At 44.6% G+C, this 109,665-nt stretch overlaps 1 protein-coding gene and 1 long non-coding RNA gene across 11 annotated transcripts in view; both read right to left on the reverse strand.

Moving 5' to 3' along the window:
- The window catches only part of LOC122461128, a 15,331-nt gene extending 15,189 nt beyond the window's left edge, over positions 1 to 142 (reverse strand). The window contains exon 1 of the long non-coding RNA XR_006282877.1: positions 1 to 142. This exon is cut by the window's left edge and continues 191 nt beyond it. This is a non-coding gene — a long non-coding RNA (uncharacterized LOC122461128).
- An 11,046-nt stretch (positions 143 to 11,188) lies between these two features.
- Positions 11,189 to 102,482, reverse strand: WBP1L (WW domain binding protein 1 like). Of its 10 annotated transcripts, none has more exons than XM_043518033.1 (6): positions 51,108 to 51,340; positions 50,713 to 50,748; positions 50,459 to 50,591; positions 38,460 to 38,562; positions 14,866 to 15,027; positions 11,189 to 13,200 (listed from the first exon to the last, which is right to left on the reverse strand). In XM_043518033.1, exons 3-6 carry the CDS (start codon positions 50,471 to 50,473, stop codon positions 12,449 to 12,451), a joined length of 1,032 nt encoding a protein of 343 aa, XP_043373968.1. In that variant the 5' UTR covers positions 50,474 to 50,591; positions 50,713 to 50,748; positions 51,108 to 51,340; the 3' UTR covers positions 11,189 to 12,448. The 10 variants fall into 10 exon arrangements, with proteins under 10 accessions (XP_043373968.1, XP_043373967.1, XP_038265291.1 ...); XM_043518032.1 differs by having other exon boundaries at positions 51,028 to 51,340; XM_038409363.2 differs by lacking the exons at positions 50,459 to 50,591; positions 50,713 to 50,748; positions 51,108 to 51,340 and adding exons at positions 101,516 to 101,645; positions 102,182 to 102,265.
- Between the last annotated feature and the right edge of the window lie 7,183 nt (positions 102,483 to 109,665).

The following is a 109,665-nucleotide window of genomic DNA, read 5'->3' on the forward strand; positions in this document are numbered from 1 at the left end:
GCTGAAATCAGCCTCAGTACTAGGTGACTAATGTGACACTGAGGTTTTAAAAAAGGTTTCAGAGGCAATTGTGGCAATTACAGGCCAGTGAGCCTACCTTTAGTACCAGGCAAACTGGTTGAAACTATAGTAAAGAACAGAATTATCAGAGACACAGATGAACCCAGTATGCTGGGGAAGAGTCAACACAGCTTTTGTAAAGGGAAATCATGCCTCACCAATCTATTAGAATTCTTTGAGGGTGTCAACAAATATGGACCCAGGCTGATCCACTGGATATAGTGGACTTGGACTTTCAGAAAGCCTTTGACAAGGTGCCTCACCGAAGGCTCTTAAACAAAGTAGGCAGTCATGGGGTGGAGGAGGGAAGGTCCTCTCATGGATCAGTAACTGGTTATAAGATAAGTAACAAAGGGTAGGAATAAATGGTCAGTTTTCACAGTGGAAAGAGGTAAATTATGGGGTACCCCAAGAAGCTGTATGGGAACAGTGCTGTTCAACATATTAATAAATGATCTGGTAAAAGGAAACTACCATTTCCATTTTATGGAGGTGGGAACCCTCAACCTGTCACATTGCAAGTCTGTGGCAGACCCAGAGCTACAGCCTATGTCTCCTGACTCAGGGAAGAACCTTTCATACACCAAGCGGGTGAAGTGCAGCAGACTTAGCCCTTGCTGCTGCTATTGACTCGAATGAGTTTTGCCCTCGACATCAGGCGGAGTGGGCCTTTCGGTGGATCCCAGTCCAGCCCCAAAGATGGGATCAGCTGCTCCTGTTTGCTCTGGCCCATACCTTCATTCCAAACGTAGCATGGGCAGAGAACCTGTTAATGATTTTGGTATTTTCACCTAGGTGCCAGGAGGGCTCATGCCCCAGAAGAGAGCTTTTCAGTGAGTGTCCAGCTAAGCTCGCTGTCAGCAGCACTGCCCTAATAGGGCTGAAAGGACTTACACAGGGAAAGGGAAAGGGTTCCCAACGGCACTAGGCCAGAGGCACACACCTTACATACAGTTGATCCAAAAGGTCAGCTAAAAAAATAGTTAAGATCTCTTAGTTTCTAGCCCTATAGCTCCAACTTTGAGTCAAACACCCAGCAAAAGGTCTTCAACATGCACAAGAAGGTTGCAGCTCCGTCCTTGCCAGACTTTCACTGCCGCAGACATTCCTTTGGCATTCATTTCCTCTCTCTTTTTGGTCCTGTTTGACACAAGGTTACGCAACGCTCACTAGGGATGGGGTAAGCGAGAGCAGAGAGCTATTTTCCTGCAGCAGACAGAGCACTTGCCAGACAGGGTGGGTGATAACTTTCAAATACCTGCAGGCCCCTCCGCTCCAGGCACCCGGCCAGATGAACGGAGCCAGCCCCAACCCTCGGACCACAGCTGTTCTCTGATCAAAAACAAATCAAACAAGAAATGCTGAGTCTTTAATTCCACACGCCCGGCCATCACGCTGGCTTTAGCAGGGTTGCCGCTGCCCCAGTTTGCCCCAGAATGTGAGAAAGACTACATCAGACCCACAGTGAGTCCCTGTAATATGGGGTGGTCGCTACCAGAGCATCCACTCCTGGCCTGCTTTCCCCCTCTTCCAGGCTCCTTAAACAAACTCAGCCCAAAGAAAACTCCCCACCTGGGGTCGAATTGATTCAGCTCTCATGTGCACACTAGCCTTCCAGGCCCCCAACCCCAGTTCAGTGTCTCTCTCTCCTATTTCACCGAGCTGGGTCACAGCTCAATGTCACTACAGGAGCAAAACTTGCTCCCTGGAGCTGCTGCTTCAAGCCAGCTTCTCAGGTTTCTGTTTTTGGAGCATCCCTTCACTGCAGCCACCTGCTGCCCTTCAGAGGGAAATAGCTCCTCTTGCACACGTAACCCCTTAAGTAACTAGGGTTGGCTCACCCCAGACACTCCAGCCATTAGGGAGTGATCCCAGATACGACCAGCGCCTGCCGATTGTTGGTGGGGGCGCAGTGAGGGCAGCTGCTTCTGCAGTTACTGGGCTGGCTCAGTCCAAGCCAAGCAGCAAATCTGGGGGTGGAGGGATGTGACCCCGCATGCCCCCCATCACATCCCTCCCCCTCTTACAGTCCCATTTGCTAAAACAAAGATTAACCCTAGAGGGCAGGTAGTATTGCCACTGAGCTGCCTCAGTTTCCCCATTGGGTATGTGTATGGGGAAGGTTTAGCCCCCTCCAAGGGCTGTCTAGGAAGATGAAGAAAGGAGACCACCAATCAGGCCACCCCTTCGGAATCCTGTCTAAGGCCCCTTCCCAGATACCACCATCCATGTCTTGGCTACACTGGCCCTCTTTGCAGGACCCATCCACCAAGCTGAAGGGAGATGGCTGGCAGGTGTACAATCTCTGCAGCCCCATTTGCAGCATGTGAAGGACGGTGGCTTTAGCCCTGGCGCTTCATACCAGGTGGAATGACTAATCTCCCTGTGTTCTGGCTCTCAGGGGTGGGGATAAGTGGGTCCCTGCAACAGGTATCATTTCCAATGTCAATCCACATGCCTTGGAACAAGAGATATGGGATAAAGGCAAACTGAATAAGAGCCTGATGGGAAGCATGACAATGAGGGTTATAGGGATTCCATCTGCAAACCTAAAGGAGGAGGAGATTTAGAGGAGATGCGGGGTTGAACCGCAGCAGAGAAAGAAGTGCTAGTTTCTTGAAATCCCATCTTAGTGTTTCCCCATTTTGCTGGCCTTGGTGTAGGCATAAAAAGCAGATGGAACCATCCCTCGGGCTGGTGTTCCGCCCCCAAATGAGCTTGGCCCTCCAGCAAAACTTGCTCATCAAGTACGTGCGACAGAGAGAGAGCGCGAGAGAGAGAAGCTCTGTGCCCTTTTAAAATCTTGAAATATTTAGAAAGTAGGCAGATTAGTGACGCTCCCAAGGTCATTGGTACAGAGATCCAGCAGCCTCTTGGCTCCTGATCCAGAATGAGAGTTCAAGGCAGGTTATGACTGGCTGCTCCAGACGCCACTTGCTCACATGTTTAGCACCGTCTGCTAATTTCGCCTGGGTCATAACAATGATCCAGTTTCTCAGGTTTCCTAGCGAGCTTTTATGGTACTGCTTGAGAAGCTGATAAGGGCTGAAATACCCCTCCCCTTCACCCTGGCCCAGCCCTTGAATTAGGCAGACATGATCTACTAAAGTATCAAAAACACTAAGACTATGTCTACACTAGCACTTTTGTCCATCAGGGGTGTGCTCTCCCACTGACCGAGCTACTGCTGCTCGTTGGGGGATGGGAGAGCTCTCTCCCGCCGGCATAGAGCACCTAAACAGGAGACCTTACATCTGTGCCACTGTAAAGCCTGTAGTGTAGACCTGGGCCTCTCATCTTTCTTTCCAAGCCAAGGAACAGTCAGCTGGTCACTAAATTCAGAGCACGTGACATGAGGGCCTGCCCCGAACACAGCACAGACAGAGGAACAGATTGCGAATCTGAAGTGATAATGGACGGAGGAGCAGAAGCACAAAGTGAAGACAGATGATGTTTTAGGAAATTCTGGATTTGGATCAAAAATACTCTGGATTTAGGTTTAAATTAATCTGCTGGAATAGATTTTCAATTCTGGACTTGTGTGTGTGTTGTGCTGTCTCTCTCCCTCTCTCTCTCACACACTCACACACACGTAAAATTTAAAACATGTAATAATCCTGTAGCCACATTATGAGAAATTACAAAGCAGCCTTACGACGAGTGCGCGTGTGATCAGTGATGTTCTACTAAAGTCAAAAATGCCCAGCAAACGAGGCACAGGGGCTGACATTTCAGATCATGAAATAACAATCCCGCTTTCCAGGCAGTGCATATCAGGGTGGCTGAGTTCTGATAGCTCCAGTTACATTCTGCCTAGCTAAATTCTCCTGCAGCTTCAAATGGCTCTTCTCTTCCTGTTCTAAAGTGATGGATGCTGTGGATTGCCGAGTACTATTGAAAAGTTACTGGGGTTTACCCCAGAGGCAACTGAAGTTCAATAGTGAGTGAAGTGATCCTGGTATAAATATTTTTAATACCATAGAATCCTTCAGAAATAGGCAGAGTGAGTGTCTATTTTAACATTACTATCACTAACACCTGAAGTGTGTTGTGAATATTGCCTAGCGTGTTGTCTGCATAAATTGAAACACAACCACAAGCCAGACATATTAACTATCTACATGACACACATGTATCCACTCCACCCTCCCACACTTTCTGCATGCCTTGTATTGAGCAAACCTTACTGCTCTGAGTGTCACAGACAGAACCAATGGGTAGAGGTTTGGGTTGGTTGCTCTCCACCTGCAGAGATACCCTAGGATCATTTTCTGGAGCCAGAGTGCAATATTTTGCTAATTAAGATCAACTGAAAGCCCAGTCATAGCTTTTAGGGGGGAAAAAACCTATAGAAAGATATCGAACGATGAAAAATTATAGAGATAGTATGTCTCACTGAGCCTGGCGACGCCCTTAACTGCAAGAGATTCTGGTGCCACCCTCAGCACCATACTGTCTTTGCTCAGGATATATAAAAGCTAGTCTAAAATGCTGGGATAAAGACCATGGCTGACCACTCCATTCCTCACACTCAATGGAACTGCAAAGGGGTATACAAACCGCACAGCGGCCAGGAAAGGGTTAACGAGCTGCAGCGGGTTCCATCAGCCCTACCCCATGACCCCTGGCAGGCTCGGAGGAAGGGGTTAAAAGGGGAGAGCCCAGCTCAGGTGGGGCTGGCTGGGCAGGAGAGCAGAGCTCCAGCTAGCGCTCTGAGAGAGCCTGCTGCCCATCACAGCCTCCCTTATGCGGGACTTGTTTGCTACCAGCGCCTTGTTTGCTGCTGTGGGGTGAAACTGCAGCAGGGGGAGGCCCTGCCTCAAGGGGGCAACAGCCAAATAACCCCTTTTTGGTTTGGTTAGTCATGGTAGTGGTTTGTCCTGAGCTCAGGAGCGGCCCTGGCCCCATGGGATGGGGAACACAGGCAGTGACCTAGAGTCTGCCGTGACCCAGAGAGTGAGTGAGACGGGCAGTGGGAGCCCCAACAGGCCCGGCAGCTTCTGACAAGCTGCTCCAGGCCCCTGGTGAGGATGCTCCCAATCTGTGCGTGGCCACCATCCAGATCTGGCCCCTTGAGGCTCTGTGGCTACAAGCAGCCTCCTGGGGCTGGCTCCCCACAGCATATTGGATCAGCTGCTTGGGGACATGTAGACACCTCTGGAGATGGCAAGAATGAATCTCTCTCTCCTGTAAGCTTGTCCCCTTCTCTCCAGGGAAGCTGAGGGCAGCAGGAAGCCAAGGCAGACAGCGAGCCCCTGGCTGAGGGTGCAGGGAGGAACCTTGCTCCCAGGGGCAGAAGGACCAGCTCCCCATGGATGTCAGCGGCTTCTCCCCAGATGACTTGAGAGAGAGACTAGAAGGCAGGAAACTGACGGTGATGGGGAAGTGTGAGAAGGAAATGGAGTTGGTGGCTGCAGGCTGTTCCCATCATGAACACTAGAGCTCTGCAGAGCAGCTCTCCTGCTGTCTGACGTGACTCTCCAAGTCATGCCCTGCTCCCTGCCCCAGGGTGGGCAGCCCCACAGCAAGGTGCTACATCTGCAGGAGGCAGGACCAGATAAGAGCGCCATTCCCATCAGTGTCTGCCAAGGGCCAATGGTCTGCTTCTCACGTGAGCACCCCAGCGCCTGTGCAGACACTGCCCGTACCTGGAGTGCAGCTGCAGGCAGGTGTGGATGGCAGAATGCCAGAAACAAGTTGATCTGGGCCAAAGTCCCTGTCCAAATAAATGGGACTGATGCCATAGAACTGGTCTGCTCAGGGTGTGGCCAAATTCTTCTCCTGGACCACTCAGTAGAGGCCGGAGCCCCCGGGAGAGACTATAGTTTACATCCATGGAAATGCAAAACTCCACTCAAGCATGCAGGTCCAACTGATCCTACAGGAATGTACAGGGATCCTTGTAGTAGGGCTGGCCTCAGCCCTCACTTACCCAGCTATTCTAGTTCAGGTCTGGGAGTACTCTGGGGCGGTATGGAAGAGATTTGGAGAGCCCTCTGGTACCATGACCCAGGCTGCCTCAGCAGACTGGGGCCAGGAACCCAGGAAGCTGGTAGGGAGTAGGTGAAGAGGCAGGACCTGCAAAGGGGCGTTCCAGACAACAGGCGACCCCCTTAGACTCCCAAGCAGGTGAGGAGCCAAGGGTGCCCCCTTCAAAAATCAAACATTTTAACGTGCGGTTCTGACTTTGCAGGAGGACAATGGAGAGGTGACACACTGAATCAGTTGGCCATAGTGAATGGAGAGGTGACAAATTTCCCCCCAATCAAACCAGTCGATTCCTCTGGTTCAGAATCTGAGCTGAGTGGCTTTACTATCCAGAGGAGGACAGTCAGATGGGGGAATTATGGGGACAGCTCACAGTACTGCATCCAGAGCATCAGGATCTCTTACGATTGGCTCACACACCATTGGCAGGACACTTAGGCCAGGAGAAAATCCTGCTCAGAGTCAGAGTCCATTTCTTCTGGCTCAGGGTCTGTAAGGAGATCAGTGAGGTCTGTGGCTCTTGCTCCGAGCATCAGCTAGTTCCTCCTAAAAGGAGTTTCAAAAGCTCCTCTATCCCTCTCCCTTTGAATACACAAGGATGGACTTGGTTGGGCCCCTGAAGAACAGTGCCATAGGGCACCACGCTGGTGACACTGCATTATTCCATGAGGTGCCTGGAAGCAATCCCAATACACTCTAGGAAGGCTAAGACCATCGCGACTAACCTGATAAGGGTCTTTGCCAGGGTAGGGGTGCGCTGGGAGATCTTCACCGACCTGGGGACCAACTTAATGTCATGGCTGATGAAGGAGTTACGTAGCCTGTTAAAGATTAAAACCATCCAGACCTCCTTGAACCCATCTCAAATGGACAGTCCTGTGGAGTGCTTAAACCAGACACCAAAAAGAATGCCCAAGAAGTTCTTGGCTTAAGACTCCCAGCAGTAGGATCAACTGTCCCCCCCCGACCCTCCCCCATTTGCTGTACCAAAATTTCTATGGTTTTTTTGCCCTTTGAACTCCGATATGGGGGAGAACTCTCCAGTATCTTAGACCTAGTAAGGGGGATGTGGGAGGAGCAGGGCTGCTGGGCAGAGAACATTAATTCAGTACATGTTCCAACTCTGCAAGAGGCTCAAGGCCCCGGCCACTTTTCACAATGGAGAATCTCATTAGTGCCTAGCAGGCACATGAGTATGTACACAATGGGGCTCGCCCTGGTGTGTTTAAACTGAGGGATCATATACCCTTATGACTTCCCAGTTTTGTGTCCGAGCTTTCGGTGAAATGGAAGGGGTCCTGCGACTTAGCATAGCAGGTGAAGCCAATGAATGATGAGGTTTGGCAATCAGCTAAGAAGAAATGGACCTAAGTTTACCATGAAAACCTCTTGAAACCTTGGGATGCCCAATAGCCTTGTTCATAGACTCTTATCTGCTAAAGTTAGGAGCCCAGGCACCATAGTCTATACAAGTAGGGGAGAACCTTCCACCAGCACAGAGAGTCCAAGTGCAGCAGATTCTTTCCCTTCTTTTTCACCTGATTCAGGATGAACCCACTTAACCTATCATGCTATAGAAATCGAGCAGGTCACAGAGGTAGGCACACCCTCTGGCTCTTTTGCAGGAAGATGTGGTAAGTTGTTAAACAGGAGCTCCAAACCATGCTGCAACTGGGAGTTACCGAGTGGAGAAGTCCTAGAATGTTGGCCTTCAAACTAGATGGCACCTCCCAGTTCTGCATCAGTTTCTCCCACGCCCAGAGAGGACAAGATACTAGAGCGGTAGGATGAAGCGAACTACACCACCACACTGGCAGATGCTTCTTGCTCCCAGATCTGATGAGAAGACTGCCTTCTCTGCTCTGTATGGGCTCTATCAATACCAGGTCATGCCATGTGGCCCCCACAGAGCACCTGCAACCATTCAGCAGCTGATGGACCGGGTCCTCCAGCCACAGGCCCAATACGCCATGGTTTATTTGGATGACACGTTCATTTATTGCTGTGGCCAGGAGATCCACTTAAATAATGTGGTGGCCACCCTCAGGAACCTAGAATACACTGGGTTGATGGCAAACCCAGCCAAAGTGCAAAATAGGTAAGGAGAAAACCACCTACCTGGGATACATATTGGCGAAGCGCCCGGTCCAGCCCCTTGTCCATCAAATGCAGACCTTGAAAGCCTGACTGGCTTCCACCACAAAACTGCTACAACAGTTCCTGGGACTCCAGGGTCCTATCTCTGGTTTGTGCCATGGATTCTCCACCACAGCAGCCCCCATCATGGGCACGACGAAGGGCCTAGGAAGGGCTGCTAGTCAGAAGCTTGTGAAATAGCTTTGCTGACACATGAATGGGTAGGAAATCAGTCTAACAGTCTGGATATCTCCTGCTATACATTAGCTGGAAGCTGAATCCCCAAGAGATGGCATATTCCATCACTGAGAAGGAAGGCCTGGTCATAGAGTATCAGGGTTGGAAGGGACCTCAGGAAGTCATCTAGTCCAATCCCCTGCTCAAAGCAGGACCAATCCCCAACTAAATCATCCCAGCCAGGGCTTTGTCAAGCCTGACCTTAAAAACCTCTAAGGAAGGCGATTCCACCACCTCCCTAGGTAACGCATTCCAGTGCTTCACCACCCTCCTAGTGAAAAAGTTTTTCCTAATATCCAACCTAAACCTCCCCCACTGCAACTTGAGACCATTACTCCTTCTTCTGTCATCTGCTACCACTGAGAAAAGTCTAGATCCATCCTCTTTGGAACCCCCTTTCAGGTAGTTGAAAGCAACTATCAAATCCTCCCTCATTCTTCTCTTCTGCAGACTAAATAATCCCAGTTCCCTCAGCCTCTCCTCATAAATCCTGTGCTCCAGCCCCCTAATCATTTTTGTTGCCCTCTGCTGGACTCTTTCCAATTTTTCTACATCTTTCTTGTAGTGTGGGGCCCAAAACCAGACACAGTACTCCAGATGAGGCCTCACCAATGCTGAATAGAAGGGAATGATCACATCTCATGATCTGCTGACAATGCTCCCACTAATACAGTCCAAAATGCCATTAGCCTTCTTGGCAACAAGGTCACAATGTTGACTCATATCCAGCTTCTCATCTACTGTAAGCCCTAGGTCCTTTTCTGCAGAACTGCTGCCTAGCCACTTGGTCCCTAGTCTGTAGCAGTGCATGGATTAAGAAATCTGTAGTAGTGCTGATGAAGTGGATTCTAAATCTGGTGATGAAGTGGGCCATGGATATGCTCTGATATTATCTCTTGGAAACCCATTCACCCTGATCACAGATGACAACTCCCTGTGATGGCTAACCACCATGAAAGACAAGTACACATCCAGCTGTACTCATTTAAGATACAACATAAGGTGGGAAATGCCTGCTGAAACGCAGACTTATTCTCCCAAGGGAGGTGGGGAGAGCTGATGGTACCCTGGTACCCATCCTAAAGGGGAGGGTGTGAGATAAGAGACATCCCACACTAGCGAGGAAAGGGTTAATGAACTGCTGTGGGCTACCTCAGTCCCACCCCATGATCCCTGCAGCAGGTGTCAGGCTTGGAGGGAGGGGTTAAAAGAGAAGAGCACAGTTCATTTAGGGCTGGCTAGGACGGAGAGCAGACCCCCAGCCCCCACTTTGTGTGAGGGGCCTAGCTGGAGCCAGGAACTTCTTGAGAGCCTGCTGCCAGTCAGTGCCTCCCTGAAGGGAGGTAGGCCTGGTGTGGGACTACTATTTGCTACCAGCGCCTTGCTTGCTGCTGTGGGGTAAGACTGTGGCAGGTGGTGCCCTGTGTGAACAGGGTGGCAGCCAAATGAACCTCTTTTTGTTCCTTTACACCTGGCCAAGTTTACACAAGTGATTTTCCCTGAGCCCATCTGAGACCCTGGTCCCAGGATCTTTCTACCACAAGGGTAAAGATGGTTTGGAAAAAAACAAAAAAATTGGTTTGTGTCCTTTTTGCTTCTTTATGATCTACGAAGGCAGTCAGAAAGGGTTTTTCAAGCACAATGGAAGACCTTGTTTCTCACCTTAGAAGTGTCAGGACTATCAACTCACTTTCCTTTGTTGCTGGAGAGGATCGTGAAGATTGAGAGAACTGAAGTGGGAGCTTCCTTACCCTTAAACTGAAAAGGCAGAGTGTTGCAAACTAACAAGGAGAGCTTTTCTCCTAAATGTCTGTGAGGCCACCTTCAACACGTGGGATTTAGGAAGGAAATGTTGAGGAAGAAGGTGGGGGTATAGGATTCTTATTATTAAAATCCTGCTTTCTGAAAGTTAAATGCTTTTTAAGCTTTCTTGAAATACGTGAGGAAGAACGTTTAACAATTTGCAGGTCAATTCTGTAGATGGACAGATTTTAGTTCTCTCCTCAAAAGGGAAGAAATGATCAATGAGCAAGGCAGCTGGCAACAATCCTCCATGGGGGAAGGGTGAGAAATAGAATTCATAGGCTTGCAGCAAACGATCAGTTCCCTATTTGTATGAGCCACTGTAACTCTGGTCATACTGTACAAAGAGCCAGTCAGATTAATGTGCCAGGGAGTATTTTTTAACCACATGCGCACACCACAGCATGGAACGGCTTTGATGAATCTCAGTGAAAGACTGTTTCAATGCATCCTATTGTAGAAACTGCAATTCTAGTTCCAGTGAACATCTGCTTAATGTAAGGCTGTTTGTTGGGGGAGGGGGGAGAAATGGCTGCCCTTTAAAAAACGTTGCCCATTACAGATGAACAAGCACAAACTAAAATGCGTGATCTTCAGTAGAGAGGTATTTAAATGAGACACCTTGAACAATCCATATTTGTTACCAGCAGAACATAGTGTATGTCAAGTAAAATGTAAACACGGATTTTTGTTCTCCGTTCACAAAATGACACACATGCGAGTTATCAGAAAAGGCGTTATATTTGGTTTCCACGTTACTGAAAACTGATTTTGGTTTCGATCAATCAAATCTGAATGCCTGCGTTAAGGTTTCAATTTCCCTCCATAACAGTAATGATCGAGATGACCATAAGTAAAGGAAAGCTAGAGGGGAACCCAAGCACACTTCATATATAGATTGAGTCCTGCCCTCTTCCACAGGAACGCTCCAGGGAATGTTAGTTTCAGCTGTTTGTTTTTTTTCTCCTTCCCTTTATACTAACAAAAACTCTACTGTTTATTAAAGCAAAGCTACAGTAAATTTTCTTGCAGTCTTACAGCAGGTTTCATATTACCAGTAGGACATGCATGAATGTATTGCAGTCACACACCCACCCACACACACACACTCAGACATTATACAGTAGCCAGTTGCCACCTTAAAAAAAACAAAAAGAAAAAACCCTAGACATTCATTTCTTTTAAGTGGTCAGCATTAGAATCGCACCAAACTTTTGGATTTAAAAAAAAAATAAAATAAAGAATACTGCACAGGTCTCCGCTGTAAGTAATCCTTTTGCAACAGACGGAGGTTCTGTCTCCATTTGTTCAACATGCATCACTGAAACTTGAAGGCACACTGGCCAAAGACAGCCCTGTTTTTTGTTTTGTCATCTTAACTAAAGTGCTGCCCTAAGGGTACAAAAATAAAATGAAAAATAAAAAAAAAGGCCAAACCTTTTGCAGCACACAAGCTGAATGTCACGTAGAGAGACCACAGTACTTGGAAAGGCAGCCCAGCTGCCTGGATTCTAACTCATAGCTGTGCTCTGAGAGGCATTGATTAAAGGAATATATTTGCCTTTAAAAAAAAAAGAGCACGTAAAGGCAAACTCTGCAACCCTTTTTGTAACTTGCATGCTATAGACTAATATTCTGTCTGGAAGAAACTGGTCCTTCAGTTACCAGCATCAAGTGGGGAATCTCCTACACCATTGCCTGTTGCTGAAGCACCAGAGATTACAGCGCTGTTCTGATTTAGTGATTCATTGGTTTGGGGAAAACTTGGATTAGCTCTACTCCCTCAAGAGCACTAATCAAACCAGAACTCTTGGGCTACTGACTGCCAGTGCTATCAGAAGCTGTGTGCTTCTGGGAAGACACCTGGAGGGTGGAGCCATACTGTATTTCTTATCCTCACAGGGTTAGACTTGCTGAGCTTTATGACTTGCAAGATAAAGCAGGTTTTGGAAAACTAAAACCAACCAAACAGTAATAATCCATCACCAAAATCATCATTAGGAAAGTTCCATTTTACAAAGGTCTCATTTTGAAACTGAAGTCCCTACTATGTGTAGGCAGAGGGATGCAATTTTAAAAAAATAGGAGCAGTTGCCCACCCTCCCAAGTAGTGCTTTTGGGGATATTCCCAAAATTACATCGGGGGGGGGGGAAAAAGGTTGCTTGACCTTTTTTAAAGTTGTTCTGAATCCTTTTATAGACTCTCCCTTATGACTCAGCCACTTTAGCTGGGAGGGTGATTGGTATGAGAGTTTGGAGAGTCCTGCTCGTTTATGGTGTTCAGGAGGACACACACCGGCTGCCGAGGCAGATGGTGGTGGTTATGTTCACGGTGCTGCTCTTCGGAGGCACTGAATAGCCCTTCTTCCTCATCCCCATGGAGGCGACCGCTGCAGCTGTCACAGAAGTCCAGAGGCCCATCCAAAGTATCGTCAATGAGCCCATCAAGCTCCTTGAGGTCATCGTCATGTTGGCCCCGGTTGCAGACGCAGACTTCAATTCCCGAGTCGCCAGTGAAACGGCGGTGTCTGCTGGGTGTCTTGTCCTTGGCATCAGGAATAGCCCTGTTATGGTCGAAGCTTTCACAGCTGTAATCTTTAAGCAGTTCCTCCTTGCACTCAGAATCCTTATCCGGGAAGGACACAGGATCGGCCATCTCTTCCAACTCAGGGCCGGTGCTGGAGTTGCCTGGCTCGGTACCCTGCATTTTGGTGACAGTTCGTTCAACCAGTGTCATGGAGGATTCAGGGTCCCGGACACTGAGGGACCCAGTGCTGTCAGTGCTGTCGTTAGTGCCACCTGGTGGTGGTGGAGAGCTTGTCTGTGCTGGCTGGAGGTTTCTTGGAGTATCCTGGATTGTGCTATTGCCACCTGCTGGGACGCACTGCTGATGTAAGGCACTATATGGTGGGGGAGGGGTTGGAGGTCGGTTCACCACTTCCTCATAGGGAGGTAGTAAATAATTTGGCAAAAATCCTAAAATGGGGAGGTAGAAGTTATTTCATGTGCAATTTCATGAAATTTGTTATTTAAAATAGATCAATGTCATTCACATAATTTATGCTACTTTGCCCATGTCTAGCAGCTTCTAAACCAGCGGTTCTCAAACCGTGGGGTGGACCTACAGGAGTCACCAGGGCTGGTTTAGACTTGCTGGGGCCCGGGGCCAAAGCCCCACCACCCAGGGCCAAATCCGAGGGTTTTAGCCCTGGATGGCAGGGCTCAGGTTACAGGCCCTGCTGCTTGGGACTGAAGCACTTGGGCTTCGGCTTTGGCCCCTCAGCCTGGGGCAGCGTAGCTGGGTTTTGCCTCCCTCTTCTCCCCCAGGATGGTGGGGATCAGGCGAGTTCAGGCTTTGGTCCCCCATCCTGGGGTTGTGTAGTAATTTTTGTTGTCAGAAGGGGGTCGCGGTGCAATGAAGTTTGAGAACCCCTGGATTCTAAACCAAGCAATAATGAGTTAGCATCATCCCCTACGTGAGGATGTAATCATCACATTTTAGAGAAGGGGAAATAGAGGCACAGAGAGACAACCTGACTAGATCAAGGTCAGAGGGAGTCTGTACAGAGCTGAGAATAAAATCCAGATCTCTTGACTCCCAGTCCCATGCTTTAGCTATTAGACCACCCTGAACACAGCACTATAAATTACACCAGAGAATAATCCTGTATTGGTTGCAGGAAACTGACTAGGTGACTTCGCAGATTGCTAGGCTGGGGTTCTGCAATCACTGGTGTTTACATTTCCAAAAAAAAAAAATCAAAGGTATCACCCCCTGAAACTTTTTGCATCAGTAAGAGGAGGCAGCAACTACAATAAAATTAAGAGATTTGTCCATATGTTGTTTTAATATTGGATTCAGTATTTCTGGTGTGGCCAGAGTGAAACCCTATCACCATGAGTGGCGAGGGAAACACTATATTTGTGCTTATAATGGACCTACAAATCAATTAAAGGTTTTCCTAAGGAGACAAAACAGGCTGAAGTGGACTGAATTAAGCAACTGATCAAAACACTCCTTAAACAGTATAACTTTAAGTGAAATGTCGTTATATCATAATGCATCAGGGCAACTGCACTCTTTCTGCCAATATAGCTCCCACAGATGCAGTAACAATGAGTCTGTTAACTCACTGGAAATCTAGCATGGTCTAGTAGGTAGAGTATAGGATTGGGAACCAGGAGGGTCACAGCTGAGTCATCATTCCCACCTGGTCCCTGGGTGACCAATCTCTGTCAGGACACTTTCTTTACCTCAGTCAAACCAGCCGCAAAAATAGGTTACATAGCAGGCGTATCAAAAAGATTGCTCCAAGCTCTCCTGAATATGGTCTTTTTAAAACCTCTCCATGGCTCCAGGAAAAGGTACAGATAACCCAGGAGCAGAAAAATGACAGTGATAAAGGCCCTGTTGCTGGCACAGTTCTGCTTCCAGAGTCAGCACGGCCACATATTCCAGGCAGCTATAATTTACCTCCTCTCCACAAACCACAAGTTAGGCAGCAGCAGCCCCCAACCTCTCCCTCTGACCCAGCAGCTTCTCCCCTCCTCCACCCGACATTGCGAATTCTTTGGTCTTTATTCTTTCAAAAGCCAGCCTGCTCCCTGTTGCATCTAGGAAGATCTGTAGGAAGTACATACGGAAATAAAATGGCAGAGCTGAGTAGTTATGGGCTTCCCGGTAAGCAATCAGGTTAATCTCGTGTTGCCGCTGCTGTGCCTGGAGGCGGTGTTTGGCACGCCGATGATGGCAAACGCAACAGCAGCTAAGTATGATGATGATAGTCCACACCAGCCAGAACCCTGGAAACAAACAGGGAGGGAAGAACCGGTTATTCACAGTGCAATTCATTTCCGTGGGGGGAGAAATGCAAAGTACACACAAGATGCAGTGGAAAAGATTATGGGATAATATTTAAAGCAAACCTAAAGCTGCAATGTCTGCAGATGTTCTAAATGTTACACTTGTGTTCAAAAATATACAGGTTACAACCAGGCTCCACAGCGATATATTGACCCTAACAACAAACTGAGCAATTTTATACGTTCTTCAGCACTCGAAAGAGCAGAGTTCTGGGAGAGATCACGAGCATGCTGGGGACACAGCTCCAAGTTGTCCAGGCACCATGCTTCCTGTCAAACATCTCACCCATCATAAATGTTTGTTCTAGGCAAAAAATACGGTTCCATGTAGAGCTCATGATGGTAAAACAGATGTTTCTAGACCAGAAGGATACTTCAACTTCAAAGGATAGATCTCACCTAAGCAGCAGTATACATCGGCACTGAGTTTCTCTTTTCCCCAGGGTGCCCCGCCCCCACTCCACTCCCTCCCGAGGTCCCGCCCTTGTTCCACCTCTTCCTGCCCCTGCTCTGACCCCTCCCCAGTCCCCAGCCTGCTTGCTGTTCTCCCCCCTCCCCCAAGCCCCCCCCAGCTGCCAATCAACAAATTGGGGGCGCCTTCAAACAGCTGTTGCTGGTGGGTGCTGAGCACCCACTATCTTTTTTCTGGGAGCGCTCCAGCCTCGGAGTACCCATGGAGTCGGCGCCTATGGCATATATGAAGGACCCTGACAAATATTAGACTTCCTTTGTAATCTACGGACAGAGAACAAGTCTGATATTGATCTAACATTTCTCATTAGTAAATTACCAAATATGTAAACTTTGGTGTGACCTGGCACACATGAAGGGGTGGATGAGGACGACGACCTTGAGGACTTCACCTTCTATGGCTGCCTAAGAGATGGGATATGGGAAACTCTGGTGAGAGGAGACAGGTGGGGGGGGACTAGGGCTTGTGCCTCCTGCATGGCATGGGGTTGGAACAGGGGAGCCACAGCAGTGCCAGCCCTCCATAGGGCCTCCCGGGGTCTCAGCTGGGGCCAGCTCTAGGGCAGTGTTTTTCAAACCGTGGGTCGCCTTGGTTTGGTCATCACCGCCGACCAAGACATTAAAAGTCCCATTGGCGGCGCTGCTCAGCTAAGGCAGGCTAGTGCCTACCTTTTCCGACACTGCGCTATGCCCTGGAAGCAGCCAGCAGCGGGTCCGGCTTCTAGGCAGGGGGGCCACGGGGCTCCACGCACTGCCCCCGCCCCGAGCACCGGCTCTGCACTCCCATTGGCTGGCTTGGGGGAGGGGTGGGAGTGGTGCCTGCGAGTGAGAGTGGCACGGAACCAGACCTGCTGCTGGCCACTTCTGGGGTGCAGAGTGATCCACGGTGCACCCCGGCTGAGCCGCTGACTGGGAGCTGCTGGAGGTAAGTCAGTGCCCCAACCCCGTGCCCCTTCCCTGAGCCCCCCCAAACCTGGAATCCCCTTCCTGTACCTCAATCCCCTCATCCCAGGCCCCACCCCAGAGCCTGCACTCCCAGCCCAGAGCCCTGACCCCCTTCTGCACCCCAAACCCCGACCCCAGCCCAGAACCCCTCTTGCACCCCAAACTCCTCATCCCCAGCCCAGAGCCCTGACCACCTCTTGCACCCCACCCTCTGTCCCAGGCCCCACCCTCTGTCCCAGGCCCCCTCCCACACCCTCAACCCCTCATTCCCAGTCCCACCCCGCAGCCCTCAACCCCCACACCCCAACCCTCTGCCCCAGCCCAGAGCCTGTAGCCCCAGCCGAGAGCCCTGACCCCCTCCTGCACCCCAACCCCATACCAGAGCCTTGAGCGCTGCCAAACCCAGAGCCCTCCTGCATCCCAAACTCCTCATCCCCAGCCCCATCCCTCACCCTCATCCCCAGCCCTGAGCCCCATAAAGGCCCCAAAAACAGTGAGAGGTGAAGTTTGTTTTCATACATTTCCCTTTTGTTTGAATTCCCATGAATGTGAGTAACAAACTTCTGAAACATAAAACAAAATTTCCTTTTGGAGTCCAGCACTTTTGATAATCCAAAAGGAAACTTTTTAAAAAAAAAACCACACCAGTGTTTTCCACTGGTTGTGGTCACTGCTGTTTTCGTTTCTCTCATTCTGGACAACATAAAGTCAGCTGTTCAAACTCTTTGGTTTTTGTGCATTAACACAATGCTTTTTCACACGGGAATTTTAAAACAAAGCTTTTTTTATCCACCTCGCTCCAAAAAGCAAACCTACCCCAACCACTCTACACCAGGACAATATTTCTAGAAATATTTGTTTTACATAGGATTCCACCTTGCTAGCCACAATGTTTAGGTGTGTTTGGTTCAGATTCATCTCTGGCTTATTCTTTTTAAACCTAATTTTTGGCCTAACTTACTTAGCAGCGCCTCTTTACAAATACATACATACATACATACATACACACACACACACACACACAGGTGCTGAGAGCATCTGCATAGTTAAGGTTTACTTTTAGAAGGTGGGGAGAGGGAGGAAGAAAAACCTAGAAATCTCTGGAATGAGCAATCATTCATTCCTAAGTCAGGACAGAAAGTAGTGTACCCACAGTACTAACCTTGAATAATTTCATTGTACTCAGTTCAAACAAACAAATACAATCTACTGTGCCTTAGAATGGCACCTTGTCTTGACATAGTGAGATACACAAATCAGCCCAAATTCCTATGTTGGCCAAGCAGATGAAGTACTGGATCTCTCTTTCATTATACAATTAGATTTCCATTCCTCTAGGAAAATTATCTTTTGCCCAGAAGTGTTGATGTTTTATGAGTGCTCTGCATCTCCTGATATCTGTAGGTAAGTCTTATTTAAAGCTCCCATGCAGTTTTTCTAGCTAGTCCACTCTGCCAGGCTTACCGAAAGGGTGACAGAAAAGAATGTAAAAACAACGAGGAGTCCTTGTGGCACCTCAGAGACTTTTATTTGGGCATAAGCTTTTGTGGGCTAAAACCCACTTCATCAGATGCATGGAATGAAAAATACAGTAAGCAGTATATATATTACAGAATGTGAAAAGATGAGAGTTGCCTTACCAAGTGGGGGTTCAGTGCTAACGAGGCCAATGCAATCAAGGTGGATGTCGCCCATTTCCAACAGTTGACAAGAAGGTGTCAGTATCAGCAGAGGGAAAATGACTTTTTGTAGTGAACCATCCACTCCCAAATTTGTTAGTCTCTATGAGTATGTCTACACTACAAAATTAAGTCGAAATTATAGAACTCGATTTTTTAGAAAGCGATTTTATACAGTCGATTGTGTGTGTCCCCACTAAGCGTATTAAGTCAGCGGAGTGCGTCCACAGTACTGAGGTTAGCGTCGACTTTCGGAGCATTGCACTGTGAGTAGCTATCCCACAGTTCCCGCAGTCTCCACCGCCCATTGGAATTCTGGGTGGTGCTCCCAATGCCTGATGGGGCAAAAACATTGTTGCGGGTAGTTTTGGGTACACGTCGTCAGTTGCCCCCTCCCTCTGTGAAAGCAACGGCAGACAATCGTTTCGCACCTTTTTTCCATGCGGGAGCCATACTGCTTTCAGCAGCCAGTGCAGTAGGTCTGCAAACCATTGTCGTGATCCATCGCTTCCGCTGCAACTCTGCTCTCCTGCTGCTATGAATCCATCTCGCAGGTCCTCTATATGACGGTCGACATCCACCGCGTCTGCTGCCACTCTGCTCTCCTGGTGGTCTCGCAGGGCCGCTTCCGCTGCAACTCTGCTCGGCTACTCTTGTCTCGTCATACCACGGTAAGCGTGCAGCCTGCTCAACTGTTGCGTCTTGGCAGCAGACAGTGTCGTAGGTCTGCAAAACTGGTCATCCAACCACTGCTTCCCCTGCAACTCTGCTCTCCTGCAGACGCGATACCACGGCAAGCATGGAGCCTGCTCAGATCACCATGGCAGTTATGAGCATTGTAAACAACTTGTACATTATCATGCAGTATATGCAGAACCAGAACCTGCAAAAGCAGGTGAGGAGGCCATCGCAGTGTGGTGATGAGGACATGGACACAGACTTCTCTCAAAGCACAGGCCCCGGCAATTTGGACATCCTGGTGACAATGGGGCAGGCTCATGCGGTGCGATGCCAATTCTGGGCCCGGGAAACAAGCACAGACTGGTGGGACCGCACAGTGTTGTGGGGCTGGGACGATTCCCAGTGGCTGCAAAACTTTTGCATGCGTAAGGGCACTTTCACAGAACTTTGTGACTTGCTTTCCCCTGCCCTGAAGCACAAAAATACCAAGATGAGAGCAGACCTCACAGTTCACAAGCGAGTGGCGATAGCCCTCTGGAAGCTTGCAATGCCAGACAGCTACCGGTCAGTCGGGAATCAGTTTGGAGTGGGCAAATCTACTGTGGGGGCTGGGCTGCTGTGATCCAAGTAGCCAACACAATCACTGAGCTGCTGCTATCAAAGGTAGTGACTCTGGGAAATGTGCAGGTCATAGTGGATGGCTTTGCTGCAATGGGATTCCCTAACCGTGATGGGGCGATAGACAGAACGCATATCCCTATCTTGGGACCAGATCACCAAGGCAGCCAGTACATAAACCGAAAGGGGTACTTTTCAATTGTGCTGCAAGCACTGGTGGATCACAAGGGACGTTTCACCATCATCAACCTGGGATGGCCGGGAAAGGTACATGACGCTCGCATCTTCAGGAACTCTGGTCTGTATGAAAAGCTGCAGCAAGGGACTTACTTTCCAGACCAGAAAATAACCATTGGGGATGTTGAAATGCCTATAGTTATCCTTGGGGACCCAGCCTACCCCTTAATGCCATGGCTCATGAAGTCATACACAGGCACCCTGGACAGCAGTCAGGAGCTGTTCAACTATAGGCTGAGCAAGTGCAGACTGTGCATTTGGATATTTAAAAGCGTGCTGGTGCAGTTTATTGACTTGGTTAGACCTCAGAGAAACCAATATTCCCATTGTTATTACTGCTTGCTGTGCGCTCCACAATATCTGTGAGAGTAAGGGGGAGACATTTATGCATTTATGGCAGGGTGGGAAGTTGAGGCAAATCGCCTGGCTGCTGATTACGCACAGCCAGACACCAGGATGGTTAGAAGAGCACAGCAGGGTGTGCTGCGCATCAGAGAAGCTTTGAAAACCAGTTTCATGGCTGACCAGGTTCACACTACTTCTGTACTACTGTAAGCCAACCGCCCTCCCCTCCCCACTTTGATCACCGCTTGCAGAGGCAATAAAGTAACTGTTGTTTCAAATTCATGCATTCTTTATTAATTTGTCACACAAATAGGGGGATAACTGCCTAGGTAGCCTGGGAGAGGTGGGGGATGAGGGAAGCACCAGGTGGGGTGCGGGAGGAGGGAAGGACAAGGCCACACTGCACTTCAAAACTTATTGAATGCCAGCCTTCTGTTGCTTGGGCAGTCCTCTGGGGTGGAATGGTTGGGTGCTTGGAGCCCTCCTCGCGTTCTTGGGCGTCTGGGTGAGGAGGGTATGGAACTTGGGGAAGAGGGTGGTTGGTTACACAGGGGCTGCAGTGGCGGTCTGTGCCTTTCCTGCACCTCAACCAAACGCTGGAGCGTATCAATTTGATCCTCCAGTAGCCTCAGCATTGCATCCTGCCTCCTTTCATCATGCTGCCGCCACCTTTCCTCTTGATCCCGCCACCTCTACTGTTGCTCCAGCCATCTGTCCTTGCGTTCATTTTGTGCTTTCCTGGAATCTGCCATTGTTTGCCTCCACGCGTTCTGCTGAGCTCTTTCAGTGCAGGAGGATGGCATGAGGTCAGAGAACATTTCATCGCGAGTGAGTTTTTTTTTGCCTTCCTATCTGCGCTAGCCTCAGGGACTGAGATGCTAGTCGCAGCGTTGAAATATCTGCAGCCGCGGGAGGAAAAAAAGGGAGATTAAAACTAAAAAAGACACATTGGCCATTTAAAAGGAAGGGCTGATGTTTTCGGGTTAACGTGCAGCACAAACCCAACTAAACCCCCCCAACACCCAATTCTCTGGGATGATCGCTTCACCCCTCCCCCCACCCCAAGGCTAACAGTGGGGATGATTTCTTTTCAGCCACAGGCAAACAGCCCAGCAGGAATGGCCACCTCTGATGTCCCCTTAATAAAATTCCCTTATTTCAACCAGGTGACCATGAACAATATCACTCTCCTGAGGATAACACGAGAGATAAAGAATGGATGTTGCTTGAATGCCAGCAAACACTGGACACACGCTGCCATGCTTTCTTATGCAATAATTCCAGACTACGTGCTACTGGCCTGCTGTGGTAAAGTGTCCTACCATGGAGGACGCAATAAGGCTGCCCTCCCCAGAAACCTTTTGCAAAGGCTTTGGGAGTACCTCCAGGACAGCTTCATTGAGATGTCCCTGGAGGATTTCTGCTCCATCCTCAGACATTTTAACAGACTTTTCCAGTAACTGTACTGGCCGCGAATGTATCCCAAGTCTTTAGGGCAAATTAATCATTAAACACACTTGCTTTTAAACCGTGTATTATATTTACAAAGGTACACTCACCAGAAGTGCCTTCTCTGCCTTCAACATCCAGGAGCCTGGGGTTGGGAGGGTATTGGCTCCAGGGTGATAAACAGTTCCTGGCTGTCGGGAAGAACAGCTTCTCCGCTTGCCTGGTGCGTGCTATCATCTTCCTCATTCTCAAAATCCTCATCCCTGTTGTGTGAGACTCCCTTGCAGGAGTCCACGTACAGGTGTGGAGTAGTTTTAGGGGCACCCCCTAGAATTGCATGCAGCTCATCATAGAAGCGGCATGTCTGGGGCTCTGACCCTGAGCGGGCGTTTGCCTTTTGGGTTTTTTGGTAGGCTTGCCTGAGCTCCTTAAGTTTCATGCGGCACTGCTGCGGGTCCCTGTGACAGCCTCTGTCCTTCATGCCCTTGGAGATTTTTTCAAATACTTTGGCATTTTGTCTTTTGGAACGGAGTTCTGATAACACAGATTTGTCTCCCCATACAGCAATCAGATCCAATACCTCCCATTCGGTCCATGCTGGAGCTCTTTTGTGATTCTGGGACTCCATGGTCATCTCTGCTGATGAGCTCTGCATGGTCACATCATGGTGGCCAAACAGGAAATGAAATTCAAAAGTTTGCGTTGCTTTTCCTGTGTACCTGGCCAGTGCATCCGAGTTGAAAGTGCTGTCCAGAGTGGTCACAATGGAGCACTGTGGGATTGCTCCCGGAGGCCAATACCATCGAATTGCATCCACACTAACCCAAATTTGACCCGCTGATGTCAATTTCAGCACTAATCCCCTTGACAGGGCGGAGTACAGAAATCAATTTTGAGAGCCCATTAAGTCGACAGCAATGGCTTCGTTGTGTGGACGGGTGCAAGGTTAAATCGATCTAACGCTGCTAAATTCGACCTAAACTCGCAGTGTAGACCAGGGCTACAGCTATGGCTACACTTGCAGATGTAGAGTGCTTTGAGTTAAATCAGCCTTCGTAGAGCACAGTAGGGAAAGCGCTGCAGTCTGTCCAGACTGACAGCTTCAGCACACTGGCGTGGCCACACTTGCGGCACTTGCAGTGGCATTGGGAGCAGTACATTATGGGCAGCTATCTCAGCATGCAATTGACTGCAATGTGCTTTTCCAATGGGGGGGGGGGTGGAGTGTGACAGGGAGTGTGTTGTGTGTATGTGGGGAGACAGTGGGTTTTTGGGGGGCTGAAAGCATGTTAGCGTGCCGTCTTGTAAGTTCAGACAGCAGCAGACTCCCCCTCCTCCCTGCCTCTCTCTCTCTCTCTCACACACACACAGCATTCCACAGTAACGGCTTGCTTTGTCTCGGAGCCAGCTTTCAAAGGGCATAGGCGCATTCCTAGATGAGTTCAAAACAATGAAAAGAGTGGCCACTTAACTTAAGGGGATTATGGGACATTTCCGGAGGCTGATCAGAGCGCAGTAATGCAACACCTTGTTCACACTGAAGCCCGGGCGTTTCACCCACTATGCACCAAGTGTTAATCTTCTTGCCGAGATGGAGTACCAGGAGCCCTCTAGCCGTGGAGTCAGAGAGCTCTACATGTCTTGCCAGTGTGGATGGGGAGTGAGCTAGGGCACCACGGACTTCTTTAATGTGCTCTAACTCACAGGTGTAGCCAAGCCCTATGGTGCTACAGCTCACTTCAACGAAAGCTTATGCTCAAATAAATTTGTTAGTCTCTAAGGTGCCACAAGTCCTCCTTTTCTTTTGGCGGATACAGACTAACACGACTGCTTCTCTGAAACTCTCTCCCAGTCATTCCCACTCCAAAGAGGCCTTTATCCAGAGTACTGGGGATTGCTCCACTCCAATCTCCAACACTGCCTGGAGGGACTGATTTGCAATCAGCACCTTTCTGGCTGAAGATGAACGGACAAGATGAACTCCTCTTGAAAGAGATGCTATCCACTCACTCAAGCCCTAGCTAGACTAGGAAGTGAGAAACCAGTCATTGAAATCAGGTCTTTCACATAGCATCATTATGAAGCCAGCACCATGGCAGACCTAGATTTCATTTAATCTCGAGAAAAAAAGAACAAGAAAAGAGGAGAGGAGAGGAAAGAGATGTGGAGAAAGTCATCCACAGCCATACTCAAAAAACAGCTGCAAATTACACCCACCCTTTTCCAACTGTTACAGGGTTGTTAAATAAACACAGAAGCAGATTACTGTAGTACATTTTATCAGTTAATTTCCCCAAGAATTATTCACAGACTGGTAAACTGTGCATGTTCAATTAAGATGTGCCGGAGAGATGCCACTCTTAAGCAATTGCAGCTGAGACAGCAGAATTCTTCTATTGGGATAGCTGCTCCCTCCCACATCTTCGTCCTCCAGATACAAATCAAATATTTCTAAATAAATCTTATTGCAAAGGAACCCAAAGTGCTTTACAAGACAAACTGATAGACAAGCTGGATGGAGGGACTCAAGTAAAGCACAGTTACCTCTGGGGTGAAGTGTGCCAACTGAATAACACAGCAATATGACACAACAGTTCAGGATAGTAAATTAATGCTGGATTCCACTGAAACTGTAGGTGGACTTTGAAGGAGGCAGAACATAATTAACTTGCCTGTTGTCTGACCAACACACCAGGAACACCGCACCCTATTCTTATGGAAAGGATCATGGGATTGTTCTTGACCAGAAGCAGTCAAGACTTCTGATGTATTCCTCATATGACTTTCCGGAACCAGAGCCAGCAAACACCATGCAGAGGGACTGGTTCACTGACCACCAACACTTCTTGCATCCTGTAGGTATTCATAGATGGCCTCCCCGCCATGCCCCAATTACTGACTCAGCCCAGGCCAGAATAGCTTGTTAGATGAGAGATCACAGTGCAAGATGTTAAAAGTTGCAGGCCATAAAAATCTTAAAACCTAGCAAATATGTAGTGCAATGATTTATTTGAAGTGAAAGTATGAATATAAGGCTAAGCGCAAAGATGTCTAGTAAGATGCATTGAAAATACTGTGCTTACTAGAGGGGAAAAGCACATTAGGGAGTGAACTGTACATGAGTGCACTGAGTGTTGACTGACCTGGAACGAGATGGTGAAAATGTGAATAGAAACACATGCAGGATCATGCACAGAATAGGTTGTTTTTTCTGGAGTAGGGAAGAGTAGGGGATTTCCAAAGTCACCCACACAATACTGGCCACATAGCAATTATCAGAAAACTCAGAGATGAAAAATGAGAGAATGATCTATTGGTTGACTGGTGGTGATCCTGAGCTGGCAAAGCATGGCTGAGCACAGTGGCAGCAGCTACACTCCTAATTTGGAGAAACATTCATAGATTCCAAGGCCAGAGGAACCATTATGATCATCTAGTCTGACCTCCTGTATAACACAGGTCATAGACCTTCCCCAAAATAATTCCTAGAGCAGAGCTTTTAGAACCACCACCAATCCTGTAAGTTTGGCCTGCATTTTGTTTCCTACCCTTGGACATGAACACAAAAGAAAACATGTTTTCTATTATGCACAGGATAAAATATACTTCTGGAGGGACTAAATAAAAGCCTTGCAAGTGTTGTTTTAAAGACTGAGAAAGCAGAGAGCAAGTCTACCTCATACAAACAATGGGGGAGATATTCAAAAGGCAAAATAGAAGTCTGGCACCCAACTCCCAATGAAAGTCAATACAAGTCAGGCACCTACCTGCCCTCTGTGCCTTTGAAAATCTTTCCCTGATGTGTTTCAACAACTTTCTCCCTCCCACGTGGAAGATACCTGCTGGCTTCATTTTGGGCTGAGCAAAATTATCCTTCCAAGGAAGATGATAAAAGAACAGGCAGGGATCAGGCTACCCTGAGATGGAAAGTGCCTTCTTTGGAAGAATGACCAATCACTTCTTGGCCTATTGGTCGATGGCATCAAGATCTTTCAAATAGACAGAAATGACAGAGCGGCTCATCTTCTTGGTTAAAAAGATGTACAGGACAATCATCAAATTAACGGAAGTTTCTGAATATTTCTCAGTTCACTAAAACAGTTCTGTCAAAAACAGAGGCTGCCCTCATCTCAAAAAAGGTCTGCCTCTGAGACATACTGGTATCAACAGCAATCTGTGGAGGATATGGCAATAGTGATGCCATCAAAAGTGTTTATTGCATCAGTAACAGCCAGGGAGTTAAGTTTTTCCACAAGAGCTCTGTGCCACATAGGGTCAAAAGCTTTTATTAAAAGATATTAAAGACAATGACATTAGTTCCATACACAGCATCAAACACACTGTCCAGGTAACAACAGTATGAATTCTGAGCTTAAGACAGCCAAAACAGGTGCCATACTAGGATTTTTGTGGGTGGAGGTTCTGCTCCCAATACAATCAAACCCTTTTCTGCTACACATCAGTGTCTTTGGAGATAGAAATCAGGGATGGGATGGAACACCTACCCTCCTAGGAAATAGTAACCATGTCAAACTACCACTCACTGAGTCAGTGTTCCCTATAAAATATTCTGGGCCAATGGCCATGGAATTGCCCAGATTTTTTTTTTTTTTAAAGCCTAACCTAGAACAACATTTCACCAAGAGGTGAGGAGATTATTTTCTGTCTGACAACAGGAGGCTCAAATACCATGTTCACCAAGGGCAACATTCCAAGCAAAAATTTCACTGAGGGAAGCTCCTTTTATCCAGTACAAAATGAAAAACATGTTTTCTTTCGCGTTCGTGTTGCAAGGGTAGGAACAGAATAATCTGCCCTAGAGATCACAGTAAACTTGGGTAAATGCCATTGTTCTGTTGGCAGGAAACTCACTAAGGCCAAGCCAAAATACACCACAGAGTGCTTCTCTGTCTGACAAGCACGTTGGGTAATGATCTTGGCTTCACAATATCTGGTCCAAACAGGAGGGGATGTGGGGCAGTTTCACTGACTGAAAGGCATACTTTCAAGTAGCAGCATCTTCCTCAAAGATGCTTGAATAAAAGCTAGTTGAAGGGTCAATATTTGTCACCCAAGAATGGGAGATCACTTTAATCAATGTTGCAAGCTTCGTGAACTGGAGTTTTTACAGATTGTGTCAGGAAAAGACATCTCTGATCTCAAAGGCCATGTCAATATCTTGCCTTTCCAGAGAGGAAGCTGCTCCAAATCAGTGCTGTCTCTTAAGAAGGGATTATGAGGCTACTGACAATATACGTTATCATACAACAGTTGAAGCTGCCAAATGTAACAAATATTTGTAGAGTGGAATCGTCAAAACTCCAACCCCTGCTTATTTGCCCTCAGAGCTGCTGACTTGAACATGTGACGATGGAAGTTAACTGCAGCTAATTCTTAGCCTCCTGGATGGTGGTGAATATACGCATGATGCAACTACTGTATAAAACCTGAACAGACACAATAATACAAGAATAAAAGATATAATAAACGGTTCTGAACATCCCTGCTTGTAGCTTCATCATCTTTCAACTACAGTCAATATGAGGCAGCAAATCAGCAAATGCTATTTAAGTCTATGTCTCTGTCCTGGGGAAAGACTACCTACAGATAAACAACTTCTTTATGCTCCAGATGAAATAACAATGCTAGAGGCCTAGTGAGGACCAGCCTAGGACAACTGATCCCCAGTCTCTGTTACTAGAATACAAACGACAAGTTGAACAATGGCCTCAAATGAATCCAAGGTGCACATCAAGTTTCAGAACATGTCTAGGCCATTGGAGAACCAACTCCAAGATAATATTTTACACAGGCAAACCAAAGCGGCGAGAGGTGCAGAAGGTGGTCAGAGGTAAAATGACCATTGGGGATATGTCTACACTGCAATTAAAAACCTGCAGCTGGCCCGTGCCTGCTGACTCAGGCTAGCCAGACTTGGGCTAAGGGGATGATTAATTGTGGTAAAGATGTTCAGGTTTGGGCTGGAGTCTAGGCTCTAGGACCCTGCAAGGTGAGAGGGTCCCAGAGCCAGACTGCAGCCTGACCCTGTCTACACTGCAATTAAACATCCCTGTAATCTGAGCCCCTTAGTCCAAGTCAGCTGGCACAGGCCAGCCATGGGTGTCTAATTGCAATGTAGACATACCCTAGGAAGGGTTCCTAAGGAACTATCCTGCCTTTCCTTGATGTTTAAGAGGTACTACATCAGAGGTGGGCAAACTATGGCCCATGGGCTTACGTACGGGCAGTGAGCTCCTGCCACTCTGAGCAGCATGGTAAGGGGGTGGTGGCGGTGCGCGCAGTGGTGGAGGGGTTGGGCAGGGGGTCCTGGGGGGCAGTCAGGGGACAGGGAGCAGTTGGATGGGGCGGAGGTTCTGGGGCAGTCAGGGCTTGGGGAAGGGTTGGATAGGGCGTGGGAGCCCCGGGGGGTCTGTCGGGGTGGTGGATGGGTCCGGGGGGCAGTCAGGGGACAGGGAGGGTTGGATAGGGGGTGGGATCCCGGAGGGGGGGCAGTCAGGGGACAAGGAGCAGGGGAGGTTGGATGGGTCAGGAGTTCTGAGGGGGCGGGAAGTGGGAGGGGGCAGGGGCCAGGCTGTTTGGGGAGGCACAGCCTTCCCTACCCAGCCCTCCATACAGCTTTGAACCCCGATGTGGCCCTGGGGCCAAAAAGTTTGCCCACCCCTGAACTAGATTATAATAGTCCAGACTAGGCAAGACTGCTGCTGCTCCTATATAATAAAGCAATCAGTAAAGAGGGCCAAGACCTCTGTACTATATATTTCCTCCTCTACCCTTCTATCTGTGACTCTTACCAACCTACATTAAACAGCTTAAGATGATTTTGCCAAACATTTATCTTCTGAAACTGGCTATAAAGGTGAGAAAATAAGTGACAAAATTTCAGAAACATTAATAGTGACAAGTTTTTAAATTTAATTTCTCCTTCTCTATTTTAGTCTAGGCTACTTAACGGCAGCAATGGATTGAAACACTAGCTGATACTGGAGCAGCAGAGCTATCGAAGGTACAGAGTAGGAGAGGCAAGCCAGATAAGGAGCTGAAAGAAAGGTAAGGTGTAGCAGAAACCTCTATAAGGAAAACAGACACAGTTATGCGAAAGGACAGCTGGGGGCGAAAACGAAAGAGGATAAATCAAAGGGAATGGGAGACAAACTCTTGGACATGATTCTCAGTTACAAATCCTCCCTGGAATATGCACATGTTGTAGCGTTGCGAAGGTTTTAGAAACTAACAGTCTCAGCACAAATATCCTGAGGATTTTGTGTAGGGAGGGCGGGGGGGGGGGAAATAGCAACCCTCTCTCAAGGTTCCAGGGAACGCATGCAGAGGGTTAGTGAGAACGTGGTTCAGAACAGCAATATAAATGGTGCCGTCTGCAAATGGAGAATGTTTTTCATTTATAATCCTTCTTCCAGTGGCTGCATATTAAAGATTTGTTTTCTTTCAGAATTGAGGTGATCAGTATCACTGCTCAGGGGTAAAAGCAGCAGAGGCACCTGAGAGGAAACATAGATCTAGATATAATTCTAACTGCCAAAAATTCTTACTTACTGAGCATTCTTCCAATGTACAGTATTTTCCTACTGCCCTAAATTGTTTTGGTTTGGTTTTTTTACACCCTTTAGGAACCCTTTGCCTTGTCAGGCATCAGACTCAGGGCATATCTACACTTACCGTGGATCAATGCTGCAGCGATCGATCCACCGGGGGTCAATTTAGCCAGTGTAGTGAAGACCCGCTAAATCGACCGCAGATCGCTCTCCCGTCAACTCTGATACTCCACCAGAATGAGAAGCATAAGGTACGTCGACAGGAGAGTTTCTCCCGTCGACCCAGCGCGGTTTAGACACCACAATAAGTTGACCTAAGCTACGTGAGTAACGTAGCTGGAGTTGTGTAACTTAGGTCGACTTAACCCCGTGGTGTAGACCTACCCTCAGACTTCAACTCCAGAAGGGATCATTGTGATCAGCTTGTCTGACATCCTGCACATCACAGACCACAGAACCGCACCCACCCACTCCTGTAATAGGCCCATAACCTCTGGCTGAGTTACTGATCTCCTCACATCTTGATTTAAAGATTGCAAGTTACAGAGATTCGACCATTTCCTCCAGTTCAAACACCAGCAACTGACCCATGCCCCATGCTGTCCAAGAAGGCAAAAACACCCCAAGGTCTCTGCCAATCTCACCTGGGGGAAAATTCCTTCAGGATCCCAAATGTGTTAGATCCTGAGCATGTGGGTGAGACTCAAGCCAGGCACCTGGGAAAGAATTCTCTGTAGTAACTCAGAACCCTCCCCATCTAGTGTCCCATTTCTGGTGGCTGAAGATATTTGCTAATAGTTACAGATGGGCCATATGCCATCACAGGCAACCACCATAAACTCAAACTCAGTCTTGAAACAAGTTAGGGTTTTTTGTCCCTACTACCCCTTTTGGAAGGTTGTTCCAGAGTTTTACTCCTCTGATGGTTAGAAACATTTGTCTAATTTCAAGCCTAAACTTATTAATGGCCAGTTTATATCCATTTCGTATTCTGCCAGCATTGGCTCTTAACTTAAATAATTCCTATCCCTCTGATGTATTTATAGAGAGTAATCATATCTCCCCTCAGCCTTCGTTTGGTTAGACAAAACGAGCCAAGCTCTTTGAATCTCCTCTTATAAGATAGGTTTTCCATTCCTCTCATCATCCTAGTAGCCCTTCTCTGCACCTGTTCCAGTTTGAATTCATCTTCTTAAACATGGGAGACCAGAATTGCATGCAGTATGCCAGATGAGGTCTCACCAGCCACCTTGTATAATGGTGCTAATACTTCTCTCTCTCTACTAGCAATACCTTGTCTGATGCACCTAGGATTGAATTACTTTTTTTCCCCACAGACGCATAACATTGGGGACTCAATCATCCTGTGATCAACCAATACACCCAGGTATTTCCTTTCTGTTGTTTCCAATGGCTACGTCCCCAGCTTGCAACAAAAATTCTTGTTTTTAGTCCCTAAATTGATGACCTCAGACTTTGCACTATTAAATTTCATCCCATTTCTATTCCTCCAGTTTTCGATTTTATCCAAATCTTCTTATGTGATATTCCAGTCCTCCTATGTATTGGCAATACCTCCCAACTTTGTGTCCTCCGCAAATATTAGCACACTCCCACATTTTGTGCCAAGATCATTAATGAAAAATGTTAAATAAGATTGATCCCCAGACCAATCTAGTGTCTGACTTTATTGACTCAATGACCAATAACTATTGAGGATGGTTGTGTGGTAAAAGCACAAGGATAGGTGTCAGGAGACCTGAATTTGATTCCCAAAGATGCTATATATTTCTTTTGCTTTGGACGGTCACAACTTTTGAGCCTCAATTTCCTCATCTGTAAAATGAACCTCAGGTGTTAAAACCTCACGTGTATCCTTTTCCTCCTTTCTCCATGATCAAAGATGACATTTCAGCTTAAACTTTCAAAAATGAAACCTTGGGACAAAAGCCAAGCTCAGAAATTTCCAGCAAATTATAAGCAAATGAAAAGGGGATTAGAATGGAAATTGTTAACCTATTTACAGTGGTTACTGCACTCTCACTATTTACCACTTGGCTAGCGCCTCCTATCTGGGGATTCCAAAAGCACTTTAAAAACATTAAGGCAACTCAACACCCCTGCAATGTAGGTGTTCTCTCCATTTCAAATCCTCATCTAAAACAAAGGAAGGCTCTATTCAAAGTGACATTCTCCATTTCATTTTCTCCTTGGGTTTAGCAACAGATAATTCAGACTGTATAGCTGTATTTTTTTGGCACCAAGGCGTTCAAACTTTGTTTTACTAAGGGATGGGTGGGGAATCTGGACCAAGCTGTTATCTAATTTTAAACACAGCCCATCCACCTGCTTGACATATCATGTACCACTCCACCCTTTAACAAAATACAATGATTTTGCTTCCTATTCTCTCTCTGCCTCCCCACACGTACCATCATCTCCTATAATTGGTTCATAACACTACATACCTCTCATTCCCAGTTATTTCTAGAACTTTTCAGGCCCCCGATTTCTAAACCAAGGCTCCCTCCAAGTCCTGAAAGTGGAAAGAGAACCTGTTTACAGGAACTTCTCCCACTGCCCACAAGATGGGATCATATTACAGGAGGCACCTCCGGCTGGCCAGGACTAAGTTTCTTTCCATTCCAAAAAACATCCTCTCCTGACATCCCTCCCCCAAGGCACTGTGGTAAATAAATCAAGGATTTGTCTCAGCAAGACTGGAAAAGAGGCATGGAACTAGTTTTCAAATGCACAGGGGTGATGGAGGCCTGAACAATGTTCCCTCTAATTTTTTCCATCTATGTGCAGAATGAATTTTGTTATGTGCACCAATAAGATGTAAAGTGCGGATATGCGCCACCAGTAGAAACAAAAAAATCCAAATATAATATACGTTTTAAAAAAGTTACCATAGCGATAATTACTCCAGCCAGGACAGGTTAGACATTTGAGAACTCACTACTCAAAGAATTAAGTTTAAGCAACATTAGAGAAATAAAACTGTGAAATGCATAGACCAGTCAAAAACTAAAACAGCAGCACTTTGAAAGAATAAAATTACAGAGAAAATGGCTATGTCTACACTACAGCTGGGATCCATGCTCTGAGATCAATCCACTGGCGGTCGATTTAGCAGGTCTAGTGAAGACCCACCAAATTGACAGCAGATCGCTCTCCAGTCGACCCCTGTACTCTACCCTTGAGAAGAAGAGTAAGGTAAGTCGATGGGAGATTTTCTCCCATCGACCCCCCGCGGAAGACCCTGTGCTAAATCAACCTAAAGTACGCAGACTCCAGCTACATTATTCACATAGCTGGAGTTGTGTAGCGTAGGTCGACTTACCGTGGTAGTGTAGATATGGCCTTAACGTGCATTATAGGAAGTACAAAGAAGTAACAACAACATCACAAGTATGTGTTGGGAGGGAGGGAGTGAGAGACAGAGTGTTTGAGTGTGCATGAGAGAGAGAGACAGACAGTGACAGGAGTGTGAGAGACAGTATGCATGTGCTGGCTGCTGGAGGAGACAACACACGGTCTCTCAAGGCACTCACCTGAAGGCTCAGACCACAGCAGCTCTCTTGCTACTGAGCCCTGTCCCCTCTCCCCTGCTCTATGCAGATGGAGTACATGGGGAAGGAGGACACCCTGACATCAGCACCCCCCCACACTCTGCACAGCAAGCAGGAGGGTCCTGGGAGCCTCCCTATTACCTTACCCAGGGAAAAGGGGCCAGGCGTTCCAAGGCAGAGGGCAGGAGTAATGCAGCTGCAGAGCAGTGAGGGGATGGAGCACCTGAACACACGCCACTATGCGTGACACTTGATTCACTCCTGGGCGGCCACGTGACCACACAGCTTAGAGGGAATACAGGTCCTGAAAAGGTCAATATGAACTGAAACTTCTCTACAGCTATTTCAGTATATGGATTGCACTGGTTAACGTCAAAAGCTTTTCAAAATTTGCAATGAGCATAAAGCAAGCAACCACCGTTTAAAATGGCAATTTAACCATTCGTTATTAAAAATTATTAATATGAGTCCCCATGCTGGCTGTGTGGAGAGCAAAGCTGTTGCAATGGCTGTTAAGAACTGTGACAAAGTTCCTCCTCTACCTTGATGGGTCTTGCGCTTATCAGCAGATTTGCTCGCCTCAGAGATTCACGGCAGCCCTCAGTTTGGCCGTTTTCATGAACCCACAGTCCAGGTCAACTTCTCCTGTGTCTGACCAGGAGTTGGGAGGTTTGGGGGGAATCCAGGCCCACCCTCTACTCCGGGTTCCAGCCCAGGGCCCTGTGGAATGCAGCTGTCTAGAGAGCCTCCTGGAACAGCTGTGCGACAGCTACAACTCCCTGGGCTACTTCCCCATGGCCTCCTCCCAACACCTTCTTTATCCTCACCATAGGACCTTCCTCCTGGTGTCTGATAATGCTTGTACACCTCAGTCCTCCAACAGTCCGCGTTCTCACTCTCAGCTCCTAGCGCCTCTTGCTCCCTGCTCCTCGCACGTGCACCACAAACTGAAGTGAGCTCCTTTTAAAACCCAGATGCCCTGATTAGCCTGTCTTAATTGATTCTAGCAGCTTCTTGATTGTCTGCAGGTGTTCTAATCAGCCTGTCTTAATCGTTTCCAGAAGGTTCCTGATTGTTCTGGAACCTTCCCTGTTAACTTTACCCAGGGAAAAGGGACCTACTTAGCTGGGGCTAATATATCTGCCTTCTATTATTCTCCTGTAGCCACGTGGCCCGATCCTGTCACAGAACATAAGAATGGCTATACTGGGTCAGACAAAAGGTCCATCCAGCCCAGTATCCTGTCTACCAACAGCAGCCAATGCCAGGTGCCCCAGAGGGAGTGAACTTAACAGGCAATGATCCAGTGATCTCTCTCCTGCCATCCATCTCCACCCTCTGACAAACAGAGGCCAGGGACACCATTCCTTACCCATCCCGGCTAATAGCCATTAATGGACTTAGCCTCCATGAATTTATCCAGTTACCCTTTAAACCCTGTTATAGTCCTAGCCTTCACAACCTCCTTAGGCAAGGAGTTCCACAGTTTGACTGTGCTATGTGTGAAGAAGAACATCTTTTTATTTGTTTTAAACCTGCTACCCATTAATTTCATTTGGTGGCCCCTAGTTCTTATATTATGGGAACAAGTAAATAACTTTTCCTTATTCACTTTCTTCACACCACTCATGATTTTATAGTCCTCTATCATATCCCCCCTTAGTCTCCTCTTTTCCAAACTGAAAAGTCTAGCCTCTTTAATTTCTTTTCATATGGGACCAGTTCCAAACCCCTAAGCATTTTAGTTGCCCTTTTCTGAACCTTTTCTAATGCCAGTATATCTTTTTTGAGATGAGGGGACCACATCTGTACGCAGTATTCAAGATGTAGGCGTACCATGGATTTATATAAGGGCAATAAGCTATTCTCAGTCTTATTCTCTATCACTTCTTAAAATGATTCCTAACATCCCACTTGATTTTTCGACTGCCGCTGCACACTGTATGGATGACTTCAGAGAACTATCCATGATGACTCCAAGATCTTTCTCCCGATTAGTTGTAGCTAAATTAGCCCCCATGATATTGTATGTATAGTTGGGGTTATTTTTTTTCCAATGTGCATTACTTTACATTTATCCACATTAAATTTCATTTGCCATCTTGTTGCCCAATCACTTAGTTTTGTGAGATCTTTTTGAAGTTCTTCACAGTCTGCTTTGGTCTCAACTATCTTGAGCAGTTTAGTATCATCTGCAAACTTTGTCACCTCACTATTTACCCCTTTCTCCAGATCATTTATGAATAAGTTGAATAGGATTGGTCCTAGGACTTACCCTTGGGGAGCATCATTAGTTACCTCACTGCATTCTGAAAATTTACCATTTATTCCTACTCTTTGTTCCCTGTCTTTTAATCAGTTCTCAGTCCATGAAAGGATCTTCCCTCTTATCCCATGACAACTTAATTTACCTAAGAGCCTTTGGTGAGGGACCTTATCAAAGGCTTTCTGGAAATCTAAGTACACTATGTCCACTGGATCCCCCTTGTCCACATGTGTGTTGACCCTCTCAAAGAACTCAACAGATTAGTAAGACACGATCTCCCTTTATAGAAACCATGTTGACTTTTAAGCAACAATTTATGTTCTTCTATGTGTCTGACAATTTTATTCTTTACTATTGTTTCAACTAATTTGCCTGGTACTGACGTGAGACATACTGGTCTGTAATTGCCAGGATCACCTCTAGAGCCCTTCTTAAATATTGGAGTTACATTAGCAATCTTCCAGTCTTGGGTACAGTAGCTGATTTAAAGGACAGGTTACAAACCATAGTTAATAGTTCTGCAATTTCACATTTGAGTTCTTTCAGAACTCTTGGGTGAATGCCATCTGGTCCGAGGGACTTGTTACTGTAAAGTTTCTCAATTAATTCCAAAACCTCCCCTAGTGACACTTGAATCTGTGACAATTCCTCAGATCTGTCACCTACAAAAGATGGCTCAGGTTTGGGAATCTCCCTAACATCCTCAGCCATGAAGACAGAAGCAAAGAATTAATTTAGTTTCTCTGCAATGACTTTATCATCTTTAAGTTGCTTTCCATATGGGAGAGACAAGCTTTCAAGCTTAGAGCTCAAATGCTTGTCTCTCTCACCAGCACAAGTTGGTCCAATAAAAGATATTACCTCGCCCACCTTGTCTCTCTTAAATCCTGGGACCAACAGGGCTTCAACACCACCACTGCTTTCCATATAGTCATTTAACTGCCCATAACATTTATATAGCACCTCTCATCTTGAAGGATCTCAAAGTGCTTCACGAGATATACATACCCAGGGTCCTGCTGTTCTGTGATATCTGTGGCAATGGATGAAGTCTGTAGATGCAGAGCTGGGCTCCAGAATCTTAACTTTCATTTAAAAAAAAATTGTTCCCATGGATGCAAAGAAACCCTTGAAAAATGTAAACTGAAGTGATATCTGCCTGGGCCTGCAGCCAGCCTGAAACAACAGCTCTGAGGCAGGAGTTGCCCCATTGAGATAAATTGGGCAAGGACTCAAATCTAAAAAAGCCAGTTTGAATTCCTATATTGTTAGCTATTCCCCAATGAACACTTTAGCACATATATCCAGTTAATGCGTTTACTCACCCCATAATCTGCAACTGCCTTCCTCATTTTCCCCAGTCAAATGTCCCAAATGTTTGGTTCCCAGATACCTAATTCTTCAGATTTCCCGACTGCTTTTATGACGCAGTGAGACATTATCAATGCAAAGAACTGTCACATACTGTTGATGTGGGCTCAGTGTAAAATAAACTGAGTTTTATATTAAAAAAACAACAGGCACTACTATGCTAATTGCATTGTTTGCTTTCACTTCAGTACAATCTCCATTTTAAAACATATAAGAAGCTGTCTTGTGATTTGCATATTTCTTCCAAAGAGCAGCTGTATTCAACAGCCCTGTTGCAAAATTTAGGTTCAGCAAATTTCCAGACAAAGGACAAAGCATCAGGAATTACTGCCGTTGAATCTGGAGAGATCGGAACTCTTCATGTTTGTGTTACTACAGTTTACGTAAGTATCTCATTATTGGAAATTGAGACCGCCAGTATCAGAGGGATTAAGCAGTAGGTACAACAGTTACATAAAAGCAACAAGACTACAGGGTGCGATGATGAATAGTATCAGCACATTAGAGATGGGTGATCAGTTCACAACAGTTCCAGGGGGCTTGTGCGCAGGCCCTTCTTTCTACCCAACCCCTTGGTATTATAGAAATACACAGAATACCACCACCCCATTTCTTGGGTTGTATAAGGTGGAGTGATCATTCTTACTTCCTATCCTTTGAGCCTCCCTTTTCCCCTACACCTCTGATAAGAATCCTGCTATCTGGTATCATCTTCTCTCTGTTTGGTGCCCTCCAGAAATAGGCTAGTCTACACTGGGACCTTACATCGGCATAGCTACGTCTCTTGGGGGTATGAAAAATCCACATTCCTGAGAGATGTAGCTATGCTGTCCTAATCCCTGGTGTAGGTGGCGACTAGGCCGACAGGAGAATTCTTCTGTCGATCTAGTCACTGCCTCTTGGCGAGGTGGATTACCTACATTGATGGAAGAACCCCTCCTGTTGGCATAGACAGTGTCTACACTGAAGTGTTACAGCGCCATTGTAGTGGTTTAAGTGTAAACACACTCTAAATCTGACAACTCCAGTCCTTGTGAGTCAGGAGATTTATTTGCAGCATAAAGGAATCCTTGCCTATATTTTTGTCGTCTAATTGATTTGGAAGACATCTGAGTTCCTTAGGTAAAAAACTGAGCTAGCAAGGAGTGTAGACAACAGTGTACGTTAATCAGGGCCCCACATACCTACTCTACATCCATGGAATCTGCCCAGAATCCATTCCTCACCAGAGGAATTGTGCTCCAAAGCTGAACTTATTTTTAAAAAAGATGAAATTTCTAGTCCTGATGCTTAAGAAAACCTTATAACTAAGGCTACAATTATGTCAAAGAATCCGTGACTTCCAGAGATTTCTGGGACATTTTTCGCTTCAGCCCCAGGGCAGCTCTCAGCTGCTGCTAGCAGTGCTCCTCTCCCTCCCCGTGCAGGTCCCAGCCACTGGGCAGCAGGGGGACCCGAAGCACCCAGCCTCTGCAAGGGGACCCCACACAACTGCTGCTGTGAGGCTCACAAGAGCTCCCAGCCACAGCAGCTGGCAAGGACCCCTGGAGCTGCCCAGCTGTGGTGGGCGTGGGAGAAGAGGACCCTGGAACTGCCCTGCCGTCGCAGGTGCTGGACCTTCTTCCCTCCCCATTTTGTCACGGATATTTTTAGTAAGAGTCAGGGACAGGTCACAGGATTCTGTGAATTTCTGGTTATTGCCTGGGATCTGTCCCTGACTTTTACTAAAAATATCCGAGACAAAATCTTAGCCTTACTTCTAAACAAAGTGAATCAAATGTAAACCAACCCAGCATTGTACAGTACTTCTGTTGCAGATAGCTTAAAATAATGAAAGATAAAGCTGTGCTTGTCTCTGAAGCCAAACAACTGCCTGAGCCAAATGGAGAAGGTTTTTTTTTGTTGCAAACTCCAACTACTCTGTCATGACTGTTGGTAGGAAGTACCACTGCCATTACACCAGAAGATGCCAGGCTAACCAGGTCCTAATTACCACAACACTCTAGCTCAGCCCAAAGCCGGAATCCAGTTGTTGTCACTGCTGTAGTACAGCTGGATGGCAACATATAAAAGGAATTTAAGAAGGAAACGCAGAAGAAGGATCAGAAAGACTCATGGTCATGCAGATTATGAAGAGAGTCTATAAAAAAAAGGAAGGACTTACACCAGAGTTCATAGTAGTAGTTGCAACACTGTGACTGTCCACAACAGTGACCTGTTTCACATATATAACTTTGATTGTTGACACCCAGGCAGGTTTGCTTATCCTAAAATTAAAAACAGAGACACACAAGTTACTAACATTATATTTTTAAAATATAACTGTATAACGTCTTCCACACAAGGCTCTCAAAGCATTTTAAACACATGCATTAGATTTCTCAAGACACTAGTGAGGTACATAAGTATTAATGCAAATTTATGCAAACAGAGAGAGAATGAAAGCACTGCCCAAGTCTTCCATAGCTGAGAAGAGAACCCAGGTCTACCAACTATATATGGTCCCTTGCTTTAATGACTAAACCACATTGCCTTTTATTACACACCCTCCCATTCATTTTTAAGGTATCACATTTTGTGCTCTGGATATTTTGTACATAGGAGAGAGAGTTTTTGTGCATCTGATGAAGTGAGCTGTAGCTCATGAAAGCTTATGCTCAAATAAATTTGTTAGTCTCTAAGGTGCCACAAGTACTCCTTTTCTTTTGGCGGATACAGACTAACACGGCAGCTACTCTGAACCTGTCATTCTATTTTTGGATTCAAGGAACATGCGAGTATCACTATTAAAACATTCCCACCCCTCCCACCAACCCAATCAAGAGTTAGCACACGCCACAAAAGTCACACTTCTGGCTTCAACTCCTCAAGTGCCTACATTGAAGTAGCAGTGTAGTTTCTAAAACAGAAGCCTCCTACGTCCCCTTACACAGCAGAAAGAGACCTGCTCCATTTCTTCCATAAGAAGAGTTCCCAGAAGCCTTGCAAACCGTAAAAGTGTTTTTGAGCATGTGCACAGCTTCATGAAAACACAGAACAGTGGGCTACTTTCCCTTACTCTGAATTGGGGAAGAGGCCATGAAAAGATAGCAGCAGCCCACCTGCTTAATAGGCAGAAAGAGAGAGGGCTGCCTGTCCGGCTAGCTCTGCCGAGGCAGCAGACCCTTCTGCCAGACAGACTCCCAAAGAGCTTGGCTGCAAGCGACTGCTTTTTCTACTCACAACCCCACTGCTAGACTTGCTTTGAAATCAAGTTAGTTCAATCATGAAGTATTAATGCAATTAAACAGTGTTAAAAAGTGCCACGCGTTTTATGTTCTTTATTGGAGGGGCTTTTTTTTTTTTAAAATGCTAGATGCAGAAAGCAGATGTCCCACACCTTGATAGAATGAAAGGTCTTTTCCACCTGTAATTTCTAAGATGATAGTCAAATGTGCAAGTCATTCTGTTGAGCTATCATAGAATTTTACATTTCAATTTCTTTAACCACAGCATTTGTTTCCCAAAGTGTAATTATGGTCAAGGAAATAACTAGAAATGGCACATCTCACAATGTCTCTATGGCAGATGTATCCCAAGTCATATCTGTCCACTTACTAACCATTTTTTCCTCTTATTAGCCACGCAGCAGCAATGTTATTGGAGAATGAACTAGATTCTTTCCTGGCTCATACATCAACAGAATTGAGACTTAAGGTCTAACTGAAAAAAAACTGTAATATTGTTGATGATGCATAAGGAAGAAAATGCAAAACTTTATTTTCAGATCAGAAATTTGGGTTTGCAGCTATAACAAACTCTAAAGCAACATTATTTGTGTCAACCGAACAACTATGGAGTTAGAGTCAGAGACAGGCTAGAGCTAGAATCCCACACTGTCATTTTAAATGTCACTTTGCACCAGGACATACATTTCAAGGAATTAAGCAGCATTTATTCCAATACATATTTTCTTCTGTTCAAAAGTATAACATTTCAAAGAGCAAAAATTAAGACTTTGCAGCAACAACCTTTAACAAAGATATAAACCTCCCCGGACTGTCTCACTTACTTAAAGCTCAATTTTATTTTGGGGGATTTCATCATAAGTTGTTCAAACCACATCATCATCCCTCTGAGTTCCCCCACTGACTCCCCCTTGTCTACAAAAATCAAGTTTAAGAAAACTGCTCTTTCCAGCCCAACTCTGCACAATATCATCCTTGCCTACCCGTACTTAGAGGGGGCACTTGGTGACCCTGAATGTTTTGTCTTGTTAAGTATGTTGTAACTACCACTAGGCACTTTGTTAAACTTTGATTTCTCACTGCATCCCACTTTGTCCCTTTACTCCACAAGTGATGCAAACCTGATTTAGAGTGCTCCCGTCCCCACCCCCCCGTGATATTCAATGTCTTGTAGGCACAGAGGGCTGCATAGAATATCATATTTTCCTCTGTTTATATGTCAGGCTGCCACCCACTTAATTCAATCACACAGCCTGAAAACCCTCTTTTCCCACAAGGCCTGCAAATGTTAAACTTACTTCAATAACATGCCATTTCCATTCCCATCTATATTACATGAAAGATTTAAATTATCACCATCCCAAGTCTCCAAAGGTGTTCTTGTTGGAACTTTGTGATTTAGGTCAAGCTCTTCTTGGGCAAGGGCAGTATCTTTATTTAACATTTGTAAACACTCTGTTTAGACTATTATTTGGAATACTGAACACATGGTGCTTATATAATAATTAAGGTAGCCTTCAACTGCAGCTTTTTTAACTGAAGATTAAAATCGCAGCCATTGAATTATTAGTTACCAAGATACCCAAACAATGTGACTTATATTTCAAATGTCTCCTGGGCAAACACAATGTACCTTTATTAATTATTAAAGTGAGGCGTGAAAGGAAAAAAAATAGGTGTGGGCAAGACAAAGGACAGGAAGAATATTTTTGTAATAAGAGAATGCACACATGCAAAAAAGTATTGTCTCATGGAGAAAAAATTAAAGGATTAATGCTTTGTGCTAAATTGCTTTTTGTGTCTAGCAGCTATTTTTAGATGAGTAGCTGTAAAGGTCATTTTAATCAGAGAAAGGACTTTCTGTGCTAATAATAATGGAACCATTAGATAATTGAAGCTTTAAAAAGGACACCGGCAAATGCCACTTTATGTTTTGTTCTTGCACTCACTTGTTTTATTATCAGAAATTGGGGGGGGGGGGGAAGGCGGATACTTACCTGACCAATTTTTTCCCCTTGTTTTATTAAAGCATTATTCTTTTCCACAGGTACTAGAGCTGCAATACAGGGGTCCTATTGGACATTACTGGCTGCGTCTGGCTGTCAAATAGCAGCAATTCTCAAGCATACTTCTCCCACCTCAACCTTCACTTCGCTAATAGCAACCATTCTTCTCTGCTGCTAACCTCACCACAGTTATCCATTTACTGTCACCTCCAGAATAGATTCCTGCAGTGGCGTCTACACCGGGCTACTCTTGAAGGACATTCAAACTTCGACTAGAGCAGAAAGTACCCGTCTGCTTACTTAGCATTTTATGCATGCACTCATTACATCTATTCTGCAAAGACTGATTGGCTTCCAACTAGTTTCCAGGTACAATTCAAGGAGTTGGCTCCCCTCATAAAGCCCCGTATACTCTGGGTTTTAGGCTATCCTCCAAGAACCAAGACTTTCTTGGACACAAGAGTTGGGCCAGCATTAGGGGGTAGCAAGCAGGGCAAATTCCCAGGGCCCCATGACACAGGGGGCCCCGCACAGTGGGGCTTAGACTTCAGCCCCGACCTGCAGGGCCAGGGCTCCAGCTTCAGCCTGGTGGGGTTGGGGTTTTGGCTTCAGAAATGTTGCAGAAATCCAATGTGTAAGCAGGTAAGGGAGGCAGGGTGGGGGCCCACTCCTTAGTTTCTGCCCTGGGTCCCAGCAAATCTAATGCCATTCTTGCATGTGAGCTGACAGAACGTTGATACGTACCATTTTGGGGGCAGGCATTTTCAGCAGAGGGCCCTCAAGCCTGGCACTCAGTTCCTACACCCACTTGGTACAACAGAGCCAGCATAGCAAGCTGATGGGTATGCTGCAAGGCCCATCTATTGCTCAGGATTTTTTGAGGTTGAGTTGGCAGAGTCTGAAGATCCTTTCTGTATTATTTTGACACGTTAATCTGAATTATTTTTGCATTACACCTACTGTATTTATAACACACACTATATAAATAAATAAAAGTAAAACTTGGCTATTTTGGTTCATTTCCCCATAAATGATAAACCCATCACAGTGTTGACAACTCCACAACTAACGGGATGTGCAAAGCTGTTTTTATTTACACCTTGTATAAATAGTGATTTAAAACTTTATAGTACACTACTTGCAAAACTGTATTAATAAAAGGCTAATTAGGATTTCTATAAACACTTCATATTCAGAGTGCTTTACAAACAATCCTTGTAACACCCATCTGGAGGTGGGCATATGGGGAACCTGAAGCAGCATCTTTAAGTGATTTGTTTAAAACCACAGAGAACACTAATGCATCTGTGCTGGGATTAGGAATCAAATTTCTTACTCCTAGTTCTGCACTCAGACCTCACTGTGTATCCAAGTCACAAATTTAGGGAAGTCAGTTTTGAGGCTAAACTACTTAATGTCTCTAACCTTCACACATATGCTACTTGAACTGTCAGTCACAGGCGAGCAATAAATGAGATTACATTGTATATAACTATAGAATGAGAGCGACAAGTAAGTGAAGTAATGTCTTTTATTGGACCAAATTCTGTTGGAGAGAGACACAAGCTTTCGAGCTTATACAGAGCTCTTCTTCAGGTCTGGGAAAGGTACTTGGAGCAGAGCGTCCCAGCTAAATACAAGGTGGAACAGATAAGGAGTTAATACACTGCACAAGAGACCAGTCAAGATGAAGTGGGCAGTAACACATCTACAGTCGTAGGACAAAGGAGGGTTATAGTGGGTTACAGATTGTTGTAATGAGCCATTAATCCAGTGTCTTTATTAAATCCATGCTTTTTGGTGTTTAGCTGAGTTATGAATTTAAGTTCCCAGGCTTGATTTTAGAAGGTATTGGGCAGGTTTCCTTGGAGGATGAGGTCAGAGGGATTTTTTTTCTTCCTTTACTACAGAAGCCATATCCATGAGCCACTATTAGTCAGCATTAAGGAAGTAAATCAGAAAGCCTTCAGAAAATGGAGAGAGACAAACTTTGTATTTTGATTGTATTTTGTATCTCACAATCAGCTCTTATACGATATATTTTGTAAACCTCCAACAGTAACAAAAGGGAAGAAAGGTTGTCTACCAACATACGAAAAGTATCTAAGAGCTTGTCTACATTACCGGCTGGATCGATGGGCAGCAATCGATCCAGCAGTTGATTTATCACGCCTAGTCTAGACACAATAAATCGACTGCCAGGCGCTCTCCTGTTGACTCCGGTACTCCACTGGAGAGAGGCGCAGGCAGAGTTGACAGGGAGCGTCAACTGTCGACTGCAGTGAAGACACCACTATGAGTAGATCTAAGTACGTCAACTTCAGCTACATTATTCACATAGCTGAAATTGCTTATCTTAGATCGATCCAGCCCACAGCGTAGACCAGACTTAAGAATCATCAATCATAAAAACTCATAAGTAAATCTATCAAATGCAAGTTAATGTCTTGATTTGATTAGGTTTCACATATCAGACTATAACTAGTCTTTGCCAAGTCCCGTCCATCATTAATACCTCATGAGAGAGTACGCACAAGGGAACTGAAGTAATCAGGTGTCTATGTTCAAATAATGAGGGCTTACGTGGCTGTGGGTTTTAAACTAGTCTTTTACAGCTGAAGATTTTAGCTGAAATGCTGATTCAGGGCACAAGTGCAACTGCATTTAGTGGTTCATCACTGCCCTCAGTTATGCACATCATAAATCCATGTTATAATCTATCATGCTCAAGATAATCTCAGAAATGTAAAATGGTACCCAGTCAAGGCCAACCTTCACCCTGGACCCAGAACTATGCAGTGGAGACCCCCATATACTCTGGGGGCACTAGGAGCCAGATGATGCCTCCCCTGCCCCCACCATGGTGCTCTGGGGAGAACTACAAAGGAGGAGGAGCCAGCCAGAGATTCCAGCTGGTAGAAGCAGGAGCAGCCAAAGCAGAGACTGCAGCACACTCTAGTCAAAACTGGAGGTTCTCTGACTTCCTCTGCCCTGTGCTGATCAGCTGTTTGCTCCCATCCGCCCCCTCCCGCCTCACAGGCTCTTCACTTCAGCTTCCCTCCACAGCCATTCCTCCTACCCTCCTCTCCCCTGCCATATGCGCCTCATCTTCACTTCCCCTTCCATGATTTTTGTGGGCATGGGGTAAGTTTAGATCGGCTAAATGGAACTAACATGCTGTTTTTGCTGCCATCAATTGTTCACTCTGCTTCTGTGTTATACACCCTTCCCACATCTGTGCCTGTCTTGTCTATTTAGACTGTAAACTCTTTGGGGGCAATGGGCCATCTACTACTGTGTGTATAGTGCCTAACACAATGGGGTCCCACTCTTGGATGCCCCTTAGGCAACACCTTAATAAACCTGATAAATAACAATAACCAGCTAGCATTGCAGGCCAGGACTGAGATGCACTGGCAGAACCATAAAGCACTGGACTAGCTCAGGGGATGCAACTCAGGACTGCATTACATTGGCCAGACTGTTTGCGGCACAAGATTCACCTTGTACGTACTGTTGCAGGTCAGGATTGAGGCATAATTGTGAGAACTATGTAGTAAACTATCCAGTATCATTATAGAGCTTCATTTCTATACACGCAAAATTCCTCAGACACACGGAAGAACAGAAAAATTAAACATTTGCATTTAAGTATTGTGACCTTGTCAGCATCATTTAATGCAAGCATGAATAGGCAGGAGCTGGGTAAAGGTGCAAACTATGATAATTATATAACAGTAACTACTGGAATCTGTGGAATTGATCTGTGCCACGTCACACAGGCAATAATCTCTTGTAAACCTGACCCAAGTCAGGTGACTGGGGCTAGAGAATAAAGAGAAATCTTATCAACTCTCCTGCATGCTATACCTTTATTACAAATGGTGGCATGTTAAGTTTTACCTTTTATATATGAAAAATGCCAGATAAAAGGAATATTTTGAGACAAGTGAGCACCAAATATTGACAGTGTAATCAAGTGCAAAGAAAACATACATCAAAGCTGCCCCAAACACAAGAGAAGGGCCCCAAACAGGAGTTTCAAAATACACTGCTTGCTGCTTTACTACTGCTGGCATCATGAGAACAATATTTAACAAACATTTAATCACCAAGATTAATTGGCCACAGCGGACCCAACCTTCGCCACCAAAGCACAATGTTAGAGGTTTTATAAACACAGTTCACCTTCATGAACAAGCTGGCTCACGCATTTACTTCTATGCTTGAGACAGACTCAACCTTTCAAAAGGGTACACTGTCACTTTAAAAATCATGCTGTATATTTATATCTAATATTAAAGTCACTTTTCACTTTTGTCTATAGAAACTTTCATTTTCAGGTGTTTAGTGCTGCAGTGTTGGGGCTGTAAACGTTACATGGAAATGTTTACTTATTTAACAACTTTTTTTTTATGCCTTGAAGGAGGAGTCCTTGCTGTGTCCGGACTCCTCCTCATTGGTGATGTCATTTCCAGGAAAGAGCTGTTTAGAGAACTTTTCAGAACAGGCTATTTTTTTTTTTTAAGTTGACAGTATTTAAAAGTTTAAAACAATTTTTTTTTAAAATAAAATTAATCCAACATTTTAATTTGCCTTTTGGTTTGAGTCTTTAGGTTGTACTCAGGTCAAGTTTCCCTCTGCCAGCAGGAGGGTGAAAAACGCACTTTTAATGAAAGCTGGGATTCTTACAAAATCAAATGTGGTCAGGAGCTGGAGCTTTAAGAAACACTCAAATACCACACCTGAAGAAGAGCTCTGGGTAAGCTTGAAAGCTTGTCTCACCAACAATAGTTACTCCAATAAAAGATAATACCTCACTACCTTGTCTCTCTGACACAGTCTTTGCATTCTTTTGTATTTTTAAGGGGAAGTAAATATTTCATCTTGAGTGCTTTTTCTATCCCGTTGTCCATTTTTGCTGCTATTATGATTTCCAATTTTCCTTCTCAGCAGCTCTTCCCCGGCAAAAGCACTTCACTAGGAAATGTGGGGCCAAAGAATAAATAGCCACTCAGGAAGTTCTTCCAAATGGAAGCAACTAGACCAATTTATTAAGGCCTGCAATGAGTGGAGTTAGAAAGGAGGCTCCATATGCACATTTCCCTCCCAAGATCTTATTCTTCCACTTCATCCATATTTAATCCATTTGTTAGACTCAGTTCTGTTAGGGAAGAGGTTACATTCAGTAAAGTATGTAACTGAATCAAAGCAATGAAGCAAAACCTGATGCTGTTTTAGTTCAGATGAAAATATTTGTAAGATTCATAGAAGCTGAGAAATCATAGGTTTCAGAGTAGCAGCCATGTTAGTCTGTATTTGCAAAAAGAAAAGGAGCACTTGTGGCACCTTAGAGACTAACAAATTTATCTGAGCATAAGCTTTCGTGAGCTACAGCTCACTTCATCGGATGCATTTGGTAGAATCTCCCCTCTGTATTTTCCACCAAATGCATCCGATGAAGTGAGCTGTAGCTCATGAAAGCTTATGCTCAAATAAATTTGTTAGTCTCTAAGGTGCCACAAGTACTCCTTTTCTTTTTGAGAAATCATACAAACTCCTTTAAAGGGCAAGATCAAATTAAACGACTTGCAGAGATCTATAACCCTAAATATTCAAGAGAACATTTGCATGAGGCTCAAAAATAAATTCAGAGCCTCCAATCTTTGTACATTAGGTTTAAAGGAGTGATCTGAAATAGTATCCTCTTATAAATCAGCCTTTTTAATTAGAGATTTCAAAAGTGAAATTTGAACCTTCTTTAACCACAGATAAAGGTCGTCACTCACCAACATTTGAAAATTAAACGGGGCATAATTTTTCTAATTTGCAGTGAATTTTGAAACAGATTCAAACAAACTTTTTTTTCATGTGTGCTTTTCATTATGTGGGTGTGTTTACAGTAAAAATGTGTACACCTATTGTCCAGCTGAGAAGGATCTGGAATTTTCAGCCCTTTATCATGAAAACCAAGGCACTCCTGTCTACACTACGCTCTATCACTGTTGTCAGGACCAGCTGAGCACCATGTTGCTGGAATGCAGATTTTCCAGTGTAAACAAGGCTTTGGGGACCATTAAGCAGTCCTGCTAGCCCCAGCCACTACAGAAGTTGTTTTTCATCCTTGCAAAAACTTGATTGAGCCTGGCTGATATATTACATAGCAGTGCAGAACACCACGATTAGACCAATAAGGAGCACAAGTTCTTGAGAAGACTGTAGCTGACTTAACCTTGCATGCATTTACATTTTTCTTCACTGTAATATACACATCAAAGTTCAAAAAAAAAAAAAAAAGTGAAGACCTGGAAACATTTTTTGAAGAACAAACAGTGAAGAAAAGTGATTATCTACAGTGATACAGGATAAACGGGATAAAGTTTGGGTTTAAAGTTCTACACAAAAGGACACTGATATTTTCCAGGATTATTCTCCTATTGATTAGGAATGAAGAGCAACCTTGCAAGATTTGCCAGCTCAAGCAGAAACTCTACTCACTCCAGCCCCTTTACCAAGATTTTTGACAATGAAAAGCAGACATTTTACTTGCTTGTCAAAAAACTTGCCCAGTTTGGGTAATAAGAACTTTGTAAGGGTGGTGAAAGGGACCTTCAGCTCCAGGCTGGATTAAATATTTAAACTTTTTAATTACTGATAAACTATTGGTTACTCAAAAGCAAGATGCTTTAATCTTTTCAAACCTGATCCAAGCCCACTGAAGTCAATGGAAAGATTCCCATTGATTTCAACAGGCTCTGGATACAACCCTACTTTATTTAGTACAAAGAAAACTGAATTGAGAATAAGGCCAAGATACTGCAACAGCAAATTCTACCAGCAAACAGCACTCATAAGCCCCAACCACAGATAAAAAGAGGACTAAAAAAAAAATCTTTATTCTTGTTTCCCTACTAAACACTCAAAGAAAACAATTCTCATAGACATTTCACATTTGCTATTTACAGGACTTATTACTTAAAATGACTTAGCAAGGATGGCCTGGGTTTTGATCCTAACAAGTTTAATCACACAAATGGTACAGTACTTGACATTTTATTATATGTATTATGCAGCTGTACTACATGGTGATGTCACTAGATCACAAGATAAGCGGATTCACCCCAATATTGAACCAAACTCCTATCATGGTGTCAAGACAATGTAAAATGTATTTGTTAGTCTCTAAGGTGCCACAAGTACTCCTTTTCTTTTTGCGAATACAGACTAACACGACTGCTACTCTGAAACCTGCTTGAGAAGTATCTCTCTCTTTACAAAACTGGAGGTTGTAACTGCTTGTGGCCATTCTGATCTCCATAACACTTATTGTAAGTGTCCTGGCCAGATGCTAACTAGGGTAATTTTAATTAATTCCCCCTACAATTTGATATGAATACCATATTTTTCACTTCCTGTCTCAAAAACTGTTCTGTAGTCCCCATCATGGCCAAGTAAATAGGTGTTCAATTTCATACCACAGGCAACTCCATTTCAGTGGTGTGTGAGGTGATTCCTACATATCATTTATATACAGGAAGTTATCCCAAAGCATTTGACCATCTTGTCACCTAGAAACTGAAGTTGGTGTTTCACCTACACTTATTTTTTCATTTCATATTTTCCCAACACTGCTTTTATCCACAAATGAAGGACAATCAAAATATACAGAAACCTGTTCTTGAAACACCACCAGCTGTTTCCACTTGCCATTTATGCATTATGTACCTGGGGTGTGTTTTTTAAAATGTATACTGCAAGTAGAACTAAGATAGATAAGCAGCCTGGTCTCCAACATTAAAATGCCCCGTGTTGAGCTAGACAGATGAGTAAAGGGAACTCAAGAGCTCCTAAACTCTGGTTTAGCATGCTACCTAGTTTACCATGTAATAATCACCCTCAATTTTTAATTTGGGGGGGGGGGTAGGGAATATGCTTCATAGATTTAGAAAAATAATCTTAAAAATAAGATACATGGACATCTGACGCTGACCCCACTTCACAAGCTGAACTGATCTTGTAGAATTTTATTACAGATTGAAGATTTACTTAAAATCCTTAGAATAATTTCTTCAAAGGCTGAACAGCTCTTCCAGTCCGTACCTACTGCCCACACAACTTTCAATCACAAAGGTCTTTCCTTCCACAAAGCTATGACAGCACTGTATTCCCTGTTCAAAACTCTCAGATTTTCAAGCAGATTCTATCTGGATGCGATTTGCTAACAAGTGAACCGTTATTATAGCCATTATGTTCAACTGCAAAGGGTCAATGGGTTAGAGGTAGATTATCATGTAAAACTGTTTTAGAATCAGTGAAAGAAAAAAAAAACCACCACCCTACCTTTGGAGAAAAAATAAACTGGTAACAGATAAACAAAGTGACAGGGCTACTATGCAGCAATTTGCTAAACGTTAGACCTGGGGTTCTCAAACTGGGGGTTGGGACCCCTCAGGGGATCACAAGGTTATTACATGTGGGGTCATGAGCTGTCAGCCTCCACCCCAAACCCTGCTTTGCATCAGCATTTATAATGGGATTAAATATATAAAAAGTGTTTTTAATTTACAAGGGGGGGGTCACACTCAGAGGCTTGCTGTGTGAAAGGGGTCTTCAGTACAAAAGTTTGAGAACTGCTGCGTTAAAAGGACAGCAGAGTCTAAGCAACAGAAAGTGCCCAGTTTAAAATGCTTCACATTTGCTTGGCATTTTAATATTAGATTAATAGCTATAAAGCTATACCTATTTATTGTACATTACCAACTTCAGTAGTGTTGAGGACAGTTTACAGTTAGATCTCTAGACAGACATGCCTCCGAGACCAAAACAAGTTTTAGAACTCTCAGAAGCTTAAGAACAAATAGTTGGCAATGTATTCCCAGCCAGGGAGCGGTGGGTCAGTTGCTACTGTTTCTCATTCCTTGTTACATTACCAAATATAAATTCATTGTTTCTTGTAAAAACACCAACTTTCCAAAGCTATTACATATGTCACCAAATCCAGGATCTATGCCTTGCTAAAACGGGCATCGTGTACATGATAACTCTTTGCCATTTTCTGTTTCCAATGAAGTGAGCTGTAGCTCATGAAAGCTTATGCTCAAATAAATTTGTTAGTCTCAAAGGTGCCACAAGTCCTCCTTTTCTTTTTGCGAATACAGACTAACACGGCTACTACTCTGAAACATCTCTTCAGTGAGTTATTTTGCTACACAGCATGACTCTGGAAAATAAATATTACCCATATATTAAAAAAACCTCTTCAAACACTGACAGAAGTTTTAAAGCAATGTAAACACATTTCCATATTAGGGCCTGTGGAAAGCACATGTTAAAAAAAAAAAACACACACACAAGAGAATCCCTCTTTGTTGTAAATCTTACAACAACAAAAGTTTGTTCTCCTGAACTGAAGTTTTGTTCCTTCTTTGCTAATGAAAAGAAAGTTCTCCTGCAACAGTACCACCAAAACACACACACACACACACACACACACACACACTTCTCTCCTTGGAAAGTGAGAAAACATTTTCTAAAAAACCAACTTCTCCACCGGAACCTGCAGCAACCAAAACTAGTTACCTGTCTCAGACCCAAGAGGAAAGGCATCCTGCATTCTCATCATCCACACTAACGCTTTGGAACAAAAGAATTTTAAAGTCCCACAACAACCATTTCCTTGTCTGATGTGCGCGGGGTGCGCCTGCAATCCTATTTAAACCAGGGCTTTCTTGGCTGGGAATGTTAAGTAAACAGGGTCCCAGAAGACAGCATGCACTCGCTCGCTCTCCGCCCTTCCCCTCTTTCTCCTCCCACACCCTGTGACATCTCAGACGCAGCAGAGCTGTAGTGTTTGGCAAGGAGGAAATGACATCAGTTCAGGCACTGCAAAAAACTGGAGACAGCTGCTGATTAACAAGAAAAGGGCTTGCTACAAACTTGAGATGCAACTTGGTATTTAGCAACCCTGCTCTATGCAGAGGCGTTAAACACTACATTTTGGGTGAACAAGGAAAACTATCTTGGCTCTAACCCAGATGCCCCAAATGAAATAAAAACCTATATTAAAGAACAACTCTTCAATGACATTTAATTAAAATTCCCTACGCAAAAATACCTCAATTTCTCCTCAAAAATGGCTGTCTAGCTTGGATGGAGCTCCTTTGAGCAGCTCTGTAGTCTGCACTAACAGGCAGCATTTGGGGAAGATGGATCAAAACCAGAACCATGTATTTAAACACCTCCACACTTGGAGGATTTGGCTAAAATGGAACACTGATCTAAATCACTCCCCTGGTTTTGCCCACTTTGATTTTTTTCTTTAAATAGTTCTTACTACACTACTGGCAAATTCACCACCACCAAACACCTCGCTTACTAAATGGCAAAGCTTCCATTTCTTTCAGTGGGAGCAGGATTGGGCCCCCAAGCAAGCCTACAAAGAGGTGATGTGGCAGCTATTTTTATCCTTGCCATGCAGTGAGAGCGCACTGCTGTCCCAATGTAGTGCCCCTACTTCTGGGCATTAACCAGCTCCACACTTTCAGACCAATGAGAGGTTGTACCTCGTAAACAAACTTATCTAGTCACCACGAATGCCAATCTTGTTTGACCTCTCATAAACAAGCGGTACAACAAGTTCTACAGCAGTAGGGGAGATGACACAGCAGACAGTAATCTAAATTTAAACTGTCTATAGCTCCTACTTTAAAAGTTCAGCAAACCCCCCCCCCTTTTTTTTTGTTTCTCTTAAATCAGCAGCTGTTCTCATCTGTCATATGCTAAACTAGAAAACTCACCACTTCCATGTGCAAAGGCAGCAACTAGGCAGGCATTTAACAGAAGGGGAACTTCTCTTTTATTTGATCCTCTCAGTCTCTAGGCGGCTATAAATTAAAGATATTTGGAAAGGATCAAAGCAGGAGTCCTTTATGTACAGAAGGCTATTAAATCCCTTAAGGGGAAATACTGGTTTTTAAATCATTTCAGGGCTTAAAAAAAAAAAAAAAGAAACTACTTACAATTCTTATAAATTCAAATGTTCAATTGCATTACATTTTTAAAAAGCCTTAAAAACAGCCAAACTGTTCACAAGCAAGTTTGGTGAGAATTAGTTTCAGACAATTACCCCTTTTTCAAACTTTTCAACACTCCTGAGCCACTGTTATCATGTTCTCTTGGAAGTTTCTGAATTGTTTCCCAACTGCGCATGTAGTTCTGGGGGTTCTCTGAACACAAACAAGAGGGAGAAATGTAGTAAGTATCCTTCATACTTACACAGTACCTCATCCAAACATTAGAAAGCACTCTACAAACACTAATCCTCTAAACATGCAATTCAATGTTACGTGGTGCCACCCCCACTTTATCAACAGGGAAACCGAGGCACAGAAGTTAGTAGTAAGTTGCATCTCCTCAGCTTTTGGATTTTCTACCTTTTGCAATCAGAACTTTAAATGACCAGTCCAAAAAGTTACCCGGATGTTGATTATGCCACATGACACATCTATAAATTCATGGATGAAACATTCAAACCATCAGAGGTTGCTTTGCCAAGCAAATGGACAATACCAATGATACACAGGAGCAAGTTCCTGTTTTGGTCATGGGTAGTTATGGGCTCTTTTGCCTACATCTGAAGCTTCTGGTCCTGGCCACTGCTGGAGACAGGACACTGGACTAGGTGGACCTCCAGTCTGATCTAGTCTGGCAATTCCGATGTTCCTAGTGTTAAAAGCTGACACTCTCTGACAACCTGGCAACTTCAACTGATCCTCCCTTTCTTTAGCAAATCACACAAAAGTCTCCGGTATATATTCAAAAGACAAGAGCTCAGCAGTAAATCTAGTGACTCAAGATCCAGATTCTAGATACACAGTAGTAGAAAAAAGAACAGGAGTACTTGTGGCACCTTAGAGACTAACATTTATTTGAGCATAAGCTTTCGTGAGCTACAGCTCACTTCATCGGAATGCATCCGATGAAGTGAGCTGTAGCTCACGAAAGCTTATGCTCAAATAAATTTGTTAGTCTCTAAGGTGCCACAAGTACTCCTGTTCTTTTTGCGAATACAGACTAACACAGCTGCTACTCTGAAACCACTAATAGAAAAGGAAGTAACCGATCTTAAAAGTAAAGTAAACAGCTTCCCAGCTTACCTAGCACCACACCCTCAGCAGGGGGCTTGATGCTCTATCATTAGAAGCATAGAATATCAGGGTTGGAAGGGACTTCAGGAGGTCATCTAGCCCAACCCCCTGCTGAAAGCAGGACCAATCCCCAATTAAATCATCCCAGCCAGGGCTTTGTCAAGCCTGACTTTGAAAACCTCTAAGGAAGGAGGTTCCACCACCTCCCTAGGTAACGCATTCCAGTGCTTCACCACCCTCCTAGTGAAAAAGTTTTTTCCTAACATCCAACCTAAACCTCCCCCATTGCAACTTGAGACCATTACTCCTTGTTCTGTCATCTGCTACCACTGAGAACAGTCTAGATCCATCCCCTTTGAACCCCCCTTTCAGGTAGTTGAAAGCAGCTATCAAATCCCCCCTCATTCTTCTCTTCCGCAGACTAAACAATCCCAGTTCCTTCAGCCTCTCCTCATAAGTCATATGCTCCAGCTCCCAATCATTTTTGTTGCCCTCCGCTGGACTCTTTCCAATTTTTTCACATCCTTCTTGTAGTGTGGGGCCCAAAACTGGACACAGTGAAGTCTCTTTCTTCTCTCCATGGGGTTGTTTTATGCTGGGAGCCATGTCACTGCTTGGCCCTTCCTTTTGGCTTTTCTCCTGTATGTGGGGGTGCCGGCACCAGCTTCAGCGAAGATGCTGTCAGTGCCAGAGGAGCTGGAGCCGACATTAGTGCCATGTCTGTTGGTAATGGTGCCAAAGTGGTAGCTTGCAGATATGGTGTTAAGAAAGTGACAGCCAGTGCTGATGATCCCGGCATTGAGCTGATCAGAATCAACATGACTGGTGTAAAATTCAATGCATTTTTCTTCTCTGCCTTTTTTGCACCCCTAGACCCTGGGGTGCGGTGTCTGCTTGAAGGGGCACTTGCTGAGGACGACCCTTTAGGTTCCTTGGAGGTGGATGACTCCTCCAGGTCTGAGACCATGAGCATTTATCAGTCAACCATGTAGCTTCAGACACATGTCCCTCAATTTGCGAATGATTGACAAGAAGTGTTTTCACTCTGAGTGCTTATCAGGAATGTGGCTCTCCCCCTGACAGAATAGGGCATCAGCTATACTGGGGAATGAAGTTTGGCAGCGCTTAAACCCTATTTTAGAGGTTTAGAGTCTGCCAGGATGGTAGGCATGAGGCGCCTTGTTCCACTTGCATGGGGCGTGTATGGGGAGAGGTGTCTGTTTTGTTATGGTTTTAGGAAATGTTCAAAGTAGAGAACTGAAGATAAAGAGGGGTGAAGTAGCATTTACTCTCCAATTCAATCTAGAAGATGAGTTTGAAACAAGAAGAAAAGTAGACAGTTGAACCCTTGCCAGGTTCAGTCTGCTGCCTCAGGTGGTAAGATGGAACAGGGAGGGTGGCAGCTGCAGTTACTCCAGTCCTTTATGCCCTTGGACAGAAGCATGAAGTGGCACTCATGGCCTTGATGGACACTGTGATTCAAAAAGATCCCATCTCATATGCAGTGAGATCCACACTGACCCATAGTTGAAGAACACAGTGTTCCAGATAATGGTATGCCAATGATTTTTTATGAAGTAACTATATTTGATATATTACTCTCCACTGCATTTCTCATGCATCCTAACATTGTGTTTTTCTGACCATCACTGCACATTGAGCAGAGATCCTCATTAAGCTGTCCACAATGATGCCCAAGTCTTTCTCTGGAACAGATGCAGTTAATTTAGAATCCCATAAAGTGTATGAGTATTTCAAATTATTCTCTCCAGTGGGCATTACTTTGCATTTATCAACATTGAATTTTATCTGTCATTGTGTTGCTAGTTCACTTAGCTTAGGCTGGTCTCCACTATGGCGAGATCCCCGCTGCAACAATCGATGCAGCAGGGATTGATTTAGCAGGTCTAATGAAGACCCGCTAAATCAACGGCAGAGTGCTCTCTGGTCAACCCCGGTACTCCAGCTCTCCAAGGAGAGTAAAGGAAGTCGACCGGAAAGCCTCTCCCATCGACTAGTGCAGTGAAGACACCAAGGTAAGTCGACCTAAGCTACATCGACTTCAGCTATGTTATTCACGTAGCTGGAGTAGTGTAACTTAGGTTGACTTACCTCCGTAGTGAAGACAAGCCCTTAGGTCCCTCTGAAGTGCCTCAGTCTTCTCTAGGTTTGATAATTTTATATCACCTGCAAGTTTAGGAAAGCAGCAGGAAATCCAGAAGAGAAGGTTAAGATTTGTTCTTACCATTCAGTTTTACAAGAAATATAGAGGCTCTACTTCCTTTTGTATTGGCTCTGGGAATGAGCGTGAATATGTTTCCAGCCAAGTATCAATTCTGCATAGTGGATACTTTGAAGAAAACTGAAAACTCTGACTTACTGGGAGATAATAAATATAGGAAGAAGAGTCAGCAGTAATGGTCTCTTCCACAGCACCACCACATTGGGTGTTACACCTTGAAAACAACACTGTAAAGAATAAAACAGCACAGACTACAGCTAAGCATAGGAAAAGCTCCTTGAAGAGTTCTACAAATGTACCACAACTCAGTCCAACCTGAAGTACTCTCCTGGACATACCCCCGACCCCTCATTCTGACAAAACACCTCAATCTTGACTTTTACCACTTGTCATTATTCCGGTCGTGGAGGTCTCAAATAGGAATGTTGTGTTAGAGACAAATGCTGATAGGGACTCAGATGACATCACCAAACCAGCCAGTTAATCTGCTGGTCTACCTAGCCTCAGGGTTCTCTGAGGTTTCTGTTGCCATCTAACAAAAAACCAAACCTGTGAGTAGACTGCTGTAGGAAAACAGAATATCAAGAGAGCTCCAGCATAAACTTTGAGGGGAGCCTCTCCAAAAAGAATTAGCATGCACTGACCGTACAGTGCAGGTTCTGAAGAGCAAGGAGGAAAAGACTTAAGTAGAGTCTCTTCAGGTATCTTCAAAGAACCTAAGCAAAGTTTAAAAGAATAAATGGAAACTACAATTTTAATGATCAGGAAAGCTCAACACCAGTTATTCAAAAGGACAGCAGTTTCTGAACATACATTATACTTAGACACTGCACTTCTAAATTACAGTACAAAAGCCTGGCTCAAAGTAATAGAGCAATCCGGTCTAAACTTCCATTCTCCATTACAGTGATTTTGTTTTCAAAAACACATCGGGGGGTGGGACGGGGGGGACGGACCAGAAAGCTCAATCTTAAATATACACTCACAGTAAAAGTTTTCTAAATCGCCCTACAAAGCATTTTCTATAACGTACTTATAATCCATTTGACTACGTGGGAGAAGAAATTTGATCTGTTTTTCCAAACACTGAGCCGCTCTTTTTGAAATGTTAGAACATCTAATACAAATGAGGATGGAGTGAGGGACTGACATGGGTGTTGTTATAAGAACTGATCTGGACTGATTTAGCACAAGTGCTTACAGAAAACAGCGGGAAATATGTCAAGATCTTACAATCTAATGTCGCATTTACTACGTTCATTGTTTCTATTTTGGCTCATGTTTTTGCATAAACAAGGAATATTGTAGATATCCCACTGCTCACCACCCCTCTCAAAGAATGGGCAAACACTTCCTTTCTAATAGAGACTGCTGGATGTAGTTCCCTCCACATCTGACCAAGGCTATTGCTGGGTGCAAAGGATGACTGGAAAGCAGCTCCCCACCCACAAAGCCTAGGGCCTGTTTTGTCAGTCAGAATGGACTGCTAGAGAATATGAAACACTCTCTTCACAGGCCTGAATACCTTGCCTTCACAGCTCTTGTGCTTCCGTCTAGCCCAGAAAGCTTGGATTCCAACTGCAGCCGAGACCACTGACCCTGGAACAGCCCTTTTAAACAGAGTGAGTGACCGGGTTCAGCATATCATGATCTACCCTCTATCTCTAACTCTTAAATTTTCTTCTCTCTCATTTCTCTGCCTTTTGATTTATCTACTGATTCATTACTGGCCTTATAGCCGAATGCTTTAGTTTAATCAAACCTTCTTGAGCATGAGTAAATGACACCATTTATTCTATCATGTCCAGTATTTAATTGTGCAAGGCATTTTAGGACACAATTTGTATGAAAAGTAGAAGACAAACAAAGTATAATATGAAACATTTAAAGTCAGTGTAGCAGTAGAAGAGGAAAGCAACATGTTATTTGGAGGATGGGGAAAGAAAATATGTTTGTACCTACTGAGTCCTTAAACCCTACCAGAATATATCAGATGACATATGCCTTCCTTTCCCCTCTATCCACATACTCCCTCCCCTCTCCACTCAGCTGTCCCCTAGACCTGGAAAATCTATTATTTTACCCAAACAAAAGCTGCCACTCAAACTCCATCTTCTCTGCTAGGCAATACACCAGCAGCTAATTCAAACTACTGGGATTACCTAAAGTAGTGGGCAGACGCAAAACGTATCCTTCATACCTGCTCTATTCTTATAAAAAATACCTGCCTTGGTCAAATGAATGCAGCAGGTCAGCAGCCATATTTAGATTCGTGTATAGAGCTGGAGAGAGTATGAACAGTGTATAGGACACTGGACCAGAAGGCAAGAGAGCTGGGTTCTGTTCCTGGCTCTGTAACTGACCCGCAAGCTGCTTCACCTCTTTATCTCTATTTCCCTATTGATAAAATGGGAAGAATGTTACCCTCCTTCTTTTGTAAAGTACTCCAAGATCTACAACGAAGGGTGCTATATAAGAGGTAAGCAGTATTGTATACGCCTCGCAATCCTGACAATGACCCCTTTAAAGGAGCAACAAGTTATCCAAATATTCCCCATGTCTATATTTTTTTATGAGCAACTTCCCAGCAGACTGCTGGGCCCTGTGTAACTAGTAAAATAGCAAATAGAAGTTATGCCAGTAACGTTCATGTTTCAGCATTAACCAGAACACTCCACTCTACCCAAGCACTGCTAACATTAATATTCATCTCTTTTACTGCACTGGTGTATCCATACACCAGACAGTTTTGGCCTCACAAAGGCACAACTTTCAACACCTCTCCCTCCTGCATCATCACCTTTGGAACATCTATAGCGTCTCCATGTGGATAATTTATACTTAGTTTGTTTATGTAACACTTATTTTATATACTTAAGTGATTAAAATGCCCATTAACAAATTATCTAAAAGGAAAAGGCTGACCAGGAAAACTTCCTTTATTAGTATCAGCGAATAGGTTTCACCTTGCTATACTGACTACTATAAGTTTTACTAGAGCTCATTTCTCCCTCTGGAACACTAAAGGTGGAGAAAGCCCCGTAATCACACTGCAATGGGTGTAAGACACAGGAGGGGGTGAATGGACCAGCCTGCCCTAATCCCTGTGAACATTATGCTTGAGGTGAAGATACTGGGTTGGCTACAGCAGAATGCACGACAGGAGGGATTCCCTTAGCTGACATCTTTGGCAACCCCATGCCCTAGATAGATTTCAGAGTAGCAGTCATATTAGTCTGTATCTGCAAAAAGAAAAGGAGTACTTGTGGCACCTTAGAGACTAACAAATTTATTTGAACATAAGCTTTCGTGAGCTACAGCTCACTTCATTGGATGCATGCAGTGGAAAATACAGTGGGGAGATTTTATATACACACAGAACATGAAACAATGGGTGTTACCATACACACTGTAACAAGAGTGATCAGATAAGGTGAGTTATAACCAGCAGGAGAGAGAAAAAAAACCCTTTTGTAGTGATAATCAAGGTGGACCATTTCCAGCAGTTGACAAGAACGTGTGAGGAACAGTGGGGGCGGGGGGAAAAAACATGGGGAAATAGTTTTACTTTGTGTAATGACACATCCACTCCCAGTCTTTAGTCAAGCCTGTGATTAATCAGTCACACTATCAGAGGCTCGTTCACCTGCACATCTACCAATGTAATATTGCCATCATGTGCCAGCAATGCCCGTCTGCCATGTACATTGGCCAAACCAGACAGTCTCTACATAAAAGAATAAATGGACACAAATCAGACATCAAGAATTATAACATTCAAAAACCAGTCAGAGAACATTTCAATCTCTCTGGTCACTCGATTACAGATCTAAAAGTGGCAATTCTTCAACAAAACAACTTCAAAACCAGACTCCAATGAGACTGCTGAATTGGAATTAATTTGCAAACTGGACACCATTAAATTAGTCTTGAATAAAGATTGAGAGTGGATGTGTCATTAGACAAAGTAAAACTATTTTCCCATGTTTATTTCGCCCCCTACTGTTCCTCAGACGTTCTTGTCAACTGCTGAAAATGGCCCACCTTGATTATCATTACAAAAGGGTTTTTTTTCTCTCTCCTGCTGGTTATAACTCACCTTACCTAATCACTCTCGTTACAGTGTGTATGGTAACACCCATTGTTTCATGTTCTCTGTGTATATAAAATCTCCCCACTGTATTTTCCGCTGAACGCATTCAATGAAGTGAGCTGTAACTCATGAAAGCTTATGCTCAAATAAATTTGTTAGTCTCTCAGGTTCCACAAGTACTCCTTTCCCCATGCCCTAGATGTCCCTAGGCCAGTGTTTCTCAAATGCAGCCACCAGAGGCTTTTCTTGCGGCCACAGCCCCCGGGCAGTGATGAGGGGCGGGGGGAGGGAAGCAGTGGCCTCTCCCCCCAGGGCCGCAGGCAGGGGTTGGGCCCTGCCCTCCTCTGGAGCTACAAATGCCAGAGGAGTAGGCAGCTGGTGTGAGTTCCCCACTTTCCCACGGGTGGTGGGGCTCGGGCTTCTGGCTTCAGCCTTGGGGTGGTGGGTGGCAGGCTCCGGCTGCAGGGTGCCAGGCTCAATTCTCCAGTGGGGGGCTTTGGGCTCCAGTCCCAGGCTCACATCATCCTACCTCATCACCCCGGCCCTCACTTCCTCCCTACTCACCTCTCTATCCATGGCTTAATTTGTCCCCTGGCTTGCAGGGGCTGTATAAGTCTGCTATGAAAAGCGATATTTGTATGTTTGTTAATGTAACTTTTCACTGTCTCCCAGCTAGCTAGTAGGTCTGCTGTGAAAAGCGATACATACAAATATCAGTTTTCACAGCAGCAGTCTTATTAGTTAGCAAGCCTTTAAAAAAAAAGAAAAAAGCAGCCAAAAAAGCAAAACAAACAACAAAAAAGACAAGAATATGCTAAGCGCCTTATTTTGTTTCTATTCTGTTTAGGTCCAGTAAAGAATAAAGACAACTGTACATTATTTTTATTACTGAGTCTGCAAAAACACCCTACATAAATAAATTACAATGATTTGGACATGTATATGTGCATATTTATTTGTTTTTCCTAAAGTTAATTAAGTATTTTAGGAATAATTGTCAGAGCGGCCACCAGCAAGAGTTGGTAGCCACACTCTGAAGGCCACCAAAAAATTTGAGAGAACCCCTGGGCCTCTGACTGCCAGATGCTGAGACTGGAGATGGATCACTTGATGATTGCTCTATTCTATTAATTCCCTTTGAAGCATCTGGCATTGGTCACGGTCGGAAAACAGGATACTGGGCTGGACGGGCCATTGGTCTGACCCAGTATGCCCATTCTTATGTTCTTAACCAAGTATGTATGTATCCCTGCTTGGAACACCAATAACCCCTACTGTTTCCAGTCATCAGTTTTGTGTAAGGGCCAAATTATACCCTAAAATACATCCAAGTTTCTCAGATACTGCAGTGCAAGATGTGCACTTCTCTGAGCAGAATTTGGATCCAATGGTAAAATGTTCAAAATCTGTAATCAAAACAGCAGAGATTCCACCACCTTTATATTGCAGGGAAAGTACTTTTAAATGGCAAATCCTTTGAAAATATCTTGTCTATAATTCTTCTCTTTAGGTGAGTTTTATGCATATATCCCTAACTCTTGGAGACTCAAAAACCCTTGTGTGCCTCTAAAAGTAAAATAAATATTACAAACTATAGTTGGTAGGAAATCTTAATCTCTAACAGCTGAAGTGAAGCATAGATTGCCTGAATAATAAAGACAGTCAATCCTAAAAGGGTAAGTTGAGGAACAAGAACTCTGGGCCACTCAACCAGGAAAGAAAGAGCCCAATAATGCTTTCCTACAAATTAATGGTAAAATGCCCACTGACTTCAATACTAGATCAGGCATACATTTGTAACAATAATAGGCCAACACAAAAGTCTTATTCCACACATTAATCCTCTATAAAGGTAGACAGAGAACTCAAGAATGCTCTGCAAATTTTGTGAATGGCATTTGACCTGAGGCTGGCTAGGAAACAGATTCTTTGGAGTGCCTATGTCTTAACAGCCTTGAAATGCAGGACTGTTCAGAAATGAGCAATCAGACATTTAGCTAGATTCTCTTGGATTTACCATGACTGGTTAATTCAGGGTCAAAAGAAACAAAAATTGGATGGACAGTCTAAGGGCTTTAGTCCACTTCATATGGTAACCTTTGAAACACAAAGTATTAACAAAAAGAAAAGGAGTACTTGTGGCACCTTAGAGACTAAAATTTATTTGAGCATAAGCTTTCGTGAGCTACAGCTCAAATAAATTTGTTAGTCTCTAAGGTGCCACAAGTACTCCTTTTCTTTTTGCGGATACACATGAACACGGCTGCTACTCTGAAACCTGAATGTATTAAGAGATCTCCCTAGAATGGAGATGCTGGCATCGGAAAAACAATGGCAGAATGATTGACTAACTAAAATGGAATTCACTCACCACCTTGGGAAGGTTTCAGAATAGCAGCCGTGTTAGTCTGTATTCGCAAAAAGAAAAGCAGTTCTTGTGGCACCTTAGAGACTAACAAATTTATTAGAGCATAAGCTGTCGTGAGCTACAGCTCACTTCCGATGAAGTGAGCTGTAGCTCACGACAGCTTATGCTCTAATAAATTTGTTAGTCTCTAAGGTGCCACAAGTACTGCTTTTCACCTTGGGAAGGAATCTCAGATGAGCTCATAGCCTCACCTTATCCTTGAAGAAGTTAGTGTAGGGTGGATCAATCACTCAGGCCTGGGCTGAAGTCATGACCACATGAAAAAAAAATAGCTTCTCACACTAAAAAAATTGAGCAACTAAAAAAAGTTTAATCAAGATTCATAAGAACTACATTTACCTCACAACACCAGGGACTTTAGTGCAAAATTTCTACTGTACTAAGCCGGGTATGCACCTGGAAAGGGAATGCAGAGAAACTATTTGCATTCACCTTATTCAGAATGTCAAAATAGCAGCTAATGAGATCTGTAACCCAGACCAACAAGTGAAGACAGTCAAAGTTTCCCTGGGGAGCAAGTATGATGGTCCCACTTGGACAATCTTGCATTAGACTGAAAACCTTTTCCTCTTGAATTGGCATGCCCTTCTGGTAGGTTCCTTTCAAACAGCAAAGATGATGCGAGACACCAAGAGCCAGATCCTTTGTACTACTCTAGCTGGGGATTCTCCTGTTGTAGGAAAAGCCTCAAAAGCATAAAGTTTTCAACCTGATGAGAGTGGCATCTACAGTTGCCAGTAGGGTTAGAAACCAAACCTGCCTGGGCCAGAAAGGGGCTATACAGATCATGGAACATTTGTCTCTTCTAATCTTGACCAAGATCTTTGAATAACAAAAGGAATTGGAGAAAGAAACATGTGAACTCCTGCCCCTTCAACCAAAGAATGGAAAATAGGTCCACTGACAGTATCATACTTAATGTCTTCTACAGAACACAATGTGTTTCTCAGAGGAATGGTAAATAGATCTCTCAAGCAAACACTATTAGAAAAAGATCTGCCACATCACCATAGATGTAATAACTACCCGCAGCTGTCTAGTATTGATCAGCTGAGCCTGTCTGCAGTGCAGGCAACAGGAAGCAATATCCTGTTCCTTCCTTCTTAGGAGACACAGCCCAATTTTCCACAATTAGATTTAGAGCTACCTTTTGCGATACCAGATCTCCGAAAGCCCACATTTCATTCAGTGCCACCCTCATCTCCAGACATTCATTTGAATGGATTCCTGGAGAAATTAAATCCCTTGAATATGGAACACACCACATGATTTCCCCATTACGAACAGGATGCACCCATGGCTACTACAATCTAAATCTGTTAATTTGGAAGTCCTTTTCCTAGTTACAGGTTTTCATTGGACTGCCATTGCATCAATCTCTCTCTACCACCCGGAGTGGGTGCAATAATTCTGCTGCTTGAAATCACTGACGGTGCCTCAAGTAAACACATTCCCACAGGTACTGTTGAACGCTATTGTGACCATGAAGTCCAACAATGACAATATAGGTCTTGCTGAAACCTCCTGGCCCTGTCAAAGTCATCTTACTAGATCCATTATATCCTGGTCCCTTGCAGGGAAAGAAAGGATCTGAGAAAAGAATTATTTCTGAGGGGAAAACTGGTGGTGAGGCTGCTTTGATCCATTCTAGAGTGCTGCCTTTGATCTGTCAACTATCCAAATAGGGAGAACATGCACTCCCCATGTTGATATGCCATTATGATCATCAAGTGTTCAGTAAATACATGCAATGCCAACGCCAGCCCAGAAAGTAATATCACTATCACAAGTACAGGCACTTCTCCAGGCACCAGGTACATCTTTGCATGCACATTAATGTCTGCAAAGCCTAGAGCAGAGAACCAAAGGTCACTTTCTTCTAGAAGAGAGACTTGTTCTCAGATACAGAGTTGGAACTTTTACCAGGTAAGTGACTCAGGATGGGCCTGAACCTGTTTTTTCCCCTCCCTATGTCTCAGGGAGAACCATGAAATGAAATCAAACCACTTCCCTCTCTTTACAAAGTAGCATTGAATCAAAGGAGTTTTTTGCCAAGGAAGACTGAATTTCCTACAGTGTCTCTTCCTAATGTAGTGCTAGATTCAAGGGCAGTCTTGACTGGGGCAAGATTATTCCAAATAGGCTTACCAAATTTGAAATTATCAATCTCTCTCTCTAAAGATGACCAATGGCCATCAGGGGTATTGTATTTTTAGTTTAACTCCCAGCAGGAAGCTCTCTGAGGTGCTTACTAGCTAATGCAATTTTCTCGGTGACTTATCTTCAAACAGTCTTCACAAAGAAACTGTTAAAAACATTTAATTAGTGCCAGTGTGTGTGAGCAAAAATTTTGATTGAAACTTATGGGAAAAGTGTGAGTAATGTTATCTTAAGTTTTTTATTTTGTTCTCATAAAAATTTTGATCTTCACTAGAATATGAATACGAGTATGAAATGCAAATGAAGTAGTATTTTGGATAGTAAGATTCCACTTTTAAAGTAAGTTAGTAAATACTAATCTATAAATTAATAAGAATATTCACTGATAACCCTAATGGGAGTGGGAATACCATGGTATGTGCATATTACCAGATTTGATCTCGCTCATTTTAGGATAACCAGAGTAATTCCAAAGAAGACAATTAATTATGCTAGATTGACAGCAGTAAAACCAAAAATATGGCCCAGTATGCATGTTCTGTAAAGCTTAATAAATGTTTAATAAATTCTAGTTTGTATCATTTGGCTAGTACAATGATAGAAAAAGCCTATATTTGGAAACATCTGTTAAAGGGACACAGCCAAGGTTGAACCATGAATACTCAGTTCTGCATCGTCTAACTTGACTGGTTTTCTCAACTTAAATGTTGCATTATCAGCAGTATTGTGGGCAAGGAAAATGAAATATTAATGCAAAAGACGTCACTGCATGTTAAGGTTTTAAATGTAAAAAGTCGGGAAGTGAAAAGCTTCAGATTCTCATTGCAATATTAACTCACCTACTTTACACAGACTGGAAATAAAATGAAATTTTTCAGTTTTAACTCAGCACATACAAAGCAGTTACAATGTAATCTTAAGGCTGAGCAGTTAAAAACAGAAGAGCCAGGAAAAACAAGAGTTCAGGTTCCCACAGCGATGTTATTTTGGCCATGTTACACATCCTGTATGTTTTCCACTTCATATTTAAAAAGAAGAAGAGCATTACAGTCTGTAGAGTTAATGCTTGAGGTAGAAAACACTCAAAAAAGTTCATTGACTCTTTGCTGTTACAAAGCCTCTATTTCAGCCTTTTAACTTTTTCAAAATAGAAAAGGCATTTACAGAATTATAAATAAAGCAACCTTCAAAAACTACAGAAGAAGGAGTCGTATGTAATTTTGAACCAAGCTGATTTGACTACCTCCTCCAAACTTTTTCCATACTGAGACATTATTTGCCATATTTCATCCTAGAGAATTTTTTGGACCAAATTATGAAACCACAAAAATAGGGACTTCACTAATATCCTTTTGTCATAAATATAAAAGGAAGGGTAACCACCTTTCTGTATACAGTGCTATAAAATCCCTCCTGGCCAGAGGCAAAACCCTTTCACCTGTAAAGGGAACCTAGCTGGCACCTGACCCAAATGACCAATGAGAGGACAAGATACTTTCAAATCTGGAGGGGGTGGGGGGAACAAAGGGTCTGTCTGTCTGTGTGATGCTTTTGCCAGGAACACATCAGGAATGCAGCCTCACAACCCCTGTTAGTTAGTAAGTGATCTAGCTAGAAATGCATTAAACTTCCTTTTGTTTAATGGCTGGTAAAATACGCAGTGCTGAATGGAATGCATATTCCTGCTTTTGCATCTTTTTGTAACTTAAGGTTTTGCCTAGAGGGATTCTCTATTTTTTGAATCTGATTATCGTGTAAGGTATTTACCATCCTGATTTTACAGAGGTGATTCTTTTACCTTTTCTTTAATTAAAATTGTTCTTTTAAGAACCTGGTACATTTTTCATTGTTCTTAAGATCCAAGGGTTGGGGTCTGTGTTCACCTGTACAAATTGGTGAGGATTATTATCAAGCCTTCCCCCAGGAATGGGGGTGTAGGGCTTGGGGGAAGATGTCTCCAAGTGGGCTCTTTCCCTGGTCTTTGTGTAGGACGCTTGGGGATGGCAGCATAGGGTTCAAGGACAACGCAAAGTTTGTACCTTGGGAAGTTTTTAACCTAAGCTGGTAAGAATAATCTTAGGGGGTCTTTCATGCAGGTCCCCACATCTGTACCCTAGAGTTCAGAGTGGGGAAGGAACCTTGACATGGTGGCAGAGGTGGGATCATTTTGAACCCGAGATCATTTTGAACCAGAAGCACAGCAGGATTTTAATAGGTTTTGTAAAAGGTGCTTGCAGCTGTAGAGTCTGTCTGTCTGCCTGGGGGACAAAGCAGCAGGCATAACAAAAGGATTTTTCTGTAGGCTGAGAAGAGCTATCAGAAAAAAAAGAAAAAAAAAGCTGGGGGGGATATCAGGTTACAGCACAGCAAAATTTTACAAGCCAGTTGTTTTGTTTTGTTATTTTCTTTCTAACTCTCAGGTGTAAAGTTAGTTAAAAACAGAGAGGCTAGGATGACAGAAAGCAAGACAACGCAAACTGGAGTTAACCAGACTGGAAGCAAAAGAGAAAGAAAAGGAACACCAGAGCCTGGTTGAATTAAAACAACTTGATGAGTAAGCCCAGGAGGCTGCCCACAGGAGAGCTATGGAGGAAAAGGAAAAAGATGGAGGAGAAGAAGAAAGAGAGGAAGTGTGCTGAGGAGATGGAGAAGGCAAAGGCTCAGCCGGAATATACATTCCATTCAGCACAGCTTATTTTACCAGCCATTAAACAAAAGGAAATCTAATGCATTTCTAGCTAGATCACTTACTAACTAACAGGGGTTGTGAGGCTGCATTCCTGATCTGTTCCAGGCAAAAGCATCACACAGAGACAGACAGACCCTTTGTTCCGCCCCCCTTCCCATTCCAAATTTTAAAGCATCTTGTCCTCTCATTGGTCATTTGGGTCAGGTGCCAGGTAGGTTACCTTAGCTTTTTACCCCTTTACAGGTGAAAGGGTTTTGCCTCTGGCCAGGAAGGATTTTATAGCACTGTTTTTCAGAAAGGTGGTTATCCTTCCCTTTATATTTATAGGTTTCAGAGTAGCAGCCGTGTTAGTCTGTATTCGCAAAAAGAAAAGGAGTACTTGTGGCACCTTAGAGACTAACAAATTTATTTGAGCATAAGCTTTCATGAGCTACAGCTCACTTCATCGGATGCATTTGGTGGAAAATTCAGTGGGGAGATTTATATACACACACAGAGAACATGAAACATAAAACCTAAAACCCATTGTTTCATGTTCTCTGTGTGTATATAAATCTCCCCACTGTATTTTCCACCAAATGCATCCGATGAAGTGAGCTGTAGCTCACGAAAACTTATGCTCAAATAAATTTGTTAGTCTCTAAGGTGCCACAAGTACTCCTTTTCTTTATATTTATGACACCTTTATTCAGAGGTACAATCACATAAGAAGAAATGTGGGGAGGAAGGATGCAAAAGTGAAAATCATGAGCTTTGCAGCCAGATTGAGAGGGATGCCAACAGAAAAGCAAAAAAAAGTTTTGTGCATGTAAAGGAGAAATGCCTCCTACCCATACATGATAGCTCTAGCTCATCCTGTGTTTTCATTCAATTATATTTAACTATTACATGATATAAATGGTCTGAGAAAGACAAGATTCCCAAATTCTCCATACGCTAGGCCAAAAAGCACTAGGAGCATACACAAAAGGCTTAGGGTATGTCTACACTACGAAATTAGGTCGATATTATAGAAGTCGATTTTTAGAACTAGATTTGACACAGTTGATTGCGTATGTCCACACTAAGCGCATTAAGTCGGTGGAGTGCATCCTCACTTCTGTGGCTAGCATCGACTTACGGAACGGTGCACTGTGGGTAGCTATCCCACAGTTCCCGCAGTCTCCGCTGCCCATTGGAATTCTGGGTTAAGCTCCCAATGCCTGATGGGGCAAAAACATTGTCACGGCTGGTTTTGGGTACATGTCGTCAGTCACCCCTCCCTCCGTGAAAGCACCGGCAAACAATCCTTTCACACCTTTTTTCCCGTGCGGACACCATACTGCTTTCAGCAGACGGTGCATTAGGACTGCTAATCATCATCATCCACCGCTTCCTCTGCAACTCTGCTCTGCTGCGATTGTCTCAATACCGAATTTCTCCATGTTGTTTGTCATAGGCTCCCGGGTACGTGTGTTCTTCCTCAGGAAATGTACACGTTGCTAACCGTCATCCTCCACCACTTCCGCTGCAACTCTGCTCTCACGAATGCACCTCACAGGTCCTCTCGTCGTTCTCTATAAATATGTACTCGTGACATCCGTCGTCAGCCACCGCTTCTGCTGCAACTCTGCTCTCCTGCAAGCACGGAGCCCGCTCAGTTCACTGCTGCAGTTATGAGCATTGTAAACACCTCGCGCATTATCCTGCAATATGTGCAGAACCAGAACCTGCAAAAGCAGGCGAGGAGGCGACAGCAGCGCGGTGATGACAGTGATGAGGACATGGACACAGACTTCTCTCAAAGCACAGACCCCGGCAATTTGGACATCCTGGTGACAATGGGGCAGGCTCATGCCCTGGAACACTGATTCTGGGCCCGGGAAACAGGCACAGACTAGTGGGACCGCATAGTGTTGCAGGGCTGGGATGATTCCCCGTGGCTGCGAAACTTTCGCATGCGTAAGGGCACTTTCATGGAACTTTGTGACTTGCTTTCCCCTGCCCTGAAGCGCAAGAATACCAATTGATAGCATCCCTCACAGTTCACAAGTGAGTGGCGATAACCCTCTGGAAGCTTGCAACAGTCGGGAATCAATTTGGAGTGGGCAAATCTACCGTGGACGCTGCTGTGATCCAAGTAGCCAACGAAATCACTGAGCTGCTGCTATCAAGGGTAGTGACTCTGGGAAATGTGCACGTCGTAGTGGATGTCTTTGCTGCAATGGGATTCCCCAACTGTGGTGGGGTGATAGATATCCCTATCTTGGGACCGGACCACCTTGGCAGCCAGTATGTAAGCCGCAAGGGGTACTTTCCAATGGTGCTGCAGGCACTGGTGGATCACAAGGGACGTTTCACTGACATCAGCGTGGGATGGCCAGGAAAGGTACATGACACTTGCATCTTCAGGAACTCTGGTCTGTATGAAAAGCTGCAGCATGGGACTTACCTCTCAGACCAGAAAATAACCGTTGGGGATGTTGAAATGCCTACAGTTATCCTTGGGGACCCAGCCTACCCCTTAATGCCATGGCTCATGAAGCCATACACAGGCACCCTGGACAGTAGTAAGGAGCTGTTCAACTATAGGCTGAGCACGTGCAGAATGGTGGTAGAATGTGTATTTGGACTTTAAAAGTGCGCTGGCGCAGTTTACTGACTCGGTTAGACCTCAGCAAAACCAATATTGCCATTGTTATTGCTCCACAATATCTGTGAGAGTAAGGGGGAGACATTTATGGTGTGGTGGGAGGTTGAGGCAAATCGCCTGGCTGCTGATTACGTGCAGCCAGACACCAGGGCGATTAGAAGAGCAGGGTGTGCTGCGCATCAGAGTAGCTTTGAAAACCAGTTTCATGACTGACCAGGCTACAAACAGTTCTGTTTGTTTCTCCTTGATGAAAACCCGCCCCCCTCGGTTCACTCTACTTCCCTGTAAGCCAACTGCTCTCCCCCTTCAATCACTGCTTGCAGAAGCAATAAAGTCATTGTTGTTTTAAAATCATGCATTCTTTATTAATTCATCACACAAATAGGGGGATAACTGCCAAAGTAGCCTGGGAGGGGTGGGGGAGGAGGAAAGGACAAGGCCACATTGCACTTCAAAACTTATTGAATGCCAGCCTTCTGTTGCTTGGGCAGTCCTCTGGGGTGGAGTGGTTGGATGCCCAGAGGGGGCCCCCCCCCTATGTTCTTGGGCGAGGAGGCTATGGAACTTGGGGAGGAGGGTGGGCGGTTACACAGGGGCTGCAGTGGCTGTCTGTGCTCCTGCTGCCTTTCCTGCAGCTCCACCAGACACCGGAGCATATCAGTTTGATCCTCCAGTAGCCTCTGCATTGCATCCTGCCTCCTCTCATCACGCTGCTGCCACCTCTCCTCTTGCTCCCGCAACCTCTCATCTTGCTCATCCCTCCGGTCCTCACGTTCATTTTCTGCTTTCCTGGACTCTGCCATTGTTTGCCTCCACGCATTCTGCTGAGCTCTTTCAGTGCGGGACAACTGCATGAGCTCAGAAAACATTTAATCTCAAGTGCGTTTTTTTTAGCCTTCTTATCTGTGCTACCCTCTGGGACGGAGATGATAGCGGAGCATTGAAACATTTGCAGCTGTGGGAGGAAAAAAAGGGAGAGTAGTATTTAAAGACACATTTTAGAGAACAACGAGTAGACTCTTTCACGGTGAACCAAGCTATTAACATTACATAGCACATGTGCTTTCGGTACAAGGTCACATTTTGCCTCTTATATTGAGGCCCTGCCAGTTTGGTGTGAGAGATCACACACGCAGGGCCGGGCAATAGAATTCGGCTTGCAGGCAGCGATGGTAAGCCACAATCTTTCAGCTTCTTCAACCTTCATAACATGTGGGAATGGTTTCAAACTGCAGCTCCCTCCTTTCCCATACCAAGCACCCATTGGGTTGGCCATTTAAAAGGAGGGGCTGCGGTTTTTCCAATTAACGTGCAGCACAAACCCAATTAAAACCCCACACACACCCAATTCTCTGGAATGATCGCGTCACCCCTCCTCCCACCGCATGACTAGTATCAGGGAAGATCCCTGCCAGCCAAACGCGAACAGCTCATAATGAATGGACTCGCCACCCCAAACCACGTGGCTAAAAGTGTGGATGATTTCTTTTCAGCCACAGGCAAACAGCCCAGCAGGAACGGCCACCTCAATGTCCCCTTAATAATGTCCCTGGAGGATTTCCGCTCCATCCCCAGACACATTAACAGACTTTTCCAGTAGCTTATACTGGCCATGAATGCATCCCAAGTCTTCAGGGCAAATTAATCATTAAACATACTTGCATTTAAACCATGTATTATACTTACAAAGGTACACTCACCAGAGGTGCCTTCTCTGGCTTCATGGTCTGGGAGCCTGCACTGGGTGGGGAAGGTTTTGGCATCAGGATGATACACAGTTCCTGGCTGTTGGGAAGAACGATTTCTCCGCTTGCCTGTTGTGCACTATCCTCCTCCTCCTCCCCAAAATCCTCATCCCTGTTGCGTGAGACTCCCCCCTTGCAGGTGTCCCTGGACAGGGGAGGTGTAGTGGTAGGGGCACCCCTTAGAATTGCTTGCAGCTCATCATAGAAGCGGCATGTCTGGGACTCTGACCCAGAGTGGCCATTTGCCTCTTTGGTTTTTTGGTAGGCTTGCCTGAGCTCCTTAATTTTCGTGCAGTACTGCTGTGGATCCATGTTATAGCCTCTGCTCTTCATGCCCTTGGAGATTTTTTTCAAATATATTGGCATTTTGTCTTTTGGAATGGAGTTCTGATAGCACTGATTCACCTACCTATACAGTGCTCAGATCCAGTACCTCCCGTTTGGTCCATGCTGGAGTTCTTGTGATTCTGGGAGGACTGCATGGTCACCTGTGCTGATGAGCTCTGCATGATCATCTCTGCTAATGAACTCGCCACCCTGGCCAACCAGGAAATGAAATTCAAAAGTTCCCGGTGCTTTTCCTGTGTACCTGGCTAGTGCATCTGAGTTGAAAGTGCTGTCCAGAGCGGCCACAATGGAGCACTCTGGGATAGCTCCCGGAGGCCAATACTGTCGAATTGCATCCACACTACCCCAAATTCGACCGGGGATGTCGATTTCAGCGCTAATCCCCTCGTCAGGGAGGAGTACAGAAATCGATTTTAAGAGCTCTTTAAGTCAACAAAAATGGCTTCGTTGTGTGGACGGGTGCAGGGTAAAATCGATCTAACGCCGCTAAATTCGACCTAAACTCGTAGCGTAGACCAGGGCTTAGCCCATGAGTAAGGGGGAGGGGCTGGTTAAGGAAGTGCCTCAATATTACTTGATAACCTCTTTATGTGTTAAGAAGTTTTAAACAGCTCCAAAAGGAGTCCTGTCCAGTCCTCCATGGCCTGAAGAACGGTGGCTATGATGTGGGAGACTGGAGGATGACAAGGTTAAAAAGAATCTGGAGAGCAACTGAAAGGAACTTCAGGGTTCTGTAAATGATATGGAGGACCTCCGATGGAAGGAAAGGAAGCAGAAAGCAGAGAGTGGCCTTCTATACAGACTGCTCTTGGAGGCGCAGAAGGTGTATTTTCCACTCTAAACCACCGTTCACTCCCCATTAAAGCATGCATTTTAGACTAAATGCACAAGAGAGTTACCAAGGTTACAGACATATTCCTTCCAAGGCACCAAAGCATATTTGTTTCTGCTACCCGTCTAATCTCCTTCAGCCTAACCTGTGTCACAACCCTGACCACTACCACCTTTCACATTGGGTTCTCTTATAGGACAGGTAGCACATCCACAATGCTGCCTTAGTCCTTGAAATCTAAAACATTCCCATAGAGGTCTTTTCACTGCAGAGAACAAATCAGAAGAGTTAATCTGGAAGCACAACAGAAACTCAGGCTGAAACACCTTGAAATCCCCGACTCTATTTGGTTGCCTAAACCAGGCCTAAATCAGCAACCTTTGGCATGCAGCCCACCAGGGTAAGCCCCTGGTGGGTGGGGCCGGCTCGTTTACCTGCCGTGTCCGCAGGTTTGGCCGATTGCAGCTCCCACTGGTTGCGGTTTGTCGCTCCAGGCCAATGGGGTCTGCGGGAAGCTGTGGCCAGCACTGCTTCCCACAGACCCCATTGGCCTGGAGCGACGAACCACAACCAGTGGGAGCTGCGATTGGCCAAACCTGCAGACGCGACAGGCAAACGAGCCGGCCCCGCCCACGAGGGGGCTTACCCTGGCGGGCCGCGTGCCAAAGGTTGCCAATCCCTCGCCTAAACCAATCCATGCAAATAGCATAATAGTCCCATTCTAAATGACACTGACAGGGAAAAAAGTTCCATTTTTATTCAGCAAGGTCTGGCTCAGCCTTACTTGACACAGGAATCCCTCAGAAGCTTAAGGTTATTTTCTATTGATATTTTGTTACATTCTTCTGCATCCTTTTTTTCCTCTCTCTCTCTCTCTCTGATAAAGAAAATATGAACATTATTTTACACAAATACCTATCTTTTCTTAAAGCAAAGCATGGTCTTTAGATTATAGAAAAGAACTTGGATTTGGATGACCTGGGTTCTAGTCTCAATTTTACACCAGACTCCGACCTTGGCAAAGTCACAGGTTTCCTAATCCTCAATTTCCCAGTGAGCAGAATGGGGATATTACTTACACATTTCAGAGGCAGTTTATTTCGTTAGAGCTTGTAAAGCACTTCAAGATCCTTATATACAAGGCACTGCAGATGTACTGACTATTATATATTCTTATGCGAAGTTAGGTATATTAACTAATTGGTATATAGTTGCAAATAAATCTTATGACTTCCAGTTGTTCTTGTCTAAAGAAGGTAATTTTCCTTGGTTTTAGAACTGGCCACTCACCAACTCAAACATGCCAACCTTTTAAGCCTGTGGTTTATCAGCTTCCCTTAAACAGGGAAAACTTGATACAGGTAGAAAGTCATCCTCTGCACTATGACAGTGAATGACCCTAAATAACTGAGCAATCTTCAGAGAGTAAGAGAAAATACAGGCAATTGAATTCAATTCTCAGTGTTCTATGACAGTGGTAAAAACAAGGACAAGGACTGAATGGGTAAAGACGACTGAGGCCAGGTCTATACTACAAACTTTGGTTAATGCAATTGATGCATCATACAGCTGCCGAAGTTAATCACTTGTACGCATGATACTTGGCTACTTGCATCAGTGCTGTACACCCTCACCAGGAGTTCTTGTGTCTATGCAAACCACAGTACCCCAGTGCTGGGAGCTACTCCCCTCATGGGGGTGTTATTTTTACAGCGCTGTTATCGCTCCAGCACTGGTGCCGCGACTACACAGCCACAGGAATGCACTGCTGCGTGAAGACGTACCCTGACAGGTGGAATCACATCATAATGCAGGTATGGGATGACACAGGCACATGGACTCCAGAACAAGAGCTGCACTGACAGCAAAGAAGCAAGTGACAATCACATTCTGGAAGCTTGCAATGCTGGATTGCTACCGGTCAGCGGCAAATAATCCACAGTGTGGATCTTTGTCACACAAGTGTGTAGGGCCATTGGGTCCTGCTGTCCAGGACTATGACACTCAGCAGCGTGCAGGACATAGTGGATGGATTTGCAGCAATGGGCTTCCTTAACTGCAATAAGGCTATAGATGACACATATACCCCTATTTTGGCACCAGCCCACCTTGCCCTTTATTCCCTATTGAAGTCAAAATTCTCTCTACAGCAAGCAGTATGGCTTTACTTTAAGTGAATTTAGTCCTGAATCTTGGTGGAAGGTGTTATCTCTCTGTAAAGCCCTATAATTGTTACCAGCCTAGACTGGATTTGAATGGATAACCTGGACGTGAAAAGCTCTGTATCTCATTACCAATCCCTTGACCGGGACTGATTCAAATAGCAAACACTGAAATCACAGGGGATTATGGCTCTAGGAGAAGGAATAGCAGCAGGAGCAGATAAACTCTTAAGAACAAAGATCATGGGTTATGCAAATATATCAACTAAACAGAGAAAGACTGAATACAAAGAAAAGTGGTCTCCAGAGGTTCTACAGGTGCCATATACTACTTTGTATCTCAGTCACAGCTAACTCAGATCACAGTTATTTAAAATAAATAAATAACTAAATAAAATCACATTTGTCTCAAAGTGTTCTAAAATGAAGGCAAGAGACTTTTTGGCTCCATTCAAATACACACAACCGCCACCCCACCCACCCACACCCTGACTCAATACATTAGGCAAGTAGTATTTCACAATATCTATGCCGCAGATTAGAGAAATCCTGGACGCTACATCTAAGGCTATGTCTAAACTGCCACTCTTGGCCCCAAAACTTGTGTTGCTCAGAGGTGTGAAAATACACCTCCGTGAACGACAAAAGTTTTAGCAACAAAAAGCGCCGGTGTGGACAGTGCTTTGTCGGCGGGAGTCGTGCTCCCGTTGACGAATCTACCACTCCTGGCTGGGGGTGGTTTTGTTTAGTCTTGGGAGAGCTTGCGCCATTGTAAGGTGCGCTGTGCAGACATAGCCTAAATTTATAGAGCCCAGCATCTAATGTCTTCCCTCCAAGAGCTATGTTGGCTCGCACTACCCAATGAACATTCTCTGCATTTAGACCCTGGTGTTATGCCAGTACAGATACGCGCCTGCCCTAATGATGCAAGAGGAAATTCTCACCGTGTTTCAAAGTGGCATCAGCAGAGAGAGGTCTAAAGGAAGTATCTTATATCATTTAATTTTTTTAAATTTTGCAATGTCATACCTTCCAGAGAGGTTGGCAAACTAGGAGATAGCCACAAACAACTAAAAATTTTCACCAATGGAGTAGATACTACTCGATACCTTTAAATGACTACTATATATGCAGATTTACTGCTTCATTAGATTATCTACATAGACAGCAATGGACAAGAAACATTCTGATCAGCAGCAGTTCCCTTAATCTCTTTCTGGTGAAGGATGTTCCTTCCCTGACTAGCCATCACCTCCACTCTCCCTTCATCCCAAAACAGGGATGCTTTTTGAAAACCTGCGTAGCCGTCAATCACTAACACCAGTGACCACACTTAGAAAGAGAGCCATTCACCTGCTATGGGGACATTTTTGTTCCATGTCTGTATTGTGTTTCTAACACAATGGGGTCCTGGTCTATGACTAGGTTCTACGGTAATACAAATTAATAATAATTTGTTGCTTTTTGTTATAGTCGAGCCACTCTAGCCGAGATACACACATCCTCCCCTAAGCCCCTCCATCTCACTCTCACATACAAAACATCCCAGCAGAAAAGAACCAAACCCACCATATTAAGACTAACTAGAGGACATGATTGTATTCACGAGCCGTGCATTTTAGGTCTCCTTGTGAAATCCTATATACACAAGTTCACACTAAAAATAGTTTGAGGGAAGGAAAGAAAAAATGTAATACAAGTTAGACAAACAAAATCAGAAGACTCAGGCAGGCAGTGATGGCACTTTTTAAAGAGTTAGCACAGATCACATTATAAACTTTTAAATGTTCTTGCAAGTGACCTTGTTTCATTTACACGTTTTTGATTAACGCTTTTGCATCTTAGAGTCTAACATATAACCTCTGTTGTTGCTTAAATCATTTAGCCTGCCAAAGAAAGCATGAGCCGCCTCAGAAGCAGAATGACGCACCTAAAACAATAAATACTAATCCCCAGTGTGGATTCCACGCAACTGAATTTGGTCACAGAAAATGGGATCAAAAGTTCTAAAACAAACAGACATGCACTGGAGAAATTAGGAATCATCCCACAGTCATATCCAAAGTCTGGAGCAATTCTTAAAAGAATAAATTGCTGTCAAGTTAAGAGAAAGAAGAGCAGAAGAAAGCCAGCATGTATAAAAAGTAGCCATTAGGCAGGGTTTTGTGGACACCTTAAAAATGACACACACAGCTTATTGATCAGTGTTATCATTAAACTATGTATGGTACTCCATCCATAATCACTCTTCACTTAAAAGCTTGAGAGAGAAAAAAAGGTAAGCATTAGAAAGCCAAGAAAACAAACCTAGGGGCTCTGGCTGACAGACTGGGGGAGGAGTGGAAGGGCCAGACCAAAGGAACTGCATGGACACCCAACCTTTGTCTGTGACTAGAAGTTCACCAACCAGTGACTAGCACAGTCTCTGCACCAGGCCTAGGGTCAAACACTCAAGGAAGTCTGAGGATTTCATTATCTGCTCTATCTTTCATAAGCACCAAGCAGAAGGGGGGGGGGGGGGTGTTGGTCGTTAAATACTTCCTTAGACACTCAAAAATAAACCTCTTTCCCTATACATTCCCCCAAACCAACCCCTAAATTTAGCAAACATTATTATTGTGTGTTTTTAGGGGGGGAAAGCCAAAACGGTTATTTTAGAGACTAACAAATTTATTTGAGCATAAGCTTTCGTGAGCTACAGCTCACTTCAGCTGTAGCTCACGAAAGCTTATGCTCAAATAAGTTTGTTAGTCTCTAAGGTGCCACAAGTACTCCTTTTCTTTTTGTGAATACAGACTAACATGGCTGCTACTCTGAAACGGTTATTTTGTTTACTTCTCTCTGCATACCAGCACCATCCAGGGAATCAAAGATACGCATATGCCTGCGTGCAGACACAGATACAGTGAATGCTAGTTATGCACAACTTCTTGGTTTCCAGTAAAAAGTTGCCATTATCCAAGAGTTGCCAATAAATGAAGGTGTTTTCAAGTGCACGCACTGCATATATACAATATTACAATTATACAATATACTACAACTGTCCTTACAATGAGTAAACCAAACATTAAAAATGTTGATGTAGTTATAATCAATGCTCAAAGTGAAACAACACTAACAATTTATCCAAGGTTGTTTGCTAATAACCAGCGTCCACTGCTCATATACTCACACTTGCTCAGCAAAGAGCTCACATAGGGCCTCCAGAACCCAAACGCTATCAGCAAAACACAGGTCCACATTGTGACAGGTTACCCCTGCCCCCCACTTCAGGGTGCCACCTGATGTACTGGGGTCCCACTGAGCCCGCCCACTCCACCAGCCTGGGCTCCCTCACCCTGTCCTGCTGAGCTAGGCCCTCAAGCCTCCTCTAGCATACACACAGATAGGTTTCAGAGTGGAAGCAATATTAGTCTGTATCAGCAAAAACAATGAGGAGGCCTTGTGGCATCTTAGAAATGTGTTAGTGTCCAAGGTGCCACAAGGACTCCTCGTTGTTTTTACACAGGTAAGGACACCCAGCTGCAGAAAGAGACAGACACTGAAAAATCAGCTCTGTATGGGACGAATTAGCTAGGGGATTGCCCAGCACCCCAGTGCACACGCCCTCTGGGATGCAAACCCAAAATTGTATGGTCCTGCGCTGCACAGAGAACTGTACAGCGTAAGCTCATGAAAATCACCCCCTTCCTCAATGTGGAGGAAGATTTACACAGCTTTTTGCCCCAGTTATGAATTGCACAAACTGGTTTAGAGAAAACAAAATAAGTTTATTAACTACAAAGGACAATATTTAAGTGATTATAAGGAAGAGCAAACAGATCAAAGTGGATTACTGAACAAATAAAAACAAACATGCAAACTAAGCTTAATACACTATAGAAACTGGCTACAAGTAAAAAGAAAAAAAAAGAGTACTTGTGGCACCTTAGAGACTAAAATTTATTTGAGCATAAGCTTTCGTGAGCTACAGCTCACTTCAAATAAATTTGTTAGTCTCTAAGGTGCCACAAGTACTCCTTTTCTTTTTGCGAATACAGACTAACACGGCTGCTACCCTGAAACCTGGCTACAAGTAGTAATTTCTCACCCTAAATGTTATTTTAAGCAGGTTGCAGAGTTTCTTGAAGACGAGCTGCTCTTGCTTACAGCTTAAAACTCCTGATATTCCTTTCACAACCCATGCATCTTCCACAGCCTGGGTTCAATCCTTCTCTCCCCTGCTTTGTCCCTTTCTTAGATGTTCACAGCAGTCATCCTGGCTGGGGAATTCAGTAAAGAAAGAACCCCGATCATCTCACCCCCCTGTCTTAAAATAGGATCTACATATGGCGGGAATTCTTTGTTTCCCAGTTTGATTCCCCAGCGTGGTGGAACATTTCACATCAAAGCATTGTTTTAAGTTAGGTCAAAATGGGGGTCTAAATGAATTGCCTGGAATTCTGTTAAGGATGGCTTCGTTCAAAGAAATGACCACCATACAAAGAGTGTTGTCATGAACACTCATTTCAATTAGTGCTGGGATTCTCAAACTGCGGGTCATGGCCCCTCAGAGGTCATGAGATTATCACGGGGGCGGGGGGATTGTGAGCTGTCAGCCTCCACCCTCAAACCCCACTTCACCTCCAGCATTTATAATAGTGTTAAATATTAAAAAAAAAAAAAAGTGTTTTGAATTTATAAGGCAGGTCGCATGCAAAGTCTTGCTGTGTGAAAGGAGTCACCAATACAAAAGTTTGAGAATCACTGACTTAGAGGGTGAGAAACCCTACTTGTAAGAGTTATACTGAGCCAGTTATCTACATACAGAAGGTAAGACAGCTCAGAAAAAATACTTATGGGTGACAGAGCATATCAAGGGACCCTTTTCTCAACAGCATTCCACCTTATCTGGCAGAATGTCTGCAAAAATTGCTTTACTTATTCTGCTAGAAATGTTCCTTAGAAGTGCTAGCAATATTCATTTCAGGTGGGTTTTTCTGCTGAGAAAATAACATTTATTTGAATATTTATTTAATATGATAAGTCAAGCTGGCCTGACTTGCTGAGGAATTACATGTTAAAGTCAGCTGCACAAGAACTCATTAAAGTGAAGTTTTGAATTAAAATGTTCTGCCTTAAACAAGAGACTTTGTTAAATATTCCCACTAAATAATACCCCACTGTTTACGACTTGTAGATCAGTCCTCAAGCCACTTTAATATGCTAGCTACACAGTAAAAGTTTGCACAAGGTCAATCAAATGTCAATTATAAGCAATGCAGATTATAACATGGTGAATTGTGTCTGAAAAAAATCAGAGAAATGTTTATGCAGTTCAGGCCAAAATTTAGTTTTCATATGCTTTTATTTAACATTATATAGCACCACAACTTTGCACATATTAAAAAAAAGACCCCAGAAAATTTACCATCTAACTTAGACAAAAAGAAGATGGTATTATTACACCTAGCAAGAGAATCATGCAAGTGCTGGTATTTTTAAACAGATGTCCACCATGGAAATCCGAGCAGTAGCAGCCAGTTTTGAGATGGATTGAGGAGAGCAAAGATATGGGATGCACAAAAAGGATTCTCCTGCACAGTACTGGAAGCCCAAATACAACTGCATTTCAGCATGCTAGCACATCAAAAGTAGAACCTGAGACAATCTAGTTTCACTGTCCAGACACAGTGAAAGTCAAAATGTAATCTAGAAAAAGCATATTTGGTTTTGAAATTCCAGGTTGGCAGGGGGTGGGTGCGCGGTTGTGTTGTTTTTTGTTTTTGTTTTTTTTTTTTAATGGGAAGTATCCCTTTAAGACATCTCAGGAATTCTCTCTTCCCTCAAGTCCCAGGAAGGGTGTATGTGATAAGCGGTCCATGCTCTAAGAAGCTAAAACCAATCAGATAACTGTTTGCTCTAGACGTTCCAGGCACTTTTAAGATAAAAAAAAAATCTGACTGACAAAGCAGTTTATGGTGCCAGTTCAGCTTCTGTATTTCCTTTACAACTGGACTGTTTGTATTTGAGTGATCTCTTCCTCATTTCACTGCCCTTCTGATCTAACCTGCTGGTTTAGTCCTGATTTTGTGACTTCACCATCTGCTGCCTTCAAAGTGAATTTGATGTAAGAAATTCACCCTTTTAACTTCACTACAGGATCAAATTAAACATGAGCTGTGAAGAGGAAAACCTTTCACCCTGAATTCTTCTCTACCTTATGTGAAACATGCCACATGGGGCTTGCAGAGGCTCAGAAACTTAACACTTTTATAGTGCTTTACGCTTCTATTTGTTTATGGTAGCATCGCTATGTGCCAGGCGCTTTGGAACGGTCCCTACCTTAAGGATAACAGTATCTAAGAAAATACGTAAGAATTCAAATCAAGGCTCCACAACTATGTATAATAAAATTTGTCCACAATATTTAAGGACTCTGAACATCTTAGGACAAAGATATCACAGAAGAAACCCCAAGTTTCTTAATCACTAATTGTATTTTAAACTTGAAGGATCTAGTCTTATACACTGGACTCAAGAGCAGGAGATGAAAATGTGTTTTATGTGCCACATGCCTTACAAATATTACACTATTCATCTCACAATATCGCTGTAAGGAGACAGAGCAAGTATCAGGGTTTTGTGAATCTGTATTAAGCGATCTGCAACAAGCGTTGTATGAGTAGCGGTTAGGCCAGGGGTCTCAAACACGCGGCCGCTAGCCGCATGTGGCATGCGGAGATATTTGCTGCAGCCTGCCAAGCTCCCTGCACCCACCCCAAGTTATTTCCTGCAGCTCCCCTTACCTGTCCCCCCTCACCCTCCAGCACACCACATCCCCGCTCCTCTGCCTACCTCGAGGCGCTTCCCACTGCCAAACAACTGTTTGGCGGAGCCTAGTGCTTTCCGGGAAGGACGGGGGAGGAGCGGGGAGCTGCGCGCTCAGGGAAGAGGCGAAGAAGATGCAGGGCAGAGGTGGGGATTTGGGGAAGGAGTTGGAATAGGGGCAGGGAGGGGGCGGAGTTGGGGTGGGGACTTTGGGGAAGGGGAGGGAAGAGGCGGGGCAGGGCCTCATGGAAGGCATGGAGTGGGGACGGGGACAGAGGTGGGGGATGTGTGTCAGTGATGCGGCCCTCGGGCCAATGTGCTAGTCCTCATGTGGTCCTTGTGGTCATTTGAGTTTGAGATCCCTGCTATAGGCATTGTTATCCTGAGATTAAGGTACTTTTGCCTCATATTATCACTGCCAGTTAACAGTTAACATTCGAAACAAGTGCTCAGCATTCTGATCAGACATCCCATGGTGCACTGCTCCACTGCTGTATGTATTTTGGCATTTCCCACCCTGCACGTTGTAGGACACCTACTGGAAGATAATAGAATTCTGAAGTTTGGGGAAAGGGGGAGGCATCAAACTACATTCCCATGATCTCTCTCTTTTCATCCCATCATCCATTTGGGTTTTGCAAGCTATGCCGTTTTCAAAGTGCTGACAGGCAGCATGGAAGAAACATTGGTGAGCACTGCGATCCTCAGGATGATGAATATAAACAGGCTGCAGCAAGCATGTCTACAGTCATGATTCATGACTTAAGAAGCAGGTCATCTGAAAAACAGAGGCTAACATCCAGGAAACACTTCTCCTAGATATTTTCCAGGAACGCCTTCACTTAGAGTGCCACTTTTGGACTTGGACAACTAGCACTGACTAGTGGGACAGAACAGTGCTATAGACCTGGGATGACCAGCAGTGCTGGCAGAATTTCAGGATGTCAAAAGCCACTTTCTTGCAAACCTGTGCAGAGCTCAGGCCAAGGCTGCAGTGGCAGGACGCCCATGTGAGAGTTGCCCTCAGTGTGGAGAAGTGTACAGCTAGTACCATCTGGAAGCTAGCCATCCCCAACTACAACTGATCAGTAATTAACTAGTTTGGTGTTGGTAAGATCAACCACTGGGGCTGTTGCCATGGAAGTTTGCGCAGCTATCAAGGAAGTGCTTTGCCCCGATTCCTAAGGCTAGGCAATGTATGGGAGGTGAATGGTTTTGCACAGTTGGAGTTCACAAATTCTATTGCGGTCATTGAGGGGATACAGGTGCCTGTTCTTTGCATTTTCACCCTCCAGCATCAGACCGTGGAGTTCAAAGTTATTTCATCCTTGGGCTGCAAGGCCTGGTTGATCACATGGACAGTTCACCAACATTAATGTGGGGTGGTCTGGAAATGTCCATGGTGCCAGGAGCTTTAGAACCTGAGAATTTCCTGTAACGAAAAAAAAATTGAACTTTTGGTTCAGTAGTCTTTGTGGACTATGGCAGTGCCATACATCAGTCATTCTGGGAGACCTTGCTTACCCTCTGCTTCCCTGACTTACAAAGCCTTCTACTGGGCAATTGGAAGGGAGAAAGATACACCATGAGTAGCTACAGAACAACAGTGGAAGGTACATTTGGGAAACTGAAAGGTAGATGAAGGAGCCTGATGTCAAGGCTGATGAAAAATCTCCCTCTTAGGTTAGCTGTTCTCTGTGTTTTACACAACTTTTTCCAGAGCAAGGGGGATAGCCTCGTAGATGGTTGGGAGACTTGCTGCATGTTTTGAACGGATAGAGAAGAAACCTCTATGACATGCTACAGGGGCACAAAGTCAGGCATACACTGTACTCCTACTTTGAGGCTAGGGGTCACTTGTGAGAAAAGTGTATGCTTTTGTTTAAGGCTTAAATCAGGATTACTACACACATACTAACATGCATATGCCATGCTGCAAAGCTTTTGTCATGCTATAAGTGGGGATTCTACTATGCTTTGTGGGAGTTTTAACATAGTGTATGTATGGAGGTCCACATTTTCATGAGTTGTTCTAGATGCACATCCCAGACTACAAAAACATTTTGAATGTATTTTTAAGAAACTATACACCAATATAAATGTTTAGATCAGTAAAAAAAATGTTAACCTACATAACAATATGCAAATAGTAAATGAAAAAAATACCACAGACAATAGTAGCATGCAGACAAGTTTCTGCTTTTAAGGTCACAAAATGTGCAAACGTAGGTCACTTAACACTGTTCTCTGCATCTTTCATGTGGGAGGGCCTCTCTCTTGTAGGTATCTCCCACTATCTACTATTTTATTTGTTGTCCCATGGCACAGAATGCCTGGAGCAGGACCTGTTTCTGAGCATGGTTGCAGGGGACACATAGGCTGTGAACCAGTCCTTGACCAGAGCGCTAGTATGTTTTCCATGTTTGCCTATCCATCCCCAGCAGCTGTGTTTGTGAGGACCATGCCATTTTCCCCTCTCTCTGTCATGCTCCAGGAACCCTTCCTGCCACTCCTCTGTCTTTTTATCTCTCTCTTTGGATGCACCTAAGAGTTCTTTGAACACATCATCCCTTGCTTTCCTCTTCCTCCTACCGAGTTTGAACAGCTGTTCACTTAATGTTAGCACCCCGTCCTTAGTTGCCACAAGGTGACAGCTGCTCTGGGGGAAGAGGGGGAGAAAAAGAACAGCTCGTTATTGTCAAAATTGAAGTCTCAATGCCAGCAGTGATAAAATGTTGCTTTTTCCTTGATTTTGGAATTCTATTCCCACAGCTCTTCCCAGTCTTGCGTGAGGTCAGAAATGGTAAGACTTTTCACAATTGTTTTCGTTTGTGTAGAAGCCTTGGGCCTGTGGTGGGTGGTTGTTCTGCCAACTTGGGCAAAGGGATAATAAACATGAGGTCGACTGTGGGTGTTGGAATAGGGGCACCTCTGCAGGCTGTCCATATGTTGAGGAACCATCTCCTCAAAAGTCAAAGGATTTTGATCAAAAAGTTAACAGGCAAACAGAGAAAAACATGCCATGCATCTGTTTGACGGGGTTGTATCCCAAAACTTGGGCAGGAATGGAAGGGGATCCATAAGCTAAAGGAGCAGTGCCAAGAGTGCTGCATTGCTGTGAAATCTCTGAGCAAAATTAGAGCACTCTTTGGCTTACATTCTCTTTAACCCTTGCAGATCAGCATAAAGTGCCACGCAAAATAAACAATGTTCTGCATTAGTCCCCTAGGGCTTACAGTATCTTTTTCAAAATGTTTATGTACCACACATGACTTTTCTGGTGTAACTCATAGTACCTCACGCTGACTAAAAGCTGAGGGCATTAATGAAGGCACAAGTCAGATAAATGCTTAGTGCTTTCTATTTTCTGCAATTGCTGCTACAATAGAACTGCTTTTATTTAAAACCATCTCATTGCTAAACCATACAGTGCAGCGGGGGGGGGGGAGGAAGGGGGAGTTTGCGTTGACTGTGGAATGAAGACTGGGTGGGAGTGGAAGGCCAACAGGCAACACAGTGGCTAGTTAGGACAGCAAGCAAGCTATGGTTGTGTTTGCGCATTGATAGAAAAGCGTTGTAGAATGTATACACTCCCCAGCACAGACAGCAATATGAGCAATGGGCGGAGGACTTAAGCACCCAGGTGATGGAAAATGCCTATACAAACATGGCAGGGTTGAAAACATATGAGGTGGAAAGAAGGCAGACCAACATGGCAACACCCTCAATACAGCTGTATTATAGTAGATCACACAATACTTACTGAATGCATCCAATGAAGTGAGCTGTAGCTCACGAAAGCTTACGCTCAAATACATTTGTTAGTCTCTAAGGTGCCACAAGTCCTCGTTTTCTTTTTGCGGATACAGACTAACATGGCTGCTATGCTGAAACAATACTTACTGCAAGTGATCCGTTCCCCAGGTCAGGTATCTTCCTGTGATCCAGACCATTCCTCTGGCTGTGAACTGGCCAGCTCCTGAGTCTCTGGGACTGTTTCCCTCTTTGGACTTGTACACGTTAGCGCTTACTTTGACATAACTTAAGTCGCTCAGGGGTGTGGAAAAGCCACCCCCAAGTGACGCAAGTTACACTAACCTACAATCCGGTGTGGACAGTGCTATGTCAGGGGAGATGCTCTCTCGCGGATATAGCTACTGACGTTCAGGGAGGTGGAATAATTAGGGCCGATGGGAGAGTTCTCTCCCATCAGCATATAGTGTTTGCACTATATATAGTACAGTTGCACCGCTGTAGCAATTATAGTGTAGACTAACCCTTAGTTCATCAAGTCAACGATATCAGAGATTTCGTTAACAGTCTCCTCCCTCTTGGTTTGCGCCTTGGTTGACACTGGCGGAGGGTGTCCTCAAAATACAGGGGTTCAATGGTGAGATTTCCAGCAAGTTGACAGTCCTATTCATTATATAAGCTGCAGATGCTGCTAGCTCTCCCAAAGGTCCTATTATTGTACTTCACACTTTTATAACCCAGCCGGAGTTCCTTTCCTTTATTGTGGCATTGGCTTCAGTCCCAGTTGTACCTCCCTCTCTTTCATTTGTTTGGACAGCTGCTTGTATATTTGTGCATTTTGGTGGCTAGAATTCAGATGGGCCTGTATGTGCTCCTCTCTCAATAGGGCAATGAAGTCTTTGACCCCAGCCAGAGGTCACACTGCAGTACAAGTCTTGACTGATCAACATTGAGGAACAGGACAGATTTGCTACCTCCACACGAGATTGAATTACAAGACACAGAACTGCACCAGCATTTAAACAGGGAGGTGACCTCCAGCTAGGATGACCCCAGGCACTAGAGAGCAAACAGGTAAACAGACAGGCCAACACTGAGCCAGCACAGCAGTGTGGGATACCAGCAAGAGGAACTGGCAGATGAACAACAGTTTTGGGATGGGTAAAGTCATTCCACATCTCTCAGTAAACCCACTCTTAAAGTGGACTGAATAATGCATGTTAAAACACCAGATAAGCAACAAAAAAATTTGACTGTGGAAGCAAGACCCTTTAACATGAAATAACGCAAGTTAACCTGCAACAAGTTTCCAGTGTAGACAAGCCCTTCGTTTCACCATCTAAACTGCAGATACTGAGGCAGAAAGGTGAAGTGATTTGTACAATAATGCTTCACAAGCAAGTTAATGTCAGAACCAGGATTAGAATTTGAGAGTTCTTAATAGCATCCTTGTGCATTTCCTTTAAAGATTGACAATATACAAAAGAAATCATCTTTTTAAAGTGTTACAAAAGATAAAGTGCTATTTTAAAGTTCGCCCTCATGAAAATGTATCTCCTTTAAGAAAGCCTGGATGTTCAGCCCCCTTTACTACCACAAGCTTTACATTAATCTCTAGTTTACATGTTCATCAAGATACTGCACCCTCAAAGGCTCTTAGTTTGGAATTGACAAGATGTCTGGTTCTGGGTTGGGGATGAAAAACGCTGACAAATGCAGACTCAGCCAGAGGACTTTATATGCAATATTTGTACAAGCCAGATAACATTTTTTTAAAAACTATTTATATAATTAAATGTGAGAATTAAAGGCATAAACAAGCTAAGTTTTACCCTGCACCCAGTGCTGAGAGAAAGGACAATGACTTACAAAGATTATTGGAAAACCACTTAAAGTTTCGCAAGAGATAGAAGAAGTTCTCTTCATAAGAATTTTGACAAAGATTGTGTGTGTCACTCATTTAGGAATCTAAATGAATGTTTAAAAAAATTGTAATGGCAGTTTAAGTGTTTAGGCTTTAAAAAATTAGATTCTTCTATACTGGAGATGCAGGACAGGAACTTACAGAACCAAAATGGAGAGGGCTAGGACACAACAGAAAAAAACAGGCATTGGACTGAAATCCCCAGGGCAAGAGGCAATGAGCAGACCGAGCACAACATGGAAATGCAGAACAGAACTGAAAGCCATCAAAACAATAACAGAAGAAGCTTAGACTGCAGCAAGGGCCTGTCAAAGATGGAAGGCAATGGTGAAGACCCTATGTTGCGCATGGAATAAAGAGGCTAGGGTGACCAGACAGCAAATGTGAAAAATTGGGACATGGGGGGGGGGGGGGGGAAGAAGGGGGTAATAGGAGCCTATATAAGAAAAAGACTGTCCCTATAAAATTGAGACATCTGGTCACCCTAAAGAGGCTTAAGTCAGTCATACTGGATATGCGCAATAGCTCACCAGAAGCCCACCCAAATGTTTATTTTCCTTCACTTGCAGGCATGTAACTCCACTAATACAAACACACCCATCATCTAAGGTCTCTGTAAGTTGTGCGGCTGCATAGCAGCCCCCGACCTGCTGCGGCCGGGGGGGTGGGGGGGAAGACAAGACAGGCGCCCCTTCCCCGCCTGAACCTAGTCCAATCCTCGACCTGCCATGGCGGGGAGAGGCACCTCTCCCCGCCCCCCCAGCCCAGGTGCTGCTGCAGGAAGAAAGAGCTGGGGGGAGGGCAGTCCTCTCTCTCCATCATAGCCCCGGAGCAGCCTCCACTCCAAACCTCACATCCCCAACACCACCCCCAGCCTGAGCTGTCAATCCCCACCCCAACCCTCTGCCCCAGCCCTGAGCCCCTCATCCCCAGCCCCACCCCAGAGCCCACACCCACAGCCCTCACACCCCTGCACTCCAACCCTCTGCCCCAACCCCGAGCCCCCTCCCACACTCCGAACCCCTTGGCCCCACCAACACCACATGAATTTTGTTATGTGCACCAATATGGAGGTGATGTGTCACACATCACCTCTTTATTGGTGCAGATAACAAAATTCATTCCACACATGGGTGGGAAAAATTAGAGGGAACACTGCCCATCATCTATTTGCTAGATTCCAAAGGATCAAGGTATTTAGAGACCACAATTCTGTATCTACACCATTCTTAGAGGGATAATGTGTTTTGAACATCACTTCTCCTTCCCACTCATTCCCCTCATGTCATGTGCTCAAGAATTGGTTTGGGGTTCATATTGTGACCTGAGTTCATAATTTGACCTGTCATTGGAATATAGGATTTATCAGACCCTTAACTGATCATTTCTAGTATTCTCCCTCTAGCAGTAGCCAATAACTGCTGTTTTAGAGGAAGGTGAAAAATATAACGCAAGTATCCAGTTACGCAATGCTGTACACGCAGGCAGTGGAGCAAAAATTCATTCCTGATCCTTGTGGCCATTAACTTACACCTCAACCCCTACCAATGTACAACAAGACATTTAAATGTGTGACATACGACCTAAGGAACACCTGGAGTAACTATCAAACTTATTTTTAACTTATTCTCACTGTGCAGATCAAGTGAACAGATCTGCACTCTCTTACAGGAGAGGAGGTTATGGAATGGTTTCCTACTCAAGGGTTTTCAGAGATGTTCCCTGCCCAGGCTTCTCATAGGACATGAGGGGAGATCCCTGACCAGGCTGCCCCCAAATTCAGTAAATGCAGGCCAAACTCGCCTTAGCTGGACTGTTGTCATGCTACCACCACCCAACCAAGGGCGCAGACGGTTCTCAGCTCTCCTCCTCCAGCAGCTGTAGCCCCTCCCACTTCTCCTTGCTACACTTCCCCTCCAAAAGGGGAGAGAGATCTCAGAAGGAACGATGGTTAGGGAAAAGGGAAGGGAGAAAAATGGGGCCCCATTACAGTTTTCACAGGAAGGAAGAGACAAGTTGAGCCTCAACCCTATGAAGAACACAGCAGCCAAGGGCCACCTCTTCTTCCTTTGTCTGTGAAAACCACACAGGCCCCAGCTGCCCTCCCTGACCAGAAACCACAATGGGCTCCCTTCTGCAGAGGCCTTGCTCTACTGCTTTAAAAGGGAAGGGGGAGCAGAGAAAGAAGCAGGGGGCTAACTGCCAAAGATGGGTCACCTTCTCTTCCCAGCCCTGCTGGCTCCTGAGGTCTGCAGAGCATCACCTAAACTGGCAGTACAGCAGCATAAGAAGGCCAAATCAGCTGCAATGCAGAATGTACAACAAAATGTGGATCCTCAAGAGCTCTGGTTTGCACGATATTTGACAACTCCTTCGTATTCAAAGCTAATAAAATGTATTATTGCTCAAAAAAAATTAGTCTTTACAATCCTGCTACAGCATTTGACTATGAGCCCCTGTTGAAGTGAATTCCCCAGGATGATTACCTTACTCCGACTATTCTGGTCTTTTTTTAAACCCAGGATTATAACCCGACTGATTTCAACACTTTAGGGTAGTGTTTCTCAATGACCAGTCCACGGACTTGCACTGGTCCCCGAGATCTCCCTGACACAGTTTAGGAAGGCAGCAAGCCAGTCCCTGGTATCAAAAAGATTGAGAAACACTGCTTTAAGGCATAGTATTCATTGGTGATAGATGAAATTTATCCTTAATCCTGCTCTACCACTTCTTCCACTATATTTCTTTCCAGTCAGCATTGAACCAAGATTGCAGCATGGCATGCAGAGGTGCTTTGTCACAGAAGTTCTGTTTTTTGTACTAGATGTATTATCAAGATACTAACCATTCATCTAATCATTACAAAATACCACGGCACGTTTTGCAAATGTAATGGTGTTAATCCCAGCATTTTTGCCAAATTCTAATCCAAGTATTTACATTCTGCCCCTAATTTCCCACATCATTTCAGATAGATAAAGTAGTCCCTTCAATTCCAGTTCTGAACTGTTGGGCAATGTTACTGTGTACTATTAAAGAACTTCTGCATTCCACCTCAGAGGAAGCGGCATCAATTCCCGAAAATAGTATATAATATACTGCAAGCAAGCAAGATGGAATTTCCAAGGCACCTAAGCCTCACTGAAAGTAAATGAGACTTGTGTCCTAAATCAATTGTTTCTCTAATATCCTGGGGCCAACACAGCTATAACACTGCAAACCTACCAATTAGGTGCTTTTGAAAATTCCACCCAGAGTCAGTAAATGGCTTTAGTATCTCTGCTTCAAAAAGGATTACGAAATTACTATGCCTAATAGAAACCTTAGCATCTGTCTCTCTGATTCAGACACTGCACAGTCTGCACATAACGTGTTCCCAGGGTCTCCAAAGGCCTGAAGTAGGACATTCATTTTCTAAATACACTTCTACTGCTATCACTTTCCAGTTTCCAACAGTTCTAAACACTTCACAGGGAAGATATAAAACAGTTTTTTATTAATACAAATTTATCCAAGTTTTACAGGGAAACAAAGACCATTTAATGCTTTGGTTCCCCATGTTCTAAAATCTTTGAGACTGGAGTCCACAGTAGGAAGATTTTTGTTTGAAGGCATTACACTGTATTATGTATGTAGAAGTCTCCATTCCCTATCATTTTGTTCCTGCAAGTGTATCTGCTTTGTTACAGGCCAATGAACACAGGTGAGTTTTGGCTGTGATTTGTTAACTCAGGGAACACAGCCTTGAAATCCTGATTAGCAATCACTTACCACACATGCCTCCTATCAGCCCAAAGCTATGTGGCAACAGAGAATTGAGATAAAGCAGCAAAGAGCAACACCACACAAAACTTGCCTCTTATCTTCCCCAATCTAAAAACACTCAAAACTTATTTTTGGTATTGCATTTTTCAAGCTTCAGCATGCTGACGTTTGTTGAGGAGGGTCTCGGCTTCAATCATTCCATTAGATGAAAGCTGCCCACAGTGTTTTCAAGTGTAGAGAATGATGGGAAGGAAAATAGTTTTGGACTTCTCTGGTGACTTGCATTCATCCTTGCGAAGCAGGCATGTCTCTTCATTTCACAGATGGAGAAAATAGTCACCAGAGGTCAAAGGACTTGCCTCAAGACACAGAGAGAGTCTATGGCAGAGCTAGGAATATAATCCAGAACTCCCGATTACTAGTTTTATGGCCTAACCACTAGATTACACGCTACCAGTAAGAGCAAGGACAGGTTAATTTAAGTTTTTTTGTTTTTCTGAAGAGACACACACATAGGATGCGCAAAAAAAATTCCAGATGAGACTGACAGGAAAGGGATCAAGATCTTGGGCTGATGAAAAGGAGCAAAAATAAGAAATTAAGAAAGTAAGTTAAGAGGTTACTGTATTTTTGACACTGCAATTTGAAACAAACTTAGGTGAAATGCTAAGTCCTGGCAAATGGAACGCAATCTCGGGTGACAAAATATCTGCAAAGGCTATTTTATCTAAACTTCAGATCACAAGAGACTTAAGATTCAAAAACAGTCAAAATGACAATAGAGAGGTAGTTTGAAGACCACATTATATAAATTCAGCCCTCCTCCGAAGCGTTAACTGTTTGGAAAGCAGTCTGCAGACTGGCAAATGAGTCACCCAGTAATGAAAGGTTTCAGAGTGGTAGCCATGTTAGTCTGTATTAGCAAAAACAATGAAGAGTCCCTGTGGCACCTTAGAGACTAAAATTTATTTGGGCATAAGCTTTCATGGGCTAAAACCCACTTCATCAGATGCACGGAGTGAAAAATACACTCCATGCATCTGATGAAGTGGGTTTTAGCCCATGAAAGCTTATGCCCAAATAAATTTGTTAGTCTCTAAGGTGCCACAAGGACTCCTTGTTGTTTTTGCCAGTAGTGAAAGGAAATCATCATATAGATGGAGACATGTATCATGATCCTTGGCTCACATTCAGGCACAAAGACACGTATGAGTATCCAAAAAGTACTAGATGCCTTCTAAATACATAGTAAGACATGGTCCCTGCCCTAAAGAGGTTACCATTTAAAACAGTTTTGTTTAAGATTATCATCATTAAACATTTAGCAGCCTGCTACACGACAAGATCCTAGGTTTTGCCAGATTAGCTCAGATCTGAGATCCATCTAGTTCAGTATATTGTCTCGGACAGCGACTGGTACCAGATACTTCCGAGGAAGGTGCAAGAACCCTGCAGTAGCAGACTTGGTATAGTCTGCCCACAGTCTCAACCTGATCTATGAGATTAGATCTCTTGGAACACTGGGTGGTTCCAGACAACTGGAACAAAGCTAATGTTGTCCCAGTACTACTGTAACAACTTACTAGGGGTTGTGGTGGATTCTTCATCACCGGCAATTTTCAACATCAAGACTGGATGTTTTTTCTAAGAGAAATGTTGTAGTTCAAACAGGAATTAATTCAGGGAAGTCCTATGACTGGGGCCTACCAAATTCATAGCTGTGAAAAATGCGTTATGGACTACGAAATCTGGTCTCCCACCGTGAAATCTGGTCTTTTGTGTGTTTTTACCCTGTACTATACCAGTTTAATAGGGGAGACTAAAGTTTCTCAAATTGGGGGTCCTGACCAAAAAAGGGAGTTGCAGGGGGTCACAAGGTTATTTTAGGGTGGATCGTGATATTGCCACCCTTACCTCTGTGCTGCTGCCTTCAGAGCTGGGCGGCAGGATAGTGGCAGCTGCTGACTGAGGGCCCAGCTCTGCAGGCAGCAGCGTAGAAGTAAGGGTAGCAATACCATACGAGGCCATTCTTACTTGTGCGCTGCTGCTGGCGGCGGCTCTGCCTTCAGAGCTGGGCTCCCAGCCAGCAGTTGCCACTCTCCAGCTGCCCAGCTCTGAAGGCAGCACTGACACCAGCATCAGCACAGAAGTAAGGGTAGCAGAACTGCAACCCCAGTACAATCACCTTGCGACCCCCTCATAACTCCTTTTTGGGTCAGGACCCCTACATTTACAGCCCCGTGAAATTTCAGATTTAAATAGCTGAAATCATGAAATTTACTATTTTTAAAATTCTAAGACTGAGAAATGGACCAAAATGGACAGTGAATTTGGTAAGGCCCTACCTATGACCCGTGACATACAGGAGTTTAGTCTAGATTATCATAATGGTCCCTTCTGGCCTTCTAATCTATTAATCTTAGAGAATGGATTAAGCCCTGAAGCATGAGGTTTAATATTCCTTCCAAAATTTGTTAGTATTACTCGTAAGCACTGGACATTCATGATATCCAATTAAGTGTCCAATCCCTTTTTGAATCTTGTTAAATTCTTGGCCTCATCATCTTCTTGTGACAAACTTCACAGCCTAATTATGCATTGTGTAAAAAACGTATTTTATTAGTTTTGCATTTTCCACATTCTAATTTCACAAAACGTCTTGTGTTATGAGGCAGAGAGTTCTTGATGCACCTTCTTTATACCTTCAACATTTTATATTTGTCTTCTAATACCTTCTTATTTGTCTCTGTCGCAGGGTACGTACACCCCCGTCACAGGATGGCAGGTTGTGTGCGATAAAGTGGCTAGAGTAGATACAAAAAAGAAAAGGAGTACTTGTGGCACCTTAGAGACTAACAAATTTATTTGAGCATAAGCTTTCGTGAGCTACAGCTCACTTCATCGGATGCACCGATCGGATGATACTGCTGTTTTAGCCTATAAAGCATGGCACTGCGGCCTAGCAGCCAGAGTCCTTGGGGCTGCCCTTGCTCTCAGGGCAGCATGGCCTAATGGCCAGAGTCCTTGAGCAGTGCCCACACCCTGCGATATGTGTGGGGCAAGGTACGGGGATCCGGGCCCACCATTCTCAACCGGGTCCTGACCCAGGGCCCTAAGAAACCAGTAGTCCATGGTTCAGCTCAATTTCCTATTTTAAACAGTTGTGTTCCCTGGGTTGCTTCCTACCTCTGTTTCCTGCTCTGTCAGTTCTCCTATGGGTGTCAGCCTTCTGGCCCACTCTCATGCCCCTGGGTCAGCGGGGATTCCGCCATCGATCTGACTGGCTTGGCCTCCATGGTCTGTAGCGCCAGCAGCAACCTGGCAGGAGCCCACAGCATACATCCATTCTCCTCCTCAACCAGCCCAAACTGAGCTGGGCCTGTCTGTTTTATATCCTGTCTCCAGGCTAAGCATGCCTATCAGGAGTTGGGGGGCCTGTTCATCTCAGTGTGTGGTTAACCACAGCTGGATCAGTGCGGGGGAGGTACACACAGTCACAGTCTCCTTTCTAAAATAAACAATCCCAGGCTTCTCAATCTCTCTTCACACCAGTTTTCTATATCCTTGATTATTCTTTTCAGAATAGCAGCCATGTTAGTCTGTATTCGCAAAAAGAAAAGCAGTACTTGTGGCACCTTAGAGACTAACAAATTTATTAGAGCATAAGCTTTCGTGAGCTACAGCTCACTTCATCGGATGCATTTGGTGGAAAAAACAGAGGAGAGATATATATACACACACAGAGAACATGAAACAATGGGTTTATCATACACACTGTAAGGAGAGTGATCACTTAAGATAAGCCATCACCAGCAGCAGGGGGGGGAAAGGAGGAAAACCTTTCATGGCGATGAGCAAGGTAGGCTAATTCCAGCAGTTAACAAGAATATCAGAGGAACAGTGGGGGGTGGGGTGGGGGGGAGAAATAACATGGGGAAATAGTTTTACTTTGTGTAATGACTCATCCATTCCCAGCTCTCGTCCCCTAATGCCCCTACTCTACTTGCGCTACATTGATGACATCTTCATCATCTGGACCCATGGAAAAGAAGCCCTTGAGGAATTCCACCATGATTTCAACAATTTCCATCCCACCATCAACTTCAGCCTGGACCAGTCCACACAAGAGATCCACTTCCTGGACACTACGGTGCTAATAAGCTATGATCACATAAACACCACCCTATATCGGAAACCTACTGACCGCTATTCCTACCTACATGCCTCTAGCTTTCATCCAGATCATACCACATGATCCATTGTCTACAGCCAAGCTCTACGATATAACCGCATTTGCTCCAACCCCTCAGACAGAGACAAACACCTACAAGATCTCTCTCGTGCATTCCTACAACTACAATACCCACCTGCTGAAGTGAAGAAACAGATTGACAGAGCCAGAAGAGTACCCAGAAGTCACCTACTACAGGACAGGCCCAACGAAGAAAAGAACAGAACGCCACTAGCCATCACCTTCAGCCCCCAACTAAAACCTCTCCAACGCATCATCAAGGATCTACAACCTATCCTGAAGGACGACCCATCACTCTCACAGATCTTGGGAGACAGGCCAGTCCTTGCTTACAGACAGCCCCCCAATCTGAAGCAAATACTCACCAGCAACCACACACCACACAACAGAACCACTAACCCAGGAACCTATCCTTGCAACAAAGCCCGTTGCCAACTCTGTCCACATATCTATTCAGGGGACACCATCATAGGGCCTAATCACATCAGCCACACTATCAGAGGCTCGTTCACCTGCGCATCTACCAATGTGATATATGCCATCTTGTGCCAGCAATGCCCCTCTGCCATGTACATTGGCCAAACTGGACAGTCTCTACGTAAAAGAATGAATGGACACAAATCAGACGTCAAAAATTATAACATTCAAAAACCAGTTGGAGAACACTTCAATCTCTCTGGTCACTCGATTACAGACCTAAGAGTGGCTATCCTTCAACAAAAAAGCTTCAAAAACAGACTCCAACGAGAGACTGCTGAATTGGAATTAATTTGCAAACTGGATACAATTAATTTAGGCTTGAATAGAGACTGGGAATGGATGAGTCATTACACAAAGTAAAACTATTTCCCCATGGTATTTCTCCCCCCCACTGTTCCTCTGATATTCTTTTCAGAGTAGCAGCCGTGTTAGTCTGTATTCGCAAAAAGAAAAGGAGTACTTGTGGCACCTTAGAGACTAACAAATTTATTAGAGCATAAGCTTTCGTGAGCTACAGCTCACTTCATCGGATGCCTTTGGTGGACTGGCCACCAAATGCATCCGATGAAGTGAGCTGTAGCTCACGAAAGCTTATGCTCTAATAAATTTGTTAGTCTCTAAGGTGCCACAAGTACTCCTTTTCTTTTTGCGAATACAGACTAACACGGCTGCTACTCTGAAACCTCTCCTTACAGTGTGTATGATAAACCCATTGTTTCATGTTCTCTGTGTGTGTGTATATAAATCTCTCCTCTGTTTTTTCCACCAATTGCATCCGATGAAGTGAGCTGTAGCTCATGAAAGCTTATGCTCTAATAAATGTTGGTCTCTAAGGTGCCACAAGTACTGCTTTTCTTTTTGATTATTCTTGTCACCATTCTCTGAACCCCACCTAATTCAGTGAGAGAGAGTACCTTATGCAACATTCCAGATGAGATATCATTGATTAATAAAGACATGAAAATGTTCTTCATACCATTCCTTATTCATCTTAACATCTTGTTCGCTTTCTTGACTGCAAGCTGCACACTGAGCAGGGGTTTTCATTGAGCGGTCTACAACGACTCCCAGATCCTTTTCGTGCACTGATACCATTTATGTAGAATTCTGAGGGGTATGAATAGTTAAATGTATTTCTCCAAAGTTCATTACTTTGCATTTATGAACACTGAACTTCGCTTGCCATTTTGTTACCTATTCACCTAGCTTGTTTAGATCTCTCCAACTTCACCACAGTCCTGTCTGGTTCCAGCTGGCCTAAATAGCTTTGTCTCATTTGCACCTTTTGCTACCTTGCTACTCACCCTTTCCGGATCAATAACAAACATAATTAGACAACACTGGATCTAGTATGAAACCATGATGCAACCCACTATTAAACTTTTACCATGATTAAATTTGATTATTTAATCCTACTCTGTTTTCTGCCTAATATAATTTAAACAGGAAAAGGATAATAATCTTACATTTACTATATGCAATGCTTCGTATCACAGAGGATACCAAAATGTTTCTGAGTAAATTGAAATACAATTACATATACAAGAAACACCTCAACTACCACTGAAACACAGCTACCACTCACATTAAATGTGACCCACGTTTAACAATGCCAGGCAATACTATACAACAGGCACTCAGGTACCATTGTTACAAATAATATAAGGGACTAGAGATGGATGTTTAGGAAGAGAAGAATTTTGAGAAGAATAAAATTTGGGAGGATATTTTAGGTAGGCAGGCCAGATAAAAATCCTTTGATGGAATTTGGCCAGAATAATACATATATCCAACATCACTATACGGAGCCATTGGTTCAGAAGAGACTCAGAGAGAAGAATGCCACCTACCGGATGATGTTGAGATTCAAGCCCTGACCTGGCCTGACCTTGCTTGGCTTGTGAGGTCTAACAGAATCAAAGAACAAGGTGCTATGGCTGACAGCCATCGTTAGCTATAACCAGCCCTGAATTTTCTGGGTTGTATTTTTAAATAAGTTGTTTTTGTTTTTAATCAATCAATTTTTAATTGTAGTGGATTCTCAGACAGATAATTATGAGTCCGAATTAAAAGCAGCCCCAATTACTCCAAAAAAACCCAAAAGCCAACAAAGGACTTACCAGGATACATTTTACATTTTCAAACCAGATTCTACATTTGCTGTATAGAAATAAATTTACGCCTCAGCTCAGAGAGCTGTGGAGAAAATCATGTAATACTGTACATGGTTCTGAGTTCACAGCCATGTATGAAACAAGAGTTTGAATTGATGGGAAACCATGTTACACACAGGTGGACAGCCAGTTCAATTATGGTGCAACTATCACAGTACATGGAGTCCTTAATCCAACTTGCAGAGTCACTTAGAGGTTCCCAGTCTGAGCAAGGACAGAATGTACTTTGATCCCCACTGTCTCCTGCCAAAGCTGCAGAAATCAGCGAGCCAAAACCAACAGTCTCAAAAGATATTGTGGCAGAGGTGTAATATGCCCTATGGTTATATATAGTAAATTTCATTCTGAAGGCTCTCAATGCACTTTTAAAAATATAGGAATAACTTCACTCTCTGAATAAAAGTGGCTACGCCAACAAAGGTCTTTTGGAGTCTAAGGCTACGTCTACTCTAGCATTTCTGTCAATGTAACTTTTGTTGTTCATGGGGTGTGACAAAACATCCCCCTGAGTGACATAAGTTACACCAACAGAAGGGCTGGTGCTATGTCAGTAGGAGACACTCTCCCACCGATATAGCTACTGTCGCTCATTGGGGCTGGCTTAATTATGCCAAAGGGAGAGCTCTCTCCCCATCAACATAGAGCGGCTACACAGGAGATGTTACAGAGGCGAAGCTGCATCGGAACAGCTGTGCCATTGTAAGGTCTCTAGTGTAGACATGGCCTAAAAAGAAAGACCTGTACCCTGACCTCACCCATCGGTGGATTATGGAGCTTTTTCCTTGCTCTGATGTTTCAGGCACAGGCCTCTACGGGAGGCAGGATACCAGCTCAAACTCCAGGTGCTAAATGCGGCCTCAGCTCAGGTGAAATGTGGCAGCTGTTTAACAGCCTACACCCATGTTATACAAAAGTTTAGAACATTAAATAGAAATGCCATACTATGATAATGCTTGATGTAGCTTCAACTGCAGAGCTAAGTTTTGCACTTAAAGCAGGGATTCAGCTCCTTCTTATGTATAAAGAATAAAAAGTATCATCCCCAAAATTAGAACATTGATATTGAACTTGGCGTGAGACATTTTACAAGTAAACCCATTACACTGAGAAGACTTGTAAAATGTGTCCTTTAAGCTCTCTCAGACTGTTTTGTCTCAAATGATCTTAAGAGTGGAACAACACAGGCTCTTCAAACTTTTCATATTAGTTATACCTCATTGAAATCTGTGCATAAGCTACATTTGACAGAATATAGTTGTAATTAAGCTAAGAAATCCATACATGCTAGGCATGGAAATGTACAGAAAAGGCATCCAACCTACTTTTATTCTGCCCTATACTGACATGATACAACACCACAGAATTATGATTAATGAATTTTAGAGTTTATGGTTCCAGATTTGATAAAGCGGATTTTTAGAGATATTTATTTTTCACTCCCCCGCTTTATGGTGTCACTTCAGAGCAGAGTTAAAGAATCCAAATCACCTTAATTGTTTGATTTCCTTTTCAGTTTAACCTTAACTCTGAATTTCTTGATTTGTAGTGGTTGTTTTTTGGATAACTGCAATATTTTAACCCTTAATTTACTAATACATACTCTCAAGATTAATTCCAGTTTACTGGATACAGTTGAAATTGCAAGGAAAGGTCAAGGAAGCAGAGAGTAGTTAAGCAAACTGAAAGTCCAGATAGTATAGAGCAATAAAATAAGAGTAACTATAGGAAATTTTTTGGTAAAGACTATAAGCAGCATGGACTATTTTTAATTTGAAAATCAGAATCATCTGCAACAGAGCAGGCTCTTGGGAACTTTTGTTCAGTACAGGCTCAACGATAAGAGCTCAACCTACTGAATTACACAACACATTCCCTGCAATAATACCTCAACATTCTTTAGTTTCCCAGTGCAAGTACAGCCCCATCCTAGCTTTACGCAATGTTACTTATAAGATCTGAAGGAATCACAAATATAAGGTGGCATGGATGCAGGTGTACCTGAATAAAATTTTGTTATAAGCTTATTTTAAATATTTCACATTGCTGATTACAATTCATAGTAGGCAGTGAAATAACACTAGGTGTTTGAGATGCAGAGGTAACCTAAGATCTAAAATAAGCAATGTAAGCCAATTTTATTTATATATATATATATATATATATATATATATATATATATATATAAAAACCAAAACTTTACAAAGGAAACTTATAAAATATCTTCTTGCCTCTATCTGGTCACCACAGGAAATACACACTACCAAGAACAGGTTTCAGAGTAGCAGCTGTGTTAGTCTGTATTCGCAAAAAAGAAAAGGAGTACTTGTGGCACCTTAGAGACCAACAAATTTATTAGAGCATAAGCTTTCGTGAGCTACAGCTCACTTCATCGGATGCATCCGATGAAGTGAGCTTATGCTCTAATAAATTTGTTAGTCTCTAAGGTGCCACAAGTACTCCTTTTCTTTACTACCAAGAACAGTGTACCTTCACTCATGAAATACATAAACTTTTTAAAGCAGACCATCCACTCTCCCGCTGTCTTCCTCCCCCTAGCCCCACTTCTCATATCCACCAAGGTCTATTTTGCTGTGGTATTGATTTAAAAGATTAGATGTACAAATTGCATACACAAGTAGTCTAGGAACAAACTTGCTTGTATTCCTTTTGCCATGTCTTCCCTCACCAATTCCTTCTTGTTTGAGACACATTGAGAGGCAGTGACTAACAAGTTTCAGAGTAGCAGCCGTGTTAGTCTGTATTCGCAAAAAGAAAAGGAGTACTTGTGGCACCTTAGAGACTAACAAATTTATTAGAGCATAAGCTTTCGTGAGCTACAGCTCACTTCATCGGATGCATCCGATGAAGTGAGCTGTAGCTCACGAAAGCTTATGCTCTAATAAATTTGTTAGTCTCTAAGGTGCCACAAGTCCTCCTTTTCTTTTAGTGACTAACAAGTATCTTTTACTCACTTTACAGCAGCTACTGCATCTTTGTTTGTATATAAGGGAACACAGAGGTCCACAGTCTTTAATTCCTCCCTCTGAATGGCCCACCGCTAAGATATGCCATTTGCCCAAAGTTGAAAAATGTATTTACATTAGCTCCCAAAGGAAGTGGTAGAAGCACCGGCACTTGGATCAGTAAAAACCAGACCGAAGACACAGTCGAGAATACACAATAGGATACAATCTTGCACTATCCCGCACAGGAAAGGACGCAAGATTTAACAGATCTACAATTTCCATGGTCACAGATAGGCTGCGTTTGAAAATATGTAAAAGATTCCAGACATTCAGCACTCCAAAACAGCAGCCTTCATGCCACTCAGCAAAACAAGATTTTCAATCACCTTGGTCCATGTACACAATCGGGAGGAGATCATAAATTTTGTGGTCAATTCTCCCATCAGTTGGTCAAGACTGGGTGTTCCTGAACAATATGTTTTGAGATGGCCGCATCTCTGGGTGACTGTCCATGATCTGGGTTACATGGGAGGTCAGAATATAGGATCTTAATTACCTCTCCTGGATTTAAACCTAATAATCTGTTGAATTTATTTACAGGGTTGGGGGTTGGCTGGTTGTTCCCCCCCCCCCCGGGGTCCTTCATACACCACACAGGAAGAATGGCAGGGCTGACATAGGGCAACGGAAGAGAACATGAAAACATAGAGGCAAAAAGATTCAACTAAACATGGGAAGGGAAGTAGGGAGGGTTTAGATCCCTCTCCTGGGGAGCTCAGGGTGAGGGGAGAAATCTTAACTGCGGCCAGGGCGGCGTATTAAGAAAATCAACAGCACACAAACGAAGGTGAAAGTAGCAGCCTAATTAGACCCCTTTCCCGGGGGGGGGGGGGCAGAATGGAGCCTGCTGGGCCAGGCCCCAAAGAACCCCCCCGCCCAAGCCAGGGAGCTGCATCCCGAGCACAACGCTGCACCCCTGAGGGGTCGCCGGTCCCCCGAGGGCAGCTCGGCTCCTCAGCCCCCGGGCCCGTCGCCCCCCCCTCAGCCCCTACCTGGGCGGGCTCCACGCTGGCCGGCAGCCCCTCGGGCAGGACCTGGAAGAGCAGCAGGACCATGGCGCCGAGGAGCCTCCTCTCCATCCCCCTCCCCCCCACACCCCACCCCCCGCCTACCTAACCCTACCGCGCCCGGCCCGGGACGGGAGCAGAGGGGCGCCCCGGCGGCCGCCCCGCCCACCTCGCGTTCCCATTGGGCCGCCCCACGCCCCGCTCTGCCTGTCATTGGCTCACGCCGCTTCCGCTCGTGACAAGGGACAGAGCGAATCCCGTGCGCCGCCATCTTGCGTGCGGCCCGGGAAGAGCGTTTCCCGTTTTGGCCGCCATCTTGGGTGTGGCGGAAGCACATGGAAGGGGCTGGTGCGGAAAGGGAAAGTCGGAGCCTGATATTTAAAGGGCCGGCGGTGGGAGGCCGATGATAGCCCAGGGCCATGTCCACCAGCAGAGCCGTCTGCCCCCTGCCCACCCCCCCCGTCACGGCCCTTCCCTTCCTCCCCCAACTTGTCCCCATCACCCTGACCCTGTCACCCCTCCTTGCCCCCCATTGTGTCCTCATCACCCCCAGCTCCCCGCCTGTGTCCCTGTCACAGCTCTCCCTTCCCACCCTCCCCACCTGTCCCCCCATCACCCTTAACGGTTACGCCCTGACCCTCCCCCAAACACGTCCCCATCATAGCCTGACACCCCCAACGCATCCCTGTCCTGCCCCAACCCTCCCTCCTGACCATGTTCCTGTCACGCCCAGACCCTCCCTCCCCTGATCATGTCATGGATTGAGAACTGGTTAAAAGACAGGGAACAAAGGGTAGGAATAAATGGTAAATTTTCAGAATGGAGAGGAGTAACTAGTGGTGTTCCCCGAGGGTCAGTCCTAGGACCGATCCTATTCAACTTATTCATAAATGATCTGGAGAAAGGGGTAAACAGTGAGGTGGCAAAGTTTGCAGATGATACTAAAGTTTGCTCAGGATAGTTAAGACCAAAGCAGATTGTGAAGAACTTCAAAAAAATCTCACAAAACTAAGTGACTGGGCAACAAAAGGGCAAATGAAATTTAAGGTGGATAAATGTAAAGTAATGCACATTGGAAAAAATAACCCCAACTATATATACAATATGATGGGAGCTAATTTAGCTACAACTAATCAAGAAAGAGATCTTGGAGTCATCGTGGATAGTTCTCTGAAGGCATCCACGCAGTGTGCAGCGGCCGTCAAAAAAGCAAATGGGATGTTAGGAATCATTAAAAAAAGGATAGAGAATAAGACGGAGAATATCTTATTGCCCTTCTATAAGTCCATGGTCTTGAATAGTACATACGGATGTGGTCCCCTCATCTCAAAAAAGATATACCGGCATTAGAAAAGATTCAGAAAAGGGCAACTAAAATGCTTAGGGGTTTGGAATTGGTCCCATATGAAAAGAAATTAAAGAGGCTAGGACTTTTCAGTTTGGAAAAGAGGAGACTAAGGGGGGATATGATAGAGGTCTATAAAATCATGAGTGGTGTGAAGAAAGTGAATAAGGAAAAGTTATTTACTTGTTCCCATAATATAAGAACTAGGGGCCAGCAAATGAAATGTATGGGTAGCAGGTTTAAAACAAATAAAAGTACATTCTTCTTCACTCAGTGCACAGTCAACCTGTGGAACTCCTTGCCTGAGGAGGTTGTGAAGGCTAGGATTATAACAGGGTTTAAAAGGGAACTGGATAAATTAATGGAGGTTAAGTCCATTAATGGCTATTAGCCGGGATGGGTAAGGAATGGTGTCCCTGACCTCTGTTTGTCAGAGGGTGGAGATCGATGGCAGGAGAGAGATCACTGATCATTACCTGTTAAGTTCACTCCCTCTGGGGCACCTGGCATTGGCCACTGTCGGTAGACAGGATACTGGGCTAGATGGACCTTTGGTCTGACCCAGTATGGCCATTCTTATATTCTTATGTCCCTGTCACAACCTGACCCTCCCTCCTCTGCTACCATGTCCCCATCATGCCCCAACCGTATCCCCTGTCTGAAACAACTTCATCCTTCTCCCCACCCAGTATGATTGGTACCATCATCCACTGCCTCGGCAGGGAAGTGAACTAGACAACCTGACAGGTCTGGTCCGGTCTCTGGCCTCATCTATGACAGCCAAGACAGACCCAGAATGGCTGATGCCCAAACAGCTCCAGTGCAGGTGCCCCTGCTGTTACCACCCCAGAGAAGGACACGGGAGGGCCATGGTGAGGGAACAGGTGGAGAAGCTTCACAGTGCATGGGCCATAGGAGGCTCAATGTGGGGTGGGCCTAGGACCCCAAATTGCCTTAATTCCTTCCTCTCCAGAGCACATTCTGCTTGTGCCCACTAAAGGAGCTGAGGACCCGCAAGCCTGAGAATCCCACCCCAGCAGTCCCCCTCCTGAACAGGGTCAGGGGAGGGAGAGAATGTGGGTGTGGGAAGGGGATCAGCATGACAGGCAAGTGGACACATTCCCACTGTTAAGGTGTAAGGTTGCTCCTGCTGTGTTAGCTCTGCCATATTGCACATGCTGCATTTCCAGTGCCCAATATTAAATAACCAATAATGCTGTGACAACGTTAAAGGAAAGAGGAATAGAAAATGGTGCTTGACAGAGTTTAGCTTAGGGAAGGTCCTGGCTTTTTGATGTGCAGAAAATCTTACCTGTCTCTTTGCACTAATGCGGGGGGAATTTTTTGCATGTAATTCCCATTTGATTTGATTTTTTCTTTTAAGATACAACGCTGTCATGTTTCATGTTTTTGGCCATCAGTTTGCTCAGGACTTGTGCTCACAATTGCTCATTAAAAACATATCCTTGCTTTGCAAAAAAATAAATAAATGAACCCTCTGTCCCTCCCAAGGCAGCAGTGTTTGCTCAGCTTATCGCTAACCCCCTCCCCCAGCAAAACAAACAGCATGTGTTCCTCTTGAGTCGGGTACAGAGTGCCTGTAGAGTATACCAGTACTCATCGTGACAGGATATGTGCTGAAGCAACATTCCTGGAGGAGTGAAAATGGTGGTGGCAGCATCGGCTGGTGCCTGCCTCTGTGTCTTTTGCCTTCTCTATTCCAGTTTGCTTTCCGGCCCCTCTGCCTTGGGCCTGCTTTTCACTTCTTTCTGAGAAAAAGAATGAAAGTCTGAGGTGGAGGACTCAGGCTCTGGGCCTCTGATTGACTTTCTGCACCCAGTGTATGAGATCCCTGAGAGACCCACCTTTTTCTGAACAGTGGTGCCTGCCTGTGATTTAGAGGAGGTTGAAAGGAAATCCTCAGACTTCTCAAGGAAGATATTTGGGGGTATCATTCATGGTACCCTGATAACTGGTCCAATATGAAGTCCATCCATGGTGCTGGTCACTTGTCTGAGGCAACTACTTGGAGAAGATGGCTGCACGCTCATTGCCAGCTGCTGCATCTCTTGCTGCTACTAAGTTCATTTTCTCTTGCAAGCTCTTAGTTCTGTGGCCAACTCCACCAGCAAAGCTTAGTGCATCAGCCTTGTTTGTGTGGTCCTCCTTCACAAAGACATACCACGGAAGCTACTGGATAGGCAATCCACCTGGAGACATGGCTAAAGGCCGGGCAACCTAAAGCTGGCTTGTTTATGATGTTACCAGCTTTGCCCATTAATTTGGGGTATGCTCATTTATTAGGGTTACTCTTCAGGGGGCAGGGGGCTGTATTTCTATTGATGTACTGCTTATGTCACTTGTGTTCTCATATAGAGCTCTACTTCTCCCTGCTGCAAGTTCCCTCCCAATGGAGCTATCCTGCAGGACCTAGATTCCCCAGGGCTGGGTTCTTCTAGCCCCAGCCTCAGACAAGAACACACGCATTAACAGAGCGCATCTGAGAGGACTGGGATACTCAGCACTCCCAAGCTGACCCCTTATATGTCACTGGACTCAGTAAGCTGGGTCAAGCAGCACTTCCAAAGCTGCCACCCTCATATGTCCCAGGTTCAGCCTGTGTCTATCCCCACTTTCATGTTACAATTGTTCTGGTAGTAACCCACTTGATGAGCAAACCCCACAGGATTTTTGGGCACTGCAGGGATCTTTTAGGTTAGGAACAAGGAACATTGCTGCAGAGCAAATGAGGAAACCAAAAAACACCCACGGGGTGGGAAGGAGAGAAAGAGAGAGAGAGAGGGAAGCAATCAGCTTAATCATGAAAGTTATTTATTGCCAGGTAATAACCATACGGGAGCCAAACAAACAAAACAGTTATAATATTAAACTTGATTATAAAAGTCAGATTTAGAAAATTATAACTGATCACACAATTCAGGGTCAGAAGGCTATACCTAGAGAGAGAGAGGGAGGGAGAGCTGGGTTCTCACCACTCCATGAACCTTGAATAGATTGGGGGGTCCCAGGTGGTGGTGGTCCCCCTAAGCGCATCATGGCTGCAGCATGGGAATCGAACTAGAAAACTGTTGTCCCCATCTCTATCAAAGGGGATTTATCAGCCTTAGACACCAACAGTGTTTGAATGTTAAGTCCATCCAGCCGCTGCAATCATGTCAACAACAAAACTGAAGCACACAGAGTTCCTGTAGCAGGGAGGAGTCCCGTCAAGAAGCTAATGACCTCAATGCCAACTTAGGATGGGCATGTTTGTTTTGAATAGCAGTGGCACATTGTATTACAAGAATCGTCTTGTTAACAACAAGGCATGAGGCTCCTTGGCTCCAAGCAGACACAGCTGGGGTGCACACCGCCGAGCCGAGGTGGGGTGCATTTGCCACAGGCTCAGCACAATTCCAGACTTCAGGTGAAATTGTTCTTGTGCAACTTGCATAAAAAACTGCCGGGAGGGGGAGGAAAGAGAAGCAATTCTCCTCTTCTTGGGCCTCTTCCCTCCCCAGGGGAAACTGGCCCTTATTTCACTGGGGATTAGAAATATCAGAGATGCCAAATTATCTCCATTATGTACTAACAGCAGACTGGCAACCAGGAACCTCCTCCCCAGACTCAAAGCTGTTGTCCGGCTGACTGGGTGCGACCTGTTATTTCCGAGTGCCCGAAGGGGGGGGGGGGCTAAGGCCCTGCCCAGCAATGAGACATGGTCCCAGCCCCCAAGAGCTTATGATCTGAAACCCTTATCCTGCAGTCAGATCCATGCAGGTGCGCTGAAGGCAAGGGGGTCCCACCTGAGCCCAAGGATCCAGAACCAGCTGCAGGATCAGGGCCTAAATTCAGACCTGAAAGTGAGGCTCATAATAAAAAAAAGGGATGGAGGGATGGGGAGAGAGAGATGAGATAAGGGGAACCATGAGGAGACCATGTGATTAATCAATAAGACACTCAATTAGGGCTTTTAACAATTGTTCGCTGGCCTCTCCTAGGAGGAGACATCAAGGGAGGTGTTTGGGGTGAATGGGTTTTGGTCAGATGCCTCAAGCAGGGGGCAAAGACCACAGATGGCACCAGGGTAGCAGGGGTGAAGGGAGAGGGGAAAGGAGGAAACGAAGACCAGGGCAGAGATATAGAGGCCAAATGGCCTAAAGGCCTTCAGAACAGGCCAGGATGCTTGGGCTCGCTGCCTAGGACAATGGGGAGCCAAGTGGAGCTGGTCACACAAAGGGATGGGAGGCAGTTGATTAGGGACACAGCGACCAGGATAGACTGGAAGGGGCAGGCCAGCTGGGGAGATCAGAGTAACCAAGCCAGCAGGGAACAGATGAGCAATTTCACCAATAGGAGGGAAATTGGGGGGGCACCGTTCAATTGGCCATTGGGCTCAGGGCTGGTCTTGAAACATTCAGAGCAAGCAGAGGGTCAATCTCAGGAGTTCAGCCTTTTTGTATTCACACTGATCTCCAGCACACGTGCCTGCCTGCTGCTCATCTCCTCCCAGCAAAAGCAAGGTCATTGTACAGCCACAACCTACTGTGAATCGAGGATGGAAGTTACTGCTCCATGGGTTGGTCACAACTTTCATCTCCCATTAGGCCGGGGGGGCATTGCAAACAGCCCGGCCATACTTCCTGGCCACGGCCCGGACTGCTCTTTGCCAGGCCAGGCAGAAGGGTGTGCTGCTGTCACACCCTTCCCTGGCCAGGTGGCCACTCGCCTACAGATCAACTCACACAGCCCTGGACATTAGAACCTGCTCCCCTCGGGCCAGGACAGCAGGGTTATTATCCCAGGCTCTCTAATTGCCCCCTGGAGCGTCCTGCAGGCAAGAGCAGAAAAGAGACCGGCCTGTGTCTCACCTGGAGGATGGCACCTCTAACAGCAGCCAGTGGGCAAGGCCGCGCTTGTGTGGCGGAGACGCAGTCGGCAGGGAACTACTTGCCAAGTGTGCGTATCCCCGTGACAGATTTAAGTCCTCACCCTTGCACAGCAATAACCAAATTATGGGCAGTTGTCATGGCACATTGTTATGGCACATGGAACCTCTCGAGCTACCCCCTCCCAAATACACCACCCCAGCCACACATCCTCACTCCCCTAATAAAGACGCACATTCCTTCCCTCCCCCACCCGTGACGCATGCACCCCCCCCCCAATTATGAGAAAGCTGGAGCTGAGGTACAGTTCAATAACTTAAGGACATAAAACATCACAGGGATGTTGTAATTATCCCAGAACTGAGCATTAGAGCACCAGGAAAGTCAGCATTAAGCTTAATTTAAAAGAAATCCAATCACATTAAGGTATGTGTAAGGGACTGCGGAAGACTTTGTTACGGCCTAGCCAGGGAACTTCCACTTTCTCGAGCTGAGAGGTTACTGTGGGACATAGATAGCTGCTTTGTTATTGTAGGAGATAGTTCTTGAAGGACACAGCTGCTTTGCATGGCCCTTCGCCAGGTAGTAGAAAGCCCCCCTTTAAGAAGCACCTAACTTTATATTCATGAGCTGTTTTTGTATAATGCTTATTAATGCCGACTGTCTGCCCCTCCATCGGACTCCGTCCCAAGCAGAGCTTCAGTGTGCTGGGTTCCCCGCCTCCGTGACTGCAATGCTTGGAGTCCCCATCGCAGGTGGGTCATTAACCTTCAATAAAGCCAATAACTCACAGTTGTGTGTAAGCCTCATTCTTCTCAGAGTACTCCTGCCAGGCCTGTGGTGCTTCGAGCACCTTGGCCCAGAACAGTATGAAAAGACAAATTAGGGCCCCCAAGCAACCTTAACTCTGCCCAGTAATGGCATTTGGGGTTGAGGGAAGAGAACAAAAACTGCATCTATCAATTTAATCTAATGTTGAGAACAAACTAAAATGTCTTAATTGTAACCGTATGCTTATTGCATGGAATCACTAGAGGGCAGCAGGGACTTTTTAGTCTGTGGCTGTACAGCGCCTAGCACCCTGGTGTGCTAGTCCACATTTGGAGCTCCTAATCCCTATGGAAATAGGAATAATAAATGACAATACAATGGAAATCTTAGCAGGAGTCCTAGTGCAGACAAGGTCTCAGCCAGTTGCTAAAACTAGTGCTGAATTCCAGCTAGGGAGGTTGACA

Source organism: Dermochelys coriacea, chromosome 7 (assembly GCF_009764565.3).
Source record: "Dermochelys coriacea isolate rDerCor1 chromosome 7, rDerCor1.pri.v4, whole genome shotgun sequence".
Taxonomy (NCBI): domain Eukaryota; kingdom Metazoa; phylum Chordata; order Testudines; family Dermochelyidae; genus Dermochelys; species Dermochelys coriacea.

Coding starts and splice junctions, on each gene's coding strand:
- WBP1L (XM_043518028.1), bottom strand. CDS start 102,467: ATGGCGGCGCACGGGATTCGCTCTGTCCCTTGTCACGAGCGGAAGCGG. Junction 38,563..102,365: donor CGGCCCAATGGGAACGCGAG/GTGGGCGGGGCG, acceptor TTTTAATTTTAG/GATAAGCAAACCTGCCTGGG. Junction 13,201..14,865: donor AGCTCTGCCATTTTATTTCC/GTATGTACTTCC, acceptor TCCCCATTTTAG/GATTTTTGCCAAATTATTTA.